General features: G+C 42.2%; 2 protein-coding genes across 2 annotated transcripts in view; one reads left to right on the top strand and one right to left on the bottom strand.

The window, feature by feature from the left end:
• The window catches only part of OCIAD2 (OCIA domain containing 2), a 24,862-nt gene extending 2,750 nt beyond the window's left edge, over window positions 1–22,112 (top strand). Inside the window, exons 2-7 of the mRNA XM_030191365.1 lie at window positions 4,156–4,252; window positions 4,603–4,656; window positions 7,425–7,472; window positions 7,685–7,811; window positions 12,980–13,061; window positions 21,938–22,112. Coding sequence (XP_030047225.1) covers window positions 4,156–4,252; window positions 4,603–4,656; window positions 7,425–7,472; window positions 7,685–7,811; window positions 12,980–13,061 — 408 coding nt within the window. The 3' untranslated portion in view covers window positions 21,938–22,112. The remainder of the gene's footprint in view (window positions 1–4,155; window positions 4,253–4,602; window positions 4,657–7,424; window positions 7,473–7,684; window positions 7,812–12,979; window positions 13,062–21,937) is intronic.
• A 16,570-nt stretch (window positions 22,113–38,682) lies between these two features.
• On the bottom strand, window positions 38,683–114,439 carry OCIAD1 (OCIA domain containing 1; the record flags this gene model as incomplete). The annotated part of the gene is made up of 9 exons (XM_030192202.1): window positions 38,683–39,178; window positions 49,688–49,840; window positions 52,786–52,991; window positions 72,138–72,267; window positions 83,718–83,765; window positions 88,428–88,481; window positions 99,082–99,166; window positions 100,278–100,330; window positions 114,295–114,439. Coding segments are annotated over 9 exons (912 nt in total), but the record flags the coding sequence as incomplete, so codon positions are not given.
• Between the last annotated feature and the right edge of the window lie 233 nt (window positions 114,440–114,672).

Here is a 114,672-nt window from a genome sequence, read left to right as displayed (position 1 = left end):
CCACCCTCGTCTGACGTCAGACGAGGGCAGGCCAGGGAGGAAAGGAGGGAAGTCTGAAGAGAGGCGATCAGCTGTTGTTGCTGGTGCAGCGCTTTCACATGGAGGTGAGAGGCGCTGTGAGGGCCCGGTAGCAGAAGGAGGGGGCGGGTGGAGGGGGGAGCGGCGGTGGCGACGACCTCAGGGAGGGCGGCGGGGGCAGGGCCACGGGGGGGGCGGGTGGAGGATAGAGGGGAAGCTGTCATTTCAAGGGAGGGAGGGAGGGAGGGGGCCGGGGCTACGTAAAGTTCTGATTTCAATGCAGGGGGAGGGGGGAGCGGCGGCGACCTCGGGCAGAGGGGGGGTGCAAGGACGTCCATAAAGGACATGTTTGTTTGTTTTTTGACGTCCTTGGCATGGGCAGAGCAGCCAGCATAACGCTTGGCTGCTCTGCGCATGCTCTACCGGCTGATTATCCGACGGTTTTACAAGGGATTAGAGAATGCAAGTGAGCTGCAATGAGCAGCTCATTTGCATTCCCTTTCCTTCATGCATAGCCGTTCCCTACCGATTCGCTATGGAATTCGGTAGGGAAAGGCTCTAAGACGACTTTAGTGCAGCTTGGCCTGAGTGAGGGTGTGAGACAATGTGAATGATCTTGGAAGCATGGAGAGAATGAGAGGCTTTGAAAAGGGGTGGAGGAGGGTAGTATGGAGGTGTATGAGAAAAAGGAGGTGGGCCTCTGAAGGTGTTGAGTTAGGGTGGAAATGGGCTTAAAAAGATAATGAAAGACAAGGCAATAGGATATGGGGTAGAGGGTATAAGACAGAAGAATAACTTGGAGTTGAGAAAAGGAAGTAGAGACAGACAGGGAAGAGGCTGACAGGGTGATTAGAGGATGGAAATGAGAGTAGGGAATGGCTGAAAAAGAGATATATGATAGGAGACTTGAGAAGGTGAGAGATGAGGGGTGCAGTGGGAATGCTGACAGTAGATGAGAGAGAGAGAGATGGGAAAAAGCTGGTAGGTAGATGAGAGAGGGTAAAATCAAATAGGCAGATATAAAGGCAGAGAAGAGAAATTAAAAAAATAATAATAAAATAAAAAGATTAGTTCCAGATATAGAGAAGGAAAGGAAAGAGAAGAAATGGAAAGGCAAACCTGGAAAATAGATTTCCACATGGAAAGTGGAAAAGAGACTGGAACCAGCCCAATTTTAAAAACAAAATGCCAGACAACAAAGGTAGAAAAGAAACATGTTATTTAATTATTTAAGGAGATGTGCCAGATTTGGGAAATGTAGATCTTTTCTATTTTTATTTTTTAGTCGAGTATAGGAGAAAATGCATTTCTGGTGCATTTTTTAAACCAGTATTTTTACTGTTCATAGTCTGGCTTTCTTGGGGAGAGGGTGTCTCCATTTCAGGTTTTGTCCACATAGTTTAAAAAAAATTCTGTGGTGGTCTCCAATCTTTTATCAGGTGAGGGTCTGTCCATGTTTTGCACATGTGATTTGAGGTGAAGGATTCTGGTAACATGTATTGTGTGTATATATAGGAATCTGTAACAGTCCAGCTTATTTTAGTTTTCCAGTAGTAGGTACAGTCAATTCTCACTATTTGCTGGGGTTAGGTTCCTAGAAAACTATGTGAATACCAAAAATGTGACTAGGGAACCATTGATCCTATGGGAAAAAGGGGGTTAGGTTCTTGTGTGACCCTACTGGAGGAGTGATCTAGTGGTTAGAGTACCAGTCTTGACATCCAGAGGTGGCCGGTTCAAATCCCACTGCTGCTGTTTGTGATCTTGGGCAAGTCACTTAAACCTGCACCTGCTAGCAGATGTTCTGTTGGTCTCCCTCACCTGCCTGGTCTAACTTAAAAATGCTTTTTTTCTAAACAGAGGGTTTCCGGTGCAGGTGCAATTCAAACATGCTGCCTTTGGCCTCCTCTGCACTCCTAACTCTGCCGCTGCAGTCCACCCCACCTCTGACGCAAGCGCAACTTCATGTTTCCACCTGGGTGGAACGCAGCAGCAGAGGGACAGTGCCGAGGAGGCCGATGGCAGCGTGTTTGAATCGCTCCTGCACCAGAAACCCTCTGTTTTAAAAATATATATATTTTTAAATTGGACCAGACAGGGGTGGAGAGAAGTGGGAAGACATACAGTGCAGCATGCACCAGTTCTGGCACCTCACTGCTGTGCATACCCTGCTTACTGCGTTCTACTGGTCCTGGTCTAGAGATGCCACTGCAGTACCTCCACTCCAGGCCTGCCAGGAGTGCTGGCTTGTAGCAGCAACCAAAACACCAATATAGGCAGGAGAGCCTTCCAACGCATGTGTTCACATCTTGTGAACCTGCTGGTCCCACCCCCTGACAATGGGACGTACACCTCAGAGGGTGCGGGACCAGTAGGGCCTTTGTGAGCTGCAAGCGTATGGGCTAGAAGGCTGTCCTGCACATATTGGAGGTCTGGTTGCTGCTGTGAGCTGACAGGCCTAGAAACAAGGCAGCGGGAGGTAGTGGCAGCAGAAGGGAGGGAGGTAAGGAGGTTTGGCTGAATGGGTGGGTAGGAGGGAGTGAAGAGAGTAAGAGAAATGTTGGATGGAGAGGAGAGAGAGTTGGTGATGTTGGATGGGTGGGGGGGGGGGGAGGTAGGGAAGAGAAAAGAAATGGGAGATGCATGGGGGGGGGGGAGGAGAGCTGATTTATAGGTTGCAGAAAGCCAAGCAGCCCTGTGGGGGACCCAGGCAACAACTAATTCAATAAAAGTTTTATGAGCAAATAAAGTTGAATGCTTACCAAGAGTCCTTAAATCCATTCCTTGAGGTCCCCAACCCAGCCTGGTTTTCAGAATTCCCACAATGAATATGTATGATATCTGTTTGCATTCATTGCTTCTATTGCATGCAGATAGATCTCCTACATATTCATTGTGGGAATTCTGAAAACCAGGCTGGGTTGGGGACCTCGAGCAATGGATTTGAGGACCCCCTTTTGGACATGGTCAAGGTAAAATTAGTTGGTCAAATAAAGATTAGGTGTAGCCTGTAAAACCAGCCCCCAGAATATAGCAATATATGGTTAGATGGGTCCTTCCAGAACTAAAAGATAGCCAAACAAGACCAAAAGGTGTCAGTTTGCCCTCTTTGGAAAGAACATGAAAAAGATAATGTATGCTTTTGTCTGCCCAAGCTGGAAAAGCCTTGGTGGTCACACCAGGCAGGAAATGCTCATTACCCCATATAGGTAAGAAAGGGAGTAAAGCGAAGGATAGCATTTCAGTTGTTTGCATTACCAATGCCATGTATTTCTCATGGGTTAAAAAAAAAGTATATGTGCTTTAAAATCTAAAGAAATCTGGTTTATTTGAGGGTGTTGGGGGAGGGGTTATTAATGCTATTGTAATAATGAAAATATTTTATCTGTTGAGATGTTTTTCTTATCTGTTTTATTTTCAATAAAAATTGTTAAATTCTAAAGAAAAGGGTCATGGTTTAGGATGAAGATTATAACTAAAATGAGTGGAGGTCTCCAGATCACTGACAAATAAGAAGTATTTCTGATCCAGTCATTTTCAAAGATTCAATAACACACCCTGTTACATAGCCTGAGGTTTAAACCTCAATTCTTGGGATGGTTTATCTTTAACACTGAGAACCTAGCACATTTCTGATGCCACAAGTATCTGTGGAGTAATTTATCTAACCGTAATTCAGCTTTACTCATGAGAAAGAGGGGAAGCATTTGAAATGTATAAAGCTACTTGGGGCCAACGATCGTCTTTTATATACAAATTCTGCTCCTCCAGAGACAGGGTATGTCTACCAAATATGTAATTAAGCTTGATTATTTTATTTATTTATTTATTTATTGCATTTGTATCCCACATTTTCCCACCTCTTTGCGGGCTCAGTGTGGCTTACAATAAGATATGAATAGTAGAAATACATTTGTAACAACTTGGATATGGAATACATTGTGTAGAGTTGTGTGAGACATTCGATTATCATTAGGAATATAACAATGGGACATCAACATAGAAACATTGGGAGGAGACAGTGGGACAATTGATTACAGGATGAGGGATGGCCCGATATTAAATGACTACAGCTTTTGATATGCAACTTCTAAACCAATACTCAGCTTGGTTCCCAGAAATGTGATTTCTTTTTAGAGTTGGCGTTACTGTCCAATATCCAGTGCACACATCGACAGGGAAGATGTGGCAAAGATTATACAGGAATGTCGGGAAGAAAGCTTCTGGCACAGAGGTAACTCAGACTTATTCTCTTACTTGGTAAGGTATTGAAGCTGGTTTTAGCTAAAAATGATCGTGTTTATTTTGTGAGGGTATGAGAGAAAAAGGAGAACTTTCTTTTTCTTTATATTTACCCAGTGATGTTCTACATGGAACCAACAGGACTTGAAATTAGAGAGCTGTATGGCAATGGGGACAGCAGGAATTCCACGGGTACCCCCTTCAGGTCCACAGGAATGGACTGGGTTCCATGGGGATCTCGTGAGGATGGACCCAGGTCCCATGGGGTTCCTGTGGAACTACACAATTGAACCGACCTATGTTTTCCCTCCCCGCCCTGAAAGCATTCCTCTTGTTTTTCAGCTCTCCCTTTATCCCTCGGAAGCATGATGGCCACCCAAGGATTAGTCTATAAAGGTAATGCCAACATTTTTTGTTCATAGGGAAGTCTGTTGCAGATTAAATGTTTGTCCAGTGTTGTAGATGTGACTACTTATTGTTCTTAAGTAAAAGTTTTGTAAAGAAGTACAAGAACAATGTTTCTTTTACTGACATAATAATTTTACCAATTTTTTACTACTTTTAACCTAGTTACTTCTGATGCTTGCAGTTAAAAGTAAAAGTGGTAGAGAGACCTAAATAACGATTCCTCAGTAAACCAATTGAAACAGCAAAACCTGGGACAGGATTTTGCAATTGCAAACCTCATCACACAAACGGTGGATCATCTCATCTTAAATGTTGGTGTTTAGAGAATACAGCCAGTGCTTGTTGAACTGGTTACTATTCTGCAGCCCAACAGAACAGTGATGAGTTTTGGTCACTTTGAAGTGGAGGTGAATCTGAAGCTGGTAGCAATTCTTGTTGAACAGACATGTGTCTCTGTCACAACAGACTGCTGGACATCCCATGGAAATTTTTACATTGGTGTGACAGTCCACTGGATTGATCTCCAGCCCTCCCTGAACTGTGTCGGGGGGGGGGGGGGTCAGGGAGACCTCCAGCCCCCTGTCACTGGGGGGGAGGGGGAGGTAGACGGTCACCCACTGGGCCACCAGGGACTTGTTAGAAATGCAGGGGGGGTTATGGGGGCTAGAGACCCACTGGATCTCCAGCCCTCCTTGAACCTGTGTTGGGGAGACTGGAGGTCTGCTGGACCTCCAGCCCCCCCTGTCGCTGGGGGGGTTGTCGGTTACTGGGGGCAGTTGCTTCATTGGGGGGACTGGGGGCCTGCTAGCATGCAAATGCATGCTGGACAGGGCTCACCATTCCTCCCCAATGGTCTGTAAACCCTAACACCAGCTTGGAGCTGGTGTAGGGTTTGCCACAGCCAGCGAGCCAATCTTTGGCGCGCTGGTCGCTGATCATTGGGGATGAATAGATTTAGCATGCATTTGCATGCTAGTTGCGTTCAGAGCCCTCAAGTGTGTTGTTTCATGTGCTTGTGGACTCTGATCATGGGGCGGTAGCAAACGCAGGTGCTAGTATGGCGCTAACAGCCTCTAGCGCCTGTGTTTGCTTCTGATCATCTGTATGTGAGTGTGCACAACATTATAGTATTCTACAAGGTGGGCATGTAAGTAGGAGACATACCAATCTCCTACCCATTTAGGCATGCTCACTTAGACCATGTCAATGGCAGGCATATATGTGTGTGGTAAATGTAGCACTTTAATGCGTAAATGACAGTATTTAATCTATACACACAAATGTTTGACACGCCCATGCATGCCCCCCTTTGCACACACCTAGCTTGGACGTCTATTTGTCCTCTTTGTGTTTTGATCATACAATGATATGCTATTCATGACATTTCCACTTTGAAGGGCATCCGTTTTCAGCAGACATGGGAAAGATTTTGGGACACTTTGCAGCCCGCAGCAGAATACTAAATCAGAAATAATTCTGCAAAATGCAGATGTATATGTTTATCTTGATCCATGACCACGTCACATCATAGGGTGGACACTTTGGGAGGAAAAGGGAAGGGGAGGTAAGAGGGGCGTATATATAGAAGTGTTATTGTTAAATGATCAACCTACTGACAATGATGTTTTCTATCTGAGTTGAACTGTGGATTCTGATCTTTGTACTGTCTTGATGGTTCTTGTACGAACTTGTGAAGATTTTTGGGTTGATCATAAAGATGATTTAAACACAAATTTTCATCTGGGAATCTAAAACGATTCCAGGCAGCAATACCTGGTGTTTGATAGGTATAGAATGTCCACAGATTACAGAATTAATAGTAGATAATTGGCTGTGATGTACTAAAACAAATAGCCTCACACTTGGTCAGATTCAATTTTAGCTTATGATTTTTCTTTAGGAAGTAGCTGCCTGGTTGGCAAGGTTTCACTATAGACCAGTGGTTTAGTCATGGGTGGGCAGGGGCCCATGCATTTGAGTTCAGTACCCGCCAGCTAAAGACCTCCTCCGAAGGCATCCAAAACTCCTACTGCCAAGCTTGGCAGTCGGTGGTAGCATGCTTGAGCATGTGAACTTTTTTCTAAGAAACAGGGTTGAAAATCTGCTGAGAGCTGAAAAGCCAACTCGAGTCAAGACTAGGAGTTTTCTTACACCCAGAAACAAGAGGAGGGTCCCGATTTGACATCCTCAGTACCAGAGGAAGGTTCTGCAGATGTTGGAGTTTTATAGCTATGTTGTACCAGACCAGAGATGGGTAGGTGGGTTAGGAACCTCTGCATGATTATCTGCCACCACATTCCCAAAACAATGGGCAGAGCATCCACCATAAAAGACTAATCTTGATGAAGGTGACAGGAGCTGTTAGCAGTGTGTCCTTTCTGTAAAAGAGAAATATGTATTGACCCCCCCCCCCCCCCAAGATGCATTAGAACAGAAAATTTTTAAGGAAGACCTGTAGGGGTGGGAGACAGAGAAACTAATAGTCTTAGTCTTAAGAGTGGTTTTGTTTTGTTTTTTTAAGAAGGGGGAGGGGAAAGGCAGTGTTAGTAGCTGTTGATTCTAATTATTTTTTTGGAGGGTTTTTTTTTTTCATTCATGTCACTTTGTAGATGAGGATCTAGCATTTATAATGTATGCTTGTAAACTGTTGCAATCCTTTTAAATAGTCTTTGGCCACAATGTCTTGCTTGATACTTTTGCTGTTAAACTATCAATTGCCTGTTGCTCACTCTGCTTAATCATGTTTATTTATTTAGGTTATCTGTCTTCTAACCCAAGATTCGGGTCATTGCCAAAAGTTGCTCGTAAGTAACCTAAAACACTTGAAGGTTAACTAGTAGATTTTTATACTTCCAAATTGCAGACGGCAGTTGGCAAACTGTTATTTGTAATGAATTTGCCTCTATAACATAAATTCTGTAGGAGACAAGGTCCTCTGTAGGCATCATTTTAAGACCAGAATATTTTTCCATATAGAGCTTGTTTTACAGCTATGTATAATTTCTCCGATTTACAGTTGCTGGAGTTCTTGGTTTTATCATTGGCAAAATTTCATACCTGGGCGTATGCCAGGAGAAGTTCCACAAGATAGGGGTCCAGCCCTTTGGCCTTGGATATGGGCCACGCTTTGGTCAATATAAAAGGTATGGATTATACATTTAATTTTTTTCATTGATTTCATTTTATGTATTACAGTCTTTGTCATCTTTTCAAGCCCAAAGAGCAGCTACATTAACAAAAATGTATGGGAAGGACTCGTAGCCAAAAGAGCTAGAGAGCCACTGAGAGCTCCATCAGTATGTTCAGATTCCAAAACAAAGGGGGAGACAGAGCCAGAACTGTTTTCTTGGTGGGGCCAGAGGTTGATAGGTGAGCACTAAGAAGTATGGTTGTCCACATCACTTCCAGGTCTCCTGTTACTGGCCTGGGTCACTGCCATTGACTCGATGGGCCTTACTTCAATTGGAGAGGCCATAACCTAGAGGCAGCAGAGACACATAGGAAATATTCATAATGTCATTATAGACCAGCTCATTTTTATGTACAGGAGAAGGGAGATGTTGAGATGGTATGGGCTGCTCACTCAGTTACCTTGGTGAAGTGATTCCTTGCCTTGCCCTGAAACCTTTGGTTTTCCTCAGTGAGAACTCTTTCCTCCTTATAGACTCTTAAGCTTCCACATGAATGAACACCTGACCTCTAGGTGTTCTGCAGCTCCCAGTAGTTAGGAGGCTTTTCTACATGTCAGCTAGGACTAAAAAGGATTAGCCCTCCCTGTCACCACCACCTTGACTGAAAATGGAGACATTTCCTGCTTTTCCCCAATGAGCTGTAATATTACAATGTTATGCGAGTATTCTAAGTGCTATTGATCAGGAAGTCGGACACTCTTTACCCAAAGAAATGCCTCTGAAAATTGCTCTGAGTTGAATTGTAGGAACCTAAAACTATATAGAGGAGGAGAGTACAGGGTGAGGGCCTTTAATATCGATAATCAGAAGTGAACCATTTTCAGTGGAAAGAAAATGTTTGCGCAATTTGCAGTAACGTGTGATTTAAACAGGGTTGATGCAGGAATAACATCAGAAGAAATTCCTTCACAGAATGAATGTATTAGACATGGTAAGACAAACATAGTAACAGAATTCAAGAATGTATGGTCCCATAAGCTCATTCCATGAAGGCAAATAAGTTGGGATCCCTGGTACAACACTGGGAAGTAAATTGAGCAGATTCGATTGGCCTTACGGTCTTTATTTGCCGCCATATTCTCTGTTTCAAGCCCTGTTATAAGAAAGCATCTGAGATTCTTGTTTTCTTGGGATTTAGTTAAAGCAGAAATTTTTATAGAATAAAATGATACTTTTCTAAGCACTTTAAACACATACTGGAAGAACTAGTGCCACTAGACCTTCAGTAAGCAAAATCCTACTACTACTACTTTATCATTTCTATAGCGCTACTAGACGTACGCAACGCTGTACACTTGAACATGAAGAGACAGTCCCTGCTCGACAGAGCTTACAATCTAATTAGGACAGACAAACAGGACAAACAAGAGATAAGGGAATATTAAAGTGAGGATGATAAAATAAGAGTTCTGAACAAGTGAATAAGGGTTAGGAGTTAAAAGCAGCATCAAAAAGGTGGGCTTTTAGCTTAGATTTGAAGACGGCCAGAGATGGAGCTTGACGTACCGGCTCAGGAAGTCTATTCCAGGCATATGGGGCAGCAAGATAAAAGGAACAGAGTCTGGAGTTAGCAGTGGAGGAGAAGGGTGCAGATAAGAGATTTACCCAGTGAATGGGGTTCCTGGGGAGGAGTATGGGGAGGAATGTAGGGAGAGATGAGAGTGGAGAGGTACTGAGGAGCTGCAGAGTGAAGGCACTTATAGGTCAATAAAAGGAGTTTGAACTGTATGCGGAAATGGATAGGAAGCCAGTGAAGTGACTTGAGGAGAGGGCTAATATGAGCATAATGACCCTGGCGGAATATTAGTCGTGCAGCAGAATTTTGAACAGATTGAAGAGTAGAGAGATGGCTAAGTGGGAGACCTGTGAGAAGTAAGTTGCAATAGTCTAAGCGAGAGGTGATAAGAGCGTGGATGAAGGTTCTGGTAGTGTGCTCAGAAAGGAAAGGGCGAATTTTGCTGATCTTGTAGAGAAAGAAATGACAGGTTTTAGCAGTCTGTTGAATATGTGCAGAGAAGGAGAGGGAGGAGTCAAAGATGACCCCAAGGTTACGAGCTGATGAGAGTGTTATCCACAGAAATAGAGAATGGGGGAGGAGGAGACGTTGGTTTAGGGGGAAAGATAAGAAGCTCAGTCTTGGTCATGTTTAGTTTCAGATGGCGCTGAGACATCCAGGCAGCAGTGTCAGACAGGCAGGCTGATACTTTGGCCTGGGTTTCAGCTGAGATTTCTGGTGTGGAGATGTAGATCTGTGAGTCATCAGCGTAAAGATGATACTGAAAACCATGGGATGAGATCAGAGTACCAAGGGAAGAAGTATAGATGGAGAAGAGAAGAGGTCCCAGGACAGATCCCTGAGGTACACCAACTGACAGTGGGATAGAAGTAGAAGAGGATCTACTAGTATACACTAAAGGTACGCGGGGAGAGATAAGAAGAAAACCAGGAAAGAACAGAGCCCTGAAATCCAAGTGAGGACAGCTTATCAAGGAGCAGACTGTGATCAACAGTGTCAAAAGCAGCAGATAGATCGAGAAGGATGAGGATAGAATAGAGACCTTTGGATCTGGCTAGGAACAGATCATTGGAGACTTTAGCAAGCGTTGTTTCAGTTGAATGAAGGGGGCGAAAGCCAGATTGAAGTGGATCAAGAATAGCTTGAGATGAAAGAAAGTCAAGGCAACGGCGGTGAAAATCCCTAAATCACCTCACAAAAAAATGCTCCCTTTGGGGAGATACAAAATAAGGAACAACCACTCTCCTTCCCAAATGACAAAATACAAAAAATCTCATAACATCATTTTTTTTTTAATGCTCCTGCTCTAGTGCCCGGAATATGCTGGGCTGGGTTTCAATTTCTCATAAAGATTGGACTTTCTAGGGATCAAGATGGGGATGCAGCTTCTCAGTCCCATTTACTTCCTGAGGGATACTGAAAAGTTAATCTGTCTTTTTCATTCTAGACTCTCCCTTAAGTTGGCACCTCACCAGAGCGGCTGCTTTGGATAGGCCAGTCTGGTCTGGTGCAGCTCCTCTCGTACAAGGTCTAGCCAGCCTTTAAAGAGACAAGTTATTTTTGTTGTTGTTTTTTTTTTTAATGCTGTTCCTTCCTTCCCATCTGAAAAACTCCCAGACAAGAACACACAGTCTGAAATACAAGGCTTTAAATGGTTCCTTCCAAACATCACAAGGATATACATCCTCTGCCTAGTGTTAGACATGCAAGCCCATCCTCTGTTACCTCACAGCACTCAATAGGTCATAGGTACAGGGATTCCAGAATTTTCCTCTAAAGTGCAGAGGGGACACTTGTACTACGTAAAATAGATACATTTTTGAAAACTTTTATGTGCAGATATTAGTCTAACCCAGGATTTCTCAACCCGCTGTATCCATAGTACTGCATCTAGTCTATGCAAATCTGTGTCATGCATATTCATTGTGGGTTGAAAACCTAACTGGCTTGGTGTGTCCCGAGGACTTGGTGAGAACCACTGGTCTAGCCAAAAAGCGCATAGATGGAGATGCCCCATCAATATTTTGTCTTAAAACAGAGAAGCAGAATTTGACTTTCGTATATAAAAGATGGGATGCCAGCACATTCAGGTGGGCAGAAATTCAAGATCTGTGGAAGTCAAGCCAAGTATTTATGATCCATAATAAAGTCGCTTTCCTGATGTGAATTTAACTATGGGCAATAAAAATACTATATACAATATTTTTTATTTTTGTAACATTTGAACATTGATGGTCACTTATAGATGCAGCCACATCATTTGTAATTACATTTTCTTTGCGTCTGTAGTTGATACAGCACTTTTAATTGACTGGATAGTTTTTTATTCTTGAGAAATATTTTTGGTTTATAACTCATGTTAATTTAGGTTATTAGGCTATCCTTATTTTCGTTCTTGACCTCTCATTATCCATATTCACAATGTACATAGGTAACGTGCCTTAGCTTTATTTTATTTTTGTTCACATACTGTCATTACTGACATGTTTTCACTTACACACCTTATTTTTACTTATATATTGTTTCTCACGTATATTGAAGCACTTGTTTTTAGTTATGCATATTCATTCATATATTAATATTTTGATATTTGTATTGTGCAATCACTATTTTATGCATTTTGTTTACATCCTTTACTGTATATTTTACTATACTATATTTTTATCACCTTTTATGCCTAGATTATAGTTGTTTAATATCAATATTTATACTTATTTCACATTTCACCTTATTTCGTTGAGATTTTTGATTTTCTTATGTTTTAAAGGACCCCCCGAAGAAGGCTTGTGTGCCAAAACACAGCCCGTGTTGGGTCTTAGTTGGATTGAGGTTTAACCATTATGAATGAATACATTTTGTGGACACTATTATTATTGCCCAATTGACTTTCATTTACAGTCGGACATTCATGGTTTTGGTGACTTCCATCTTTTGTTTGGCTGCAACGTGCCTATTTTTGTAGGTAACACTGGCTCACATGGGCTGACAGCACTGGGAAAGGGAATAAATGTTTCAGAATGTTAGAGAGGGTAATACCGCGTACACAGAAAGTATACGAACAAACAAACAAAAAAAAAAAGCAACACTGGGCCTTCAAGACTTCAAGAACTTTATTTGTCCCAGTCTTGAAGGCCCAGTGTTGCTTTTTTTTTTTTTCTGAGAATAAAACTTGCCATGAAGAAGTACCTTTCAGCACAACTGAAGCATACAAAGCTGCTTCTGTTCTCGGCTCCGTGTGGTGCGAGGGGAAAACTGGAGGAAACAAAAATCAAACGTTGCAACCAATGTCTCCAACACAGTCAAATCTTTCCTGATCACTGGATCCTTATACTGGTTCCCTTCAGTGGGACTTGGCCATAACTGTATCCAGAAAGGCAAGGATAGGAATAGGACCCAGTTTGAAGAAAGACCTAGAGAGATCTTTTATTTAAGAATAACATTAAATCAAATATGAAAATTAATAATTTGGTTTTAAATCATGAATTTCCAGGCAGACTCTGTTTGGTGCACACACATAGAGGCAGAGTTCTGCAGAGCTGAATATTTTGATTTTATCATATAAACTTTATTCAGTGTACTTTTGTTTTCTTTCCTTTAATTGTAGCCACTGTACTCATGTCTGCGAGGAATGCAGGAAAAAACATAAAGAGAGTGAGAGTAAAGGTTCAGAGGCTCCTGCGTCTTAGGTAAATTATGTCTTCAGCTGAAATACATTTTAAATGTTAAAAAAAAACCTGCACTACAATTTATGATCAATAGGAAAAAGTATTACATATAATTCTTGTGAAGATAATTTCTTTTAACAGGAATTCTGCTTTTGTAGAACTCCTGTGAACAAAGGCTCCAGAAAGTTCTACCTTGCCTCTGCTCACCTCCTGGGATGATTAGAATTTGTTTCCTTAGGGAAAGAAAGTCCAAACTGAGAAGAGGTGGATGGAACAAGGAGTTGTAGAACAGGTCAAAGAAATGTCATCTCTAGAAGGAAAGTATGAGGAAGAAATAGGCAAACCCTCCATTATATATAAGCTTTTGTTAAGTAATGCAGATTTTACATGTGAATTTCAAATATATGTACTTTTTAAAATATCTGCCCTACATTTATCTAGGTTAGCAAAGCATAAGCCAACTTTTCTTTCTTTTGGCCCAGAAGTTGCTTCCAGCTGGTCTTTAATGAACTACAGTCCAGTGAGTTTTCACCTGTGACTTTTTTTTTCCCCTGCCCCAGGATTTTTTCTAATGCACCTTTCCTTAGTGCCAGCACCAGACCAATCCAGGAGCATGTGGATAATGGTCCCATTGCTCATCTACCAGCAGGTGGAGACAAAGTCCAGAATTTTGCTGTGCCTTAATAGAAACATGTGCAGCTGAAACAATCCCAGCATTCTATCTCAACGTGAAATGTCTTATAGCTCCTGAATTGTTTGGTGACTTAGTGCCAGTGTAGTGTTTTGTTTTGTTTTTTGAGTGTAGAGTTTTGTGAGGGGTTTTTTGGTTGTTATTTCCTATGGATTTTTTTCCCTGCATTTCTAATCCTCCTTAAAATATCTGATGGTGCCAGGTGCACCCCTCCCTCAAAGCACTGTTCTTTTCCTCTTTCTGCCTTTGTAATATTGACTGTAGTCTGCCTTGTTGCTAGAAGACCTGGGGTTTGTGAGTGGGAAGATTGTCTCCTTCCTCTCTTCTGGGGCAATTTCTCCAAATGAGTTTAGCACATACCATGACAGGAATGAACCTCATTCCTATGCCAGTGCATGAAGAGTATGATCTCAGGCTCTCACCTTTACTGCTAATGCTCACTGTAAACTTGCATCGTCCTGAAGAGAGCTTCCCTCTGGAATTTATAACATATATAAAATGTATAGGCAGCTTATCCAGGTATGAAATACTTTTTGATCAAGCCTGTGACACCCAAAACAATGAGAAATGTTTGTGTATTGTTCTGCTATATTTTCTTGCTCTCGGACTGCATTTCTCCCTGGTTGGGCTAGTGTTAATGGTGAGACTTTCTACTACTGCTTTTATGGGCTTAGAAACACAGCTGTCTGGCTTATGGCGGCTTCAGTAGAAGCCATTAAACTGTGCTCCTGTTGTGAAGCGCACCCAGCTGTGTTAAGCTCCTGTGCTTTTGTAAATAGCTTGGACAACTGCTCCAGGTAGATGATCCAGGAGAGGGTCCTTCTTGAGCCAATTTTTGGGACTTTTCTCCTCAGCAAGTTGTTTCAAATTTCGGAGGTGCCTCTGAGTTCCCCTTTGCAAACTGTAGGAATGGCAACTATTTTAAGCAAGTGCTCTGTGGTGGATCTGAAAGAAGCCTATTTTCACATTTCCCATTTGACCTTCTTACCAATCCTTTTCCTCAGGTGTGTAGTTTAGAACCTGCACTTTCCATTCCAAGTGATGCCTTTTGGTCATGGAGCAGCTCCCAGAACATTTCCCAAGGTCATCATAGTGATGGCTGCCTTTCCTTCTTGGCAGGGAATCTGAGTTCATTTTTATCTGGATGATTGCCTGGAGCAAAGGGACTCTGATTAACCAAACTTAAGTGCCAAGGACTAAGTTCTCCATTTTCTGCAGTCCCTGGGATAGGTTGTAAAATTTGAAGAGCAAACTAGTTTCTTCCCAATCTCTAAAATATCTAGTGGTTCAGTTCAGCACTTGGCAAGGCAAGTTCATTCTTCCAACCCACAGGTTGCAGAAACTACAGTCTAATCAGACTGCTTCTCAAACAGCAGAGTGCTTAGAAACATAGAATCATGATGGCAGATAAGGGCCAAATGGCCCATCCAGTCTTCTCTTACTCAATAACCACTAGCTCCTCCTTTTCCTAAGGGATCCCACGTGCCTGTCCCACACTTTCTTAACTTCATCCTATGCCCTCTCATTCCAGAATTTTCCTTCATTTGAAAAAGGCTCGCCTTCTGTGTATTACATAGTAGATGACGGCAGAAAAAGACCTGCACGGTCCATCCAGTCTGCCCAACAAGATAAACTCATATGTGCTACTTTTTGTGTATACCTTACCTTGATTTGTATCTGTCATTTCCAGGGCACAGACCATATAAGTCTGCCCAGCACTATCCCTGCCTCCCAACCACCGGCTCTGGGACAGACCGTATAAGTCTGCCCAGCAATATCCTCACCTCCCAACCACCAGCCCCGCCTCCCACCACAGGCTCTGCCACCTAATCTCAGCTAAGCTTCTGAGGATCCATTCCCTCGGAACAGGATTCCTTTATGTTTATCCCACGCATGTTTGAATTCCGTTACCGTTTTCCTCTCCACCATCTCCTGTGGGAGAGCATTCCAAGCATCCACCACTCTCTCCGTGAAAATATACTTCCTGACATTTTTCTTGAGCCTGCCCCCCTTCAATCTCATTCTACCACCTTCCCATCTCCGGAAAAGGTTCTTTTGCGGATTAATACCTTTCAGATATTTGAACGTCTGTATCATATCACCCCTGTTTCTCCTTTCCTCCAGGGTATACATGTTCAGGTCAGCAAGTCTCTCCTCATACGTCTTGTAACGCAAATCCCGTACCATTCTTGTAGCTTTTCTTTGCACCGCTTCAATTCTTTTTACATCCTTAGCAAGATATGGCCTCCAGAACTGAACACAATACTCCAGGTGGGGCCTCACCAACAACTTATACAGGGGCATTAAAACCTCTTTTCTTCTGCTGGTCACTCCCCTCTTTATACAGCCTAGCAACCTTCTACTTAGGCCACTGCCTTGTCACACTGTTTCGTCGCCTTCAGATCCTCAGATACTATCACCCCAAGATCCCTCTCCCCGTCGGTACCTATCATGCCACTGAAGTAATTAAACCTCTCTATCATATCTCCTCTATCCCAGCATATACATGTTGAGGTCCATGAGCCTGTCCCCATATGTTTTATGACAGAGACCGTTTACCAGTTTGGTAACCACCCTCTGGACTGACTCCATCCTGTTTATATCTCTGCATAGGTGCAGTCTTCAGAATTGCATGCAGTACTCCAAATGAGGCCTCACCAGAGACTTATAGAGGGGCACTGTTGCCTCTCTTTTCCCTACTGGTCATCCCTCTCCTTATTGATCCAAGCATCCTTCTGGCTTTGACTGTTGCCTTTTCTGCCTGCTTGGCCACCTTAAGGTCTTCAGACATGATCACCCCCAAGTCTCACTTTTTTCTTCTGTACACAGAAGCACTTCACCCCCTATACTGTACCGCTCCCTTGGATTATTGTAACCCAAGTGCATGACCCTACATTTCTTAGCATTACATCTTAGTTGCCAATTTTCAGACCAAGCTAGCTTCACTAGATGCTTCCGCATGCTATCCACACCCTCCGGGGTGTCCACCCTACTGCAGAGTTTGGTTTCATCCGCAAAGGGACAAACCTTAACAGACAGCCCTTCCGCAATATTGCTCACAAAGATGTTAAAAAGGGCCAGCCCGAGGACCGATCCCTGTGGCACACCGCTGATAACATCCCCTTCCTCAGAGCAAGCTCCATTTACCACTACCCTCCGTCTCCTCCCATTTAACCCAGTAATCACTTTAGGTCTCATACCAAGGGCACTCAGTTTATTTATCAGTCACCTGTGTGGAACCTTGTGAGATACTTTGCTAAAATCCAAGTACACCACATCCAGTTCCCCTCCCACGTCCAACTGTTTGGTCACCCAGTCAAAGAAATCGATCGGATTTGTCTGACACGACCTGCCTCTAGTGAAGCCATGCTACCTTGGGTCCTGCAGTTCATTCGATTTAAGAAACCTCACAATCCTTTGCTTTAGGAGCATTTCTGAATATCCATATGTACTCACTTGGATTGTAAACTCTTTGAGGAAGAGACTTATCAAAAAATGCTATACATGGCCTTCAGATGAAATTGGAAAGATAATCTAGAACAGTGGTTCTTAACCCAGTCCTCAGGACATAACCTAGCCAGTCAGTTTTTTTTAGGATATCCATAACACGATAAATATCCATGAGAGATTTGCAGGTAGTGCTTGTAAATTTCTCATGCATATTCATTGTGTATATCCTGAAAACCTAAGTGGCTAGGTGTGTCCCCAGGATTGGGTTGAGAACCCCTGGCCTAGAAATCCAAATATTTACTATGCATATGTGACTTGCATACATTGGAGCTCCAGTCCATGGAAATTAATCTCTTACATAATCCTTGAAATCCAACTTGCTATGGCAGGTTTTCAAATTTACATCTCTGCTAATAAAGTTACAGTAATTCCTTTTTTGAAATTGCCCAATTAATAGAACATGGGATTGACATTCTTAGTGACTGGACTTCAGCTTTTAGGCTAAAATTAAATAATGACAAAATAAAGCTTCTAGTCTTAGGAAACTCTTTTAAGCTTTTCAGGGAAACAGTGTTCATTATTAACAATGTTTAATTTGACTTGGAGAAACAACAACAAGATTTTAGTGGGGGGGGGGGGGGGGGGGGTGAGTATTTAACATTCAAACCACACATGTAAATCTGGTGGTTAAAGAAGGGCTTTTATGCAATGAAAAAGCTGAGAAAGAGAAGATTGAGCTTGAATTTTAATTCGTTCGGATCCATAGCACAGTCTGTGCTTTTGTCACAGATGGATTATTGCAATTCTATATTTGTGGGCTTATCTGAAGGGTTACTAAAAAAAAAAACAAAATTGACTTTCTCCATTGCTGGTGAATCTTCATTGGCTCCCTACTAGGGCCTAAGTTATATTTAAATTATGTACTATGACGTTTCTCATTTTGCACTGATTTGCTCCAGAATATTTGTCAAATCTTGTTAGTCTTACTTGAAGAAATAGAGCTCTGTATGATAGGCTTCCATTATTATTACAATATCATTCTCTAAAGGAGTTATCTGGAGAACTGTGTTAAACAGTCTGTTTTCATTTCAGTCTGTCAAATGGTGGAATGCTCTTCCTCTATATTGAATTAGTGTTCTATTATTCAGACTGTTTAGGAAAGCTGTTAAAACCTATCTTTTTCATCTGTTTAATAAGTAATGATGAATGAATGCTGATTTATATTTGTAGCTCGCTGGAAATGCCCAGTTTTCTCTTATTGTAAACTGCATAGCGTTCTTGTGGGACTATGCGGGGTATAAGTGCCTCTTGTAATGTATTGTATGTAATATAACTGAGTGGAGCCATAAAGATGGGTTTTGGAAATAGTTTTTGCAATAAGCTTTTGTTGGTTTGCAGGGGCTGCCTACTGCCTAAAATATTTGAAGCACTGATTAGGGAGAAGTGCCTGTACAGGTTACTTCCTTTCCCCAAATTACTTCACAACTATACATGCTCATTTGCAGAATCTGCTTTTTAAGAAATAAAGGGGCCCTTTTTACCAAACTGCAGTAAAAGTGGCCTTAGCAAGTACTTACATGGGTCATTCCCGCATTCTAAGGCCATGTTTTACCACATGGGTAAAATAGCTGAGTTTCCTTTTTTTTTTTTTTTTTTCTTCAATTTAATGGCCATGCACTAATTTTCCATTAGCATGTGAGCCTCTACTGCCACCTAGTGTGTAGGCAGTGCGGGCTCATACACTAATCGGTTAGTTTCCAGCAATGTAGCTGAGCTAACCAGTTAGCGCAGAACATGCCTACTCCCTGCCCGAATGCTAAAAACTCTTTTTTAGCACATGGGAAGCATACGCCAGTGCCAGATTTACTGAGTGTGCCATGTGGTAAGGCACTTTAAGCTGTGGTAAGCATGTGTTAGTGCTTACTGCAACTTACTAAAAGGACCCCAAAGCTGCTTAAGAGAATATATTTTGTTCATATGGTTAGGAATTTAAAAAAACAATGGTGTTTGATACAGCAGCTGCTCCTGTCTATTTTTTTTTGTTTGTTTCACAGAATTGAAGCGCACTTAGGGCCTCTCTTATCAAGCTACACTAGCAGTTCCCAGTGCGGTAATTCCGACAAAGCCCATTCATTTTGAATGAGCTCTATCAGCATCCCCATGCGACTTGATAAATTAGGCCGTTTTTTAAATTTTTTCTGCTTGTCTGAGACACTTACACCAAAGGATATGCAACTGGCAACAGAACTAAAAACGAGCAGGAGCCAGCAGAGCACAGTGGCTATCAGTGACCCCAGTCCATATAAGCCAAAGACCGAGAGGAGCCAAAGCAGAGAAAAAGTGGCTGACTGGGATCCCAGGCACTGCCAGTCACAGGAGCCGAGTGACCATGTTCTTGTGGTTCTGCCACTGCCACTCGCTCCAGGAGTTTTGCTCTGTCCACAGACTCTGCTATATACAGGCACAGGAAGCTAGCAGCATATGACTTATTGAGATTTTCACCCTGCACGACACCAACAACTGAGGATCAGACCTGAGGAGCACCAGCATAGCCATTGGCCAGTATATGGAATTATTACTTTTTTTAATCTGTGGAAGCCATGCTAACAGGAAGCTTGTGCACGTGATGAGTGTGGGGCTGCTGTAGGGCACATCAGCTCATAGGTCTCATAGTAACATAGTAGATGACGGCAGAAAAAGACCTGCACGGTCCATCCAGTCTGCCCAAGATAAACTCATGTGTATACCTTACCTTGATTTGTACCTGTCTTTCTCAGGGCACAGACCGTATAAGTCTGCCCAGCAGTTTTTCCTGCCTCCCAACCACCTGTCTACCCTCCCCTATCCTCGCCTCCCAACCACCAACCCCTCTTCCCCCCCACCTGCTCTGCCGCCCAATTGTAGCTAAGCTTCTGAGGATCCATTCCTTCTGCATAGGATTCCTTTATGCACATCCCACGCATGTTTGAATTCAGTTACTGTTTTCATCGCCACCACCTCCCGCGGGAGGGCATTCCAAGCATCCACCACCCTCTCCGTGAAAAAATACTTCCTGACATCTTTTCTGAGTCTGCCCCCCTTCAATCTCATTTCGGGCCAAGTTTTATAGAATCTTGGAGGGGGGCATATTGCCATCTCTAACACACGTGATTTTAAGTGCTATTTTCAGTTTTTTGGAGACCAATAAAAGAAACTGGACATCAGCATAGACTCAACAGAGCTTTTAAGTTTCCGAGGTTGGTTCTTATGTATCTCTGAGGTCTCCATTTTCTCCACAAAAAATTATTTAAAAAAAAATTAGAAGTGAGTCCTGAATCTGTAGTTTCACAACAATGGAGTATTTGCACTCATTGGGTGTTGATGCCCATATATTCCTAAGGGTGTCTAGCGTTAATGTGTGCTAAAAATGCTAACACGCCTATAGCACAGCTTAGTAAACAGGGCCCTATGTTTCTAGCAATAAAAAAACAAACACTTATCTGCACTTATCAAGTTATTGATCTCTTCTATTTTTTTTAATTTATCAATGCAGCTAAGGAAATAGAGGAAAAATATGTATCATATGAAAACGTTTAGTTAATAATTATTAGGAAACAGAGTCAATATATTAAGAAATTAAAATAAAGGAAAAATAACAGAATAGATGCCAATATCTGGAACAATCCTCAGCTGGCATAACAATGCATCTAAAACTGTGGGATTTATGTCTGAACCTTAATTTCCTCTTTAGAAACCACAAATTCTAATAATTGCTTAGGGTCAGTAAAGAAGGAATTATTTTGAAAGGTGAAACAGCAAGCACAAGGAAACCAAAGCAAAAAAACTTATAACCAGAGCTTGCGCCCCAGAGCGCAAGGCCAATAATTCCTGGTGTCTCCTCTGGGTATTCCTTGATAAATCAGGGAAAATTCTTATCTTTGACCCTAAGAAATCACAATTCACGTATCGAAAATATAACTTCAGAACAGTATCTCTGTACAGTTCCAAGGTAAAGTGGTATGTTGAGTAACAAATCCCAAAGATGATGACTCCAGGAAATCTGTTAAATTTTAGCATTTTGATTATCTTCTCATTGTTTGTCTCCAGGTATCAAGTAGTTAGCGCTCACTAAAGGTGGCAATGTCTCGGATGGAAGTTTTAAAACAGGATACATGGCTAGATGGACCATTGGTCTGACCAAATATGGCTACTCTTATGTTCTTATGATAGGCAGCTGGGAAGAGATTTTTCAGTTGTGCACTTTATAATGGAACAACTTCATAAGGCAGTCCAAAGGGCTTATTTAGTTGGTGACTTTATTATGCCTTAGTTACTTTGGATGTTGCCTGGTTTTTTTTTTTATATTACAGCATAAGTACAGATGTTTGTAGACTTGGTTTATTTGAGGTCTAATATACCACTATATCTAACGTACAGGTCCCAACGGTTCACAATGTATATATAACAATGTATAAAAGGAACTCCATTATATGACAGGAAAGAATCAACCAAGCAGAACTTCAATCATATGACATCATTTATTTTACTTAATGTTTTATAGTTAACTTGTGTAAACAGCTTTGACTGTTCCTCTTGAAAGATGGTAAATAAACATATACTGTACATAAAATTGACCTTGCTATTTTGTTTGGAAATCGTACATGCAGTTTACCTGAATTTGTTAATGTAGGACATCTCTTAGCTTGAGGATCCCCACCTTTTACAGTGAGCTAAGTTCAAATAAATAACATGCTAATGTTTATAATCTTGTTTACAGAGGTGAATCACAAAGACTTCATCCCATTTTCACCTGCTTGTAATGGGTTCTGCAGAAGAAGCTACCAAGTCATGATGAATTGATGTGCACCAGCTCTTATCCTCTGGAGTTGTAGCAATGCTGTCAAATTCTCCTTTTTTTTCTTTTCTAAATGGTACTTTTTTTTATTATAATAAAAAAAATCTCAAATTGTAAAACTAGTGTTAGCTTTCTGTTTTACTTTTCCATATAGTGGTCTTGTCCAGATTTGAGGTCTGGGTGTGTTGAGCAGGAGGTTTTTTTTTTTTTTTTTTGTTAACCTGCAGCTGGAAAATGACCAATTTTTTTTTCTATTAATGGCCCTGTGCTAATGTTGCCATTAGCATGCAGCCATTAAAAAGAAGCACTTAACGACACCTATTTTGTAGGCAGTACTGCTCGCCGCACTAAACAGCGAGCAGTAATGTAGCTGTGTGAACTGAATAACACAGGAATGCCCATTCTGCCCACCCAGACAGGCCCCCTCCAACAAAATATTTAAAATATTTTTTCATGTGCAGTTAGCATGTGCTTACTGCAGCTTAGTGAAAGGGCCCCTTACATTTGTCGTTAGAGCAGGTAAAATAAGATTTAATGATATTCACAGGAAATTCTTTCCATACTATAATTCCACCCTCTGCTGGTTAGATGCATGAATCCTTCATCCAAATTCATATCTGATAAACATTTATATAATCTGAAAGAGGGACCAAACTGCAAAAATAAATTCTTATACGAATGTCTAGCACATTCTCCACTAGGGCTGCAGGACTGCTGTGTTTGGTTATAGAATAAGATTACAAATGTACTTAAAAATAGATCTGAGGTGTATTTAGCTCTTGGAATAAGAGATGCCTCTTAGGTGCTGATTTTATACATTGATTGTGAATGGATTCTGTTCTACATACAGAAAATACCATATTCCTATCTGGACAGAGTGTGAAATCTTGGTTTGCTGGAGTCCAGCTGAGGTACTTGCCCAGCGCTGTACTCCATGGCTGCACCATTGACCTGATTTAATGTTACCAGCTCTGTTTGCAGTAGGTCACCCCTCCCTTTGAGATGTCCATGCCATAGATGAGTGTGTTGCCCATCTCTTTCAATCAGTGTTTAATTCTGGCCAAATATTTCCTTTAAAGGGAAATTATGTTTTTGGAAACATTAAGAGCACACCAGACATTTACTTCATGAATTAAAGTTCTTACTTGTTTAATACAATTTTATCTGCTTCCCAAGAGGAGAGTTTTTAGGGGAGGCTGAGAACTGACAGGCTTTCTTTCTTAAAAATCCATGGGCCATACTTCAGTCATGTACAAACTGGGAATTGCCTCATACAGGAATTTGGATCAGTACAATTTTGCAGCCCTTTAAAAAAAGTTTCAGGAGATAATTTTTTTTCCATTATTCTATCAATTAGTACTTTGTACTTTGAGTGAACAGTGTAAAATATTTATGTATACAATTTCTATTCTGCCAGCTACAAACATTTTCTTTAAATTAGAGCACAAACCGTTTTTTAGATACTAACATACCAACAAGTACCCATCTCTATGCAAATAATATTCTGATAGGGACATGGAGCAAATTTTGCCTCCTATGGAACAGTGCATGTAGGGATATGCTACCACTCAGGAGTGATATGATAATAGTGTTATGTCCCCTAATTCAGCAAATCTAAGTCCTTAGCTCTTGAAAACACTGATAAGCAAATAACACAAGCCCCAACTAATAAACCAAAAATAGGTTTATTTACAAACAAAACAACCAAAAACAAAATGGAGATAATTAGAATGTAAGAATTATACATAGATGCTAGGCAGCTCAGAGAGAAGCAATAGAAAAATATGTTAAATGTTTTTCATTTGAACACTATCAGAAATGGTTCGGAGTGAACGCACACTCCCCTAGGCCCACACATTGGACTGCCTGCTTATTACTGCACTCCAGATCTTGCCTTTATACAACCTGATGATGAAGCAGGTCAACAGGTGATCACACTGGCAGGTGAGATCTGAAGCAATGGTGCAGAAATGAATATAGGAGTTCACGAGTTGAACACACGAGATGACAGCTCAGGATCAGATGGTAGCACCAGACCACTTTTGATCCCTGGGGATGCCCTTTTTATGTGGTTTTGCCAGGGGCAATGTTCCTGACAATAAAACTATTCTGTTCTAGACATTTTTGGTTTGAAAAACCACAAGAATGTTCATTTCATATCATCAAAGATGCAGTTCTTGGAACTCAGGGATCCGATCAATCTCATGATGTTATTTCCTTGAGGCCTTTCCCAGCGGGGCCGGTCTTAGGCATGGGCAACAGGGGTGGTCGCACGGGACCCTGCATCTCTGGCACGTCTGTCCTCCTGTCTCAGAACACCTCCCTGCATCCACATTTCAGTAGAAAGCATCAGGCTGTGGGAGTGATTTCCATATCCCGTCAGCTGCTGAGCTCAGAGCCCTCTTGCTGCTGCGTCCCACCCACTTCCTGCTTTTGCAATGACTGGATGCAGCAGCAAGGAGGATCTGGGCTTGGCACCTGACAGGATATGATAATCAATGCCGCTGTCTGCCGCTCTCTACTTAAACGTGGTGGGTGCACATCAAGGTACGGGGTGAGGTGGGGTTCCGTGAGCTCTAAACCTCCTTTACAGCTCTGACAAATTATGACTTATGGTGGTGGGCGCAGGCGGGGGGTGCAGGCACGGGGCCCCACTGAACTGGTCTGCACATGGCCCTGCAATTGCTAAGACCAGCCCTGTTTCCCAGAACCCAGGCTCTGAAGTGGCTGGGTTTTACTTGACCAAAGCTCATCTCTGAACAAGAAGCCCATGATGCAATGATTTCCCACTGCTTACATCAGCCAAAGTGAGTCACAGGCACCATCCTGCTGAAATGCAGGCCTTTGCAAATCTTAAAACACAAGTTTATTATAATCAAAGCATATGAATTATGAACTGCAGGAGGCTTAGTCAAGCTGTTTTGTAGCTATATAGGCAGGGGTCTAGCCCCTACATCTCCCTCCCCCCTTATTTCAAGATAGGGGCACCAGGCAGCTTGAAATGCTAGCTAAAATAATTATACATGTGTTTACTGACAATACCATGGTATATGCAAGATAGCAATGCATCTAAAATAGTCAATCAAACTAATACATCATATGCTAGAACTGCAAAAAATGTAAAGAAATAATAATAGTTTATTAAAAATTTGATATACTGCCCTTTACAGACAGAGCAGTGTACAATACAATAAAATATACTTGATAAGCCAATAATAATGCAACCAAGCGTAAGACAATAAATTAATCAACATGAAAATGTAATACAGCAAAATAAATGTAAATGCAGTAAACGATGCAATATGTTATAGCTTTCAAAAAAGGCAGTAACATAGCTTGACAGGCAAAAAGTGAATGTCCCATGGAAATTAAGTGTTCTTTGCCCTTTTGCAAGTCCAATACTTGCAGGTCCAGTCATGGATGAAAAATCACTTTTGTGAACTCAGTTCATGTAGTAATTGTAGAAATTTTGCAGAAAGCAATGATGTTAGATTTAACTAACAGACAGCATGAAATGTCCTGTGCAGCAAATGTAATGGAGCGAATGGGCTGCGTCACAGTTGCAGCCCCAGGAATCACTAGCGTAGTTTAGTAAAAGGGGCCCTATAATTGCAATAGTTTGCTGTTATTTCTAAAAAGAATGTAACAATTTCTTTAAAATTATAAATTTAATAAAATCCATTTGAATGGTAAGATGTTTAAATTATTGGAGGTTCTTTTTTAGGATCAATGATAGAAAGTTGGAACCCAAAATGGGGCAAATAAGCGATTAAAAAATTGTCCTTGTGGTTTCTGAGAGCCTTTCCCTACTACACACACACACCTTTTTATCTTATGTACTTATTCCATGTTTTCTTGAATTCAGACACTGTTTTCATCTCCAATGTGTCCATCGGGAGGCCCACCCATTAATTCACCACCCTTTTCTGAAGAAGTATATCTCCTTTCACCTTCATTGTATGCCCCCTTGTTTCAGAGTTTCATTTCAACTGAAAGAGACTCCCCTCCTGTGCATTTATGCCACATAGGTATTTAAACGTCTCTATCATATCTACCCTCTCCCGCCTTTCTTTCAAAAGTATACATATTGAGATCTTTAAGTCTGTCCTCATACACTTAATGACGAAGACCACTGACCATTTTAGTAGCCGCTCTCTGGACCAACTCCATCCTGTTTAGATCTTTTTGAAGGTGTTGTCTCCAGAATTGTACACAATATTCTAAATGAGGTTTCAACAGAGATTTATACAGGGGCATCATCACCTCCTTTTTCTTACTGGCCATTCCTCTCCCTATGCACCCAAGCATCATTCTGTCTATTAAGAGTGAATTGTCATGACCACAGGATGGTGAGTCCTTAGACTGCAGCAGGAGCTGCGGCAGACAAGTCCCCTGGCTGGCACAAGGCAGGAACTGAGGCAAGACTAGAACACGGGAAGGCAGGACAAGGAAAGGTAAACGGGACAGGGCTAGACAGAGCAAGGCTAGACTGGGCGCAACTAGACAAGACAAATAAGACAGGAACTGGATCCAGATGAGGCAAGGTAAGCAAGACAACAGGGCTATAACTGACTTGAGTCAGAAACAAGGCAAGACAAGGAAACAAGGCTAGAACTGGGTTCATGCAAGGCAGAGTGAAGCAGGGCAAGAATGGGATCCGTACACAACAAGGTGCAAGACCAGACCAGGCAAGGCTAAACGGGACAAGGACTGGATCCAGATAGGGCAAAGAAAGCAAGGCAGCAGAGCTGGAACCCAAACAGGACAAGGCAAATCAAGAAACTAGGCTAAAACTGGGTCCAGACAGGCACGACAAGGGCAAGGCAAGAACTGGATCAAGACAAGGCAGGGACTAGACACTAAAGACAAAGCAAGGCAGGGCTAGGAGCTTTGCATGAACTCAGAGACAAGGCAGGGCCTGGGGCTTGGCAGGAACTCAGAGGCAAGCCAGGCTGGAACAGCATCAGGAGCAAGGCAGGAGCTGGACCACGGCAAAAACAGGAACAAGACTGGAGCTGGAAAAAGGCTGGAGACCTCATTGTGAAGGCATCTGAAGGGAGCAGGAACCACACTTAAATGCCCCAGAGGATGGAAGTAGATCCTCTGCCGCCTCCCGGAACTGCAGCGCACTGCTGCTACAGTAGTCCAAAGTTTAGCATGTGTGCACCCTAGAAAAGCCAGGTTTGCTGACCCAGAAGCAAGAAGGCATGTTGTAGCACGGCACCACAGGAATGCTGCAGGACCAGGCTGAATAACAGCGTAGGACCCAGCCCGATGCCCCCACAGTGTAACAAGGGTAAGTGGGAGCGCAAGTCATGGTGGGAGCCATGACAATTGTAAACCACTTAGATCTTATCTAAAGTGTCAATGGAATAGTAAATTGTTAATAAACAATATATAAAATATCCTGTACTGAGGTGGGGGGAGAGCTGGTGTTAGGGAGCACTTGTGGGGTAGCACATTTGTGGGAGAGGAAATAGTTTGGACTATATAGGGCTGATTAGTTTTGGGGGTGGTGCAATGTTAGGTGAGGAGATGAGGTAGTTTTTAGAGATGGCGGTGGGTGTAGTGGCAGATGTGGAGGGGGAGTGGACTTTGGGCTGTGAGGGCAATTTGGAATGTGGGGCATTGTTTTCAGGGGTAGGGCAGTTGGTGTTTTTTGAGAAGTTAGGAATTCCACCTTTTTAACTCTCTTACCCTATTCTCTACATTACACTGTCAAATTCTATGATACAGAAGTTGGAACTCATTTTCCCATAGTAATGCTTTGGACCAGATTTTAGGGAATTAATTTGTGTGAAACCTCTGGTTTGATTTGGCCCAATTTTTAAATTCTTTGTGTCTTTTTACTGTTTGTTTTTCCTATATTCCAAGTTTTATCTCATTTCCATTAAATTCTTGGAAAGCTATTTTGGCCCTAGAGAGATCTGGACCCCTTTTGTATGTATAATTATTTAAACTTCCATTGGGTTGTAAAGAATAAAATGGCCCCTTACCTTCTTGCAGAAGACTAGATAATCATTTTTTTTCAAGCACTAGAACAGGTTAAGTGTTCCACAATTTAGGACCAGCTTTTGAGATTGTCAATTTACACATCTCAATAAGTTTAGCTTGCTTTATCGAGGATACAGACAGTAGAGCAGTAGAAAAACAAAATGTTAATTGGCTGATTACATAGCCAAATGTTGTTTTACAAAGTCAGGTGGTTCACCATGTATAGCATTAAATATCAAGATCTGAATTTTAAATTTCACCCTAAACGAAAATGAGAGCCAATGTAAATCCCTCAGCTATGATGCCTGCTCATCCTTGTAATTGAATATGTTGCAGTGTCCTGAAATATGAGTGTAATAGCTTAGGGCATCAGACCCAAGCAAATGGCAGTGCTTGATGGTAGTAATGCCTGTAACACCCTATGAAAACCAGGAGAAAGTAAGTATTTCAAACAGCTTATATCTAACAAGACCCCGAGGGCTCTAGCCTCTCTAGCCAGATGTGGTGTTAAACTGAGCAAGTAGAGTTGGATTCATAAATGTATTTTAATTAATTATAATTAACATTGCCTTCTCTTCCATATTGTATTAGGTGTACTCTTTCACAATGCATCAAAAACAATGCACATAAGCAGGTCTTGAATTCATTCCTATAATGTAGTGTACCTTCTATTTTTTTTAATGCATTATTTTATATCCAGGCTGTGGAGTTTGAATACTTGCCCCTTAATGATGATCCTTAAAGGGGATCCAAAATCATCAAAACAGCGACTTTTGAGTGCTAAGTATAGCAATTTATAGTTGATAAGTTAACCGGTAAGAAAGTTTTTAGGAAGCGATATAATGGTTTGCCCCTCCTAGTCTACTTTGACTTGCATACTGTATTATGCCCAGGATAGATGCTAATTCTGTGTACAGCATACAGGAAACCGATTATTAATTTTCACTTAGGCACAGCTGCTGCCTCTGAAAAAGCTGAGTCACTATGACTGAGACAAACTGTAAATTAGATTCTATCTGCCTTTGAATTTTGTTTTTTTTCACCACTAGAGGAAGCTTTAACATTTGTTTATGGAACCTATCCAGTTCTTCTGAATATGGTCCTTCAGATGACGAGCTAAACAAGCCTGGTTATATCTCCTCAGGTATGGTAGGCCTAGACCCCCATTTTCCAATTCCTATAAAGGAAGGAAAGCTGCAACTTGGGCATTCTCCTCCCTCTCCCCTCCCAACAAAAGGCCCCCACAAGACTATACAACTGTCGCAAATCTTTCTGGCATAGTCTAATGGAGAGGATCTGCAAAACATACAAAGGACAAATGGTCATCTGAAGTAGACTGAAGTGACTGCTCAAAGACAGGCAATGAGTCCACATATTCAGGTATTATTTTCATGTAACAGATGGGGAATGTTGAACGAAAGCTAAAAAGAACCCCCCACACACACACAAGTAACGAAAACAATCCTGAGCCCAATGTAGGGTAGGGGAAAGGTCTTTCCTATAGCTAATGCCTCAGATTTTTTAAAATTCAGTGTAAGCCAGAAAAGTCCCCATATTTGGCAAAACTCTCCAGAAGGGCTGATAAGGAGGTGCAAGCACTGGTAAAATGAACTAACAGCAAATGCCAGTCCAGACCCCATGATTCCGAGGGTTCCCTTGCACTTCTGTCAGAAACAGGTCCAAAGTTAAGACAAACAAAAGAGGGGATAAAGGGCACCCTGCCTAGTACCCCAACAAATAGTAAACTCCTCCGACAGCTCTACATTATTTATTTATTAGGATTTATTTACCGCCTTTTTAAAGAATTCACTCAAGGCAATGTTCATTAAGAATAAATCAAACATAAGCAATAGACAATTACAGCAGTAAAAATACAAATAACAATATATAGTATACTACTTACAATGTTTTATCTATCTCTAAAAGGACTATATCGGTATTGCACCGGGAATTGCTTTACAAATTTGCTCTTCATCTGTATATTTCTCCACATCGTACTGCTTGAACTGGTTTCACTGCCTCTAGTGTGTGTCCTAAGTGCCACACACCGGGGGCTACCTTGGGACTTACGTTTTGGTCCTGTGCAGCAGTGAAGAGATTCTGGACATATATCTTGGCAACATCATCGTTTGAGGACTTCTGTTCACTTCTCACCTTTGATTTGATTTGACTCCTATGTTTTTGATGTTGACTCAGCTGCTGGGAGCAAGGCATTCCTTAGAGTGACAATTTTGATGGCAATGAAGACGATATTGTATGATTAGATTTCTTCTGCAATGCCTTCAAAGCAGGGGTGGTATTCTTATATGATTTATCAGATACTTATGGAATGCATTCAGATTCATGACTTTGCTGATGCTCGGGGAGCCAGGTTCTGTGCCACTTGGGGGGGGGGGGGGGCGCCTTTTTGGGATACTTTACCTGTACAAGCCAGGAGTCAGTTGTAAAACATTTGGTAGCTTTTATTGCCTTTTAGCAACTTTGCAGTTTTATTTGCCATAGTGCCGGTGGGTGGGATATATTAACATCTGTTGTTCTAGTTGTGGTTGTTGTTGATCACTTACACTGGAAACACATTTCTGTACTGTTCATTTGGCTTTGATCAATAAAAATGATTTACACAACTGATAAGTTCCCCTCTGAGCACTGCTTTGGCAGCCTCCCAGTAGAGAATTGGATCCTATTCATAAATATGATAACAAGCCTTGTAGTCCAACCCATTTAGCTAATATAAACCAGTGGTGCAGCCAAGGGTGGGTCTGGGTGGGCCAGGCCCACCCACTTTGGGCTCAGGCCCACCCAGTAGCAGCACGCCTATGCTGATTCCCTAGCCCCACCAGCTGAAAACTTCCAACAACTCTCCCTCCTGCATACCTTGTAAATAGCAGATGGCATTCAGGTGAGACAAGGAGAGACCAAATCACCTGTGGGACAAGGAAGGGTTCTTTTGCCCATCCATCTTGAGTCCAGGCCCACCCAAAATTGGGTGTCTGGCTATGCCCCTGATATAAACTCTGTAAAGGTGTCATTATGGTACAGGTCAGTAGGAAATTTTCACTGTATGCCTGGCCTGGGAAAGCAGCTCCCTTTTAAAGACAGCTTCACCCAAATCAAGGCCCAATATTTTTCACAAATTGGCATGGGACCTATGAGCTGATGTTTACTCACAAGCTCTACAGCAGCCTCACACCCATCATCTGCACAGGCTTCCTGTTAGCATGGCTCCTACAGATTAAAACAAAAAATTCCATATACTGGCCTAATGGCTATGTTGGTGCTCCTCAAGTCTGGTCTTCAGTTGCTAGTGTTTGTGCAGGGTGAAAATCTCAATAAGCTATGTGCTGCTAGCTGCCTATGCCTGCATACAGCAGAGTCTGTGGACAGAGCAAAGCTGCTGGAGTGAGTGGCAGAACCACAAGCACATGGGCACTTGGCTCCTGTGACTGGCAGTGCCTGGGATCCCAGTCAGCCACTTTTTCTCTGCTTTGGCTTATATGGACTGGGGTCACTGTCAGTCATTCTGCTCTGGTGGCTCCTACTCGTTTTCAGTTCTGTTGCCAGTTGCATATCCTTTGGTGTTGGTGTCTCAGACAAGCAGACAAAATTTAAAAACTAAGGGCCTCTTTTATCAAGCCACTGGTTATGGTTTATTTGAATTTGCTATACCGCCATGACTAACTAGCAGCTCTTGGCGGTTTACAATAAAATCAAAGCAAGTTTGAGACAAGGAAAGGAACTAGAAAATGTACAGGAAAGTAGATAGAACAGAGAAGTAGAGATACAGAGGGATAAGAGAGGGGAGAGGGAAGAGGACATGGAACAGAGGGCAATTTACTGTATTAATTTACTCTGTAGAAAAAGTGTTGGCAAAAAGCCAAATCTTTGGTTTTGTTATGAAAGTGAATGGGCTTTGTTGGCATTACTGCACCAACTAAAACTACTAAGATGGCACAACAGTATTCCTTACATAATTCACTTCAATGCTAATTTTAGTATAATTGGGTTATTTTATAATAACTAAGATGCTTGATGACAACGCACTGCAGCATTTAATGGCATATTGAAGTAATTAGTCATCTTTTTGATTACTGTGAGAGTGGTGAATTTTGATGTTTTTTTTTTTTCCAGCAGCTCAAATATTGATAGACATAGAAAAATGTTTCCCAGACTTTCAAGGGAAGAAATTCCTGCTGTTGATGGCATTTGATGATGTGGCATACTAGTGTGGCTCATTATTCCAGCTCTCATTGGAGAAAAATGGTAAAACAATGTTACTCATCTACAGCAGTTCTCTGAGAACAACAAGATGAGTAGTCTTACTGATGACAGGGTGACGACATCTGCTAGAACTCCGTGTCTATTCCAGAAGTCTTTGGAAGCAACTCTACTACTACTACTACTATTTAGCATTTCTATAGCGCTACAAGGCGTACGCAGCGCTGCACAAACATAGAAGAAAGACAGTCCCTGCTCAAAAAGCTTACAATCTAATAGACAAAAAAATAAAGTAAGCAAATCAAATCAATTAATATGTACAGGAAGGAGGAGAGGAGGGTAGGTGGAGGCGAGTGGTTACGCGTCAAAAGCAATGTTAAAGAGGTGGGCTTTCAGTCTAGATTTAAAGGTGGCCAAGGGCAAGACGTAGGGGCTCAGGAAGTTTATTCCAGGCGTAGGGTGCAGCGAGACAGAAGGTGCGAAGTCTGGAGTTGGCAGTAGTGGAGAAGGGAACAAATAAGAAGGATTTATCCATGGAGCGGAGTGTACGGGAAGGGGTGTAGGGAAGGATGAGTATGGAGAGATACTGGGGAGCAGCAGAGTGAGTACATTTATAGGTTAGTAGCCCACCATTGCTGTATAGAATCAGATCAGTTTAATACAATACCTGTTGGACTTCAACTCCAAGGGCAGATGGGCTGGACTGTGAGAATACCCATCCTGCTACAGGATGTAGTCTTCTCATAGATTATGAGAATCCCCAGCTACCAGACTGTTTAAAAAAATGGGGAAATACAACTGAGGTCTGCAACAAGCAGAACCCTTGCTCAAACTTAAAAATATTTCTTTTGCCTTTTCTTTTGGTCAGCTTAGAACAGAAACAACTGGGCTGAGAGGTGTGGAGTTGGATTCTAGACCCCAAATAAGTTCTGAAGGACCATCTGACCAAAATGGTTGTCACGTCAGAAGTCTAATCAGTAATGAGATGTGTTTGTGTGTACTGAAGTCTGCAAATGACTTTCCATTGAGGCTGACCTCAAGTGGCTACTGTCACAGCCATGACACTGACATGAGTAACTTTTGCTGAGCTGACGCTATTAAGGATATGGGGGGAGGTCCTTGAAACAGCCCATGCTGGGGCGAAACGTGCATGTCGGGCAGTTATCCCCCTGGGTCCGACAATAGAGCAAGATAAAATAAGATAAGTCTAAAGCTTTAAACAACTTTATAAATGGTAGTTATGTATAAAAGAACCATTGAAGAGTTTGATGTTGTCGATATCACTACAAATTGAAATTGGTAGCGATTAAACATCACTGAGGTTCTGGGAAAGCTCCTAGGAGATGATTGAAAGACATAAAGATATAAAGATTAAAAGGAGTTTTGGCCTTAAGATATCTGGATATATGAGATAAGAAGCTGTATATATATTATATACTGGTCTTCAAGAATTTGTGATCTATGGTGTGGGAAGATCCAGTTTAAACGTATTGAATTGCCTGAATAATTAGTCGTTGTACTGACATTTGTGAGCCATGACATGACCCTCTAGAGTAAGCCCAGCTTGGGCATAAGTAAAGGAAATGCAGTCTGCTAGCCATGTGTATGTACCTAACTGCAGTGCACAAAATCTGTGCAAATGGTTTCCACTTTAGCTGGAAAGGGTACTGGAGGAAGGGGTAAGGGACTGCAGCCTGTGACCCTGAAGTGTTAAGATGTTTGGGCACTGTTAGAATGAGGCAGTTCCTGTGGCTGATGGGATTCCTTTTTGCTGATCATTAGCATTTCAATAGATGAACAAATCAAAGAATATAAATGTTTCTGCAGTTGGAACAGATGATGGACAATATGCAACAGAAGGAGTGAATTGGAGAGATGAAGGTTTTTTGGGATTACAGGTGATAGAAATTAAAAAAAAACAACCCAAAATGGGTAAAGTCATTTATTCCTTGTCATCCAGCAGATGAATCCATTACGTATGGGTTGTGTCCATACCTCTTCCCTTGGTGCTCTGATCTCATCCCATGGCTTTCAATACCACCTTTACGCTGATGATACCCAGATCTACCTCTCTGCACCGGATATCTCAGATGAAATCCAGTCCAAAGTATCGGCCTGCCTGTCTGACATCGCTGCCTGGATGTCTCGCCGCCACCTGAAACTAAACGTGACAAAAACCGAGCTTCTCCTCTTCCCCCTAAACCTCCCTCTCCTCTCCCCCGTTCTCTATTTCGGTAGATAACACTCTCATCCTCCCGGTCCCGTCTGCGCGCAAGCTTGGAGTCATCTTTGACTCCGCTCTCTCCTTCTCTGCTCATATTCAGCAGATTGCCAAAACCTGTCGTTTCTTTCTCTATAATATTAACAAAATTCGCCCTTTCCGAGGACACTACCAAAACCCTTACCCACACCCTTATCACCTTTCGCCTAGACTACTGCAATTTGCTTCTCGCTGGTCTCCCGCTCAGCCATCTATCTCCTCTTCAATCTGTCCAAAACTCTGCTGCGCGTCTTATATTCCGCCAGAGTCGCTATACTCACGTTAGCCCTCTCCTCAAGTCGTTTCACTGGCTCCCTATCCGCTTCCGCATACGGTTCAAACTTCTCCTTTTGACGTACAAGTGCATCCACTCCGCATCTCCTCAGTACGTTTCCGCTCTCATCTCTCCCTACACTCCTCCCCGTGAACTCCGTTCGCTGGGTAAATGTCTCCTGTCGTCCCCCTTCTCCCCCACTGCTAACTCCCGGCTCCTTTCCTTCCATCTCGCTGCTCCTTATGCCTGGAATAGACTCCCTGAGTCAGTACGTCAGGCTCAGTCTCTGGCTGTCTTCAAGTCTAGGCTTAAAGCCCACCTCTTTGCTACTGCTTTTGACTCCTAACCATGACTCTCTTACTCAACACCCTCACTTATCACCCCTACCACTGCAATTTCCCCACCCCTAGCTGTCTGTTCGTCTGTCCAATTTAGATTGTAAGCTCTGTTGAGCAGGGACTGTCTTTTCATGTTAATTTGTACAGCGCTGCGTAAGTCTAGTAGCGCTATAGAAATGTTTAATAGTAGTAGTAGTAGTAATAGTAATTTGAGCAAATTCCGATGGCAGTCCCCATTCTGTTCGGGTGAAAAGAAATAAAAAGCTGAGTGGACATTCTAGGGGATTTTTTAGTCCATGCCATTCAACTGAGGTCTTGCAGCAGCATTGCAAAAAATTATTGAGGAGCTCCTCTATATACAGATAAGTGAATCAATAATTTGAGTTCTTTATTGGTAAGTAATTTGAGTTCTTTATTGATAAGTTTTGAGTATTGTGAAATTAGTTTTTTGGACACTGAACTGCTATTATAAAAATGTATTGGTTTTTTAAAGGTGGAGGTTTTGGATTTATGGTATAGTGGCACTTAATTGTTAGCCCTTTACCATTGACAAATTAAAAATGATGGTCTTTTTTTCATAACTTGAGATGACTTCAATAAGTTTTTCTTTCATATTTTTAATTTTAAAATTTTACATTTTTAAAATTAAATTTCCTATTAGCTGTAATTTTAGTATTAGGGTATAAATAGTGGCTAGAAGATGGTATATAAATTTTTAAAATAATAAATAAGTTGCACAGAACAATTACCAGAAAAGCATGAGGTAACCCGTATGGAGCGTCTGTTATAACACTAAACAGTAGTGGTACAAAAATGGAGGAAGGGGTTAGTGTCTCATTGCAGTTGGTAATTTTATAGGTGCATATACACAAATACTTGCAGTAGAGGAGCCGCCTACTGCTTAGAGTAGGGGGCTGAGAATCAGGGAAGCCAGGGTTCTTCAGCTAAGACCGTGGTCAACAGGCCCCGTTTCGCTTCTGCTGCTTCAGAACCACAGGTCTTCAATGCTGTCGAAAAAAGAAAGGAGTGCTTAGAAAACTGTTCATGCTGGAATTCTATATAAACAATAAACTTTCGCTTACAATCTGTTCACTCTGCTGACGGTTGCATGAAGGGCATGATTGTAAGTAAAAGTTTATTGTTCATATAGAATTCCAGCATGAACAGTTTTCTAAGCACTCCTTTCTTTTTTCGACAGCATTGAAGACCTGTGGTTCTGAAGCAGCAGAAGCGAAACGGGGCCTGTTGACCACGGTCTTAGCTGAAGAATGCTAGCATGCCTGTCTAAGTCAAGTAATTTTCTAGTGTGTTAAAGTAGTGCTTTTTCAGTTGCAAAAAAGATAAGAAAAACGAAGAAGGAGGTTTTTTTGCCTATGATGAAGAAACCCTAGCCCTCTGCCTGTCAATGTATGGTAGAGGTGCTTCTTGAGGCGTTTTCCTCCTTTAAGAATAATTATTTAAATGCTTACCTGTGTTTAAACTGTGTTTCTATATTTATATGCTGATTTGAGAAAAGAAACCAGTTCCCCTATAATATCTATAGTTAATATGTTTCCTAGATATGACATCGTGGAAGAGCCCTAGTGACTGCATGGTTTACATGAATGCAGGAACATTTTCCTTTTACACCACTAAATTTTAGTTTTGGATGTAAAGGATAAGTTTAGGGTGAAATATGAACTAGTGCCCAGAGAAGAGTCATTCCTGATGTAGATTTTTGTCAGTATTGAAATGTTGTTTTAGTCCACCATTCCTGTCCAAAAAGAACGGAAAGAAATTATAAGATGCCTTCCATCCTGAAAGATCTATTAAATGAGCAATGGCTACTCGACTGGTACCTGTCATGACAGGAATAAGGAACTGAAGAGCTACAATTAAAGGTGTTCACCTAGAGGAGAAGGATGAAGGAGCTATCAACAAGATATAAAGTGAGGAGAGGAGTGAAAGCTGAGTATATTTGGTCATTTTTACTACTGTTATGCTGTTAACAAAATTATAAGTTTTATGTTAAACTGTTCCTGCTGAATACTACCTTGGGTAAATCTATTCATAAAGGCAGCTAGTCAATCTAAATAAATAAATAAATAACACATGCAGCCATTTAAGGTTAGAATTTTTATAACTTCCATTTTCTAATTAGAGATCCTCTGTGTTCATCCCAAGCCTTTTTGAATTCCACCATCATTTGTGTCTCTACCACCTCCTTAACGGAAGACTTTCCACATTTGTGCTGTTAAAGCAAGGAGGAAGAGGAGGAGACAGCACTCAAGGTACTCGGTAGATGAAAGGCTGATGCAGTGCAGCTTACACTTCCACGGGAACCCCGCAGAACTGCTTCCATCCCCGCGGGAACCCCGTAGGACCTGCTTCCGTCCCCGTGGGAACCCTGCAGAACTGCTTCCGTCCCCACGGGAACCCCACAGAACTGCTTCTGTCCCTGCGGGAATCCCGCGGGTTCCGCGGGATTCCTGCGATCCCCGTTCCCGTGCAGCTCTCTAATTCAGAGTCTGTTTGAAGCAAACAAACAGACACTTGTTAAAGTTTATGGCCCATTACTAGGGCTAAGCAAGCCTGTCTATGGTCTGTGAGAAAACCAAGACACAAGCTAGCTAATTGCCCTACTAGATCAAACAAAGGACTGTTATACAAAGCTGACTGATCTGAAAAACCGAACAGCTCTATACACAATATAAAGGGCTTACCCATATGAGGTGCACAATGCTCAATCAAGGAACGAAAGAACCGAGGGTCATGTAAATTAGGGAGTCCCAAGATATGTAAATTTCATCTCTGGGACCGGATCTCTAGGTCCTTCAACTTTTCAGCTTGAAGAATGTACAAGGGCTTTAAGAGCCTTGAGCTCCGCACTCTTCACATTGACGTCGTCTTCCAACACTGATACGTGGTGCTCCAATTCGTTGGCTCGAGTCATGTTCTCAGAAAGCAAATTTTCTAATTTCAATATTTGCACAGACAATTTTTCCAGCCCAAGGCTGTTGTCACTGTCCATATCAAGTCCGCGAAGACCAACTGTTGCTATTTTTTTCCTCGTTAGGCCTGGAGCATTCACGATCTTTTCTTGTAGACTTCAATGCCATTGCCACCCCCCAACTTTGACAATGATAACGTTTAATAATATTGATGGGGTTCAAAATTGCTGCTCGATGGGGACAGATAGAGCTGGGAGCTGGTTATCCCCACTTCCGCTCCAGCTCAAGTTATTACATTACCTCTACGTACAATTTTATATGTGTATTTCTACTAAAAATGATACTCAAGTGACACCGAGATAAAATTAGAATGAAAAGTCATTTTGTTTCCAACTTCAGGAACCCCAAGCCATTGGGGATGGAATATATTTATACTAATCAACACTGTATACTGCAGCGTATGTCCAGTAGCACTATAAAATTAGTAGTGTTATTATTATAAACATTTTCCCCCAGTAAAGTTGCTTTTGAATTGAACTATTGTACTAACTGTGGTAAAAGGAAAACATCCCATAAATAGTGTGAAATCATTTTCACATAAATCACACATGCAGCTGATACAATTATCAGAACCAGAGCATTCCACTGAGGATTTATAAAAGTTAAATTGTTTATTTCTATTTATTGTTGACAAATCAAAAGCCTATATCATCAAACTCTCAATGCACACATACAGAAGTTATTCAAGTTCAGTCCTTGGACACAAAATAGGCTACATTCTCTGGATATCCCTAAAGAATATGCATCTTATAGATTTGCAAATAATGAAGGCAGCATACATGCAGATCTCTCATGCATATTTATTATGGATGTCCTGAAAACTTGGCCTGCTTGTAGCTCTTGTGTATCCCTGCACTAGATAAAATTCCATCACATTTGTAAAAATCAAAGGTACTTAGCCTGTGATTGTATCACGGATCAGGGACAGGAAAAATATAGCTGCCCTGTTAATAGTGTATTTTATATAAACAGAAAAACAGACAGAGTCCTGGTTTGCTGCAGTGAACATGAAGCTGTCCAATGGAAAGTCTTCTCCCCACGTTGGATTCAATTGTCACTCTTCCCAAACATCACCATACTTGTTTGTTTTTACTAAAAGAAACAAAAAAATAAATAAATCTCAGAGAAACTCTGATAGTTGATTGCTTCTGTTTGATACTTTGTCAGGAAAATTATGAAGATTGCATTCTTTATAGGAGGCTTTAATAAAATGTTTGTCACAATATGGAGCAGAGGAGTAGCCTAATAGTTAAAGAAGTGAGCTGAGAACCAGGGAAGCCAAGTTCAAATTCCACTGCTGCTCCCTGGGCAACTCACTTAACCTTCCATTGCCTCAGGTACAAACTTAGATAATAAGACCCCTGGGGACAGCAAACTACCTACTGTATATGAATGTAACAGGCCTTGAACTACTGCTGCAAAAAGTATAAATAGGGAAGAAACATGGATGGCTATTGGCTCCTTGAGGGCGGGAAGTGACCCGGGGCTGGATGGGCTATTTCTGGCTAATAGGATGCTACCTTTGCCTGCAACTCATCCAGAAGGACCAGGTAGGTTTTATTATTGGGAAATATGCAGGGGAAAGCATCGGGTGGGCGGGGGGAGGGGGTAGTGAGAGAACAGACCAGACGAAGACGGGATGGGGGACAGATGCTAGTCTCAATAATAAATTTGAGAAAGCCTGAATTAATGGAGGAGGGGGCGCACAGCAGAAGGTAGATGCACAATAGGGCTTCAGACAACCTTTGACAGGCCTTGGGAGTGGAGGAGTAGCCTAGTGGTTAGTGCAGCGGACTTTGATCCTGGGAAACTGGGTTCGATTCCCACTGCAGCTCCTTGTGACTGTGGGCAAGTCACTTAACCCTCCATTGCCCCAGGTACAAAATAAGTACCTGTATATATGTAAACCGCTTTGAATGTAGTTGCAAAATACCACAGAAAGGCGCTATATCAAGTCCCATTTCCCTTTATACATGCCCATCTTTTGTGTGTGCTGCAAGAAAAGACAAAACACACCATTTTTACTTCAGCCTGCCAGTAAGCTTGCTTTCTCATCCTCTCTTCTCTATAGAAACAGAATTGTTTTTCATCATACGTATATTGTCACAGATAGAATAAGCAGTTCTACAGGGCTGACTGACTACATATCTCCTAGTAGGGTGGAGGGTTAGCAGACCTGATCAAGAGACAATCAAACTGAACAGTCTCCATCCCCCACTTATCTGAGTTAGAATGCCTCCTAACCTAGCTGGGAGATAAGGAACCAATGTGGCTACACATCATCTGTGCAAGACCTGCTAAATTTGGTGACTGAGGTAACCCTGAGCTACCCTAGGCTACTGATCATGGGAGATTAACTTACACATCGAAACTCCAGACACCACCACTGCTGCCTTCCTTGATACATTGGCAACCCTAGGATTTACTCAGGTGATCAGATCTCTAACCCATGAAAAGGGCCATATGCTAGACTTGGTGTTCTGCAAAGGGGCTGACATCTTTGAACACAAGGCTGGTGGCAGTCAGATAACATCTCTATAGTGGACAGATCATTTTCTAATCAAATTTTCTATTAAGGACCACCCAAAAACAGATGGGTTCAAGCAAAGTTTGGAATGTCCTTAAAATCGAGCGTGGTACCGGAAGATTGAAGGGTGGCCAATGTAATGCCGATTTTTAAAATAGGTTCCAGGGGAGATCCGGGAAATTATAGACCGGTGAGTCTGACATCGGTGCTTGGCAAAATCGTAGAGACTATTATAAAGAACAAAATTACAGAACATATTCAAAAGCATGGATTAATGAGACAAAGCCAACATGGTTTTAGTAAAGGGAAATCTTGCCTCACAAATCTATTACATTTCTTTGAAGGGGTGAACAAACATGTGGATAAAGGTGAGCCGGTCGATATTGTGTATCTGGATTTTCAGAAGGCGTTTGACAAAGTACCTCATGAAAGACTCCAGAAGAAATTGGAGAGTCATGGGATAGGAGGTAGTGTTCTATTGTGGATTAAAAACTGGTTAAAAGATAGAAAACAGAGAGTAGGGTTAAATGGTCAGTATTCTCAATGGGGAAGGGTAGTTAGTGCGGTTCCCCAGGGGTCTGTGCTGGGACCGCTTGCTTTTTAATATATTTATAAATGACCTAGAGATGGGAGTAACTAGTGAGGTAATTAAATTTGCTGATGACACAAAGTTATTTAAAGTCATTAAATCGCAGGAGGATTGTGAAAAATTACAAGAGGACCTTACGAGACTGGAAGATTGGGCATCTAAATGGCAGATGACGTTTAATGTGTACAAGTGCAAAGTGATGCATGTGGGAAACAGGAACCCGAATTATAGCTATGTCATGCAAGGTTCCATGTTAGGAGTCACAGACCAAGAAAAGAATCTAGGTGTCGTCATTTATGATACGTTGAAACCTTCTGCTCAGTGTGCTGCTGTGGCTAAGAAAGCAAATAGAATGTTAGGTATTATTAGGAAAGGAATGGAAAACAAAAATGAGGACATTATAATGCCTTTGTATCACTCTATGGTGTGACCGCACCTTGAATATTGTGTTAAATTCTGGTCGCCGCATTTCAAAAAAGATATAGTAGAATTAGAAAAGATGCACAGATGGGCAACGAAAATTATAAAGGGGATGGGACGACTTCCCTATGAGGAAAGGCTAAAGCAGCTAGGGCTCTTCAGCCTGGAGAAAAGGCAGCTGAGGGGAGATATGATAGAGGTCTATAAAATAATGAGTGGAGTTGAACGGGTAGCTGTGAAGCGTCTGTTTATGCTTTCCAAAAATACTAGGACTAGGGGGCATGCGATGAAGCTACAAAGTAGTAAATTCAAAACGAACTGGAGAAAATTTTTCTTCACTCAACATGTAATTAAACTCTGGAATTTGTTATTGGAGAATGTGGTAAAGGTGTTTAGCTTAGCAGAGTTTAAAAAAGGTTTGGTCGGCTTCCTAAAGGAAAAGTCCAAAGATCATTATTAAATTGGGAAAAATCCACTATTTCTGAGATAAGCAGTATAAAATGTTTTGTACTTTTTTGGGATCTTGCCAGATATTTGTGACCTGGATTGGCCACTGTTGGAAACAGGATGCTGGGCTTGATGGACCTTTGGTCTGTCCCAGTATGGCAATACTTATGTACTTATGAAGGAAATTCGAGACCTGAGCAATCTGACAACTTACTAGATGCTTTGTCCTACCCCCAATGTGGATAAAAAGATGACAACTATGTCAGAACAGGTTGATACCTTGAATGCATGATTAGTGACGGCATAAAAAATGGCCCCTCTAAAGAAAGTCCTATGCTCTACTCACAACCTTCCCCGTGTTTTTCCCCAGAACTACAGGTCCTTAAGTGTCCAGGATGTCAACTTGAAAGAAAATGGTGAAAATCTCACCTAGATGAAGACAGGCTTAACTGTAAAAACACATGGCAATGTACCACCAGACTTTAACAACAGCCAAAAAACAGTATTTCTCTCAACACATTGAACAAGATGCAAATGCAACCAAGCCAACTATTTAAAATAGTAAACAGCATAGTCCAAACCCCAGAACAGAACCAGCCTTCCCAGTCACAATTAACCAGCAATGATTTTGACACACACTTTGGCAACAAAATTAAATGTCTCTATCAGCGCCTACAAACAGTCCCATCAAACCTCTCACCAGCTAATAAGGAGAACACTCCCTCTCCCCCACCATGCACAGCTATCTGGGACTCATTCAACCAGGTCAGAGAGGAAGCACTTGAAAAAAATCCTGAAAAGTCTATGACTGACAACTTGCCCTCTTGACCCCTGCCCAGCAAAGACAGTACAGCTAGCAAATATAGGCCTCATTGAAGGGACCATTAAAATTGTAAATTCCTCTCTTGTGGAAGGGCAGCTGTCAACACTAAAAAAAGTTCCCTTGACCAGGACAAGCTTGAAAACTACAGATCCACCTCTAATATTCCTCTCCCGGCAAAACTTATTGAACAGATAGTCTGCATTCAACTCGATGGCTAAATGAACGCAATTGGCTAGACCCATGTCAATCTGGGCACAGAAAGGAAACAGTTCTTGTGTCCCTTTCTGAATGATCTATCCAGAAACCATGACAGGGGATCTGCCTCGATACCAGTGTTGCTGGATTTCTCAGCAGCCTTCAACACTGTGGATCATATCATCATGCTTGCAAGGCTGGCAGAAACAGGTATCAGTGGCACAGTATTTACATGGTTCAGATCCTATTTGTCAGGCAGACAACAATCAGTTCTCTTCAGCAACAGTGCATCATTACCTTGAGGACTGAACTATGGGGTGCCATAGAAATCCATGCTCTCTCCCATTTTATTTAATATCTATCTCAAGCCTCTGGCTGAGCTGCTTCAGTCGATGGACACAAAATTCTATATCTATACTGATGATGTGCAACTACTCATACCCACTAAACCAGATCTACCCACAGCCTTGAGTAAACTGACTGCCTAACTGCAACTCAGAAATGGGCAAAAAAACAACAAACTCTGCCTGAACCCTAGCAAAATGAAGGTTCTTTGGGTACCTAACATAAACGGATAAATACCTGACTTTAAAATACCTTTTGGGAAGTATGAACTCCCCCTAAAATTACAGGTCAGCAATCTTGGGATACTGCTACACTCATCACTCACATTGATTCTGCAAAGTCAAACAATCTTTAAAAACTCTATCACCTTATTTGTGAAATGGAGAGGCTCTTAGCGGAGAGGCGTAATCAAAAGCAAAAGTGGCGCTCGATCTGGGAACCTTTTATTATTCATGCAAAGAATCAGTGAGGTAAAGGGGATAACAAGCATTAATAGTGCTGGCGGGGCCTTAGAGGGGTAGTGGGGGGAGGGAGATGCAGAGGGGGGGACGACTTGTTACTTACAACAAAGTTTCGAAAAAATGTTTGAAGTGTTCTGGCATTATATGTTGATGGTTAAAAACGAATGTTGTTGGTAGGTACTAAGCACCGATGGAGAGTGTTGTATGGCCTATGTAGCTAGGTGCTTCCCTTCTTCTTTTTATTGAATGTTTAACCTGTTAATAAAGACTTCATGCAAATAGGAAAAAAAAACTATCACCTGCGGCAGCTACAAAATCTCTCTCCATATACTGAAAAGACAGAAAAATTATGTCTTATCTGATCATTTTCTTTCCTTTAAACACAGCAGATGAATCCAGAGACTTGTGGTTTGTGACCATCTACTAGCAGGTGGAGACCGACACCACTGAACTGAACTCTGTCTTATAAGACGGGATGCTCCTTTGTCAGTCAATTTAATGATTTTATTTTTGCTTAATAATTTGTTACATTCTTCCCAACATGGGTTTCAACCATTACACAGTACAGAGTCATTATTGTTAACCCTAACTACTGAGATTAAGGATATCTTGAGTAGGGGTGGTCAGGCCATTCTTTTACAATTTGATATCTCTGAGGCTTTTGATGCCATTGACCACTCTTTGCTGCTTTATAGGCTCAGTGACTTGGGCATTAGCATACTGTGCTTAAATGGTTTGAGGAATTTTTAAAGAAGAGATCATACAAGGTTGAAAAAAATGGTGTTATTTCTGCATCTTGGTTGCCTGGTTGCAGTGTCCCTCAGGGGTCGCCTCTTTCCCCTCTGCTATTTATATGAGACCATTAGGGGAGTTGTTGACATCTTTGGGCATTTTTGTAATGTAGAACGCTAATGACATATTCTATGTCCAGCATTGGACATTTTTGAAGATACTTGGGATATGATTAAGAACATTTTGATTCATGGCCACATAGACATTTTTTTAAATTAAATAGACAAAAAACATAGTATGGTTTGTGGATTTTCACTCTCTGCCACAGAAAGTTTTGCAGCTTACCACTAGTGACACTTTAAAAACTGGCTTGGGACCTAGGTACTTCAAAGATAAATTTTAATTATATCCAATGTGTTTTTATTAGCAAAAAAGGTGCCGGTACTCAAATACTAAGCCACCCTTCAGGGGTGAGGTGATCACTGATGGACCCATCCCACAATAGTCAGGCCCCCTGCAACCAGTCACAGAATCTATGACAAGGCAGAATTGGTGTGTAGAGCCTGAGCTCTTTCATTAAAATTTGGGGTCCATGGGTCAATTTTAGCAGACAGTGGAAAAGGTGCTGGTACTCAGTACCCCCAAGTACCCCCTCAAAAAAAAGCCCTGATTATATCCCACCCCATGCCTTGCATTCTCAGAATGAAATGTGCATTAAACATTCCTTCCTTTATGGAAATTTAATTGACGACTAATCATGAAAGAGGGCAGCTGCTAGCAAGAGAATTTCTTCCCTTCAAAAGAAAACAGCTCAGGACATTGTTCTTCCATTAGGCATTTTACTAATGAGCCTGTGAGCAAACTTAGGAACCCTTTAACTAAAGCTTAGTGCACGCTAACGAACATTAGCATGCACTAAATGCCACATGGCCCATAGGTATAAAACAGGATGTTCAGCATTTAGTGATTGCTAAATTTAGATTTAAATATGCTTTGCAAATGATTTATTATTTTGCACTGCTATACCCCACTGAGGAAAGATTGTATTTTTTTCGAGTTACCTGTACTGTATGTATATTTCTTTTTAACTAAGAATTGTTTCTTATGTGGATTGCTCCTTATTTTGACTGTTTTGTTATAAGAAAAAAAAAAATTCTTAAAAACAAACAAACGATATTCTTCCTTATGTTTCCTTTCTCCATTTCTGGTCTTCTATCTGCTCCATTAGTTCCCGGAATTCCTTTCCCCTTCAAATTCATGTCCTTTCTTTCTTCTTTCATCTCTATCCCTCACCAGTTCTCTCTTCCCTTCCATCCTAGGTCCTTTTTCCTTCTAAACCTACTTAATATCCAAGCCTCTCTCTCCCACCATTCAAGTGTTTCCCTCTCTCCCAGTCCTCTGCCTTTCTCTTCTCCACCCCCATACCCAGTCCCCTTCCCCTCCAACTCTGATCTCAGTTTGGTCTCTTCTTTCCCATATCCACCCTACCACCCTTGGTTTGTTCTATCCCAGCCTCCCTCTGTTATGGACTGGCTTGGTCCTCCTGATCCTCTCGCCACCCTCAGCAAGCAGAGGCAGCAGTGCCTAATACCATGTCAGCACCCTCTGCCTATTTTCCCCCAATCAAAGTCCTTCTCAGCCCTCCATGCATTCACCCTGTTCTGCCCTCACCCCTCTTCCCCATTCAGAATATATCCCTTCCCTCCTCACAAACCATTTTCTCCTGGCTCCAAGTGATTCGTCTTCCCTATGCTTTCGGCTGAGTCCCAAGTCTTGACCTCCAGTCCCTTCCCTCTGAGTGGAAGGCAGTGGCGGTGGTAGTAGTGATGGAGCTAAGGGTAGAAGAAAAAGCAGAAAAGAGCCCAGGAGAATATAGGGAGCTCCTCACTGCTGCAGTACGGGCTCTCCACTCCTGTCCTTCCCCTTCTGTCCTTTACAGTACTGCATGGTTGCAGGGTGGGGGGAGAATCATAATGGGGCTGTTGGCACTACAGCACAAGAACTGCTTTTCCCACGGTACACTGGTTGAGAAGTACTAGCTACTTCACCTCAAGGTCCCTTCTACAAGTCTTCACCCTCTCATTGTTAGACACCGTATCTTAAAAAAACAAAACAAAACTCAGGGTAAAATGGCCCCACAAGCCAGAAAGTAATATGGTAGAAACATAGGTGGCTACTGTTTTCCCAAACAACAGTATACAGCTGCAGGTGTCAGCCTCTCTCAACAAATTTTTCAAGAAATCTATTATATTTCCTTGCATGAAATTTCAAAGGATGTGTAATTGTTTGCAGAGGAATTACTGTTGTTAGCTATTGTGGAGTTTGATCATGAACACAATAGAAAGGAAGGAAGTGCCCCTCCAACTATTTTTGTTTTTACATTGGAAAACAAATGCATTTCAGGAAAAAAAAAAAAAGAAACGAAACTTAAGTTGAAAACCACAGCCCTTTTGCAACATATCCTGTCCTTAGGACACAAGCATTTGGAGCACTAGTGGGAAGGAAAGTGATTTTCTGATAATATAAACTTTCTTCAAGAGCTGCAGATGCTATGTTGTCTTTGTGGGGAGCACATCAAGGATAGTTGATATGATTAAAGGACCACTTAATGTTGACACAAGTTGAAGGATTTCTAAGTGGCCAATATTATAAGCTGTGCAATAAAAATGTACACACATTGTAAAAACACTATTCTCCTGTTTACTAAGTCGCGTTAGTGGATGCTGTGCGCTAATGCTGTGAGGCTTAGTAAACAAGGGCCGTGGTATATTTTAACTTCCCATACAGTAAACTAATGACAAGCCAATTAATGTTGTGTTAAAATAAAAAGCACACAAAGCCTGCACCTTAACACCCTACCTCTGTGACACTTGAAATGGTGTTTCTGTTTTCCCCAGGTTGCTTTATCTTTCCAGTATATTCTCATGGGGGGATGTGTATGGGATAGGGGAGAAGTGTGATCCTGATGGGTGGGGGGCTGCTGGGAATGCTCCTTTTCTTTATGTGGGAAAGGGAGAGTCGGAAGAAATAGAGCTCTCTCTTCCCCTTTACAGTTGTTATGTCTCAGCTGAGAGATTTTCCTGGGGAGGGGGGCGGGGTTGGGAGATGGCATCTTCTGGGGAATGGGATGGGGGTACTTTTTTTTTATTTTGTTTGTTTATTTATTTATTTGTTGCATTTGTATCCCACATTTTCCCACCTATTTGCTGGCTCAATGTGGCTTACATTGTTCCGTAATGGCGATCGCCATTTCCAGAATGAGAAATACAGAGTTATATTGCATTAAGGTTCGTAGGTGACAGAGAGGGGGATAATCGAACGGGGGCGCTCATCTCTTGTTGATGATACCTATTTAGCCGTTTGGCGTTCTCTTGTTTCTTTGGTGTTAGGGTTGTCATCACTAACAGATGCTTTAATCTGGAACAGTGGGTAGGGAGGGGGGATAAAAACGTAAAAAGCGTGATGACGGTTTGTAAGATATTCTTTTTTTTTAAATGTACATTCTGTGATTGGATGCCTTGTACACTCCTAATGTTGGACTTGTCATCAATAAAAACTGTTAAACATAAAATAAAAAGTGAACAGATAGAAAAATATGCCAGTTTTCTGCATCAGGGGCATTACAGCACCTCAGCATTAAGTGGTTTATTCACTGGCAGTTGTTAGCAAAGGGACTGATCACCATCCAGTACTGAACACTGAATGGGAATTGGCTTCTTTCCTGTTAGTGGGTGAGCTAATCTCCATTTGTTATTGAACAGTGGAAAGGGATCGATTCTTTTACTGACAGCTGACAATGAATAGACCAATAATTGCTGAGGCGCAGTGAATAAATGAAAGTGGCAGCTGTGGCTACACTTAATATTCAGCTGGGAAGCAGTAAAAGCCTCTCACTGGACTTGGTGGGAACTTCTTGAGGAGAGCAGTGGTGTAGCCACAGGTGGGCCTGGGTGGGCCAGGGCCCATCCTCTTCGGGCTCAGGCCCACCCAACAGTAGCACACATTTAGCGGTAGCTGGTGGGGATCCAAAGCTCCACCAGCTGAAGAGTTTCCCCTGATGTTAACGAAAATGCTAATCTCCACAATACTAGCACCTGCACATGCTCAGTTTTCAGTGCACGCCTGCTACAGATTGCCAAGGTGGAAAGAAGCATTTTCCCACTAGCTGAGATATTTTTGGTGGTGATGGGGGGGAGGGAGAACACTTGTTGCCCACCCACTTCTTGCCTAGGCCCACCCAAAATCTGTTGTCTGGCTACGCCCCTGGAGGAGAGGGGCAGGCAAGGAGAGGAGGTCTGCTCAGCAGCTGTTTTTTTTTTTTTTTTACAGAAAGTAAGGAGTGAAGATCTACTCATGAGAGGTACATAAGCAAGAAGAATCACAGGTAAATCATGCTGGCATAGCAATCTACCATGCTAGCCAAAAAAAAAAAAATAGGGGTTCAATCTTATAACTTCAACTATTTGAAAAACAACAACCCCCCCACCTCACATGAATATTTACACACTTGTATGTGCCCTAGACATTGTCATTGCCAAAATTACTAAAAAATTCCATATAACATGAAACATCCCAAGAACTTTAAGAAAAATGCTTTAACCATTTTCAATGTCCTTGGTGATAAGAAATTTATTTTCAAACTCTCCATATAAAATATAGAATTTATTCTTTACACTGACTAACAATCCCCATCACATAGAGACTTGTACTTAACATAATCAATTCCCACAATCTACTTAGGAGCTCTTTTACTAAAGCTTAGTGCATGCTAATGGAATTAGCGTGTGCTAAATACTGAGCTTCATATTTAATACTTATGGGCCACGTCATGTGGCACTTAGCGCACACTAAGCTTTAGTAAAAGGACTCTTTAGTAAGGTGTGAAGAAACACCAACCCAAACTATCCCTTTCTGGATGCAGACTAAAGAGGCCAATTTCAGTACATACCAGCAGCAAAGAGCTAGAGCTTAAGAAAGGGAAGAAAAACCTCTCATTCTGTGCTCCCCCTTCTCATGATGCAGATGTATACAGAGATTTAGGTAAGGGGACTTTTAGCATTACCGTCTTTCCTGGTTGCTTGTTCTTGTGGTGGCCTCACTGAAGTTTCTGCCTTTTGTGTCACAGTCACCTCATATGATTCCCTGTTCTTGCTTCTTAGTTCTTCATATGTGACTGGTTTCCTTTTAGGAGTGTCATCTAGTAATGGGGTAGGTTCTGTAAACATAGGAATTCCAGAAGGAGCAAGTTATACTTAGTGCTATATCGGTACATGCAGCCCTGCAGTCATTACGCATATGTACTGGAGTCATTTAAAAACATCAAAGCTTCCTGGAAATATTTCCCAAGAAGTTGTTACAGTGACATTCCTCACCCCCGGAAAGCCTATTCTATATTTTGTTCCTTTGAATTCTAGTTTTCATTTATAAGTTTAGGATTTCTGTTGTCCTGATCAGCCTAACGTGTGGGGCTGCAGGACTCTCTTTCTCAGATTCAGTCCAGTGCCTGAACAAAAATCCTTCCCTCTGTTTTCCTGCAGGATCAAACATTCATACAGCACAGATGTATGCTGGCAGCTAAATTTCAACAGGAGAGCTGGCTCTCTAGTTCAGCATTTGCTGACAAAATAGCAATTTAGAAGCGTTTTACTGACAACATCTTTATGGTCTGGTTGGGAGATGAAGATGAACTATCTCATTTTGTGATTTGGTTAAAACACCTGCCATGACAGCATCAAATTTACTAGAGCATCGTCAGAAGTTTGTGTGAATTTTCTGCACATTGAAATCACTGTGGCTGAGGGGATATTTATAACCAAAGTGTTTAAAAAGCAGATAGAAACGCATTTTTTGAATATCATAGTAGTCATCCAACTCAGTTGAAGAATAGTATACCCTTTTCACAATTTTTATGGTTTAAAAAGATTTGTGCTAGAAGTCGAGATTTCAAGCATCATGCCAACTGATTTGCAATAGATTTATATAAGCGAGGTTATCCTTCAGAGGTGTAAAAATGCATACAGACGGGCCAAATTCAACAATTGAGATTTGTTGTTGAGGAAAAATGTCCAGAGAGATGATATTACTGACAAAGTGAATACTTTTGTCTTGCAAATGCAATGTGTCGTAGGGGGGAGGAACTGGCAGCACAGATTATTAAGAAAAACTGGTTGATTATGAAATCTCATTCACTATTTTCACACCACCATTTAAGGATAGCTTTTTCTAGATCTAACAATTTGAAGGAATTGCTAAGTCCAGTGAAACTACCAAACAATAAAATAAATAAGTATGATGTGAGAGGACATTCCTGTTGTGGTAGCTGAACATGTTCTAAGACTTTAGAAATCTCTCAATTTACTAACCCAGTAAATGGAAACATTTTCAACTTATGACACAACAATACCCGTCAGTCAACTGTCATTGTTTATGTATTACAATGTCCATATATTAAAAGGTATGTTGGTAAAACAACTTGTAGTCTCCAACAGAGAGTGACTGAACATCGGTCTTGTGTTAAACGTCAAAGAGCGGGTACTCCTTTGGTAGCACACTGCGTTGCAAATAATCATACATTTGACAACTTTAAATGTTTTAGCATAGATCATATCCCTTTAAATCTTTAAGTAGGTGATTGGAGTAGAATTCTGAACAGTGCTGGATTCATATTTTGCAAACTCTAGAACCGATGGGATTAAATTCTCATATTGCATCTTCAGTTTTTTTTGTAGTGGCACTTCATGATGGTATTCTTAGGTGCAATGACATCATCACATTTTTAAATAGGTGGAGCTTCAGTTCCGCAGAAGGTAGAGTTTTGGCATCTCAATTGCAACTGGTGCCGTCTTTGAAGAGTAGAACTAAGACTTGGAAAGTAATTTTTGTTTGTTTTTTGAATCTTGCTTTTAATTTTTTTACAGACATGTTTAGGCACTAATGAATATAATTCTTGCTGGTTTAATAGCAGATATGAGTCTGTATGCTAAGTAATGGTACACTTACCTCCTCTGATGAAACTTTAGTTAAATGAAATGGTGATCACCGTCGGGACACAGTTTTCAAGCTAAGTGCTTATTACACAATTATAATTGTGATTTGATGGTTTGGGAAAGTATTTTGATTCTGTGCACATGAATGATTACAAAATTTTGAGGAGGATTTTTAGACTGATGATAATAATGGAGTCTCATAATAGTATATGAGATTTAAAAGTTATCACTATTGGACTTTTTGGGGTCTTTTTCCTCCTCTTATAATTACAATTTAAATTAAATTTATATGGTTTTCAGTGGCGATTGTGTTGTATACCTCAAGAAATGCTATCTTTTGCAGCTTATATGGTATACCTATCTTGGACATATCAGTCATAGCTCTACTTATACAACTGGAGAGCAGTGCAGTGTCTACTTAAATCACAGATGTATACTGGGAGTTTCGAAAGAAAACTATTCAATAAAGTTATGAGCCAGCACTGCTTCATATACCACAGTTTTCAGAAGATTATGGGCCAGTAGAGGATATGCATGCTATAACAAAAAATCCCTCCTTTAACCCCTTCTAAATTAAAAAAAAAATTAATAAATTGGGGAGGCACAGCAGTACTCCTGGCTCCTGCTTTTAAGTGTAAAAATGGATTCATTTTTGTTTGTTTCGAGTACTTTGTGTACTTGCTTTCCTTACATGTGTGTGATATGCTGCTGAGGAAGCATCCACTTAACTGGAATTTTCCTAATTCCAAGGTTTTCAAACTTGTGGACTGTATCCTGGAGGTACACAAAGCAAACCTGTGATGATACAAGGCAGAGGTTAGAAACTGCTCTGGTGCTCCTCCATGCAGGGATAAAGCGATTGTGGCTGTCGTGGTCACACGAGTCAGAAATGGTGTGAAGGAAGAAATAGCAAAAGATAGAAGTGTGGGAGGTAGAGAGTCAGGAGGGATAACCTGTCTACTTCCAAGGCTGTTTGCTGGGTGGAAGGGGATCTGTTTTGGCACCTCAGTTTGGGGAAAGCCCCCCCCCCCCCAGCAAAAAGTTTGAGAACCCCAAGGCTGGCTCATATTCATTGTATTCATTACTGCTTTTATTAAAAACACTGTAGAAACAAACTGATTTAATCTCTAAGAAATAAGACACAAACACAGCTTGACCTATTTGTGAAAGATACCTTTGGCAGCGTGATCCGTAATGCCTGTGGGAGATGATTCACTGAGGGAAGCGCTGAATGGAGCTGATTCATGACGAGGGGCATCGTGGTCTCTGAAACTGTGGTCATCTGAATAACTGGAAGCAGAGGGGGCTTCAGCACGTTGAAGAGGTGCTGTGGAACTCACATTCCCTGCATCAGCAAACTCCACTCTTCTTCCAGGATAGCTTGAAAATCAATCAATGCATTCTGCCATTAAGGATGGAAAGGCTCAATAAGATATCTGGCATAAACCCAGAAGTGGTTAGTTTATTTTCTCATGGAGATAACAGACAGTATTTAAAGCATCTCCTGTTCTAGCTCTATAAAGAGCATCTCTGCTCTCTCAGCTCCATTACTTCCACCTCTTATTTCCTAATTTGTTAGTCAGGTGCATAGGAATAATTTCATCCTTGAACCATTACACAAAGATTTTAACCAGTGAAGTGATCTGAACAATGCATGTCCACAGAATATTTAAAATACCTTACTTATTCATTCCAAACATCAAAATTCCTGTAAACATTATATAGTTCTTGTGTTCCAATCTAAGAGGTCCTTTTACTAAAGCTTAGCACACGCTAATGGAATTAGCATATGCTAAATGCTAAGATGCCCATTTTATACTATGGTTGTCTTAGCATTTAGCACGCACTAAACTTTAGTAAAAGGACCCCTAAATTTGTAAAGTTGTTTGTACTTTGCTCACACCATTCAGGGCAAACCTTGAGTACTGCAAACTACATCAAGGACACATATCTCAATCTGAACTTAAATTCTGGGGAGATTTAAAATGTGATCAGCTGCAAAACCAATCAGCCATCAGCTTCAATTTTCTACTGCTGCTGCTAATAGCTGAGGCAGCACAGCAGTTTCCCCAGTTTTTGGATAAAACTTTTTTCAAATCTGAAACTACTGTTTGACAAGAGTTCCCTGAAGCAGTAAGTTATTCCTGTTGGCAGCTCAGACCTCCAGTTGGGCTATCTGTCAGACCTGTGAGTTCTATTACCAAGTAGAGCGCTGCCGAGCCCAGTAATCAGACCAGGTTCTGCTTGGTGGCCGGACAACCCTGGGTTTCACGTGCACTGACCGCCGTTCCCCAGAGGTTGAGCCCCTAGGTGTGGGTGGCCTGCAGGGCTTACGAGATGGAGCAGGAAGCGGGGTGATGAATGTTGATGGCCAGACAGGCAGCAAGCAAGAGAGTGATCCAGGTACAGGCAGAGTCAGTAGGTAGGCAGCAGACATGGGAGTAATCCAGGTACAGGCAGAGTCAGGAGGAGGCAGCAGACATGAGAGTAATCCAGGTACAGGCAAGGTCAGGAGGAAGGCAGGAGACACAAGAGTAATCCAGGTACAGGCAGTCAGTATAGCCATATAAGACAACTCCAAGGGGAGGTGGGACGGTACGTAAGAATTAATGGCCTGCTGTCCTTGGAGAATACCTGTTACAGGTAAGTATCTTTGCTTTCTCCAAGAACAAGCAGGCCAGTTCATTCTCACATGTGGGAATCCCTAGCTACCAGGTTCACTGATAAATAACAGTAGGACAATAGGAACTCACAATGACGAGTTCTAGTTTGAATTAACCTGAAATTATACAACCAGTGTGAGACTGCAACCTCGAACAGAACAAAACGGGCCTAGGAGGGTGGAGTTCGATTCAAGACCCCAAACAAATTCTGCAGAAATGTCTGTCCAAACAGACTATCACGTTGGGTATCTTCTTCAAAGCAATAGTGAGATGTCAATGTGTGGACTAAAGACTACATTGTAGCCCTGCAAATCTCTTCTACAGAGGCTAATCTCAAATGGGTTACCGACACCGCCATGGCTCTGACACTATGAGCCTCAACATGACCCTCAAGAGTAGAGAATGACACGGGGACAAAGTTTGTCCCCATCCCTGCAGGCTCCTTCTCTGTCCCTGCCCCATCCCCGTGGGCTCTGTCCTCATCTGAAGAAGCCTCAAACACTTATGATTTTATATTTAAATCTTTTTATTGAAGTATAAAAAGGAACAATATTCTGTGAACTGTTGTTTATAAATCACAAATAGAAAACAATAATAACAACGAGCAACTATAATAACCCCTCACCACCACTACCACTTCCATACTCTACCCTTCCAACCCCAACAAACTGATTTCTACTACCCCAAGGAACCCTAATCCACTCTGTTAAAATGTCCAAGGGTACAAAACAGAACCAGTTCTGTATGCCCTAGCAGGGACAAATATGCCCTACGAAGCACTGTCATTATTTTTAATCTGTAAGTGAATAATAAATCATCAACAATCTCAGGATTCAGTCTTGCTCTCCTGCAATAGAAAATTTATTCTCAGATGATGTGCTGGTAGCAGGAATACACAGGACCCCTGTGCAACTTTTGCCAGTTATGGCCAGCACTTTTGCTTGTTTTTCCAAAAAAATGAAAACATTGTAGTCTGAATCCCTCAAACAAAAATAACTGTCTAATTCATTAACTGCCTTCAAAGTAGAGAATGACTCAGGGACTTGGCCCTACAGACAGTCCTGTTGAGATCAAAAGAAACAAAAAGCTGGGTGGACTGTCGGTAGGGCCTAGTCCGCTCCAGGCATAGGTGCCCCGTATAAGAGGCTTGGGGAGGCTAAGCCTCCCCAGCCCAATCGTCGACTTCCGCTTGTGGTGCAGCCCGCCCCGCGCATTTTCATCTTTTATTTCCGTGGCAGCAACGTCAATGAGGAAAAAGACTACAGGCTCGCCGCCAGCTTCTCCCTTCTCTCTGCACACAGTGTCCCGCTCTCGCGGAAACAGGAAATGCATCACCGCAGAAGGCGGGACACTGTGTGCAGAGAGAAGGGAGAAGCTGGCGGCAAGCCTGTAGTCTTTTTCTTCATTGACGTCGCTGCCACGGAGCGTATGGAGGTAAGCTCCGCCCCCTTTAGCCTCCACAAACAGTTGGGCTACCGACCATCTATGGCTCCAGGTAAAAGGCCAATGCTTACTTGCAGTCTAAGGTGTGCAGTGCACTTTTGTCAGGATGAGTGTGAGGTTCGGGAAAGAACGTTGGAAGAATGATAGACTGATTCAGATGGAACTCTGACACTACCTTAGGCAGGGAACTACTCTGTTATGATGAAATTTCATGTAAGGTAGATCCGCTACTAAAGCCTGAAACTCACTGACTCTGCGAGCTGAAGTAACTGCCACCAAAAACAAGACCTTCCAAGGTCAAGTACTTCAGTGGACAGGAACTGAGTGGCTCAAAAGGAGCTTTCATCAGTTGGGTGAGGACAACATTGAGGTACCATGACACAGGTGAAGGTTTGACAGGAGGCTTTGTTAACAGCAAGCCTCTAATAAAGCAAAAACTAGAGGCTGTCCAGAGATAGGCTTACCTTCCACACAGGCTGTTGTATTGGTATGTGGCTCTGAACTATCCTGTTCTGGTCAGCCCATTCCTACATTTGGATGGCCTCCTGACAGAAGGTATGATCTGGGAAGCCCCCCCACTTGTTGGTGTAATACATCACAACCTGATTATCTGCTTGTATGAGCCGAATTTCATTGAACAGACGATCTCTGAGAGCCTTTAGAGTGTTCCAGACTGCCCATAGATCCATAAGGTTGATTTGAAGATCTGTCTTCTAGGCTGACCGAAAACCTTGTGTGAAGCCCATCTAAGTGAGCTCCCCACCCCAGGTGGGATGCATCCATCGTCAGCACCTTCTGGGGCTGAGTAATTTGGAATGTAAGTCCCATGGTCAAATTGAATCAAATTATCCACTAGAGAGGAGACTGAACCAACTTTGGTGTCACTCTGACAACATCCGCTAGGTTGTGGAGGAGTAGCCTAGTGGTTAGTGCAGTGGACTTTGATCCTGGGGAACTGCATTTAATTCCCACTGCAACTCCTTGAAACTCTAGGCAACTCACTTAACCCTCCATTACCCCAGGTACTTATGTATATAATATGTAAAGCGCTTTTAATGTAGTTGCAAAAAACCACAGAAAGGCGGTATATCAAGTCCCATTCTCTTTCCCCTTTCTCTTTCCTGGAGGCTTGACACCACTGGGAAGCTAGAGTCCACTGGGCAGTTCTCATGTGCAGACATGTCAAGAGAGTGACATGCACCGTGGAGGCCATGTGGCCTTGTAACCTCAACATCTGCTGAGCTGTGATCTGCTGGCTGTCTCAACCCCATGTGGCAAATGTGACTACAGCGTCCTCTCTCAGCACAGGGAGAAAGGCTCACGTCTACTGTGTGTCTAGCAGGGCTCCAATGAATTCCAACCATTGAACTGGGAGCAGATGAGACTTGGGGTAGATGGGAGAAGGGTGCCCAGGAAAACCATCCTGAACTTTTTTTTGACCAGGTATTTATTCAGGGCCCTTAGGTCTAGGATGGGACGTATTCCCCCTGTCTTTTTTGACACAAGGAAGTACCTGGAATAGAATCCCTTCCCTTCTTCACCTGGTGGAATGAGCTTGACTGCACATGCCTTTAGAAGGGCTAAGAGTTCCTCTACAAGTATCTTCTTGTGAGAACTGAAGTAAGATGCTCTCAGAGGGCAAATTTGGTGTTCTTTGACACCAATATATGGCTTAACTGAGATGACTATTTGAAGAACTCACTAGTCGGAGGTTACAAAGCAGACCACCTTTGTTGGAAAAAACTCAGCCACTCCCCCCCCCATCCCCCGGTAGGTCGTCTAGGACGGTCACTGTTATGGCAGCTATGCTCTGCTGGAGCCAGTCAAAAACTCATCCCTGGTGAGCCGGCTGGCCCTTAGGCGTAAACTGTTGACAAGAATGAGCGCGCTGGTTCTAAGCTTGCTGAGGAGGGCAAGGAGGAGTGTACCTACACCTCTGAGTAATAGAGACCCCTCTTCGACTTGTCCTAAAGCCGCCTGGATGAGGAGGGTGCAGAAGGCACCAGGAGAGAGTTGATGATATCAGTATGTGTTTTGATGAGGTCTGTGACTTCCTCCACCTTCTCTCCAAAAATATTATCCCACAAAACATGGTATCCGCCAACTCTGCTGGACTGTCGGGTTCAAGTCAAAGACACACAGCCATAAGAGTCTGCACAGAAAGCTTGGTTGCAACATCAAAAGTATTATAACCACCCATGGCCAAACATTTATGACACGCCTTCTGCTGTTTGGCCAGCTGGCGAAGAGATTCAGCCTGCTCTTGTGAGAGAGAATCTGCCAGACCAGTCATACTACGCATCACATTCTGCATGCAGAGGCTCGTGTAAAGCTGTTATACCATCTCCTTCACAAAAGTTGGAAAAGAGAGATTCTCAGGTGGAGACATTCACCTCTCCTCTGGTGGGGAGGAGTCTGATGGGATGCCACAGGACTCCTCCTCCGAGAAGTACCGTGGATCTCCATCAGACGCTCATAAGCAATCTGTTACAGTGTCAGCCAAGAACTCCTAATGGGAGGGTCTAGACCGAGTCTGCCTTAAGTAGGAGGAACTAAGTTCTTGCTTGGAATAGCATCAAGATGCAGGTTCCACCCTTGACTCTGGCGAAGTTTCTTCCATTGACATCAACAGGGTACCTATATGGACGGCTGTGAACGTCGATACCACATGCAGCTCCAACATTGGTGACCTAGCCACAGGCGGAGGGCCCTGCGAGGCACCCCTGATGCTAGTGCACTCTTCTGAAAAATCCCCGCCAAATGCTCCTGGAGCATGGCCCAGATCCACTCATCGAGGGTTGACATTGTGAAAGGTTTGGGCATCGGCTCAGAGACAGTCTGCTGATTTGTCAGTGTTGATTCATGTACCTGGTCCTGGATGCATGGAGACTCCTACGCAGGCACCTCCTCAAAAGAGGGGGAGCACTCCTGGTGCCAATGGCTCTCTGGTATTGGATCCTTCAGTGCCCTTGTGCTTTTGGCACCATGCTTCGAGAGGGATCGATGCTTGTGCTTCTTGTGCTTCAGCCAGTGCTGAGCATTGACAGCCCGCAGTCTTGCAAGGTCACTGCTTGAACTCTCGGCAGCCATTTTGAATCAGCACCAGGAGCAAGACAAGTCTACAGCTGCTTGGGCAGGAAAGAGGGGGCTCTTTCCTGCCCCGATGAGGCCATTAGTCCACCAGGGCAGTACAATAAGGTACAGGAGGGGAGGGGTAGTCAATGAATGGAGTCATGTGAGTGGAGGGAGGCTGGAAAACTGAGGTGGAGATATACATGGGGGGAGAGAGAGGGAATCTTTGGGGGGGGGGGTCAAAGTGACAGGGGGCAGGGGTGTGACAGGGGTGGTAGCATATGTCTTCTTTTTCCTTAGGGCAGTGGTCCCCAAACCTGGTCCTGAAGGCACCCCAGCCAGTCAGGTTTTCAGTATATCCACAATTAATATTTATGAGATAGATTTGAATGCAGTGGAGGCAGTGCATGCAGATCTCTCTCATGAATATTCATTGTGGGTATCCTGAAAATCTGACTGGCTGGGGTGCCTTCAAGACCAGGTTTAGGAACCACTGGCTTAGGGCAAATATGGTAATCCTATGCACCGGGCACCGTGGATGATGCCACCCACATGCGAGAATGAACTGGATGTCTTGTCCTTGGCGAAACTATGTTATGCACTGAAGTGCAACATTTATGGACTAACATTTTACATCTGCCTTTGCATGCGTAAGTGACAACATAAAAATGCTGGCACTCAAAAGCTGATTTACAATTTACCCTATGGAATCTGAGTGCACAGAGGCCATTTCAGAATTCATGCTCATCGTCCTGAACTTTACACCAAAATTCGGGTGACTTTTACAGTATTGCCCCCTCTTTTTAGGAGCCTACATGCTACATGGTGAAAAGTCTATTCTGTAACAGCATCTGGGCACCGGATTCCATTATGGAATACTATTGAAACCCGGCACTGGAACATGTATACAACCGCAATTACACCAGACATAGACCTGGTATAACTGCAGTTGCATAAATGTGGCAGGGACATGCATAAATGAATATTATGGCTGTGTGTCTTTGACTTGGACCCGGCAGTCCAGCAGAGTTGGCAGATATCACGTTTCGTGGGATAATATTCTTTAAGTGGTAACCCCTCCCATGGCCCTTCCATGTGAATGCCTCCTTGCATTTACAGTCTGTGCCAGTTAGATGCATCCTTACAGAATAGCGCTTTGTCACCCTGCTACTACTTATGTGTGCTTCTGAGAAAGTGATAGTATTCTGTATATTTACACACAAATGGTGTGTAAATGCAGGTGCCCAGTTATAGAATTGCCCTTTATGGGGGTAATTCTATAAAGAATTGCCTAGATTTAGACAGCAAGTTCAAACGAAAATGCCAAATATTCTAGACACAATGATATGGCTATACCAATCTTCAATGGCGTATACTTTACAGATGGGCATTTAAATGGATAGAGTTTATATGTAGCATGGGAAGGACACACACTTATGTGCATAAATTATAGAATACTATTTAGACACATACTTCCCCAATCTAGGCATGCAAATTTACACTAGATGTATACCTGACGTAAGTGCTCGAGCACATTTGACCAGTTATACTAATATTCTATTAGAATAAGCAGCTGCCTGCTATTCTTGGTGTCTAAAATTAGGTGTCCAATTATAGAATTACCCTTCATATGTCTGTGTTCCTATTCTGTACACAGGTATACCCCTCAACAACTATAAAATTACTCCATAAAAGATAAACTTGTGGGATTTTGTGGGGGGGCAAGGCATGAGGAAAAACAGCAACAAAGTTACCATACATGTAATATTGGCCACATTTCTAAAAAAAAATGTATACAATTTTCCATTAAGAAAGTAGTTTCTGAGCAGTGCAGCTTTGAGATTGAGAACACATGGAAGCCAGCTGAGTGCAAATACAGTATATTTGCTCTTGGTCACAGCCCAGTACCGAACCTGTATGTCAACCAATTTTTGTCTTTCAGATAGCTTCTAGATCAACGTATTGTGGAAGAACAATGTAAAAACATTTCCTTAATAGGAAATATAAAAGTGAGTGATCGTTTGCACATATTGTCTACAGCACAGATGAGAAAATACCACTATGAGCACAGACACTGAAAAATACATGACAGCATATATATAGATTTGTGCCAAAGGGGTGCGTGTCTGCAAAAAAGAAAAAAAAAACACCAGTATGTTCTTAATTAGCACAAGGTTAAATCTACAATCCTTAAAACACCAGAGAGGAAAACCACATCCTGTAAAAACAGGAAACCCGTTTTGAAAAACCTAATGACTTTATTGTATGTAATATTAAAAAGCATCATGCTTCAGGAGGACACTACTCTTAAGGCTGTAACACAGCAAGGCGAACCCAGTTTTTCCTCAGTACAACTGCTCAGCCAGCGCCTTCACTTACTACTACTACTCATTATTTTTATAGTGCTACTAGACATACGCAGCGCTGTACACTTGAACATGAAGAGACAGTCCCTGCTCGACAGAAACTTGCACAATGGGTTTTAATGTATTCAGAATGTTTGGCCCAATGCTGAGAACATTCCATCCCTTTCTTCACTCTTCCATTAAAAATTAAACTTGGAAAACACCAACTAGTCAATAAGAGACGGTTAGGGTTTTATTCAAAAAGGGACAGAAAACAAAACTGCCTCTGTATAGGTTCCTAGTGCCTTGATTACTGAAGGCAGTTCTAGTCATCCCCATCTCATAAGGGCTCTGTCAGAACTTGACAGTGTTCAGAAAGGGCAACAAAAAACAACAGAGGATGGAACACCATCCTTCTGAAGAAGGCTAAACAGGTTAGTTCTCTTCAACCTGAAGAGAAAATGATTCAGAGGGGATATGATACAAGTTTATAAAACCAGGAGTCAGGTGTAATGATTAAATTGAAAGTCAAACACCATTCCCTAACAACACAAAAACATGAGGACATAATATAAGACTAATGACCAGTAGACTGAAAACAATTTGTAGAAAGTTTTGTTTTTCACTCAGAGCATAATTAAGCTGTGGAATCTGTTGCCAGAGGATGTGGTCAAGGCGACTAACAGAGTGGGATTTAAGAGAGGTTTGGACAAATTCCTGGAGGAAAAGTCCATTATAAAATTATTGGCCAGGTAGTCTTGGGAGCGTCATTGCTCATCCCTGGAAATGAGCTACGAAAAAATGTTTCTACTTTTTGGAATCTGCCAGGTACTTGAGGCCCGGACTGGTCACTGTCAGAGACAGAATCTTAGGCTGAATGGACCTTGGTCTGACTCAGAATGACTTTTTCTTATGCTCTTGTAGCAGGATGCACCATCCAATTATATAACAGTATGAACAGTCTAGGTCTCTGCTCTAGAGCAGTGAAAGTCAAACTAATGGCTGGACTATTCTGGAGAGGTAACCTAATAGCAGTAGATTCTCAAGAATTGGAGGAAAGTGTAACACAGAAGTGTAGGGAGGGATTTATTGTCTTTCTTCCCTAGAAAGAGTCAAACAAAAGGGGGAAAAGTGGTGGGTCTCCCAGGGCCCATCAGGACCTTGGTCTTCTACACAAGAGGATAAGGAAGAGAAGTGAGAAGCAGAGAAAAGCCAGAAATAGGGCCTGTTCCCATAAGCAAAAAGGAGGCAAGGAATTGTATGCCTGAAAACCAGAAGAACCCCAGGGCACGAAGTGCCTTAAGGAGGAGAAAGGAGATGGTATCTGGGAGATCTCAACTCGTCCTTAAGGAGAAGTAAGATAAAAGCTGCAACCATTTGGGGAAAGGACTGGAACTCAGAAGCAGTATGAGTACATGCTGAAAGCATGTGTACAAGGTGCATGCTACTTTCCTAGTCCAGAGAGGTTGAAGATGAGAAGCATGTAATAAGCAGTAAAGCAAATTATGTCCTAGTGGAGGAGTGGCCTAGTGGTTAGGGTGGTGGACTCTGGTCCTGGGGAACTGAGTTCGATTCCCACTTCAGGCACAGGCAGCTCCTTGTGACTCTGGGCAAGTCACTTAACCCTCCATTGCCCCAGGTACAAATAAGTACCTGTATATGTAAGCCGCATTGAGCCTGCCATGAGTTGGAAAGCGTGGGGTACAAATGTAACAAAAATATAATAAAAAAAGTAGAAAGGAGAAAAAGGACTTTCTTAAGCACTGAAAGACTGCACAGTCTGTGAGCAACAAGAGAAGAGAGGAGAGAAATTGAAGAGTAATGTATATTGAAGACTAAAAACAGACTACACTTGACAGTATCAAGGAAGAAGAGTTTGAGGCAGAGAAGATCCTGAAAAGTTGAAAGGCACTTACAAGGGAGCAGAGAAGGTTCAAAATCCATCTACCAGTGGAGTGGAGGAGTGGCCTAGTGGTTAGGGTGGTGGACTTTGGTCCTGGGGAACTGAGTTCAATTCCCACTTCAGGCACAGGCAGCTCCTTGTGACTCTGGGCTAGTCACTTAACCCTCCATTGCCCCATGTAAGCCGCATTGAGCCTGCCATGAATGGGAAAGCGCGGGGTACAAATGTAACAAAAATAAAAAATAAAATAAAGTAGCACAAGGGATGCAGGAGAACAGAGATGAGAGCACATCTCAGAAGAGATCAAGTACTGTAAATGGAGATTTTTATTTTTTTTAATTAGTCTGCACATTTCAGCAGCGTTTGATGCAGTTAACCATATCTTCTCAACCAGTTGCAATCTATTGGTATATCTGGACAGGTTTTGAAATGGCTTACTTCTTTTCTGCAGGGCAGGAAATTTTGTGTCAAACGTGGTTAAGTAAATCAGAGGACCTGAATTGTGTTATTGGAGTCCCTCAGGGGTCTGCTCTCTCAGTAGTGCCATTTAATTTTTTTCTGCTACCTTTACGTAGATTATTAACAAGCCTGAATGTTTCATTCTGCATCTATGCTGATGATATTTCTCACTGAGTCAATAAGACAACTACTGACTCTTTTGATAGTCTTCACCTTTATTTGAATTTGATCAGTCAATGGTTCAAGTGTAATCTAATTGCTAGAAATTCCAACCCAAACTGAAGAGAGTATTTATCCCCTGCACTATCCCAATCCCAGTAAGATTATTTATAAGACAGTATTTTCATCTTTATTTCCTTTTCAGACAGCCAGATGGTGGAATTTATTACCAATAGAAATTGAATGTCAAACAAATTATGGAATATTTTGTAAACTTTTGAAAACCCTTTTTATTCTGTAAGTTTGTTACTTCTAATTTGTGTTCTGTAAATTCTCAGGAAATGCCTGGTTTCTTTGATATAAGTCACACTGAACTCTAATGTGGGGTATAAATGTCTTTGTAATGTAACAAAGGTAACTATACCTCAAAAGGTATAGTAAATTTTCACCTTGAGCTGGGTTCTATTAACCTTTGCAAGTAATACTTCCAACATTAATAGCTAATGAGGGCATTTTACATTCTTTTTTCTTTGCGGTAGATTTGAATGTGTATTAGCATTACTGTGAGGTGTGTGCAAATTACATGGTGAACTGATATCAGAGCGAGGTCTAGAAGATTCTTGAGTTTGCAAATTGTCTAATATTTCTCCAGGAGCTTCTGCCTAGGGGGAAACAGTTAGGACAGCCGTTTTAGTTGGTGACTGTAATTAGGCACATAGATAGCTGGATGGCTTGTGGACATAAGGATCACTTGGTCTTCTGCCTGTCTGGAACAAAGGTGGTGGATCTTGCATATCACCTAGATAAGATTTTAGACAGTGCTGGGAAGGAGTCAGATGTCTTGGTACATTTGGGTACCAGCGACATAGGAAAATGTAGGAGGGAGGTTCTGGAAGCCAAATTTTAGTTAGAAAGTTCACATCCAGATCCTTCAAGGTAGCATTTTCAGAACAGTTCCCTGTTCTACACACAGGACCCAAGTGGCAGGCAGAGCTCTGGTCTCAATACATGCTTAGATGATGGAGCAGAGATGTGGGACTCATATTTGTTAGGAACAGTGCAATATTCTGGAAAAGGGGGAACCTATTCCGAAAGGATGGACTCTACCTTAACTGGGATGGAACCAGGTTGCTGGCGCTAACATTTAAAAAGGAGAAGTAGCTTTTGAACTAGAACGGGGGGGGGGGGGGAGGGAAACTGACAATCACTCAGGAGCACATGGTTCGGAGGTGGGTATCCTTGAAGGACACTATCAAAACTTTAAATTTAGGGAATCTTGATAGAGAGGTTAAAACAAAAGTGAAAGCCAGGAGGCGCTTGAGCGAGGGCACAGTGAGGACCTGCTCTGCATCTCCCCATAAACTAAGGGGAAGAAGCATAAGGGGAAGCCCAGAGATTATTCCTCTGAATCCCAGGTGACTTCTCCTTACTGGCAACTTTCCATCAAGAAGGCTCTCGCTGCTGGTTTTTTGAACCGATCCTGAGAAACAGCAACTATGGGAGATGCTTACATTAGTCTCAACCCAGTCCAGCATTCTGTACCTCCTCCTCCCCTGCTTGGACTTGAGTGCTGAAGAAACACTGCAGGCGTCAGCATTGTGAGATGGTGCGACTTCTGGAGAGGGCAGTCCGCAGTAATTGGAGTCCCGAAATATCTTAGGGGAAGGTATTTCTTTGTGTGATTGGCTGCCAGTATTTAATCCTTTATTCTTTGCAACAAGAGGCTATTTTGGATTCCTTGCAGACAGTTCAGCCTCTAGTGCAACTGGAGAAAGTCTCTCTCTAGTCAGTTTGGGAGACTTTAACTTCTCTAAATGTGGCTGTTTCCTCTTTAACTAAAGCCATGGCAACTTTTAGTACTTCAGTTTTGAAGGCAGAGAATGTGTTGCCCGCGGTTCAGGATCAAATACAAAATTTATCTGCCGATTCCTTGGAATTACAAAAGGTACAGACTGCCTTGATAAAGGAAAAAGTTTTCTTCAATAGAAGGTTGGAGAACTTGGAAAACTCTGAGGTATCTAAATTTGAGATTTTTACATTTTCCAAAACATACTGCATTTTTTCCTCTGTTCATTTGTTGAAGAATTATTTTGAGATGTTGTTACTGCCTAAGGAAACAATTCTCCAACAACTAAGTTGTATTATATTTCTAGTAAACCTAAAGCAACCTCCGATCAGGATAAAATGGCTGGAGCTGCCCAAGTTCTAAACATTGAGATATCACAGGATAGTTTAGACTTAACTGCATTTCTTGAAAAATCTGACACACAAACCAACACGAGGTACTCTTTTTTGGTAACTTTTATATTTCCTCAGGATCAGGATCATATTCTGAAATTATATTTTGTCATAGGCAAAAACTGTTCATGGGCCAAAACGTTTGGATATTTCTGAACCTAATTAAGAGTACATAGGAACACAGAAAATTGTTTCTTCAGATGAGGCAACAGGTGTTTGCACTGGGGGCCAATTTTGTTCTCAGATTTCCTTGTAAATGTTGTGTGACTCTTGGTTCACAAAGACATATCTTTTTTTTTTTTTGTTGACCCAGCTCAGTTAAGTGTTTCTGGATGCAAGTAAAACTGTGTAGACATTTGAAATTAGAAGTTCTCCGAGGACAAGCTGGCCTATCTATTCTCACAAATGAGTGACGCCGACCTGCGTTGCCTGGACTGGGACTTATGATTAGCATAAGTAGAGCTTTGTGGAGTGCAAGGCATGTTCCACATGTGCAAGTGCCTTCCCTGCACGCCACAAGAAAGCGGTCTCCTCAGGTTTTTTTTCTACCACAGTGAGGAGAGGGTGTTGTTTATTTATCCTCTCCTCATTTCGCTCAGTCCAAAGAGCTTTTTTATGCCTTTCAGCAATATTTTCATCCTTTTCTTGTGTTCCCGTTTGTGGAACCCCCTTTTTTTTTGCCTTTTTCCATTATCTTCTAGTTTATTTACCTGGTTTTAATTTTCCTTTCTTTTCCATCATCATTTGGCCGTGTTAGGCCTAGACTTTGGCTGGGATTTTTCCCTTTTTGCAGTGCCTTGCCTCTTTTTCAGGCACCATCACTTCGTTTAATGTAGCTGAAGAAGTTTTTCCTTCAATATCCACGAAGGTTCCCTGTGGCTTTAAGCACTGTACCTGGTGCAGTTGGACGATCTCTGGAAAGACACACATTCTTGGTGTCTTCAGTGTTTCAGGCCCGACCATAGCCTTACTAACTGTGTTCTGTGCCTTAATAGGACCCAGGTCACCAGAGAGGCTCAATGAGAGAGGAGTTTTGGAGCAAAGTCTGGTTCCTTGATGTAGGCATTGGCATCGAGGTCAGAGGCACTGACATCAGTGTGGAGTATTGGACCGGCATCGGGAGCATTGGTAAGCACAGCTACTGCTACACCCTTGGACACTGAGTGCAGGCCCCCCGGGACCGTCCATTGTCAAATCTGACCCCGAGGTGATGTGTGGATTCGACCTTGTGAGCAGTAAGGAGCCTTGATGACAAGATTTGGGCGAAGGCCAAGAAGAATTGGCATCAATCACCCTTACGATTCAGAAAAGAGAGGCTCCACTAGCAGATCATTGGAACGAGATGAAGCACACACTGGAAGATGTGAAATATACTGTACTAGCCCAGATACAACTACCGAGGGGTGGTGACATAGTAAGAGCTTTAAAGAATAAAGAATAAAGGTTAATCTTCCAATGGGACACAGTCATACCACGTGGGTTGAACCGGGAGATTGAATGGCTGTCAGAATAGATATGGGAGGAGTCAGGTTGAACAGGCTATAAAATGACAGCGCATGCGTTGGTGTATTTTTGAGAAGAAAGTCGCGAGTAAGTAGGATGCTCCACATCAGGTATGCCAGCAGTGAAATGATTAGTAAAAAAATAAGTATAAATGATAACTTATTCAGACTGAGAACAGAGTATGAGGAATGTATGCTCTACTTCGATATAAAAATACGTGATTTGAATTTGATCTAACATAACGTTTTAACATGTAGGATCCATATATTCCCCTGAAGACGCAAAGTTCTGCGAAACACAGCTTGTGTCGGGAAGATACAAGGGAAGATATGATATGAGAAAGATATATGAAATCCAGGATTTGAGTAGGACTGGAATGTTTTAAGAAGAGCACGGTCACATTAACACAGATATCGCTCACCTTGGACAACAACTGACATCATACATAAGATCTAACGAGACCCGGGTCCACCTCTACCCAGATAAGTGCAATCTTTATGTATAAAATAATCACATAAGTATAATTATATTAATTACTAGAGTGGAAGATGGAGGCAGGGAGGGTCGCAGTGCAATGATGTAAGGTTGATTATATATATCAATCATACGGGGTGATTGATAATACGCACAACTGAGCACTGTTCACTAATATTAACCACAAGATAATTAAGGGATAGCCTAGTTAGCTTGCACTGATCAGTAGATATAAGCACATAAAAAAGTTAAAATTTAATGCCAAGAAGTGTAGAGTGACATTTGGGGTGCGGAAACCCAAAAGAGAGATACTGGATAGGAGGGGAGAGATTAGTAAGCTCGACTCAGGAGAGAGACCTTGGGGTGTTGGTGATGGAGGATCTAAAGGTGAAGAAACAATGCGACAAGACGACGGCCGTGGCCAGAAGGATGCTAGGCTGCGTAGAGAGGGGCATACCCAGCAGAAGAAAGGAGGTGTTGTAGTCGTTGGTGAGGCCCCACTTGGGAGTATTGTGTTCAGTTTTGGAGGCCGTATCTTGCTAAAGATGTAAAAAGACTGGAAGCGGTGCAAAGAAAAGCTACGAAAATGGTATGGGATTTGTGTTGCAAACCATAAGAGGAGAGACTTGTTGACCTGAATATATATACCTTGGAGGAAAGGAGAAACAGGGGTGATATGATACAGACGTTCAAATATTTAAAAGGTATTAATCCGCAAACAAACCTTTTCCGGAGACAGGAAGGTGGTAGAACTAGTGGACACGAATTGAGGTTGAAGGAGAGCAGACTCAGGACTAATGTCAGGAAGTATTTTTTCACGGAGAGGGTGGTGGATATGTGGAATGCCCTCCCCACGGGAGGTGGTGGAGATGAAAACAGGAATGGAATTCAAACATACGTGGAATAAACATAAATTAATTCTGTTTAGAAGGAATGGTTCCGTGGAATCTTAGCGGAGATTGGGTGGCGACGCCAGTAATTGGAAAGAAAACGGGAGTTAGGCAGACTTCAACGGTCTACGCCCTGATCATGACTGAATAGATAGGGATGGGCTGGAGTGTAAATTTTAAGGGGTTTCGATATTAGCTTCAGAACTTAGTACAAGAACAGTACTGGGCAGACTTCTACAGTCTGTGCCCTGAGAAAGGGAAGGTCAAATCAAAGGTATACATATAAAGTATCACATACCATGTAAAATGAGTTTATTTTGTTGGGCATACTGGATGGACCGTACAGGTCTTTATCTGCCGTCATTTACTATGTATGTCAAGGGCAGTGATTTTAATATGATTTATGACCCGGCACTGGACAGATCTCACCCGGAGCGGGGGGGGGGGGGGGGCTTACTTCTAAGGGTCTGCCTTCTCTCTAATCAATTCTTGGAGATTGTTTCATATGGGTAAAAGAGATTGCACACATTTGTCTCGGGCTTATTCTACCCAATTGAGAATCAATAATATCTTGATCTTTTTCTAAACATTTAACTGAGTCTGAAGTTGGTCCCTATGGAATTTCTGAACATGCGCTGATTGGGTTTCATTAGATCTCGATCCTTTAGATCAACCTCGCTTTCAGTGGAGGTACAGCACAATGGGAAACCAGCAGGACCAGTCATTTTAGTCCCTTATTTTGGAAAAGTGGAATAGTTATAAACTTAACAATGCCACCCATGTGGCTCAGCCCATTCTCTTTTGGGACATGGCGAAAGCTGTGCTCCGTGGAATAGTGATAGTATATATGGCCCACAGGAAGAAAATGAGAGACGAGGAGATTTTGCGGCTTGAAAAGTAAGAGATTCAGGATAGGTTTCTCTGGCATTCAAAAATTAGTTACTATTAAGGCTACTCTTTTAGATTCTTCACCCGTCAGGCTCAGCCTCTGACAACCCAATCAGGAGCGAGTCCCAAACATTCCCCTGCCTGTCTAGCAGAATCATAACATACATTTAATGTGTTAATAACGTGATTAACGCATTAAGGGCCCAATTTACCAAGCTGTGGAAAAAAGGTGTCTTTCATGCGCGCTGAGGCCCCCTTTTACTGCAGCGGGTAAAAGGGAAGTCTCTCTTTCCTGTATGAAATGGCCGTGTGGCAAGTAAAGCACTTGCCACGCAGCCATTTCGGAGGGGGGGGGGGAGGGGGAGGAGCCCTTACCGCCACCCATTCAGGTAGCGGTATGGGCTCCCGCGCTAACTGTGTTGGTCTTACCGCCGCATAGTAAAAGGTGCCCTAAATATTTACCTATTCCTTCTTATTGAGTGCACACGTTTTGATTACATATACCTTGGTATGATATTTAAATTTGCTATTATTTCTTTTTAGACTGGATTGCAATTTATTATTCCCTATATTACGGACATTGTATTATCATATCATCAAGTATGGTACTTGTATTATATCATCAAGTAGGGCACTTGTATTTACACACCATTGGCTACTTGGTTGATTCACTTATTAGCACATATTGTCTCGCTGTCATCATTATTATTTTTATGTATAATTTTTGTCACAAACTTGGAGTGTAACCTGCAGAGCCAGACGTACGCACCCACGACATTCCCTGACCCAGACGCTACGCATGTAGACTCCTTCCCTCCTGGGCGCCTACATTCCAGCGTGTCTACAGTCTGGGCACCTACAGTCCAGAGCGTCTACAGTCTGGGTGACTACATTCCAGCGCACCTACAGTCTGGGTGTCTACATCTGGTGCGCCTACAGTCTGGGTGCGTACCTGCAGGCGCGTGCTCCTCTGACGTCAGACACCTTCAGCTTTAAAAGAAGGAACCTTTCATTGCTTATTTGTCTCGAGTACAACCTTGTTAGATTGTGCTGGTGTGTTTCTTCTTGCTGACTTGTCCTGACGACCTCTGCCTGAACCTGACTTTGCCTCCTGGACCGCAGCCTGTCTTCACTACTGGTTGACCAGGATCTCCGTTGTCTCCTCACTGAGAAGACAGGTACTTCTTCTATACCAGTCACGGTTCCCCAAGGGCTGAACCCTCAGGTTCGGGTGACCGGCAGGACTTGAGAGAAGGCGGAGGAAGAGGGCAGATAAGGTGAGGAGTCAGGCTCCACTTCAAAGGCAGAGGCAGACAGTAAAAGCACAAGAAGATAGAGTCCGGTCTGAGTCTTGGCAAGGTGGCAGGCAGGAGAAGTCAGGGTCCGGTCCGGGTCTAGAGAAGGCGTAAAGCAGGATAAATCTGGGTCCGGTCTGGTTCTTAAACCGGCAAACAAGCAGAAACACAGAAAGCAGAGATGTCGCAGCTCACACGAGCAAACAGACTCCTAGCCAAAGCCTCGAGGGAGAAGGAGTGTGGGCGTTTCACATCAGTGCTCTGCCCAGCTGACGCTCCCTGACTTTAAAGCATCCTTCCGCCGGTTCCCACTCCTCCACGGCTATCTCCTCCTGCCCTCGGACTTCGGGTCGTCGCCCAGAAATGGGTCCTATGTGGTGTGGGAAGCCGTGCTCCAGTGAGTGACCGTGATAATTGTCCCCCGTTTACTAAGCCACGCAATAATGCCAACACAGTCCATTCACTTTGAATAGGCTGTCTTGGCATTGCCACATGGTTAAGTAAACAGGGGGGTGTATGTTTTACATTTTTTTACACCCCCTGACAAAGGCCCTAAAGCCAAAACACCTTCTGTGTTGGGTTGTTTTCATTGCCATAAAGACCTTCTGCCAACCATCATCCACTTTGCTGCTCTTTGTTCATTGCTTGTTTCTGCAGAGTAAGTTCTCCTTGGTTTTTTGCTTGCCAGAGAGCTTAGCCATATATGGGTTACTTTGCTTCTCTTTCCTATTCTCAACCTACTCATTCTCTGTATACTACTACTACTACTTAACATTTCTAGAGCCCTACTAGGGTTACGCAGCGCTGTACAATTTAACAAAGAGAGACAGTCCCTGCTCAAAGAGCTTACAATCTAATAGACAAGTGAACGGTCGGTCCGATAGGGGCAGTCAAATTGGGGCAGTCTGGATTCACTGAACGGTAAGGGTTAGGTGCCGAACGCAGCGTTGAAGAGGTGGGCTTTAAGCAAAGACTTGAAGTGATCTAAGGATCATACCTAGGCACACTGAACATTTGGCATTCTCAAAGCATCAAACATAAACTAGCAAGAGCAGGCAACAGAGTATAATTACAACCTCCTCCCTCCCCCTTTCTTTGTTTTTTTTTTTCCTTTAGTAAACTCTATACATGTACCACTGGGCAGAAACTCTAAGAACCTGAAGTAGTTGCTGAACTCAGCCCTTCTAGACTTACTTAGATGGCAAAGATCCATAGCCCTGTCGAAGAACGTCTCCAAGAGGGGAATTCTCCAGCCTTTTGAACTTTTCCTGGCAGGTTTTCATGTAGGATATTTTGCCTGCTATATATCCACAAGCGCCAGCAACTTAAAATGGTTAAGCGGGAAAAATAAGTAAAATTAAAAAAGATCAGACACACATATCAATACTGCACAGTACAAAGAAATTCTGTTACCATTAGCAGAATTTGTAAGAGACTTCTCAAGAGAACACAGCTTTCAGACTTTCCTTACATTGCATTTATGAAGCTATAAATACAAAAATGGAAATATCTTCAATTGTCTAGAGTGCACTAAACATATATCAAAAAACTAATAAATGCACTCTTGCTATACACTCTGTGAGAAATTGCACAATACTGATATATATCATATACTTTATAAACTAGCCTCAATAGCCCAGGGAACCATTAATTAGGACTCCACTGAATTGGCCTGTATCATGGGCTCCTCCTCCTTTCCGAAAAAACATCCACAAGTAACAAAAAACTCCCTACATAAGGAAGAAAAGGATCTTGTGAATAAAAAACGGATGGAGGGGTATTTTAATGATCTACTTCAAATATCAATATGACTATAAGTGCATTATATCACAGAGAGTATTGAATGGAAGTAAAGAAAAAGTATGTATGATCACTTCGCAGTCCTCTTAAGGCTATATACTGAAGCAATATTCAAACAGAGAACCTTCATTCATTCATTCATTGCTTGATTAGAATCTTTTTTTCATGTTGAAATAAACCACTTATCTTAAAACCTGGGAATATTGTCACTTCTATCCATCAGAGACAATCCATCCAAAGTAATTGTAACCGGTTCTCAACTCTAGTTTAAATCCTTCAGTCCGATATAGTTCCGGTTGCGAAGTGAAATACTCAAACGTGGGAGCTGCTAGAGCAGTAAAATCTGCTCAGCCATGATGTCTTCTTAATTTTCTCGACAGCAAGGGACCCCACTGTTTCGCGTTCTTCGTCAGGAGAAATATACAAAAACAATTAAATGTATTTCTTTTCTATCCATCGCGAACCTCGGTTCAGAACATGGCGGCTATTAATATAGAACGCCAACATTAGTAGCTCCACCCAGTGGGAGTTCCGTGATTATTTCAAACAACCAATCACTGAACTAACCTACTTATATCCTATTGTCCAATCACTTCTGTTGAAAGATTTAAAGTGATACAATCATCATTACGGAAGGTTAATATAAATTTTGTTATACTGTATAGTTTGAAATTGCTTTAAAAAAAGTCTTAAATGTCCATGAGGAATTGTCACTCTTTATGATTGTTAACAAGTTACAATAAAGAATATATGTACACACATGTATGGAAAAAATTTTTTCTTTTTCTCTTCGGATGATAATATATTCTGAGAATACACCTTTTTAACATTAAAAAAATGCTTCCCATTCCATCGGTCCGTTTAAACCTTCTGGATAAACAGTTTGCAAATAATAAATCCATTTCTGCTCCTTTTGATGTAAAACACGAGAAACATCCCCTCTTCTGTTGTTATTTATTAGTTGCTCAATAATTAGACAACGTAGCTGTTCAAATTTATGATTCCTTTCTATACAATGTTTAGCCAGAGGCATATATGTTTTGCCCGATTGAATCGCATGCTTGTGTTCCGAAAGTCTGATTTTAAACATGCGTTTAGTCTGCCCTATATACCGTAAGCCACATGGGCATGTAATCATATAGACTACTGCTTTTGAAATACATGAAGTCACTCCTTTTAGATATACCCAATTTTGTTTAATTCTATCCCAAAATTTGTTTGTTTCCTCCATAACTGAACACATAATGCATTCTCCACATTTCTTATGACCACGTGTGTCATTATCATTCTGCCAAACCTTTGTTCTAACATCAGGATGGCATAGAACCTCTGCTAAATTTGCACGTCTGGAATATGATATCATACATTTTTGTTTAGCAAACATTTGATGGGTGGATAGTATTTTCCAGTTCTTATATATAATATTAGCCACCCTGGGTGCCATAGATGTATACTGCATGATACAAACCGCTTTTTGATCTTTTGCAGTTTGATGTTCCTGAGATTTGGGTTCTAATAAATATTCTCGATGATTGTACAAAGCCCTTTTATAAGCTTGTTTCACAATTTTACTAGGATACCCTCTTTCCATGAGTTTATCTTTCAATCGGACAGCTGAATCTTTGTATTTCCGTGAATTATCACAGATACGTCTATAACGTAAAAATTGTGCAAATGGGAGATTATTCCTAATATGAATTGGATGCATACTGTCAACATGAAAAAAAGATTCTAATCAAGCAATGAATGAATGAATGAAGGTTCTCTGTTTGAATATTGCTTCAGTATATAGCCTTAAGAGGACTGCGAAGTGATCATACATACTTTTTCTTTACTTCCATTCAATACTCTCTGTGATATAATGCACTTATAGTCATATTGATATTTGAAGTAGATCATTAAAATACCCCTCCATCCGTTTTTTATTCACAAGATCCTTTTCTTCCTTATGTAGGGAGTTTTTTGTTACTTGTGGATGTTTTTTCGGAAAGGAGGAGGAGCCCATGATACAGGCCAATTCAGTGGAGTCCTAATTAATGGTTCCCTGGGCTATTGAGGCTAGTTTATAAAGTATATGATATATATCAGTATTGTGCAATTTCTCACAGAGTGTATAGCAAGAGTGCATTTATTAGTTTTTTGATTTATGAAGCTATGCAATAAAGATAATTAATTACTGAAGAGGCTTTTTAATTTTTTTTTAGTTACAGTGCCTTGTTAAAGTCTTCACATCTCTATACATTTTTTACATTCTGCTGTCTAAAAAACACAACTCAAAATGCATTACACTAGGAATTTCTTTCATTGATCTGCACAACAGATTCTACTCTTTCAAAAAATATTCAAAAAGTAATTAAGAATAAAAAAATTTAAAAATTCTGGTTTGCACAAGTCTTTGTACCTCTTGCCTCAATCAGTACTTGGTGGAAACCCTTTCCCCAGCAATAATTGCTACAAGTCGTTAAAGGTAAGCATCCATCAACACTATAAAGCAAGATCATGTAGTTTTGACCATTCCTCTTGGCAGAATAGCTCAGTCTTTTTCAAGTTGGCTGTGGACTGCAGTCTTCATGTCTTGGCACAGGTTTTCTTATTGGATTCATCTCTAAGCTTTGAATAGGTCACTCAAGGACATTCAATGAAAGTTGTGAGCTGAACACAAATAAACTTTCTTCTTGCTGACCAATACTGCTGTTTTTGCTTCGTTCCTAAGATCACTGTCCTACCTAAAGATGAACCTTCTCCCTAGCCAAGGCTATGGCAAATTGGAATAGGTTTTCATCCATCTACCTGGACTTTACTTCACCCATCTTTTTCTTACTTTTCACAATCCTCTTTGTCCCTGCTGTTGCAAAGCACCCCTATAAATGCAGCCACTACCATGCTTTACTGTAGGGATGGTGTTGTGTTTTATACTGCACATATTGCTCAGTACTGGGACCAGTAGGAGGAGGCTGCACTGATGAAAGCTGTTGGTGAACAACAAAGGTACTCAGAAGTGTTGGGCAACAAATTCTGCAAAAGAGAACTCTCTGTTGAGACAACCTGAAGACTCCTTGACTGAGGCTGCTGGTGTGGTTGGCCCAGTGTCAGGTACTGTGACTTTTCATTTTCACAAGTCCCAAGAGTGCATGTTAAGAGTCTATTTGGGCTGCGAGTGATGTTTTGGGTAAGTCTCTGAGCAATTACCTCTTTGACTACTGGGTTACAAGGGTTCAAGAGGCAACTATATAGCTGCAAGCAAACCTTTGGTGCCTATAATGACGAGGTAAATGCTTTGGAAGAAACCTGTATTAAAGACCAAAAGGGCAAGCCTATAACTTAGTGCCTACACTTACGTAACAATTATGCAGATCAGAAGCACCAAAATTGGCAGTTACACATATAAGTATATTAGACGTTATTCTATAAGGCCATGCCTAAGTGCTATAGTGTGTACCTACAAGGGGGCATCAATGTAAGCTGAGCATGGGCAGGCTATGGGCGAATTTCCAACTTTTGCTTAGATAATATTTAACCATCTCTCTGACCTCATGTGCACCTTTCTTTAAATTAGTCACCTTGGAGGGGCATAATCGAACGCGAACGCCCATCTCCATGGGCGTCTATCTCCGAGAACGGGTACGTGAAGGGGCGGGGTAGTGCACTAGTCCCCCTGACATGCCAGGACACCAACTGGGCACCCTAGGGGGCACTTGTAACAATTAAAAAAACAAAGCAAACTACCTCTGAAGTCCATAGCTCCCTTTCCTTGGGTGCTGAGCCCCCCAAATCCCCCCCAAAACCCACTCCCCACAACTCTACACCATTACCATAGCACTTATGGTTGAAAGGGGGCACCTAGATGTGGGTACGGTGGGTTTTGGGGGTGGTTTGGAGCGCTCCCATTTACCACCACAAGTGTAACAGGTAGGGGGGGATGGGTCTGGGTCCACCTGCCTGAAGTCCACTGCACCCACTAACAACTGCTCCAGGGACCTGCATACTGCTGTGATGGAGCTGGGTATGACATTTGAGGCTGGCCTACAGGCTGGAAAAAAAAAGTTTTTAAAGTTGATTTTTTTGGGTGGGAGGGGGTTAGTGACCAATGGGGGAGTCAGGGGTGGTCATCCCCGATTCCCTCCGGTGGTCATCTGGTCGTTTAGGGCACTTTTTTGGGACTTGTTCATGAAAAAAAAGGGCCCAAAAAAGTCACCCAAATTTGCGCTAAAAACACCTTTCTTTTTTCGATTATCGGCCAATGACGCTCATCTCTCCTCGGCCGATAAACAAGCCCCAGTCCCGCCTTCAACCTGCCTCCGACACGCCCCCTCAACTTTGGCCGTTTCCGCGACAGATTGCAGTTGAAGACGCCCAAAATCGGCTTTCGATTATAACGATTTGAATGCCCACGGGAGATAGGCACCCATCTCCCGATTTGGGTCGAAATATGGGCGTCTTTCTCTTTCAAAAATAAGCTTGTTAGTCTCTAACACGTCTTACTCTCTTACCTATCTATATGCTTCATCTTTGCTTATATCCTACACTGTTAATTAAAATGTTCTAGTATATATTGTGTTGACATTGTAAGTATAGACTATGCCATACTTTGTATTATTTGAATATTTTTACTGCTGTAATAGTCTATTGTTCCTATTTGATTTATTCTTACTGTATACCACCTCAAGTGAGTTCCTTCAAAAAGGCAGTAAATAAATAAATGTGCGTAGCATAGAATACTGTGTTACACTTGTTGCACTTAGATGGGCCCATTTACACTTTCCATTGAGCTGGTGTAAATAGTCACACCTAAATTTAAGAATACCATCTATAACAACATGTTAGTGCATAAATGCTGTTATAGAATTGATTCAGTGCGCAGTTATCAGTGCACCAAGTTATAGAAGTGCCCCCCAATTTGTTTTTTCATACAAAGATGGAAAACTTTGAAAACAGATTAAGAAGGCGCAATTGCTCTTGGAGGCATATTTTCAAAGCACTTAGGGGGTCTTTTACTAAAGCTTAGCTCGTTATCTGCAGCAGGGCCCATAGGAATAAAATGGGCCCTGCTGCAGATAACTCGAGCTAAGCTTTAGTAAAAGAACCCCTTAGACTTATAAAGTTACATAGCAACTTATGGAACTTTGTAAGTCTGTGATTTGAAAATGAGCCCCTTGGTGAATTTTCCTCAGTTACCTTTGGTTTTTCCTATGGATATGTTCAGACAGAATCTAACCGAGTTCCTAAAAATACTGTCACAATCTGTTCTCCCAATGGCTAGAATACATTATCTTCCTCCATTTAAGAAGAGACCATAAGATATGGATACGGATCAACTGGAGTCATCTCAGGTTTCTCAGGACAATTTAGAATTGCTAGCAATGTTGCAGTCTTCTGAAGATAAAATAGCTACATCTCTCTCCCCTTCAATCTGTTCAAAATGTTATTGCACGCCAGTGTCGCTATGCTCATATTAGCCCTCGCCTCAAGTCACTTCATTGGCTCCCTATTTCTGCATACAGTTCAAACTCCTCTTACTGACTTACAAGTGCATTCATTCTGCAGCTCCTCAGTATCTCTCCTATCCTTACACTCCTCCCAGGGAACTCTGTTCATTGGGTAAATCTTTCTTATCCGTTCCCTTCTCCTCCACTGCCAACTCCAGACTCTGTTCCTTTTATCTTGCTGCACCATACGCCTGGAATAGGCATCCTGAGTCAGTACGTCAAGCTCCATCTATGGCTGTCTTCAAATCTAGGTTAAAAGTCCACCTTTTTGAGGCTGCTTTTAACTCCTAACCCCCTATTCACTTGTTCAGTACCTATATCTGTTTTATCATTCACACCTTAAGTAATTCTATTATCCCTTATTTGTCCTGTTTGTCTGTCCTGATTAGATTGTAAGCTCTACCAAGCAGGTACCTCCACTGCACCACCTCCTTCCTTGGCACTTCAAGGAAGGAGGTGGTGCAGTGGAGGTACGCAGAGGCCACTAACATTTTTGATGGGGTAACATCGCTAACATAAAAGCTGACAGGCACTTTTTCTTTTTTCAACAGACCCGACGTTCCGGCATTTCCCTTGACAAAGCTGGATAGCAAAACAGGCACCTGTTGGGGTGTTAAGATTCGGGGCATTAAGATTCTAAAGCACGGGGTGCGAAGATACGAAAACACACCGGAAGGGTTCAGATAAGTGACCACCATAAGCCTGCCATTACTAGCACTGTTATGTTAGCAGATATGTGTGTAAGAACAGCAGTATAAAATGCTGAGAACAGCAGTAGACAACTTTAAATAAACAAAAAAAAGGAAAAAAGTTTAAAAAAAGATTTAAAAAAGCAGTTTCCAACAGAGATAGAGACTACATGAAGGAAGGAAGGAAGGAAGGGGGTTTTGTCGATGATTACAAATTGTCACATAAGGGGCCTCACCTGTTGGTGAGCGAAATGATACAAGAGCACCCAGTGACCATATATGAGACTTTCCCCTCAAAAAAACATAACAGTCGTTTACTCCAGATAATCCTATCTATCACGGAGTTGTGTGTATGACTAGCAGTAAGTAGAATAGAGTTGAACAAGCTTGGCAACGTAAATGTTCACATGCCTTTATAAAATATGCTCTCAGAACTAGATCTAACTGCACAGAAATTATTTTGCACACATTTATGCCTAGAGTAAAGGTGTAAATGTATGCACATACTCACATCTCTCTATATAAAACGCACCTCCAACGTTCTATGAAGCCTCTTTTAGCCAAAAGTGAAGGGGGTGAGATCGCATTGTGTCTGCCCCGCCCACGCGTCAAACGTGATGACGTCAAGGGCGGAGCAATGACACTCAACCAATCGCATCGCTCGGCAGCGAAGCATCAGGGAAGGAGGCGGCGCTCTCGACGTCTAGCCTTCCCTTCGCTGTGTTCCGCCTTCTTAAGGATGACGTCAAAAGAAGGCGGAACACAACGAAGGGAAACCTAGACGTCAGGAGCGCCGCCTCCTTCCCTGACGCTTCGCTGCCGGAACCGCCACGGAGGTAAATTTTAAAAGAAGAAAAAAAAAAAAAAAACGGATGCATGGATGCGAAGGGGGGGGGGGGCATGGATGCGAAGGGGGGGGAGGAGAAGAGGGCGGGCCAGGCTGGGACATGGGAGAGAGAGGAGCATGGATGCGAGGAGGGGTCATGGAAGGGAGAGAGGGGACTTGCTGGAAAAGGATGAATGGAGGCGGCAGGGGACAGAGGAGCATGGATTGCAGGGCAGGCCTCAGGCAGAGAGGGGAAATGCTGCATAGGGATGAATGGAGGGGGCAGGTGACAGAGTAACATGGGGCCATGGATTGGGACGGCAGGGCTCAGGGAAAGGGGAATTGCTGGATAGGGATGAATGGAGGGGACAGATGGGCATGGATGGATATGGATTGCAGGGCAGGCCTCAGGCACAGAGGGGAAATGCTGGAAAGGGATGAATGGAGGGGGCAGGGGACAGAGTAACATGGATGGCCATGGATTGGGAGGGCAGGGCTCAGGGAAAGGGGAATTGCTGGATAGGGATGAATGAAGGGGACAGATGGCCATGGATGGATATGGATTGCAGGACAGGCCTCAGGCAGAGAGGGGAAATGCTGGAAAGGGATGAATGCAGGGGGCAGGGGACAGAGGAGCATGGATTGCAGGGCAGGCCTCAGGCAGAGAGGGGAAATGCTGGATAGGGATGAATGGAGGGGGCAGGTGACAGAGTAACATGGATGGCCATGGATTGGGACGGCAGGGCTCAGGGAAAGGGGAATTGCTGGATAAGGATGAATGGAGGGGACAGATGGGCATGGATGGATATGGATTGCAGGGCAGGCCTCAGGCAAAGAGGGGAAATGCTGGAAAGGGATGAATGGAGGGGGCAGGGGACAGAGGAGCATGGATGGCCACACACACACACTCTCTATCACACTGTGTCTCACATACACACTTGCACACACTCTCATTCTCACACACACACTCTCTCACAAACACACTCACACCCAGACTCACTCTCTCTCTCACACACTCACACTTTCACTCACACTGTTTGAAAGTCAAACAGTCACTCTCACATACACTCTCCCAAACATACACACTCCGAGGAAAACCTTGCTAGCGCCCGTTTCATTTGTCTCAGACGGGCCTTTTTTTACTAGTATTTTATAAAATACACAAGTACATTCCAACTCTGTTCCAACACCTGCATGCAGATCACATAAAAATAAGTGTGCCCTGTCGGCATGCATACTTGTACATTTGTATACCCTTGATAATTTCATAATAGCTATTTTCTTTGTGTAAAACATGCTTTATACCAGGGCTCAACAAACTCCAGGCGTCAGGATGCCATGGTGCCCAAAAAAGTGACCTGGTATCTAGGTTTTGTCCCTGACAGCAGTTCCTCTCTCCCTGCCCTCCCCACCTCTCCCCCTGCTGGGGCCAGCTGGCATCTCTCTCCCTCTTCCCACCACTTCCAAGTTCAGTATCTCTATCACACCTCCCCTCCCCAGGAATCTTGACTCTGATTCTCACTGGCAGCGGCAGCCTTTCAAGACATGCTGCTCTCGCTGATATCGGGGCTCTCTCTCTGCCAGTCCCACTTTCTGAGATAATTTCCTGCTTCTGTAAATGTGGGACCTGGAAGAGAGAACACCCAGGCGTTGGTGAGAGCAACGTGTCTTGAAAGGCTGCTGCTGATGACAGTAAGGATTATAGGCAAGTTTTCAGGGAAGGGGTGGTGGTGTCAAGAGATAGATGCTGAACTCAAGGGGGAATGAGGGAAAAGATATGTTGGGCCTTGGGGTGAGGGAAGAAGAGCAAGATGTGCTGGACCCTGGTGTGAGGAGTACTGGAGAGAGATGGGGATTGCTGGATCCTGGGGTGGAAGGTGTGCTGTAGAGAGATGGACCTGCCAGGAAGGGGAATACAAGAGAGACAGAGAGAGAGATCAGACTGGGGGAAGGAAGAGACAGACTAGATCGGGGTTTGGAACAGAGGAGGAGAGATGCTGAACTCACAGACGGAGAGAGGAAGTTATGCCAGATCAGGAGGGGGTCAGGGGAGAGGGAGGGAGAGATGTTGGATCTGGGGTATGGGAAGAAAGGAAGAGAGGGAAGGGACAGGGCACAGTCAAGGGATGATGGGCATGGAGTAAGAATAGAGACAGGGACACAGAGCAGTGGTGGACATGGAGTGGGATAGGAACACCAAGAGGCACTGTTGCTCACAGGGAGAAGGATTTGGACACAGACGGGCAATGCTGAATATAAGAGGAGGATAGGGACACTAAAAGAGCAGATGCTGAACATGGGGAGAAGATAGGAACAGGAACAATGAGGAGAAATGCTGGAGAGGAGAGATAGGGACACAGAGAAGAAAACGTCAAATAGACAGGAGACCCTGGAAAGGCAGGAAGAGAAAAGCAAGAGAAACAAACCAAAACAAATGGAAAAATAAAATGCTCAGACTATAAAGGTAGAAAAAAAATATTTTATTTATCAACTGGACCACGTCAGCTTTGGGAAATGTGCATCTCTGATATCTTTCATTTCCATGTTTGTTTCTCTATTATTGCTGGGGGTAGGGGGAGCACAAACTGGATGTGTGTGCTACTTCCCCATTTGGATTTAAGTTCCCTGTTTTTCTTTTATATTTTCTCCGTTCTTTTGAACACATTTAGCTGTGGATACATTTTTAATTGCTTACTTTTCACAGACTACTACGTCACACCTGAAGGATCATCTTCGATATTACTCAGCAATATTTTGTCCTAGAGGTTAGTGTTTTTCAATAAATCCCACCACCTTTAGAATATTCCACCAGGTGTCATTCACTTTCTCATTTCATGTTTTATATCTCCTGACAGTCTGCTGTAGGATCTCCAAAGGTTTGTCATTACTTTTGCTCCATAGCACTGTGTAAAGCAGGTTAGTGTTATCCTTACACACAATATTGAAGTTCCTTGTTTTGTTTGCATTTTTTATTTTGGCTTTTACTGTCTGACATTATCCTCATCTTGCAGATCTCAATTTGCCATTTTTTACATATAATTTTACTTGTCAGCTTTGCATCCCACTGCAAAGCAACATCTTTTCTATCCATGGTTTCCATATATCTCTTGGCTTATTTACTCTTTTTTTATATCGTCGACATTAGATTATATATGCCAATATATATTGTACCATTGACCAACAATCTTAATATGCATGTCATTCTGTGGCTGTATTTATTATTAAGCTTTCTAGTTATGACATTATGGTTTTTTAGTACTTCGTTTAGCCTTTTTACAATCTGTTTCCCCTAATTAATGTACACGTGCGTTTTATATTATTTTATTATTGCTTAAATTTATATGTACATATATGTTTTATTCATATAATTTATGCATGGCGTTTTTATTTTTGAAATACATCATCGCATTACCATTTTACAAATTGTATATTATTGTAATTATTTTATTTTTTGTAATTTTTTTGCATGTACTTCTAAACTCCATGACTGGATTGTCATTTTTTTAAAAAATTTATTAGTTCATATAATTTGCAAATTCATTATTTGTGTGCACTGTATTTTATCTTTTCCACCTTTTTTACATATAAATGTATGTTTTTATAGACTCCTGATGCAGGCCTGACGGCCGAAACACGACATTGTGTCGAGTCTTCAAATTATTAATAAAGTTGTTTATTAACGAACATCTTCCAGTTTCTGGTATCCTTGGTCGCTCTCCCACTTTTTTTACCCACAAGCTCTGCTTTACACATGGAAAATGCTTTATAAAATTACCCCCAAAAAGTGTAGATAACCAGTGTGTAGTAAACCTGAAGTCAGTGACTGTAATGCAGTAGAGTTTCCTATAGACACATATGAATTAGCCCAAAGACATCTGGAACTCTGTCTGTGCCTCATATCAAGATCCTGTCACTTAATTCCAGAAAGAGCACAAGAAAAGATGCTAAAACCCAAAGAATGCTGTCAACTTACATGCAACTTTTGGAATAGAGCCAAATCTGGAAGATGAGGTGAGTGTTCCTGAAGACAAAAGGAGACTTCATTAACGTCTTATAAAATTATAATGAGGTATAATAGAACATTATATCAGACAGTGCATTTGTGGCATTTTTAAATGTGAACGATTTGTTTTCCTCATTATTTCTTTTCCTAAGATACAAGCTACACCTTCTTACAAATGCACAACAAAGCTATAGGTACCCATCCCCTGGATGTGACCCATATATATATGATGAATTGCAAGCAACAGGAGATGGTTATGGGTTTTTGTACTTGATATATTGCCCTTAATTAGTATGACGGAAAAGAAAGCAGAAGAAACAGGTAATCAAGAATTAGATCTAAGAAACGATTCAGTATCTTCAGACTGCTCAGAGGACAAAGGAGAGGTATTGATGGACTAATTGACTGAACATTGGTCTGGTAGGTCTGCTGAAAAAGGTAGGTCTTCAAGACTAACTGGAACTTAGAAAAAGACTCATCTGCAGAGAGAATGGTATCAGTTCCAGAGTGAGAGAGCAGCAAAAAAGAAAGCGCTGTGTCATTGAGTCTAAATGAGAGCATTATACTAATGATAAATAAAGACAGCGATTGTGTAATGATCATAGAATTCTCTGGGAGGTACAAACAATGATTAGAGGCGACAGATGTAAGGTGTAAGGTAGTGCCAGTATATAGAATTCCATGTGTAAATGGGACAATCTTGTAATGGACTGGTAACTAGTAGGTTTAATCAAGAGGGGAGTGACATATTTCCTAGCGTGACATAAGATCCTTACTGCTGTGTTTTGAAACAACTGCAGATGTTTAATTAGATGAAGTGGTAGACCTACATAATAGATGTGTCATCTAAGAAATCTTGAAAGGCCCGGCAGCAAAGATAAGATGGAAAGACAGAGTTAATAATTTCCCTTGAAACATAAAAGGATGATTGCTCCTTCTTAATATTCTATGGAGTCTATGGGGCTCATTTTCAAAGCACTTAGACTTACAAAGTTCCGTGGTAACCTATGGAACTCTGTAAGTCTAAGTGCTTTGAAAATACACCTCTTTGCCTGCTTTATTATGGTAATCAGTTATGCTATTTTTATATCAACATTTTTAATGTCATATTTGTATTTTTAAGAAGACATTTGAATTACAGGTTTTCCTTTGCTACTGGACTTCACTAGCAAAATAGCCATTCATTTTGCTTCTCCAAACAGTGTCACTAATCACTACCACTTAAATTTTTTTTCTCCAACTCCATCTGTTCTTTTGTCTGCTCCCATTCCCTCCCTGTATCCAACTTTATGTTTCACATATCTTTATTTTATTGTTCATTTAGCTGCTTTTGATAAAAGTAATTTACAAAACAATATATTGTAGGTAAAATATGTACTGGACTTTATAACATTTATTATGTTGTTATAAAGTCCAGTAGTTCAACAAGAGCAAGCCTGACACTCCGAAACCCTAAGTGCCAATGCAACAGCCACCAAGAATGCTGTCATTAGCGTAAGACAAGGATTTTCAACCCAGTCCTCGGGGCACATCCAGCGACTTGGAGTTTTCAGTGGGGTTATCCTGAAAACCTCAATTGGCTGGGTGTGCCCTGAGGACTGGGTTGAAAACCTCTGGCATAAGATCTTTCATTAAGGCCATCCAGAGTGGCTCAAGAATAGGCTTCTGAAGAGCTCAAAAAACTACATTAAGGTTCCACTCTGGACACGGCATATGAAAGGGAGCTCGCAAGCAGCTTGCTCCCTGCAAGAATCTGGGTGAGCTGCAAGAGATGTCTTCTGTAGTCAGCCCGAAACAGGCCAAAGCCACAACCGGAACTTTCAGAGAACCCAATGCCAATCCTTTCTGAAGACCTGCCTGGAGAAATGCTACGATGTGCATTATCTGAGCAGAGAAGGGATAAAGTCCGCACACAGAACACCAGCCCTTGAATGTTCTCCGCGTTTCCGAGCCTGAAGCAAAGTATCAATAACCTTTTTGACTCAACTGTTAAGGCCAAGCCATAATACCAAAGGGGCATGAATCCTCCATGAGCACCAGACCTTGCTTCAGTACACCGTGTAGCTACCTGCAGATGACAGAGAGGACCCCCGTCCAGCAGTCGAATCAGGTTTGCGTACAACGGCCTCCGTGGCCAACCTGGACTATGAGGATTATTCGACCCTGGTACAATGCAATCCTTTTCAACATGTAGCCTACCATGAGCCAAGGAAGGAAGACAAACAGTAGTTGCATCTCTGGCCAGGGCTGCAGTATGGCATCAATCCCGGCTCTTTCCAATGGCTGAAGAACTTGGGCACTTTGACATTCTTTTTTGTCACCATCAAGTCCAGAACATGGACATTCAGATTTATTTCCCCCAATGCTGTGGACCTCTCCAACTTACCTAAAGTGATGGGGGGTTAACAGTCTTGCCTAGAACCAGGAGCCATAGTGAGCTACTCTTGTTCAATACAGGATATGCAAGGTGTAGCTACACATCCAAGGATCCAAGATTCCCACGACTGCCAGCTAAGGCTCCATTCAGTGGGAGCCAGTTCTGCAGTATCCTGCATCAGCCCTATGAAGTTGTAGAACACATACTTGCATAAAGCCAAATTTATAGAAGACCAGAGCTTGAGACTGCCTCACTAAACCTATCACCAGCGGGCTCAACTCATTGGAAGCTGATCATTCTGATCCAGCTTCCCTCACCAAGGAGTACCACACAAGAACCATACGGTCAGCAGTCAATATGCCAGCAGGAAAACAGCATTGAGTGCAGTGTGGCAGCCTAACGCTTGCTGGTTTGCCAGTGTGATCTGCCATCTCCCACCATGCAACCCCTACTGGGACTGCTCCTCAAACTGCTGCTGCCACACACTGTTAGCTACGGAAATGCAACCTGCAGGTTTCCCGGCTCTTCTCCCTTCCCATTTTGGAAGTGGTGGCATGAATAAAAGGGAAAGATCATGACTCATTAGTGCAGCCTCTCCAATATAATATGGAGTTTAATTGTACCTGTGATTGGGAGTGGGGGAGGGGGGAGGTAATACAGGAGGTGGGAGAGGCAGGGATTACATTCATTGCATCAGTTCCTCAATGAGGATGAAATACTGGGGTTTGACGAATTAAAAGAAGATCATGGGTTGAGAGATGGATACTTCTTCCATTAAGGGCAGGATATGCATTATTTGAGCAGTAAAATAGGGAAGGCAGCAATGGAGGAAGGAATAACACCAACTGAAAAAATCTGGGTGAACAGGAAAGGGGGGAAGGGTTTAATTTCAGCTTTATACAAAGTAGTTATATCCCAGAGGTTAGAGAAATGTAAGCTATATTGGACTGGAAAGTTGAGTCAGGAGGGCTTCCCCAAAAGCAATGGGAAAATATAATAATCCAGAATAACAGAACCTCGATATCAGTGAGAGTTAAAGAAAATGTAGTGAAACTTTTACTACTTACTACTTATCATTTCTATAGCGCTACTAGACATACGCAGCGCTGTACACTTGAACATGAAGAGACAGTCCCTGCTCGACAGAGCTTACAATCTAATTGTCTCTGATCATAGGGGTGGTAAAGCCCCGACCTTTTCCAGCGCTATTTTTAATGTGATGCTATTTGATCCAAGTGTATCTACAGAAGATGTTCCCAAATGTTTCAAGGGAATGTTGAAGATGGGGGGGGGGGGGGGGGGGGGGGGGTGGGCCTCACATTTTTTCATGTTTGGTGGAGTTGCCCCAAGATCCAGAGCTTTTGGGAACTGATTTGAAAAGGAATTCAGAAGAGTTTCAAGAGGGTTATTGCATTTGAACCAAAACCCTATTCTCAGCGATTCCCAAACCCCAGCCAGTCAGAGTTTTAGAATATCCACAATAAGTATGAACGAGATAGTTTTGCATACCAAGCAGGCAGTGTATGCAAATCAATCTCATACATATTCATTGTAGATATCCTGAAAACCTGACTGGCTGGGACTCCCTCAGAACAGGATTGGGAATCACTGCCCTATCTGTTGGAATATTGGGGCACAGAGCATGATCAATTATGTTACCCATCATCATTTAAAAATTCTATTTTCAAACAATGCATAAAGCACAAAAGTCATATGTGAAGACAAAATCTGCTATTTATCTCTGCTTTTTCATCGAAATGCTCAAGGAAATATTTCTTAATAACTGAAACAACCAATTATTTTACACAACTTCTGAATGTAAAATAATGATGCATTGAAGATGAGAAAAACATTGCGGTGGGCCTAATGACAGTCTCCAGTGCTACAAACTACCATGCAAAAGACCAGTGTGTGTTCCCTAGGCCAGCCATGAGATACTCTGGAGGCAGCACTCAGCACTTGTCTCCCCAGAGGTGACACATGATAGTGGCCTAGTAGTCTGACTTGGGATCCAGATTAGCTGAGTCACAGAGGGAGCTGCAGTTTGACACTTCTGGTCAAGGACGGCTGCTGTGAGGGCTGAGTTGAATTTGGGAGAAGTACATAAAAATAGGAGAAACCATCATCCTGGATACCTGTAAAAAGAAGGGTCACGATGTTATAACCCATTTTGAGGGTGGCTCCAATATGAGGAACAGATATCAACGCTGATAGTGCCTCTTAACCTATGGATAAACATCTCATCAACCAAAGTGAAAATAGCTTTTTTTCAAGGGCAATTAAATTAACATTTAAAAACATACCTCTTGAAATTAGGAACTGTGTGGCAAGCATGCTCACTGCAGAAATAGGAAGGGCTGTAAGAAAAGGAACCAATGATTAGACAGCACGGTGTTACAACTGGTGGTCAAGGCATAAAGAAAAGTGGGTGTTTTCTAACAAAAAAAAAAAATAAAAAAAAAATAAAAAAAAAAAAAAAAATATATATATATATATATATATATATATAAATTAACTAAACAAACAGGAACCAGGTCAAGAACAAGGACAGCCTCCACCTTCCACTCAACTGCAGTGCAGAAAAGAAAAAGCACTGCTTATCTAATTTACTCTTTTGTTATCACCAGGTTCTTGGCCTAGATTGGCTATTGTTGGAAACAGGATGCTAAGCTCAATAACCTTTCATCTGTGCTAGTATGGCGATGCTCATGCACTTAAGCACATAGCCACAGATCAGTAAGACTCTAGGTGGGTGACCTGGGCAAAAAAAAAAAAAAAACAACTCACTGTAGAGGGCGACTTGGATAAAAAAAGGGATAAGAAAGCCCCTGTACTAAGACAGTCCAGAATATTTACACTGGTGATTTAGGGCTCCTTTTACTAAGCCGTGGTAGTGATTCCCAGCACGGCAAATGTGACAAAGCTCATTCAATTCCTATGGACTTTGTTGCATTTGCCACATAGGAATCACTACTGTGGCTTAGTAAAAAAAAAAAAGCCTTTCATTGCACAAAAATTTAAAATGAACCTACAGGTTTCTCACTAAAACAACTACAGACAAATTAAAAAATAGCAACAATCCATTTCTCAACTGAACCCATGTGGTGTGTCACAGGGTTGGTGCAGCAGCATATGCAAGGTTTCCACCCACCCCCCACCGCCAGCATCTACTATTAGCACCTTTTGGGGCAGACATCTGTAAGTCCCACACCTAACACAGACTTCCTGTGCCGGAGGGAGCAAGGCCAACAGACACTGGGTGTAGGCATAGGTTCCAAGGCCCTGCACTGCCTTTACTTTCATGTCAGTTGGATGAAGGAAAAATGGATGTGTGGGAAGTGCTGGACTGAGGGAACAGAGGAAGTTGATGGGTATGGGTGAGAGGAAGAGATGCTGGACAAGAAGTTAAGAGAAAATGGACACAAGAAAAGGGAAGAGACATGAAGTGAGAAAGGGGGGATGCTATAATGGCAGAAGGGGAGAAGCTGCACTGTTGGGGGAGGGGGAAGGGGGGAAAGAGAGGGCAGATATGCTAGGGTACACATGTGGTGGGGAGGAGAGGAAACAAAGAGGAAATGCTGGGATACCAGTGGTGGGAGCTATGGGAAATGCTGGACATGATGGAACCATGTGGGCTAGGCTACAAAGGGGTTATCAAGGAGAAGAGTGAAAGAAGGATGGGTAGAAATGTGGTAATGGGGAGAGGGTGACAAACAGAAGGGAACAGGAGACTGTGGAAGTAATGAGAGAGTAGAAGTAGATGAGATTGATAGGGAGTGAGAGAAACAGATTTCACCCCTCCTCCTACACCTCTTTTAGTTTTCTCCTACCTGAGTGGGCAGAAAGGCAGAAAAGACAGAGATGAAAGAGCTAAAAGGGGAAAGATCAATACGTCAGAGACAGATGTAGGAAATGGAAGACGATAGGAGGAAAGCGGAGAAAAAAATAAAATGGACAGCAGTCACTGAAACAACCCTTGCTAAAGTTTCCAATGACCTGTTCCTGGCCAGATCCAAAAGTCTCTATTCTATCCTCATCCTTCTCAATTTAATCTGCTGCTTTTGACACTGTTGATCATCATATACTCCTTGATACACTGTCCTCACTTGGATTTCAGGCAGTGGTGTGCTGGTAAATTTTTAACAACAGGCTCTCTTCCCTGGTCCACCTCTGCGCCCCCCCCCCAAAAAAAAACCCCCCAAAACAAAACAATTTGCAGACCTGGCTATACCTGGGGAGAGAGCGTGCTATCAAACAATCCTTACATCCAAATTTACCTTCTTTTAATGTAAAAAAAACAAAAATCCTTTATCCTCCACTGCTGGATAGTGATGGCACAAGGAAAGCAAGTTTGGTCCAGTGAAGACTAACTCAAAATAACATGGCTGTTCCTTAGATGGGCACTAGTATTACCATATTGAAAATGTGACCATACCATGACTCTGCGGTTATGCTCCACTAATAAGTTAAAAGATTAACTGGATTTCTTGAAAGGATTATATAAACTTAGGATGCAGGACTAGGGACACACACATACATGTATTTAGTCAATATCATAATTCTTCATGTATAGCCACAAAACAACCTTTTAGGGTGAATAGTGTTCACAATGAGCTCCTTTTATTATCAACCAGATAGAGATAAGAGTTTTCAGTTTTGGCACAGTATAATTTATCACAAGAACAAAATATAAGAAAACCAATGGGCTGCATTAGGGGCTTATGGTCCATTTATGTTTAAACAAAAGAAATCTGCATGAAACAAACTATTTATATCATATGGGAAGCTTTCAAATAAATTAAAAAGCTGTCCAATAAGTAAAAACAAAACAAAACAAAACACTTTTGACCTATCTTTTAAGGCACTACTCCTATCCAATTGAAACAGCTTTAGACTGGTTGCAGATGGACAAATAATAAAGAACGACAACGTGGATGCAGCATTGCAGCAACTCATAGGTTTGCTTGCTTTGGTTTGCGTGTACACTGAAGGAGATGACAGCTGTGCAGGGTAATGAAAACAGAGATTAAACAAATTGGTTTCCTTGCTTACTGTGGAGTAGATAGGCGGCTCATCACTTCAAACATCTTGGTCCCGACGGTGTCCTTTGCCTGCCGCGTCCTGCCTATGTGGAAACAGCAAGTTGAATCAGAGTAGGCGGGACGTGGCAGCAGAAGGACCCCGACATCCTGTCCTAACCACTGCCTGCAGGTACGGTAACGGTCTGGTCCGGCGAACTGCAGCTGCGGCGGGGGGCGGGGAAGAGGTTGAAGGAGGGAGGCAGGGAGAGGGAGTGGATGCGGGAGGGAAGAAAGTGACAGTTCAAAGTATGGGGCAGTGGGAAGGGCAGCAGCAGGGGAGAGAGAATCAGGAATTCAGACGGTGCAAGTGTTTTGGGGGGGCGCAGGGGACAATGCAATTTGTGAAAAAAAAGCCTTCAAGTCCCTGCTGACAGCACAACATCCGTCTCGCAAAATAGTTCAAAAAACAACCAGTTCTGCAGAGCCGGTGCGAGCCGGCTCCAGCACACCACTGATTTCAGGGTTCTATTCTTTCTTGGTTTTCTTCTCACCTCTCCCATCTCACTTTTAGTGTATACTCTGGTGGATCCTCCTCCACTTCTATCCCACTATCAGCTGGTGTACCTCAGGGATCTGTCTTGGGACCTCTTCTTTTCTCCATCTGTACTTCTTCCCTTGGTGCTCTGATCTCCTCCATGCTTTCAGTATCACCTTTATGCTGATTACTCCCAGATCTACCTCTCTACACCAGAAATTGAAAGCACTAAAAACAGAACTGTTCAGAAGGGCATACCCCACCGACCTAACATAAAAAACCTGGACATCTGCGATACAACTTAACCAAAGATTGTAACGGACATTTCCTAACTCTTCCTTTCCCTCTCTAAGTTCTCCCCAATTGTCTCTACCATACATGTATCTCACCCTACTATAACATCACCTTGATATTAATCGCAACTTGAATTTGTTCATACCGAAATCGGTTAAAGCCGATTACGGTACCATGTAAGCCACATTGAGCCTGCAAGAAGGTGGGAAAATGTGGGATACAAATGCAACAAAATAAATAAATAAATTTCAGCATGAATCCAGGCCCAAGTCTCAGCCTGCCTGCCTGTCTGACAATGTTGTCTGGATGTCTCACTGCCATCTGAAACTAAACGTGGTCAAGACTGAGCTTCTAATCTTCCTCCCATTTTCGATAACTGTGGATAACACTCTCATCCTTCCTGTCTCATCAGCTCGTAACCTTGGTGTCATCTTTGATTCCTCTCTCTCTTTCTCTGCACATATCTAACAGACTGCCAAAACCTGTTTCTTTCTCTATAATATCACCACAATTTTTCCCTTCCTTTCTGAGCACACTACCAAAACCCTTATCCACACTTTTATCACCTCTCACTTAGACTACTGCAACTGGCTTCTCACAGATCTCTCACTAAGCCATCTCTCTCTCCCTCAGTCTGTTCAAAATTCTGCTGCACAATTTATATTCTGCCAGTGTCACTAAGCTCATATTAGCTCTCTCCTCAAGTCACTTCAGTGGCTCCCTGTTTCTGCATACAGCTCATAGTCCTCTTATTGACTTAAAAGCGCATTCACTCTGCAGCTCCTCAGTACCTCTCCACTCTTATCTCTCCCTATACTCCTCCCTTACCCCCTTTACTCTTATCTTCTTGTTGATGTTAATGCAAGTAGGTAAACACAGATTATATATATATATATATATATATATATATATATATATATATATATAATCTGTGTTTACCTACTTGCATTACCATCTTATTATTTATGCTTTAATTTGTGAACCACTTTGCTACAATTGTCGAAAAGTGATATCTCAAATTTTAACAAACAGAACCTTCCCAAAGTTTCCAGTCCATGTATCCCTCCTGAATCTTTCATTCTTCTATTGGCTTCTTTTAACATTCCACTGTTTCTTTTCTCTTTTACTTCCCCCTTCCACCCTATTCCACTTTCTCTTCCCTTTCTAGCTCCTTTCTCCTAATCTTCCTCTACTGCAGAGTAGCATGAGTCATCGTAGATGTTATGAGAGCAGCTCTCCCTTTGAATATGACTGCCAAGTTTCCTCTATCTATACACTTCCACTTTACTTACCAAGGATAGGCAAGGAATGAGATAAAGAAAAACTTTCAAAAATGGTAGAACGTCTCCCACTTCACTCATAAATTCTCATTCAAATCCACAGTGGTTACTAAATATATTACTGTATGACAGTTGTGTCATATTCCTTCTAGTTTGATTTATGGACTGCGATACCACAAATCTTCTGAAAAGAAAACCCCCAAATGGCTTTGGGTTTCCTTTCCAGATTCGTGATATTTTAAGATTTACCAAAGACGGGAAATCTTTGCGCGGGAAAATGCCTCTGTACGTCAGCGGACTGAATTCCTTTTGACTTTCACAGACTCACTGAACTGACTCTTCATTGGCAAAAAAAACGATTTGATTTTTGTTTTTTTAATTTTTAATTTCTGAATTTTTTAATATTGGAGGCAAATCAACTGAAAGCTACAAAAGACCCAATTTTTACTTGTCTATTAGGTCTCAACTAGCCAATTTTCTTGATTAAGCATCCATTGTTGCAAGCAAGAATGCTGACAAGAAATGTTGGGAGACAAGCAAGGACTCTAACAGACAAATGTTGGAAGTACAGTCTGAACAACAAAACTTTTCCTGACAAAGCCGATGTAAATATAAGGGCGAAACGGGACCCCGTAGGCTGGTTGAGACCTAAAGATAAGTAAAATTTGGGTCTTTCTTTTGTTTTCAGTTTCATTTGCTTCCAATATTTAAAACAAAAAATCACATAATCAAGAAAACTAGCTGGTTGAGACCTAATAGACAAGTAAAAATTGGGTTTTTTGTAGCTTTCAGTTGATTTGCCTCCAATATTAAAAAATTCAAAATTTAATAACTATAGCACTGTGATTAAAAATAAATAAACAGTGACATACATCTTTATAGTTATGAAATTAATCACTGGGTTAATTCTTAAGACTCCATGCAATTCAAATATTGGTGAGCACTGTTGATATAGATGACAATAGAATAGCTTCAAATTCCTGATTGTCAGAGGTGTTAAAGATAGAATAAAGTTAGTTGTGGATCCTGATATAAGCGCTATTCCATAAATAGTGCATAACCATGAGCGCCATTTATAGAATAACACTTAGCACTTTTTTCAGCACCAAATTTAGTCTTAAGTGTACACATTACAACCTTTTAACTTTACACAGAAAAAATAGTCATAAATTGGACATATAGTAACAAAGCGGAGTATAACAGCACCAGTTTGAAAAGCAGAAGAAATCCACAGTGATGAGAAAGTAAGGATAAAGCTAGAGATCAAATGGGGCACTCAGTACTACAGCTGGTACAGAAAAGAGAAAGCCATGATGGGCCTGGAGATACTATCTTGTTTTATTTTAGGTTCTAATGAGAGTCAGACAACCTTCCTTGCTCCAGCTTTCATGTCAACTAATCTGTGACATTCCTGTTCTTTAAGAAGCCTTAAGCAAATGATGCAATAATGAAGTATAAATACAAGAGATAAATGAAAGCTTTATTATAGTTCTGAAATAAACTCAAAGTGTTTATTTAGAAACAAACATGTTTGAAGACTCCTGCTAGTCAGTGCTGCCACCTCCTCCCTGCTACATTCAGAAGGCTGTAGAGTGGTCACTTCACCTTTAAACTGGAACAGGATTAACATCTTTACTAAATTTGACCAACAAATGGCAGTGCCAGTGTGATAAGTGATCTGCATTTTATTTGCTCTTTCCCCTCTTCCAGCTCACACAGGCTCTTGCACTAACCACACCTTTGTAGCAACCAGCTGAATTGAAGCTGCTGGGGGATACAGTCACTACCAGATGACAAGTATTTTTTGCTTGCTATTTTTGTTCTGCCCCCATATTCATGGAAGCAGGGTATATAATGATGAATATTTTATATGAGTATTATTTGTATTTAATTGCATTGTTTGTGTAATAGATAGCACTGTGTACTGGGGTCCCCCCTCCTTAGTTTGGAGTTCCAGTGATTGGCTCTTTGTGAGCTTTCCCTATTGGCTGTGAGCTCTGAGCTAGGGCTAGCCCTCTTTTCTTTGCCCCCCAGACTGGGTGTGAGAGCAATGGCGTAGTTAGGGGGCACAAGGGGAGCGGCCGCTCCCCCACACAGACTTCCGACAGCGCCAGCACCTATTTTTTTACGTGATCCATCACATTTAAAACATGCACAGGCAGAAGTCCACTCTCTGCTTCCTCAGCGCCTTAAACCTGGCTACGCTTCTGTGCAAGAGGCTCAGTCTGTGCCTTGCATGCCATGTGCTAGCAGCTTTTCTAAGAGCTGACCCTAGTTCCACTGTAGTTCCATCGAGGTTTTTTACCTTCTCTTTCGCTTTCTCCTCTCTCTCTCTTTTAAGTTCTTTCCTTAGAGCAAGTCCCTTCCCCAAGTCTCTTAGAGGCTTCTCCCTTAGGTTGCTGTAAAAGGCATTTTCCCTTTGTTTCTCCCTGCTTCAGTTTACAGCTTTGCCTCTCAGAAGTGCTAAGATCTGGCCTCTTCTTGCCTCTGGGGAGGCTGGGGACTGACTCCATGTTGCAATAGGCGCAGTTTTTACAGGCAGCTGAATTGTAGACTGAATTCTCTTTGTGCACAGGGAGAATTGCAATAAAGTAGATTTGCCTAAGAACTGATGGGCAGATGATCAAAAGCCCTGCAATGTTCCAAACAGCGCTCTAAAAATAGCGCTGGAACAGCATGGGGCTTTACCGCCCCTATGATCAGAGATAATAGCATGCAAATTTAAGCATGCTATTCTCTCTGATCATAGGGTAGAAGTGCGGGAGGACAATCCTCCTGCACTTGTTTGACAGGTCTGGGCTGTCAAAAGCCCAGACCTGTCAAACACAGGGGCTGGAGGTCCATGGGACCACCAGACCCCAACTACCCCACCCCGAGCCAAGCAAAACGGGGGCTAGAGGTCCAGTGGACCTCCGGTCCCCCAACTCCCCCCCCCCCCCACACAAGTTCGGAGGGCTGGAGATCCGGTGGGTCTCCAGCCCCCTAACCCCCCCCCCCCCCAGCATCCCCTCAGATGTCCCTGGTGGCCTAGTGGGCCATGGGTCAATCCCCTCCATCAGGTGGTCTAGCGGCCCTTCCCCACCCCCTACTTTCAGTTAGAGGAGGGAGGTGTGTTATGATTCTGCCGGTTTGGCAGGGGAGGGTGTGTGAACTTCATTCCTGATTGGCTGCCAGGGATTGAGCTGACGTCAGTGGGTAGTACTTAAGCCTTCATGTTCCTGCTACCCCTGCTTTGGCGTTACTTTCCTAGGTGGCTATAGCCTTTGCAGTTCTCTGTTAGAACGTTGTTCTGTGCTCTCGTGTGGAGTCTGTTTTCTCCTATTCGGGACTTTTGGTTACTTTTCCTTTGTCTGGGCTATTTCTTTCCAGTGTGTGTGTGTGTGTGTGTGTGTGTGTGTGTGTGTATATTCAGCTCTCTCTTAGTTTCCTTTGTCTGGGTTAGCTTCTGTCAGTGTGTGTGTGTAATCAGCTCGCTTACCTCCAGCTGGGTCTCTCCCTCTCTGGCGGCTGTTCTCTGTGGGAAGCCAGCTGCTTTGTTTGTTCAGAGGGGGCTTTGCTCGCCCTTCCTTCGGAGGTACTCGGTTGTTCCCAGTTTGATGTTCCATATTTTGCCCTGCCTGTTTGGCAGACTTCTGGCCCTCGCATCTTCGCTCAGGCTTGTTTGTTTATTTGTTTTTCCCCTTCTCCGTTGTCCGTGTTCCTGCCTCTGACTTTTGGTTCAGTGAGTTTTTAACCCCTTGTATACTGTGTCTCTGCCTCTGACTTCTGTGTATTTAGACAGATGATTTTCTTCCTCCCTATTGTGTCTTTGCCTCTGGCTTCTGTTTAGAGGGCTAGTTTACCTTTTGTTTTCTGTGCCCCAGTCTCTGGCTATTGTGGGTTTTAGTTAGTTTTTTCCCTTCTGTCCTCAGGGTTTCCTGGCTGCGGTGTTCTTGTGGCAGCCCTGCCTTCTAGTTGTTCTCTCTGTTCCCTTCTGTGGTTGTGGGGTGCTTCCTGAGCTATTTGCCTTTCCTGCGCTAGTTCCCTGGGTGTGAATCGGTTCCAGTTCGGCCGTGAGGCCCGTACGCGTGTGTCTGAGCGCATCGGTTCCTGGTCGGCCGTGAGGCCTGCTTGTATGCCTATTTTCCCTTTCTTCCTGAGGTGCAGTATGTGTGTAGGCGTGGGGTGTTAGATAGCTGGGGTGTGTAGTGGCTGGTTGGTCTCCCCTAGGCCTTGCCCTCTGTGGTCAGCGGGCCTCGGCCAGGGCTCAAGGGCTCACGACCAATCCAACAGATTACAAAGTGTCACCTATATGTGGGTACAGTAGGTTGTTGGTGGGTCAAAAACCCAAATGTGTGCAAAAGGCAAGGGGACATAGTCTGGGTGTAGTCTGTGTAGGACTAGGGCATGCCTAAAAGATATTTATTTATTCCCCATTTCAAAAAAGGAATAAAATGTCAATGATTTAACAGACTGACATCTGGACTTACACCTGCTACCAAGCAATTTTAGGATTTGACAAACTACTCCAACTGAGCAGAACTCTACTAGATGGATTAAGGGAGGTTGCCCCCTTAATCCCCCAGTGTCTTTTGCCATAGTTGCAAGAGATACCAATCACTGTGACAGCATCAAGAAAATATATATTAATATTTCTAAACTGCCAGAACATACAACTTTATGTTGGTATTCTACCACATAAACATGTATGTATTGGCACATAAAAGATTATGCTGGTTTCAACCAATTGAAAATGTCTACACTTATTTTTCTAAAATAGATGTTTATGCTCCATAAACATCCATTTCTCCTGTATTTTAGAACAGTCTGTACATTGGCAGATTCTGTTCTGAAATGATGGTGAAAACCTGAGATGTCCTAATCTAAACATATCAAGTCCAACTTCTATGTCCTTTCTATAATGGGGCTGAACGTGTATGCCCAATTTAAAGGTCGAAAATATGCTTTTCAGCAAGTGCACTGTGTGAAGATGAGACTATTGTGAAGATGAAGCTCCCACCTCAGGATCCCACGTCCCTCTTTCACTCAGGGTGAGCTGGTTCTCAGTATGCAGATTTTATGCAAATTATTCTACTACCCCTTTCTGCTCAGGGTGACCTGCTTCTCAAAGGCAAACACAGTCAGGTCTCACCAACAGGATATTCTCTTACAAATCTTTTATTCCCCCTTCCTGGGGCACACTTCTTCCAGCTTAAAACACTTTTACAAGCTTACACAGTCCTTCCAGCTTAAACATTTTCTTCTTACTCAGTTCAATCTTCCAGCTTAAGCACCTGGACCCTCAGTCCTTCCTTGTAACATGGACACCCCAGTCCTTCCTTGTAACCCGGACACCCAGTCCGTCCTTGTAACACACAGTTCTTATATCTGGCACTCTAGGGCCTTCTTACCCCAGCCAGCTTCCTTGCTTTGCCCACAGTTCACCACCAGTCCAAAGGGCTCAGCCAGTACTTCACATGGGGACCTCCTGCTTCAGCTACCAGCTCTCGTCTTCCGCTGCTAGCTCTCCTCTTTCCCTCACAACTCCCGTGGGGTATTAAGTGGTTAATGGCCAAACAGGACCCAGCCCATAACCTGCTGCACCTGTTCCTCCTCCAGGACTCTCCTCGGTCCTAGCGACCTCCTGCTATACATCCCCTTACTGGCTCCCTTTAGTGACTCACCCAGCCCTTCTCCCTGGACATTTTAGGGAAACAGCGCCCTCTAGGGGCCTAACCAGGGTAGGACAGCCTCTTCCTTCTCACAACTGACAGTGATAGGGATGAAGAAAAACAGAAAAGGCACAGGAGAGAGAGGACAAAAGAATCTTAAGAAGAAATATACTTACACCTGTACCAGAAGCTCTCCTCATTACATTCTCTGAAGACCCTCCTCTCCTCCTCTGTAGGAACATAAGCCATACTTACAGGATTCTAGCATTCAAAGGAAATTGAATACAAATTATAAAGATGGAAAGAAGTTTTGAATTCCCACACAGAACGTAAAACATTTTGCAAACAGGTATAAAATAGCCATATTCTAAGCAAATTAGTAAGTAGCTGGTACTCATATCCAGATGACCAGAAACAGAAGAACCAAATGGACATCAATCAAATGAGAATCAAGAGAACTTGTGGGTGTTTTCCTTCAGCCATTTCTCAACCCTCTCCCATGCTAACCACTGAAACAACAGGGATGCTGCTTATTGGCACTGGAGCTTTTCAAGGACTTCATAGCGCTGTACCCACTTGTGTGGTGTGAAGTAAGTAGTCGCCATGAGATTATTGTTGACAATATATATATTATTAATGTACTTTGAATGTAATAACAATCAAAACGGACCCTTTAAGCTTTGGAGGTAAATGATTGCAAGGAGCTTGGATCTGATAGCCCAATGATATGTTTATCTGATGCCTTATAGCTTTTTATGTCCTTTTTTTTACAGTATACTAGTTTACAGAATTGATTTTTGCCACTTTGTTTCCACTTCCCCTCTAATGTTGATTTGCCTAATTTTGGGGGAAGCTTGGTTTTGCATATTTTTTTTTTCACTTTACCCTTTTCACAAATTTATCAACAGCATTTTAAATGTCAGCAAGGAATGGGAGAAAGCCCTCAAAATCAGACCCATAATCCCTTCTATCCCTTTCAAGACAGCCTACATTTCCTCTACCACTAAAAGGCTGATGAAATAAACCGTGCTTAGCTTGGCACAGATGTTTATTTTCATTTAGCTCTGCAGCCAGTGTTTTAGCACACACAAAAATCCATCCTAATCAGAAAGTACTGCAAGGAAAATACATGGTAATTAGCAACATACAATATTAAAAACAATGCAGAAGATAGCCTTAAGTTTAGTGCAATTTTTTTAAACTTCCCCAATAAGACTAGCCTAGATCTAAAATAGCTCCTCCTCTAGTCAGCATTAATTTATTACATCAAGGAATTTTACCTCCCTAGTGTTCCCTGATGTAACATTTATACAGTCAATATTTGGGGTAACTGAAATCAAGAAAATACCATCAGAGAAATCCCATCACTTACAAGTGACGAATGATTCACCAGACCACTGTTCCAAAATAGATCTTTACATAAAACTGTGGAGAAAAAAAAGACCAATAACAAGAGACAGGTTCACCTTCAAACACTAAGGGGGTCTTTTCCTAAAGCTTATCTTGAGTTATCTGCAGCAGGGCCCACAGGAATAAAATGGGCCCTGCTGCAGATAACTCGAGATAAGCTTTAGTAAAAGACCCTCTAATGACCCACTCACCATCATCAATGGTCAATAATTTTCTTAATATATTCCCATCTGTCTCCAAGGATTATTGAGGTAATTGAAATCACCCATTATATAGTTTATTGGTATTTGCTATTATACTATTGTCTAATTTGCCAGCTTTCCTAATTTCCGTAAACCTTTCTTCATCTGTTTGTTTCTTCTATCCTGTCAGATGGTAGTACAGCCCTATCAGTATACTCCTTTCCTTCATACATAGAATTTCAATCTATAAGGATTCCATACTGCTGTTTCATGTAGAACGTTTGACTCAATTCCCTCTAACATATAACGCAAACCCCCTCCAATTTGATCCCCTCTATTATTGCAATATAATTTGTACCCTGTTAACACAGTGTCCCATTGATTGCCCTCCTTCCACCAAGCCTCTGAAATGCCTATTATATCTTTCTCATCATTTAGGGGGTCTTTTACAAAGGCACGCTAAACGCTAGAGACACCCATAGGAATATTATTATTATTATTTGTTACATTTGTATCCCACATTATCCCACCTATTTGCAGGCTCAATGTGGCTTACATATTACCGTTAACAGCAATAGCCGATTCCCGTATGAACATATACATGGTGTGAATAATACAAAGTGATATTGTGGTGGAATGAAGTACATGTATGGTAGGTTGGATTGGGGGGTCTTAGAGAGGGGAGGAAGAGTCAGATAATGTTCATTAAGGAACAAAGAGCCTAAATTTAGCTTTCAGAACCTCTCTCCCACATTTTCCTTTGTTACTGGTACCCACATCTACTAAGACAGCTGGCTCCTCTCCAGCACTATCTAAAATCCTATCTAGGTAATACATAAGGTCCGCCACCTTCAAACCAGGCAGGCAAGTGACCGGAGATCCTCACATGCACCAGTCACCCAGCTATCTACATGTCTAATGATTGAATCACCAACAACAAAGCTGTCCTAACACCTCCTGGGCAGAAGCTCCTGGAGACACATCCTCGGTGAGAGTGGCTATTGCATCCCCTGGTGGGTAGGTCCTGGCTACAGGATTATGTCCTACTCAATCAGGGTGATGCTCTCCTTTTAGGAGACCTCCCTCCTCCAAGGCAGCACAAGAGCTGCCAGACTGAGATGGGACTTCTCTATAACATCCCTGTAGGTCTACTCTACATACTTCTGTCTCCCTGAGCTCCTCCAAGTCTACTACTCTAGCTTCAAAGAGAACTAGAAGCTCTTTACATTGAGAGAGAATCAGAGAGAAATGGAATATCAGCAAGGAAACATCAAACATCACTGACCAGGTACAAACATCAAACGCCATTCACAGGGATTACAGAAATAGCAGCAGGATGGTTCATGTGGTAATAATGGCAGGACTCATGGAAAATGTTTCCTCAAACTAATGAGCCATTTATTTCAAGCAGAAAATTGTCCATAAAAGTTCAACTCTCACTTTCAGAAGACTGAAGAATGAGTGCAACACGAAACTTAGGCCAACTTGAAAAAGTGCTGGATCTCCAGCACACCGGTTATGGAACAAGTTTGCTTAAATGGAAGAAACTAAGCTGGCCAGGTATATAAGGCAACATGATTTAGATCCATGTCCTACCACTGTGTTAGTTTCTTCCTTCAGATCTATACTCAGATTATAAGAGATCCAAGATGGTGTCAAGGTGAAAGGATGCACCTTTAGGAGCTGTGGTTTTCCAACGAAATTCTGGGTTTGTTGTGCTCGTGGAAAGCAAGATGGGGAAGAGGACAGCTAAGACCTGCCCCAGCCCCCTCTTCAGTACCTTCAATGAGGCAGGCGACACTGGATTATTACCGTTTGCAACCAGGTCAAATGTTTGCTTCATCTTTCCCCATGCCGGCAGCAGAAGCTGCCAGTGGCAGTTCAAGCGGGGTGACATTGAGTCCTCTTGAATGTGCAGCTCTCCTGCAACCAGGCAGCAGTTATGCACTCAAACAGTGCTCAGCAGAACTACCCCGGGAGGAGGTGGTAACTGAAGGATGAGGGGGACAGCTCGTGGTGACATCAGCCCAGACAGTTGGAGAAGATCAGATGCTGCATTTGGCATCCAGAGTGTTCGGGAAGGAAACCTGAGTACTCTGTGCAAAGACAAGGGCCAGGCTGTGTCTGAATTGGAGTTTTGGGGAATGGAGAAACCAGTCGTGGTGACTCTTGAAGTACTGTGGGATGCTATTGGTAACTTTTACTCCTCTTTACTGATCTCAGCTAAACACAACACTAAGGATATTGTGTCTATTTCTGAGGAGGTTTTGACTCAGGCTCAGGGCACTGGGTAAAGCAGACTGTTGAATTGGAAGTTACAAAATCTAAGGTACAGACTATGGAGACTTTGGAAGTAGTCTCCCTCAAACAAAAATTTCATGTGTAAGTGTTTAGAATACTTGGAATTCTAGGAGGATATTGAGACGCCAGAACTTTCCTAGTCTCTCCTATGGACATGTTTAGGAAATATATGGTATACATTTTAAAATTTCCTCCAGATTCATTGTCCCCGTTCACCAGGGCTTAATATATACAGGCCACCAGAGTTTATGGTGGTTCGGAGGTCCAGGCTTGAGGTGAGGGTGTCTTAAATTTGACTTCATTTCTGGAGTCATCCCTGGAGCTGGTAACGCAGAGGATACTTTGGTAGTTACCTTTGCTCTTGAACCAGAACGCAATACCGTATTGAAACTTTCTTTTAGATAGTTTGACACATTGTTTATGGAATCTAAAATTTATGTTTTTCCTAATTTGGCTTGGGTTACACAGACAAGGCGCAAGGCTTTCCTGGCTTATAGGTCTATGGTTCAAGCCTTGGGAGCCAACTTTGTAATTGCATTTTCCTTGTGCACTTTTAATCGTATTTCAAGGTAATCAATTTCAATTTTCTGAAATCTAAAGAGGTTAATGTAAACATGTAACCCACATGTGCACTGCTTAGGTGGGATGAGAAGCAATCTTTAGTTAGAAGTCCTTTTGGATAGGTTTACTCAGTGTTTTGTTTTGGGTTTTTTTTTAATGTTTTCTTAATCTTGGCTCATATTTCCTAGTTTGCGGAAGGAAAATGTAATTATTTCTAATATTGCTTTTTTTATCTTATGCTTTCTGATTTCATTTGTATCTCAATGTTTTGGTGTTACTTGAATATTTTACATGTAAAGTTATAAATAAATAAAAAACTATACTCTGGATGCTGAATTCTATTGACAGCTGGTTGTTTTCCAGAGGATATCAGCATAATACTGTTAATTCCTATTTTGAAATATCATACTAAATCTATAGATAACTGTTCAAACTATAGGCCAATAGCCAATATTCCATTTTTAGTAAAAGTCTCTGATGCCTTTGTTGCTTCTCAACTTCAGGATTACTTAGTTTCGGTCTACTTGCCCTATTGCAATCAGGATCTCTTAAAACACATAGGGCTTCTTTTACTAAGGTGTGCGCTAAACGTAAAAAGAAACCCATTTAATTCCAATGGGCTTCCTAGCCTTTAGCACACATTAAATCCGTTAGTGGACCTTAGCAAAAGGACCCCATAGTACCGAGACACATTTATTAACTCTCCTAAGTGAAATAAGATGGAGGAAATGCCCTCAGTATTGATACAAAATACTTAGTAAAGTATAACTGGTAAACGTCAATTGATTTTTTTACTCTTTCAAAAAGTGCAAAGGCTAGGGGGACTCTCAAGGAAGTTACATCGTACTACTTTTAAAACGAACAGGAGGAAATATTTTTTCACTCAACAAATAGCTAAACTCTAGAACTCATTGTCAGAGGATGTGGCATCAGCGGTTAGTGTATCTGGCTTTAAAAAACGGTTTGGACAAGTTTCTGGAGGAAAAGTCCATAGTCTGCTATTGAGATAGACATGGGGAAAGCCACTGCTTGTACCTGGAATCAGTAGCATGAATCTTGCTATTATCTGGGATTCTGTCAGGTACTTTTGACCTGAATTGGCCACTGCTGGAAGCAGGATACTGGGCTAGATGGAGCATTGGTCTGACCCAGTTTGGCTATTCTTAACTGTATAAACTGCTTATTTTCTGGTACACCGCTATGGTAACCCTGACTGTGTGAGATGTTCAAATCAATTTGCAATCATATCTATATAAATAATTCCCACCTCCAACATTCTGAAGCTCACTCCGTGGCAGTGAAGCCCTAAAGCCTTGAACCCCTGTAGTGTTCGTAGGCTCTCAGCACCAGTCATAGACCCGCCCTCAGCCCCACCCCACCCACACATAATTCGCAACTCCAACATTCTGAAGCTTTCTCCGTGCCACTGAAGCCCTGTAGTGTTCGTAACCGCTCTCACCAAAACTCATACAGCCGCTCTCAGCCCCGCCCCCTGCAAACTACGTCACTCAGTCACTCATAGCACCTCTCACTCCCGCCAAACCAAGTCAACAAAAGCTGTACTTCGCCAGGAAGGGGGGGGGGGTCCACACCCCGAGGGGAGGGGGCACATTTTAGCCCCCCTGCCATTGCCAACCCCCCTCCCCCGCCGCCACCAACTTTACCCTCCCCAAAGACCCTCTCGACCTCCCCTCCCACCGCCAACACACCGTCGCCTACCTTTGCTGTCAGGGGAACCCAACCCCCGCCAGCCAAGGTCGTCTTCTTCTTCGTTCAAAAGGCTTCCTCATTCTGATTCAGACGTCCTGCACGTTCTACGTGCAGGACGTCAGACTCACAGAATGAAGCCTTGCTGAGTTGCTCTGCAAGGCTTCATTCTGTGAGTCTGACGTCTGAATCAGAATGAGGAAGCCTTTTGAACAAAGAAGACGACCTCGACTGGCGGGGGTTAGGGTCCCCTGCCAGCAAAGGTAGGCGACGGCGGGTTGGCGGCGGGGTGGGGAGGGGGGGTTATGACTTCAAAGTGAAGCTGACAAGCGAGCGGGAGAGGGTGGAAGACCTGTTCGAATACGAGGGCTGCAAAGTTGGACGAGGCACTTATGGGCATGTGTATAAAGCCAAGCGGAAAGACGGGTGAGTGACAAGGCCGGGGCCCCGGGGACTGTGTCCTCCCTTTCCGGTATTTATGGGACTGCTAATGGAAGGAGGGGTGAGGCCCGCAGGGGTGGGGGTGACATTTTCTCTTTCTCCCCTTTCTCCCTGTATACATTTATTTCATTCTTATTTCGGGCTCAGCCCTGTTACCGGTCCATGAGAACCACTGGGGGCAGGGGGCAGGGGCCAGTGCTCAGACTATCTTTATACACCTGCAGAGCTTGCTTTCTTTTTGGGAGGTGGGGGTGAGGAGAGGCCTGCTGTAAGCACCGCTCTCCCACAATTTGGTCCACAGCACACGGTCAGATCTGGGTTGTATTTTACATTTCAGGAGTTCTCGGGAACTAATGTGTGATTGAACAGCAATGGTTGTTAGAGGAGTGGTAGTGGGCAGTGGGATTCCACGGGAAATATTTGGCTATTAATTGTTTTAAAGTACAAGTAAGTAGATTTTGTTCAAGAAAGCTTTCTAGAAACAGCTGGGATTTACTTCATTCGCTCTCTCTCTCTCTCTAACACACTCGAGCTCTCTCTCTCTGAAACACACTCACTCTAATTCTCACACACACACACACACACACTCACTCTCTCTCTGAGGACAGGGAGCGGAGCCTGGAACTCGGATGACAGGGGGGAGGGAGGGGGCCAAGCTGGAACTCGGAGGATAACCTTGCTAGCGCCCATTTCATTTGTGAGAAACAGGCCTGTTTTACTAGTTTATATATGAATGATATACACACAAAGTATATATATACATGTATATAAATAATACACAGTGTTATCTTTATTGACCTAATCCAAATACTGTCAGCCCTCTACTGCCATTCCTATTTAATTAGTCAGTACTGTGTGTTGGTGTTACCAGTCTTTTGCATACTACCTGTTTACAAGACACTAACAGATGACTGTTTCTCCTCCACCTATCAGACCATCAAGGACCTCCCCTCTCTGCCACCATCCCACCCTCCCCGCCATCCACACTCACTCTTCTTTCTCTCTTTACCCTCATCATCCAACATCATCTCCCCCATCTCTCCCCACCACCACCACCATTCACTATCACCCAATCTCTCCCCCTCTCCCTTCACGGTGGTATTTTGAGTATGGAATTTCTTTTTTTTTTTAATGTACATTTGAACATGTTGGATATTTAGAGGAGGTTTTTTTTTTTTATTAGGTTCTTAGGTTGTAAACAATTCTAGAACTAAAGGCCAAGATGTTATATAAATAATAGATGAAGGGGTATATTTAGTGTTGGCATTATTAGATTGAAAAGCAACATTTGATAACTGTATATTCTTAGTTGATGGATTAGTTGGTGGACTTGGCAATTGGTGGTAAAGTGTTAGTATGGATATCATCTTTTTTTGTATGGGTGGCAGCAATCAATTATAATGGACAACCAGTCTACTATGAGCTGTCCTGTTTTATGGGATGGCCTGGGGGCGCCATCATCTCCTTCATTTATTTTATTTTTTTTTTTTAAGCAGCAATGGCAAGGGTTTTAAGGAGGCCTGTGTTAAGTACCATAATTTTGAAGTTTTTGTTTTCTCTAGGGGGGAAAGATCGGGCATATGGACTGGTACAATTAAAGTGGTGATAGCAAAGTGAAAGTAAATGTATCACAGAACAAACTGCAATACAATCTCCATGATAGATGTCCTATGAGCTCATAAATCGCCTCCAAAGTTGGATCACCCAATAATAGTTTAGTAAAGATTTTAGCTAAGTGTTCAAGACTGTTTATAAAATCAGGGTGTGGAACTGGATAGTAGCACATTCACAAATTTGACATTACCCCGCTGTTCAAATGTTATCACTGGTTACCAGTTCAATATAGAATTAATTTTAAGTTCTTCACTATGACTCAAAGCTTTTCATGATCATCAACCACCTTGAGTTCTCTTTTTGCTCCTTATGTGCCTAACAGAATTTTAAGATCTATATAGGTTGGGTGTCTAATGGAGCAAAAGCACATTAGGAGGTAACCCATGAGAAGGCTTTTTTTTTTTTTTTTTTGCTAGTTTCTCTTCCAAGAGCCATTAGATCAGAAGCAAAACCTTTTTCTTCTGCTTGGCCTGTGACATACTGATAGAACGCAAAGGGAGAATCTACTAGTGAGTCTACAAACTAGTACTCAATAGTTAGGTTAAATACATTAAAAACTGGTGCCATGGTATGTTGGTTTTTTGCTCTTCCAAGCTAGGGCCCCATATTTAGACTAAAGAAACCCCACATTTATGTGTAATGTGTTTTGTTCTTGTACAAGTGTACATTATAATGGGGGATTACTAAATTTTGCTGTGTGGATCTCTCCAGTTACTGGGGGGAGGGGTGATATCAAGGGTGGCCAGAGGTCCAGCCCAGGAGGGTGTGTTTAAGCAATAAGGTGCAGAAAGAAACTGTGTTAAGTTGGTGAATGGCATGGGGGGAGGTACTAGGGAGGTAATGTGATGTGCCTTGCACAGGGTCTTTGGTTCCCTGTACCCCCTCCCGAACCCTTGGAGAAGGGGGTCTTGGAAAGGCAGAATAAACCGAGGCTGAATAAAAGAGCAGTTGTTGCCCCAACAGTAGCAACTGAGAAGGCATAAGGAGCTCTTGGGTAAGAGGAACCCAGCCCAGGAGCCAGGACAGAGGAAGCCTGTTCAAGGCCAGGATGCAGCTCCAAGTGCATCGCTGGAAGGACAGCCATAAGGGTCTATGCGTGAGGGAAGTGGATTGCAATCAAAAGTGTGTACGTGCACAAACTTTTTAGCACGCACCAATAGAGACATCCATAGAAACATAATGGGCGTCTCTATCGTTAGAGCACCTATAGCGCGGCTTAGTAAAGAGGGCCCCAAGTGACTTAAGCTGCAGATGCAAATACGAGTTGGTGGGAGAATTTGGCAGGGATTCCTCCTGAAGGAATAACTGATTTGTTGGACAGGGTTGGAGTTTGAAGTCAACAACAATATATGTCTGACATACTGAAAAGTGTTTGCCAGGCTGTTGCAGAAGTTCCAGTAAAGTTGATTTAGCATAAAATAAAAAAGAATCCTTAGCATGCAGAATGGTCTTTGGTGTGAGAGCAAGGACGCTTGCTCCAAAGAGGTTGGATAAAACAGGAGATGAAGTGATCCTATCTAGTCCACTGTATGAGCTGAATCCAGTTATTACACCCAAAACAATAGCAAATGCTATTGAAAACAATAGCAAAAGATTATTAGAAATAATGGACTGCCTATACGTGGTCCATCTGTAACAAGCCTAAACCTGTTCCAGTTGGATAGGCGGTGCCTTAAAAGGTAGAGGTGAAAAGATTTTTTTTTTACTTATTGGACCTTTTAAATTTATTTGAAAGCTTCCCTTAAGATATAAATATCATGAAACAACAATTATCACTAAAACAGCTTCAAACATTATTGTAGCTAGTAGCAAAAGCATTTATAAACTCTGTATTTTGTGCTCATTTTTCTACACTGTTCAGTACAGATGGCCAAATTTTAGTGAGGATATCCTTTTCCTGATGGGTTTATTTGAACTGTTGTTGTAACCTGCCTTGGGAAGCCTGGTGTTATAAAGATGATGGAATATATTGAAATTAAATGGAAGTAGAATTAAACTCTCCTTTCATTGGGGCACATGGAATCACATCTTCATCTGTTTTGTACAAGTTTACATTTTAGATACACAAATGGATTATTCTATATTGAACATGATTCAAGGGCAAGTGGTTCAACTCCACTCATTATTTTATGATAGAGGTCTATAAAATAATGAGTGGAGTTAAACGGGTAGATGTGAAGCGTCTGTTCACGCTTTCCAAAAATACCAGGACTAGGGGGCAAGCGATGAAGCTACAATGTAGCAAATTTAAAACGAATCGGAGAAAAATTTTCTTCATATTAAACTCTAGAATTCATTGCCAGAGAATGTGGTAAAGGCAGTTAGCTTAGTTTAAAAAAGGTTTGGACAGCTTCCTAAAGGAAAAGTCCATAGACCGTTATTAAATGGACTTGAGAAAAATCCACTATTTCTGGGATAAGCAGTATAATATGTTTTGTACATTTTTGGGATCTTGCCGAGTATTTGTAACCTGGATTGGCCACTGTTGGAAACAGGATGCTGGGCTCGATGGACCTTTGGTCTTTCCCAGTATGGCAATACTTATGTACTAATAAAATAAATATTTTGTTTCATGTAGATCTCTTTTGTTTAAACATAACTAAACGGGATATTAGGTCCGTAATAGAGTCCATTGGTTTTCTTATATTTTGTTCTTGTGATGACTTATACTGTGCCAAATTGTTCTTATGATGACTTATACTGTGCCAAAACTGAAAACATCTCTCTCTCTCTCTCTGGTCAATAATAAAAGGATCTCATTGTGAACACTATCCACCCTAAAAGGTTGTTTCATGGCTGTACATGAGAAATTGTGATACTGAATAAATAAGTGTATGTTTGTGTCCCTAGTCATGCATCCAAACTTTGTATAACCCTTCAAGAAATCCAGTTAATTATTTAACTTATTAGTGGAACATAACCACAGAGGCATGGTATGGTTGCATTTTCAATATGGAAATACTAGGGCCAAACTAAGGAACAGGTTATTTTGAATTAGTCTTCAGTGGACCAAACTTGCTTTCCTTGTGCCATCACTATTCAGCAGGTAGACAGAGGATAAAGGATTTTTTAAATTTTACATTTATATCACACATTATCCCAAGCAAAGTCGGGTTCAATCTAGCTTACATTTGAAAATACAGTAACACAGAATAATATAATTCAGTTATATCATGGGAGCAAATAGATAGATATGTCTGAAACATTTAAAGCATATATACCCAGTTGGGCATTTAAAAGTTTGTCCTTTAATTATGCCACATGTTCAGAAATCATAGCCCAAGTATAGGCAGTTATTCAAAGATTATCACATGCACACATCAGAACAGGCATTCATCACATTGCAAAAGTAAACAACAACTTCTATAGAGTACATCCAAAATTTTATTTTTATTTTCTTATTTCCATCTTCCACATTACAGACAGTAGATGTACAGATCAGAAGGACCCAAAGCACTCCAAAACAATTAAAGTAAAAAACAACACAGTTTATACCTAATTGTTCAACCATCCTTAGGATTGACCTTTGGGTTTAAAAAGTAAAACCATGTGCATGTAAGGTCTGGATAAACAAATTAAAGTGATCAAAATTCAAAGCAAATGCCCATAATATGTAATACATGGTAGCAATAATGAAAAAATGATGGAATATTCACACAGCAGGCAGCCTGAGCCAACAGATTTATTTTCCACTGTACATACATCAATTAACTTTGTATGAACTGGGCAGCTAATAGTGTGCTGAACTGGACAATGCTAGCACATTTAGACTGACTCTGGACTTCTGCATGAAGGTAGCTCTGCCCTCATTATTCAATATCTGTCTTTTAAATAGTAGTAATAAAAATATTAAGTACATTTTTATAATATACCACTGCAATCCACAAAACAAGCAAATTCCCACATGACATCTTTTTCTTTTGATACAGGAAAAAAATGTTTAATGCTCCCAAGTTTCAACCTAATTCATGTTTAATGTGCGATATAAATATCATAAACAAGTAAATAGATAGAAACAACAAATATTGAGCAACTGATTCTCATAACATGATGTCTGTTTTAGTGGCCCCTTACCAGGAGAAAACAAAATCTCTGCAGGAATATAACACTGCTATGGTGTCACTATAACCAGCCCCTCCAAACGACACACTGATTAAAATTTATAACAAATTACTACTCTAACTATGAAAAGTTATTCTGCTATTATACTTCCTCTGTGTACATCCGTATACTGCATAAGCCGGCATGTTAGAAAATATAAGTGAGATTAAATAAAAATGCTACCAACGATAAAGAACAAAGTGGATGCAGCAACTCATTGGTTTGCTTGCTTTGTTTTGAGTGTATGGCAATGATGGCTGCACAGGGAAAGGGAAACTGAGACCATCCTAATTGGCTTCAACATTTTGGCATCACTTCAAGCCCGATGCATAAAGGAAGCCATAAAATATGGCTGCTTCTGTAAAATTTAGCGATGCACAAAGGGGATCAAATGCAAATGAGCTGCATGGATCCCCCTTTGTGCATTGCTCTGCTGTTTGCAAGTCAGAGGTGTCAAGCCCTACAAACTCCACACTTTCCTTTTAATTTCATTGGTGGTCCAGTGGATACTGACTCCCCCCTCCCCCCCCCAAAACAACTTTTTTTTTTCTACGATTTTTCCTAGTGGTCCAGTGAACTGCGACCCTCTCCCCTGCACACACACACCCAGACCCATCCACACCTCTCCGTGTACCTTTAGCAGGTGGAGGCATTATGGCAGGGGCAACAGCTTCTCCTTCTTGCCTTGGGCCCACCCAGAACAAAGTGGTGGCACCCAGGACCTGCCCAGCGCATTTTGGAATGCACTGGGTGCAGCTAAACCACGTTGTTCTGGGTGGGCAAGGCAAGAAAGAGAAGCTGTTGCTCCTGCCTTAATGCCTTCACCTTCTAAAGGTACATGGAGGGGTGTGTGCACGTGCAGGGGAGAGGGTCACAGTCCACTAAACCACCAGGAATATTTAAAAAATAAAAAGATTTGTGGAGGTGTTGGGATCCATTAGACCAACAGGAATATTTTTTAAGGTTTTTTTTTGGGAGGGGGGGGGAGGAGGAGGGGGAGCTCATGATAGGGCTCAGCTGAGGGGACACCGGGAGGTGAGAGGTAAGAAGCACAAGCAAGTAGCCTTTTGCAGCTGCCTGCTTGTGCTTCCCTCCTCTCCGACAGCTCCAAAGCAGCAGTAAAATTCTCTCATTAAATTACGCTGATGTAGAGCTTATTAAAATACTGAGCTCACTGTAATACATTTACATGGGGTTCTTGGTGGCTAGCGGCACTTCTACGAGCCATGGAAAACCCCTTGGTGCATTATTAGCTATCTAATAGCTGCCTTTGGATTACATAGAACCAGTCTAAAGCAAACATTAATAGAACAGTAAGCTTTGTGCATTTTATTTATTTATTTTTGTTACATTTGTACGCCGCGCTTTCCCACTCATGGCAGGCTCAATGCGGCACGCAATGGAGGGTTAAGTGACTTGCCCAGAGTCACAAGGAGCTGCCTGTGCCGGGAATCGAACTCAGTTCCCCAGGACCAAAGTCCACCACCCTAACCACTAGGCCACTTCTCCATCTGGCACTTCCTCTCCTGTTTTATCTAACCTCCTTGGCTTGCTCCTCTGACTGATAAAGTCTGACAAGCCTCTCTTGAATTCCCTAATACCACGGATCTCTATTCTGGACCTTGACCCACACCTAAGCTCGACCAGGAGGGACTGTACTGAATGTGAAGTGTGTAGTGAGAGAGAGTGTGGTTAGTGTGGTGAAACTTATTTTCTGCTGTGACCCTAGTTGGAATTGGGAACTGAGCTAGTGGCTGGGCAGCAAGGTCTGGGTTGCAATAGTGTGGCAAGTCTTTATTTTTATGGAATTCTTTTACATATTTAGCTTTGTAAACCGTCTTGATCTTGTCCACCATAGCAATATAACAAATTTCAAATTAACATACTTTATCAATTATGTCTCAAATTTCAACACCTGTTCAGGTACCTCAACTGTTACAAAAAAAAAAAAAAAAATCATTCTATGGTCCTCCCACCCACTGACCACCCTGTGGCTGATTTTGCTAAACTTTGATATTCTGTGATAAATTCAGGTTAGATTATAATCTTCTGTATTTAAATCTCCCACAAATAAATTTGAGATGAATGTAGCTGTTAAAACAGGTGAATATGCATGGGCATATCACCCTAGTTTGGTGCAGCTAGTTGCCTGCAGTAGATATTTAAAAAGAGGATCAATAATCTGGCCAGATAGGGGAAATTACTATTTTGTTTAGCAACAGAAAGCATCTTCAGCATAATTATTAATATTAAACAGCAATACAATGTAAACAGAATAACACACCCCTTCCAAATTTTTTTAATTCGGATGCAAATTGAAAACTTTTCAATTAAATTAAGTTTTCAATATATACAAAATTGTTACAACTGAATTTATGTCAACAATGTTATTATTGGACAGTACGAGACATATTCTGCAGAGATAACGAGTCACACGCCGAACACCCCTCTTCACACACATTCGGGAACCGGAAGATCGACCTTCCCTCCCAGTAGGCTGCCATTCATCTCTCTCTCTTCCGTTCTCCCCGGCCCGGTCCAACATATCTTCCTCTCTCCTACCTGGTGGCGATCCCGCACCTTTACTCTCAACCCCACCCCGCTACCATCAAATTCATACCTGAGGTCACCTCCTGACCCCTTCTACTTTGCCTTTCCAAATGCTCCGCTGTCTTCTTCTCTCAGATACGTGTACCCCCCCCCCCCCCTTACCGGAAACAGGAAATTGCGCCACATAAGGCACAGGGCAGGAGCAGGACACTGGACTGGAGAATTAAAAAAATTACGAACGAGAAGGGCGGGACACCGGAGAAGGAAAGCTGTGAAGCCTGACTGAGTATCATTCACGGGTCCAAACTAAGAACACGTTGGAAGTAGAAAGCTGCACGGGAACGGAGTTTGCGGGAATCCTGCAGGGTTCCAGTGGAATCGTACGAGCCTCTCAGGGTTTTTACTAAAGGTTAGCTCGAGTTATCTGCAGCAGAGCCCGTAGAAATAAAATGGGCCCTGCTGCAGATAACTGAAGCTAATCTTTAGTAAAAGACCTGGGTCTGGTGACCACCTAGTACCTACCCAAGGTTATCCAAGACGGTACCGCGCCTCCTTCGTTCAATAATTCAGCGCAGCCGCACTTCCTCAAGTTTTGCCCTGGCTCAAGGACAAGGAGGTTGAAGAAAACAGGAGACGGGATGCTCTCAAAAACTTGAAGCCGCTTAGGTTAGCTGTTCTTTCCTCTTCCCCGCGTAGCCGTCATCTAGTACAGTCAAAACACAGCAACAAATCTATGAGCTACAGCATCCTCGTCGTTCTTTATTGTTAGGGCATTTTTATTTAATCTCACTAATATTTTCAAACATGCTGGCTTGTGCAGCATACGGATTTTCGCAAATCTCTGAAGACATATTTCTTCAACAAAGCCTACAATGAGAACCTAAAAAGCCCACGGCCACT

This window comes from Microcaecilia unicolor, chromosome 2, assembly GCF_901765095.1.
Source record: "Microcaecilia unicolor chromosome 2, aMicUni1.1, whole genome shotgun sequence".
Taxonomy (NCBI): Eukaryota; Metazoa; Chordata; class Amphibia; order Gymnophiona; family Siphonopidae; genus Microcaecilia; species Microcaecilia unicolor.
This window is presented reverse-complemented; position numbering and strand designations above follow the sequence as displayed.